Raw genomic sequence first — 144,179 nt, forward strand, 5'->3', positions numbered from 1 at the left:
TACCAGTATTTAGAGGTGAAATAATTGAATCAGGATTCTGATATCATCAATGGATAAATCCACTAAAAAGTTAATGATCTGAATGGACTTACTGGGGGAGGGGGTGACTTAGGTTGGGGAGGGCTGGCAGAGGTAGGTCATTGGGGCTGTGGCCTTGGGGACTATATCTGTGCCTCATCACTTCCTGTCTTTCCCTCTGTTTCTGGTCACCACTGAGTTGAGCTCAGCTTTCCTGCACTGTGCTCTGCCATGATGGCTGTCTTGGAGTTGGTTGACTATGTATGGACTGTACCTCTGAAACCTGAGCCCAAACAAACCTTTTTTCTTTAATGTTGTGTCGAGTATTTTAGTCATAGCAATGGAAAATCTGACTAAAGCACCTGCCTTACTGGACATCTGGACAGAAAAATGAAGAGGGTGGCTGTGTGTGTGTGTGTGTGTGTGTGTGTGTGTGTTACTAGAGACAGAACCCAGGAGTGTTCTATCTCAGACTATGCCCACAATTAATTTATTTTTTATTTGCAAAATTATTTTTTATTTGAGAGCTTCACTAAGTTGCTGAGGCTGGCTTCAAACCTGCAATCCTCCTGTTTCAGCCTTCCAAGTCCTTTTTTCCCCTTTTGAAAGAGCCCAACCATTTAGGGGATTTGCTTGTTTTTCAGGTACACATATTTTCTATGGTGTAATAATTAATGCTAAGGTATTGGTAATTTATATAGTATTCCCATATAATTTACTTAAAGAGTCCACGGCTTTCTCTGAGTGTGAAACTGCTGGCCTCAGGGCATGGAGTGGAGTACTGTAGGCTTTGTAGGGCACCCCATACCACAGTCTATAGTTAACTAATCCACTAAGCATTTGGTTAGTTTAGTCTGTGATTTTGCACATTTGGTTTGCTTTGTTTTGTTCTTAGAGGAAAGTTTTTTTGAATAGTTATTTATTTTATTTATTTTTTATTTTTGGTGGTACTGGGGTTCCTGGAAACTCTTCTACCTCCGGGCTACACTCCCAGACCTATTTTATATATTTTTTTATTTGGAAACAGGGTCTCTTAAGCCAGCAAGTCTGGCTTCGAACCTGCGCGATCCTCCTGTCTCCGTCTCCCAAGCATAGGGGTTACAAGTGTGCGCCACCACGCCCGGCATAGAGGAAAGTTTTGAAGGATGAAGGAGAGTCTTCCTCACCTGTCAACCACCTTGTCCTCATTTGCTTGTAACTACCTGAGTCTACAGATCACATGAAAGTAGATGACAAGAAATATGGTTCTTCTAAATCCTTCAGAAGACAAACTGATAATCTCTTTCAGGAAAGCACAGGAGTCTGTATAAATGTAAACAACCATGCTATCATTTTGTGGCAAGCTTCATCTTTCTGGAAGTCCCAGGCTGTGATTTGCTTCTCTTTTATCTCATTATCTGTTTTGGACATTAGTGAGTTTTGGGCCCAAGATTGTGCCTTTGCATTAGCCAAATACTCCATTATATTCACACACGCACGCACGCACGCGTGCACGTGCACACACATACACACTTCCCCTCCATCCTCCCTCAGACTCATTAGTTTCCATGTAAATACTCTTCAAACAGAGCTAAGTAAATGTGTTCTGTACTAACAGGTGACATGGACTTCCAAGACATATTCTTCTCCAATGACTAGTGCTAACCAGGCCCATTCTCCTTGCCACAGAGTGAGTTAAATTAAGCATGTAACCTGGTCCTGGCCAAGGAGCCCTGAGGAAAAGTCACTTAAGAATACCTCTGGGAACAGTTTATTAGCTCAGAACACAGACCCATAAGAAAGAGGTTGTCTCTCTTTTTCCTCTGGTCTGGACTGTTTCTTTTAGACACACACACACACACACACACACACACACACACACACACACAGTGATTATAGCCACTTTGGAGGCTAAAGCTGCCATGTGCCTGGATATAACCACATCTGGATCGCACCCTGACTCTGGACTTCTTGTCATGTGAGATAACAGATGTGATTATTGCTCACACCACGTGGAGCTGGGTTTTCTGTTACCTGCAGTGGAAAGCAATTTGGCTGATTTGGATGTACCGTAATTCTCCTGGGCAACCTTAATTGTAAACAGTCATCTAATTTCATGTATTTCTCCAGTTGCTAATCTACTCTATTGCTTTCACATAACCACATAATAACTGGCAACATTCTTTGAGTTCAAATGATGCCAGATAATGCTATAGATGAGAGTTTGCTGACTTGTTTTTAAAAAGTAATATTGCTTACATTCAATTGGGTTGTAGTCCTTTTCTATCTCTACCCATGGGGCCTCCTTAGGCAAAACCTAATTTCGCGACTCCTCACAGTAACTTGTAACATTAGGTGGTAGTTGTGTAAATTCATCAAAAACAATGGCAGATAAGTTGATCAAACCACAGTCACGTGGACTGGTTTATTACTTCAAAAAGACTGGACACAATTACAGGAAGAACTGCCTCTCTTAATGGAGATAAAAGGCTTTATACTTTTGATCAAATTCTTAAGAAATTCAATTTTGCCATGCACTTAACAATGATGTGAGACTTACAACTCTTCTTCATTGTTATGATGCAAAGTCCAGCTCTGTTGTCCCCTTGTGTGTAACTGGTATCATAGCAGTGGAGACAAAAATGTAGGAGCACAACTTATGATGTATTGGATCACATGTAGTATGTGTATCCAAAGCTTAGAGTGTTTATGTTTTGGAAAGAAAAAAAGTGTAAGAATGATCAAGAGGTGACAGGATACATTGCTTTGTGTGTTTATTTTTTAAAGCCCACTTAGTCTTAAAACAACCAATAGAAGGTACAATTTTGCTCCTAGAACTGTGATGGATCCACATATTAATATAAGCACAGAGGGAATGCCTTAACTTAAAGCTTGTCAAATTGTTAAGATTGTGGTCAGGCTCAAAAGTCAATGCTGACTTCCAATAACTCTTTCTTCTTTTTCGTTGTTTGGTATGCCTTGCTGTTGCCGAGTTTCCCTGGAAGCAATAGCCTGGGACCTTCTTCCATAGATCAGAAGCAGCTGGTCAACAGGCAAAGAAAAGTAAAATTTACAGGGAAGATGAATGCTGATTGGAAAATGATGTGATTGAGACAGGATGCAGATATGAAAGACAGGGAGGTCACTGCCTTCAGGGCTACTGGACAGTGCACTGGGGAACAGTTAGAAAAACAAGATGTTGTAGTGTTGCATGAACACAAAGATGAAGAAACACTCATTCATCACTTACTAAACCTAAGCTGAATTAGGTAGTACCATAAAATATCTAATATTTTGTAGTCCAAACTATGTGCCAGGTGTTATACTAAATATTTTAGCTATGTTATTTCATTTAATCCTTATACTAGCTTTTTGAAGTTGGCACTATCATTAACCTAATTTTACGGATGAGATTAAATGGGATTCCTCTGATACACTGCAGAATCTAAATTACAGCCCAGGCCATCAGCCTTTAGAGCTGACCCACCAAATCATGATCGTATATTATTTTATAATTTAAAATATCAGCGTGCTGGCAATGCACAGCTACTTCTAGGCTTTGTGCAGACCAGAAAAAGGCAAAGGCCCTACCCACCACCCAAGCAAATGTAGCCCCAAAACTTCACAGCTTAGAGGGCAGTTGGAACTTGTTAATTAATTTATTTTTGTGATACTGGGGATGGAACCCAGGGGCATTCTACCTCTGAGCTACATTCCCAGCCCTATTTTATTTTTTATTTTTAAACAGGGTCTCACTAAATTTCTGAGGGCCTAAGTTGCTAAGGCTGGCCACAAACCTGTGATCCTCTTGTCTCAGCTTCTCAAGTACTGGACTGTGCCACCCTGAGGGTCTTGGCTGGCACCTTTTATCAAGGAAACAGGGCTTCTTCATTCATGTGATGACACACAGAGGGCTCATGCCTTCAGTATCAGCCTCCGCTTGCTTAGTTACCTCCTAAACACCTCTGTGTAGTGCAGACTCTGCAACTGTAGGAGGGCTTTTAAAGAATTCACGTGTATACTTTATCAGCCAAAGATCTTAGATGGATATTCCTTGTTAGCCTCTTAGAATGTAGCTTCCACCCTTCTCCAACCTGAGCCCAATCTGGCTTTTTATGGCTTTCTTGCTCCTCCAATGAAAAGTGGCTGCCAGAGCTCCAAAGGAAGGACGGAGTAAGTTCAGGATGTTTTGTCCTGTCTACCTTCCTCTATCCCCAAAGACTGTGAGTAGGTCGTCTTCTAGGGCCTCTGCTTGTCAGGCAGCCCTCTTCATAGAAAAAGCAAGAATTTCTGGTGGTCCCTTTCTCCCTCGCTCCTGGAGCCCAGATGTGCTGCTGGGCTTCCTGCCACTGCTAGTCTTGAGAGGCTTCGTCATCCCTCGATCCCTCCCTGGCTCTGCCCATACTCTGTAAATAGTCCCTTAGTTAAACTGTCCTCAATTTCCCTGTTAGAATGAGCCATCTGTTTCCTGCCGGGACCCTGACTGATAGATGACAGAAACAAACTTTGACTATTTTAAGGCAAAACTGGAATTTGGGGAAGGAATAATTGGAGGTTCAGTGACAAGGGGAGATGAGAAGACCAGGGCTGAAGAACAAGCAGGAACCAGAGGACAGCTGGAAGGTTGAGGGGCAGCAATGGCAGCAAAAGTCATTGGGTGGGAGAGCCTACGCCACCCACAGAGACTGCCCACAATGCCCAACTGACTGGGGTTCTTCATCCAGACTTTCTAGGAGCCTAATTACTCAGGCCCTTTGTCTAATGTGGTTGGAAGTAGAAACCATTTAAACACCAAGACCACACCCAATGGAAGACTCCTTTAAAACAAGAGATCAGCCAGGTGTGGTGGCTTACACCTGTAACCCCAGTACTTGGGAGGCTGAGACAGGAGGATGTGGGTTTGAAGCCAGCTTCAGCAATTTAGCAAGGCTTTCAGCATTTTAGTGAGAGACCCTGTTTCAAAATAAAAAATAGGGCTGGGGGTGGAGCTCAGAGATAGAACACTTGCTTCTGGGTTTTATCCCGAGTAACAACAACAACAGCAAAGACAAAAATCCCTAAGAAATTAGGGTGCTAATAGGAAATGCCTCTTTTCCCCTCCAAAAAGATAATCACTGCTATAATAAAGGATAAAAAGGTTTTTAGTGGAGTTATGTGTAAAGTCACCAATTTCATCTTAACAAGGGGTTTGGGTAGCCACGGTCTCAGAACTGCCCCTTGAATGGGTCCATTGCTCAAGAACCATCTAGGCAAGAATTTCAGGATTCAGAAACCAGTGACTTAATCCATTTACCTCTAAGATTAATTCATTTTATCAATTTGGGGTAAAACTAGGCCTGAATAATTTTGATGTCTTTTCGTCTCTTAAAGGTTATCCTTCTCCTCTACCAGGACTCTTTTTTCCTTTCTACAATTATAATTTCTACCAGCTCAAGATCTAAGAATAACGTTTTGTTGTGAACCAAAGACAAATGGCTTCCTGAAGAAGTTTAAGGATAATGCTATTTTATTAAATTTGTTGATGGCTGTTGTCATACTTTATACAATTACTAAATTTAGCATAAAATATAGACTATTTACTTTTATGGCTCTTTGGTACTATGCTTTATCTCAACTCCAAAATTAACTTACTTCACAAAGACAGAGCTGGTGAATTATAAATTTCAACATATACTTTGCTTGTCATAAATGAAAGCAGTACATATTCGTAATTGTCCCCTAGAGGCTTCTTGATACTGTTAGTGTTATAATGCTATCAATAAGAGGAAATTCTTTTCCTTCGAAATAAAATTACATGGATGCAATGCTTATAATTTATAATTGGGAATTCATATTCTGTTAAATTTAGTTAGTCGGTTATACATGTATTTTTATTTTCAAAATATTAATTTACTAGGTAAATGTGGAATACACAGAACACTGTCCAATCAACTAGAAAGTTTCCAGAACTGTCAGTAAGATGATTTTATTTAGCATGACAGTGTGATGAAAAATGAAGAGGGGTTTTTTTTAATGATACAATCAGACATTTAAGATTTTTCTTTAGTTCAAGATGTGAACTGTCTCATATGCTTTTGATCTCAATAACATAGGGAAAATTGTAAGGACAAAATCAAAATAGTGCCTAGGAAAGGCCTGCAGTTTCCACATAATTAAGTGTCTGTGATTATGCTCTCAATGCCATCCTTTTATTTCCTTCCAATAACATGTCATCTTAGGATGCTACCACTCTACATGGGTACAATTCCACACCTAATGGCCTATGGTGCTTATTAGTTGCTAGATGGGGACAAGAAAGAAAAATAGAAGATCCTTCCCCTCAATTCAAAGAGCTTGTTATCTCTCTATATCTTACCTTACAATCTGAAAAAAACATACATCTTTCTTTAACACAGCCTTGGTCTATTCAAAACCATTGAACACATCTTTCTAATTGAATTGGTAGGCTGTGAGCTGATTTAATTAACCAGTATCTTTACAATCAAACCCATGGGTCTGAAAACAGGGACTAGCATGTCTTGGTATCTTGGAAACTTAGAAATCCATGCCCAGAAATATCCTGAGAGGTTGCTCACATCTCACAAAGCCCTTTTACAGACTGGGATGCAGAAAAGGGCCGGCCGATCATGCCACCCCAACCGTCTACACTGCTCTATATGGATACATGAGAATGGGGACAAGTTTGCCCGCATCAGGACACTGTCTGAAAGAGAAGGAATACCCACTGCCAGGCACATACCATTTAGTGAGTTCCTAGTCCAGCGTTGCCTTCTCTGCTCGATAGATCAGGGATCAGTTCGCAGAAGAGCTAACCTTCTTAACTTCATTTGTTGTTTTAAAGTCAGAAGATATCACCGGGCATGGTAGAACAGTCCACTGCTGCCTTCCTGGGTATGTCATATACATATTGAGTGCGCTGCTTTCCTAAAAAGAAAAATTTCTGATTTCTGGACTGAAAATATAGGAAGTTGTTGCTAAATCCAACCTGGGCCTGTGGTTTCCAAATTTTGAGATGTGAAAAGGGACATGTTTTATGAAGGCAGGTCCCACCTTTTTGTTTGGTTGGTGTTTGGCATTGGGGACCGAACCTAGGGACATTTTACCTTAGGGCTATACACTCAGCCCTTTTTATTTTGAGTCAGGGTCTTGCTATGTTCCTGAAACTGGCCTTGAATCTGTGATCTTCCTGTCTCAGCCTACCAAGTACTGAGAATACAGGTGTGTATCACCAAGCTCAACTCTTTCCTGGCATACGCACCATAGGGCCTCACACACATAGTGGCCATCCAATAAATAGTTACTGAGTAAATGAATGAATGAGCAGTAGATTTCCTAATGACAAGTTCATTTTGAAGTACTTTCCTACTTCTTGGTGGTCAAGAGCACAAGGAAAGAGAGATAGTGATTCTTTTAAATGCAGCTACAGTAATACAAATGTGAAAATATGGGCTCATAAAACAAACACATTAAAGCGTGTTTCTGGGTTCCTAAATGTTGGCTCATGGTGTTTGTCAGGTTCACTGTGAAATTAAAAAAAATCAGTACAATGTGTATTGTTTATCATAAGGTTAACCAATTTAAAAAACTATCCTTTATTCAAAAATAAACCTTCCTCCATTTTTGAGGCTAACATACTTTTTTCTTGATAATAAAACCATGTTGCTAGTCTATGATAGTCGTTTCTTTTTAATGTCTTTACTTACCAAAGTAAAACTGCTCACCCTATACTGGTTCTCCAACTTTTTGAAAAACATTTTCATGGCTTGTAAAGTCTAAGTTGGAGACTGGCTTTAAGATATGATCCATTTTGCCAGGCGTGGTGGCGCACTCTTGTAATCCCCGCGCTTGGCAGGAGGATCACGCAGGTTCGAAGCCAGCCCTCCGTGCTGGCTTAGGAGACCCTGTTTCCAAATAAAAATGTAAAAATAGGTCTGGGAGTGTAGCCTGGAGGTAGAAGGGCTTCCAGGAACCCCAGTACCACCAAAAAACAAAACAAAACAAAACAATAAACAAAAACAAAACAAAGTAAAAGAAGTTTAAAAAAAAAGATATGATCCATTTTCTAAAAGCGTATGTCTTTTGGAAACCTACAAATGGAGTAAAGGAATATAGTATAACCTTGGCCTTAATGTCCATGCTAATAGCCAACAGGTGATGAATGGCTCTTCTGTTCTGAGCACTGTTCTCAGGGTTCTTAAAATGTATTCACTCACTTAAATTTCATAGTAACCCAAGGAAGATGTATTCTTACTGTCTCCATTGTACAGACGAGCAACTCGAGGTACAGTCTAGTCTTTGTTCCAGGAGACATTTAACACAGCTAATAAAATGGCAGAGCTGAAATTCAAATCAATGGCTCCAGAATATATTTTCTTCCATTACAAAGAATTTGGGCCATATTACAGGACCTTGTTTTATTTTATTTTATTTTTTAAATTTTAAAACAGGGTCCTGCTAGGTTTCTGAGAGTTTTGCTAAGTTGCTAAGCCTGTACTCCAACCTGTGATCCTTTGGTTTCAACCTCTCAACTACTTAAATTACAGGCCTGAGCCAGGACACCCAGCCTCGTATATTCTAATTATTATGGAAACAAAGATTCACTTAGCATACAAATTATAAACTCCTATCCAAGATTCATGTAATATTAAAGTCAGAGCCCTTCCCAATTTTGTCTTATCAACCTGTTCTTGATGACCTATTTTTAGCTTCATTTGTTTACACAGACATTGCCTTAAGTAACATTCATTTTAAACTCTTCTTTTGATTAGCAAATACCAAAAAACACCTGAGAAAATATATTTCCAATGGGGCATTTTAACCAAGTAGGAACTGAAAGCACAATACTCATATGCTTAGACATTAAAATTAAATTAATTTGGGCAAATTTAACCATATAGTAAGTAAATCTAAAATTTTATTTCAGTTTACTTATTAAAGTTTGCTACCAAAAATGTATTAAAATTCCACCTTTCAAATGTAGATATCCAACTGGGCTTTGTGGAAGATGCCTATAATCTTAGTACTTGAGAGGCTGAGACAGGAGGATTGCAGTTTCAAAAACAGACTCAGCAAGTAGTGAGACTCATCGACTTAATGAGACCCTGTTTTAAAAAATAAAATATAGCTGAGAGTGTCAGAATGCCCCTTGAGTTAATACCACAAGCAAAGAAAAAAAAAGTGTAGATATTTACCGCAACAGCATATTTAAAACGGGAAAAATCATAAGCTTTATTAGGAACTCACATATTCCCTTGCAGAGTTAGAAATTCAATTAACAGCAAGTTGGCAAGTAGGTAAATCAGGAAGTAAATTTCACAATAAATGAAAAGGCAAACCGGAGTCAAACTACATTTTCACTCTATGAAGAAAAAACAACAAAAAATTCTTCCCAGTACTCAGTAAACTGAATCCAACAGTAATTTTGGTTTAAAAAAATCTAGTGTTCTTGATAATTGTAAAAGTGACTTGTTTGGCAGGTTAAAGATGGGTTTCTATTATTCCATTGAACACCATTTAGTAAAATATCGCACTCGATTAAGGGAGTTGTCATTTTACTTCAATGGAAACAAAAACCAGGTTTTAATATTAATGAGCCCTGGGTCCCCCAGAAAATGTACGTGAATTAAGGGGTCCCTGAGCTTCAGAGGTGTAAGGAAATTGGTGGATGAACATCTCCACCCCTCAAGTCCGGAGAGCTGAGGTGTGCAATATCTTGTTTAGCACACAGGAGTCTAATTTCCGACAGCGCAGGTAACTCCTGCACAAACTCTTCTTTCAAGTTTCTGGCTTCTGCTCAACCACCCATCTCTAGTCCACATGCCCTAGAAAAACACAGGAACCAGTTCTGGGACGTTCGTATCCACCTCGCACCCCACGCGCAGTCCCGGGACTCGCCTCCCGCGGCCCAACCCACCACCGTCCCGCCCCGCCTTTCACAACTTCCCCCGCCCACCGGCCACGTGACCGGGACCGCCCCACGCCCGCTTCGCGTTCCACCAATCACCAACCGGTTCCGCCCAGAACCTGCTCGCGGAGGCTCCCCTTTCAAAAAGGCAGCTCCCGCCTCCCGCCCTCGGCCCCGCCCCCGGCCCCTCCCACTTTCCAACTCCCTCTTCCCCTCCTCCCGTCCGGCTTCGCCCCGCCCCGCCGGGCAGCGCGCTCACCGTCTTCTCGCGAGACCCGAGCGTCCCCGCCGCGCCGCCCGCCTCCCCTCCCGTCCTCCCGCCCCCCTCCCCCATCTCTCCACACTCCGGCTCTCCTCCCTCCCTCCTCCCCCCTCCACCCTCTGGGCCGGATCTCGTCTCGCTGAGGCGGAGGAGGAGAAGGAGGAGGAGGAGGACGTTCGGCCTGCGCAGTGAGATGTTTGTCCGTCGCCGCCGCCGCCGCCATCGCGGAGGAGCGCGATAAAGGCAGCCGAGCCGGGCGTGAGGGGAGCCCGCGGAGCCGCCGCGCCGGCGCAGCGCCCGCCGCCGCCGAGCCGCCCGAGCCCGAGCCGCCGCCGCCGCCGCCGCCGCCGCCGAGCCGCGGCCGCCCCGGGGCCGGCCCGCCCGCCCGCCCAGCCCGCCCGGGGCCGCGCCGCCCCCCGCGCCGCCCTGCCCGCCGCCCGCCCTCGATGTGACACCGGCGCCTCGGAGTGCGAGCCGCAGCCGCCGCCGGGGAGGGGACGAGCACCATGTCGAATCTGAGCAAAGGCACGGGCAGCCGGAAGGACACCAAGATGCGGATCCGGGCCTTTCCGGTGAGTCCCGCCCCGGCGCCCGGGACCCCGGGGCCGCGGCCGCACGCGAGGCCCGGGCTGAGGTCCCCAACAGGCCGCAGGCCGCCGCCGCCCCTCCCCCACGCCGCGGCCGCGGGGCGCGAGCGGCCGGCAACGGGGCTGCGCCCGCCGCCCGCCCGGCCCCCGGCAACTTTTCACGTGCGGCGCCGACACCGCCCGGCCTGGCCGCGCCGGGCATGGAGGCGCCGTCCGGGCTGCCGCCCGCGGCCCCCGGCGCAGTTGACAGTGGCTGCGCGGCGGGCTGGGGTGCTCCGGGGATGACCCCGAGCGCGGCGGGCCCACCTTGCGAACTCCCGCCCTCGCCGGAGCGGAGGGGAAGCCGGACGGAACGAATTGGGGCCCTGGGTTCCCGTCCCTCCGCCGCGGCAGCCCCCCATGAACGAGGGGGTCGTCACCGCGCAGAGTGGCTTTTTAAATTTCTTTTTACTCTGGCAGTTTTAGCGACAGCACACGTATTTTGTTCAGAAACTTTTTCTTCTCTGACATTACGTTGAGTCACAGGCTTGCGGGGTTTAGTGTGTAGGGTTTATAAGTTTAGGTGTCATACTTGATCCAGGTAGCCAATGGCAAGCAGTTCGGAATGTACTGTTGTAATAGAAACTGGACATTCTTGCTCTTGTCCCTACAGTAACAGGTATATGTCAAGGTAGGCTACCTAGCAATTAACAAGGGTTTTAAAAGTAAAACTAGAGAAAGATCTTGGTTTTTTCCTTCTTAGGCTCAAACATATCGCGTGGGAGACAAAGGGGATCTGTATTTACTTTTTTAAGCATGCTCTGTATTTACTTTTTGAAGCATGCTCCTTTTTTCTCAAGTTTGCAGTGAGGAAAAACTTATCTTGGTTGCCCCAGTTGAATAAGTAACTTAGTCCTAGAGAACTTGAGGATCTCTGAATTCTTAAAATTTCGAACAAAAGAACACACCAGGTACAGAATTCTGCAATTGCCAAAACGTAAATACTAATGTTAGTGTGTGGAAGCTTCTGGCTTTATGTGGATATACAGGGAGGGTATACTCCAGAGGTTTAAGTGTTTTGATGCTGATTAAAGGGGGCTTGGATGGATGTTTGAAATCTTTCCAAGTGTGAGGAACTGCATCCGAAAGTGCTAAGTATTGACAGCAGAGTACTAAGGAAGTTGACTTGGTGTACTTTCTTTGTAATTGGGCAGAGCTGAGTTTATGAATTTGCGAGTAAATTTTTCTACTAAATCAGCCACCCAACTGACTATCAAGTTGACCATTTTTTAAACACAATTCACAATTACTCAGTATTTTGTGAAGTCAATGTTTCTATACAACAGGTTTTTAGGAAATGTATGCCATCTTTGAAGTCTTGACTTCTAGTTCAGTTTTTTTAACTTAAATATGGAATAGCTCATATTCTCACATATGTTCATGTTATTCAGATTAACCAGCTTCTTTGATCCGTTTACTTGCTCTTACCTGCTTTCTTCCCATACACTAATTAATTCAAGTTAGACCGAGTATAGTGTGCCAGGGATTTGGGATCATACCTTGAAAGGCCAAGATTTTTGCTTTCTGGAGCTAATATTGTTGGGGATAAGAAGCAAGAGAGAATTTCATTAGCTGAAGAATATAATGTGATAGGTTAACACATAGTCCTGGAACTGATTTTTTCCCCCCAGTAGCATTATGGCTGTTGAGCTAATAACTTGAATCCTTTCTGATTGTAACTTGTTGCTCTTTAAGTTTTTTAAACTCCTTAGTGAAGTCTGTAAATACCTGACATTCAGTAGTTAGTAGCTAATTTTTAAAAGCACAATTTTTCATTAGTAGTGTTGCATTATTCACCATTATATTTTTTAGTGCACAAATTTTTAAGTTGTTTGAGATTTTAGGCTAGATATATGCAGTTTATTGACTTATTTATCCTTTGGTGAATATATAAGTACTTAAAGACCTTCAGAATTTTTTCTTTCAAGTTAGCAGTCTTAAACATGACTACATGGATTGCACATAATTGCATGAATTGCTAGTTAAAAGCCATGAATGTGTAGTATTCCAAAAGAAAAAATATTGTGGTTATATTTATGCATATATTTAAAACTGTTGTATCTTACATATAACATTTGGATGTATAGTTCTATAATTTATGGGACATCATAGTTTAAAACCACAAGTGCTCATTTCATATTACATTTTATAAAATTGATGTGCACAAAATATAAAAATATGTTTTAGGATTGATTGCTTTTTATAATTGCAAAATAGTGGTAAGTGAACTTAGAGAATGTTTGATAGATATGTAAGATATAGTCCCATCTAGTGAAGTCAGATTCTTTTCATTGCTTCAAATGCACCTTTTAAGTATGCCTTTGTTGTTATTCACAAGATTGAAAATTGTACTATGCCACAGTTTAACGCACAATTTAAACTTTTAAGTGGACTTTAAATTGGTATTTTTAAGAAGGAAAGCAGTATGTTTTTATCCATATAAACTCTTGGCAGGAAAAGTTTATTCCAACTTATAGGCTTTTCTGCATTGTACAGAATATATCTCATTTTATATCTTTTTGATAATAACATTTTATATTGTACACAAAGAAACAGCAGGGGCCACATTTATTTATTTATTTATTTATTTTTAAGGAAAGGAGGCTATAGTTTTGAAACACCTGTAAATGTTTTGGGTTTGGAGCAAGTAATTCCTCTCCAAGAAATTTCTTCCTTGCTTTTGCCATGTGTCTTGCTCCTGAGCTTTTGTGAAACTGTGTAGGATAAATTGCTGCCAATGAATTTTGTCTTTATCTTTGAAAAGCCATTCTTCATCTGCACTGTCCAGGGTTCTATCCACCTGAGCTTGATAAACTTAGAATTGGAGGAGAAATATTTGAATGAAAATGCTGTCCTTTCATTTGTCTTTTTTGGCTTAACTTTCAGAGTTTAGGAGATACATTATGAGATTGACCATTTCTAGTATATGGTCTGGAAATAACTTTAGTGACTGGTTTATGAAACATGCTAAATCATGACAAAAAAGGCTGTATGGATGTAAAATCCACTCCATTCTGGATGAGCCTCACCTCTGTAGCACGGACAGTAAATGACAGATTATTGTTAGGTGGAACCCACATAGTGACTTGACATGGAAAAGATGAGTTTTAAGATAATTTCTGGTGTATTTAAGAGCAAAAAAAAAAAAAGTAGGAGACAGTGGGTTTTCTTTCTCCTTTCTCCCCCCCTCCCAGATTTGTGGGAATATTTTGGCCTTCATAATAGGTTTCTATAATTATTACACAGAACTGCTTGGACTGTATATACAGGAGAGTCTTGCAAATCACATAGAGCAGGGAATTAGCCATAAATTTGTTTTTTCAATTCTCTAAGTTATTTTCTTACAGAGAAGTTATGGAGTAAGGTGTAATTCATGAAAGTGCTGCCATTGGTACCTCTTTGGCTTGAGAAGCTAAAAAAAAGTGTGAAGTTTTTATCAATTAAATGTTTATTCTGCATTTTCTTCTTAGCGAGCAGTTCAGAAGAATGGGGAAATGATTAGTACCCATTTAAATTTCACTTTCTAAATAGTACATTAACTACAAAGTTGATTCATTCAAACAAAAGAGAGAAAGCTTCATTAGTTTGTATGTCATCCTTTAAATGAAGGTAAATAGTGTTTGTCCAGTTCAGAAAAATTATATAATTAAGACTAGAAAAAGGAGTATGTTTTCTTTTTGTATTATAAATTGGAAGATCTTAAGGTAATTTAAAAATTTTTATTCCAGATTGTATAAATGGTCCTTTGCAATTTGGTTGGACTTTTATACCAGTTATTGAATAATTTGTAGTTTTAAGTAATGGAGCTTTCAAAATAGTTCTTGTTTGCCCACTCTAAGGTCAATCAAGCCAGGCTTGGTGGAGCATGCTTGTAATCCCAGTACTTAGGAAGCTCCAGACAGGAGGATCATAGATTGGCGGCAAGCCTCAACAAATCAGTGAAGCTTCTCAAAATTTAACAATATCCTGTTTCAAAAAAAAATAGAGCTGGGGGTGTAGCAGAGAGATAGAATGCCTCTGGGTTTAGTCCCCAGTACCACACACACAAAAAGTTTCTTAGTGTACATATATTTCATGTGATATTTTTGAAAGTATGATTTTTAATGACTGTGATACTTTGGGGTACACACATACTTTGCATGATTAAAACACGTTTTTAAGCTGGGTGTGATGGTGTACACTTGTTAATTGGGAAGCTGAAACAGGATTGCAGGTTTGCTGACAGCCTTAGCAACTTGTGAGGCCCTCTGCAACCTAGTATGACTGTTTCAAAATAAAGTTGGGTTAGGGGTATGGCTCGGAGGTAAAATGCCCCTGAATTCAGTCCTCAGTACAAAAAAAAAAAAAAAAAAAATCACGTTTTTAACTGTTCCTCTACTACCAGGCAATTTGATGGATTCTAGGGAGTCCATATTTTCTCTTAAGATTCAGAATGCAAGTGTGACTAGGTATATAACCATTTGAGTCCATCTATGATTATGGAGTTACTGAGCTAAGTATAGTTAAATATTTTACCTAATCGATGCCCAGAAAGGCAGAAGTAATAACCAACACTTGCTGAATGCTTATCATGTGGCAGGTGCCGTTCTCTGCTTTGCATGTTTAAACTTATTTAGTTCACACAACTCTTTAGAATACTAGTATCTTATTTGATTTTCAAAGGAGGCCTTGGGAGGTTAAATAACTTGCTAAGATTGCTTTACAGTGAGAGTGGCAGAACTAGAATTTTAACACAGTAATCTGGCTCTAAAGTGTGTTTTTAAGAATTTTAATTGTCAAGTATGTACTTTTTTTTTTATGATACTGGGGATTGACCCCAGAGGCATTCTATCTCCGAGTTACACCCCAGACCTACTTTATTTTTTACTTTTTTAACAGGATCTTACTAAGTTGCTGAGACTGAACCTTAAATATGTGATCTTCCTGTCTTAGCCTCCCCAATACTGGGATTACAGGCATGTACTACTATGCCCAACTAAGTTTGTTATCAGTTTAACTTAACCAACATATTATTTCTTTAATTTTATAGGTGAAAAGTAGCATTTTAATACCTTATAATTTGGTTTTTTGACTATATGTAAGAATAAACTATGGATAATTCCCAGGAGTTTTTCATTTAGTTTGTATGAAAGTGTTCTATGCTTATGTTAGAAGTATGACTAAAAAGTAAAGCAACTGAGAGCTTGATAAGGTGTGGGTTCTGGACTGCTAGCTTTTGAATACCACTCTACTTCTTTTTAGCTGTGCTATCTTTTAAAAGTTGCTTCTCTAGATGGAAGTGATGGGTCATACCTGTAATTCCAGTACTTGTGAGGCTGAGGTAGGAAGATTGCAGGTTTGAGACCATCCCTCAAAATAGTGAGACCCTGTTTCAAATTAAAAAAATAAGCCAGGTATGGTGGTGCACGCTTGTAATCCTAGTACTTGCAAGGCTGAGACTGGAGGATCTGGGATTGAGGCCAGCCTCAACTGCTTAGTGGGGCCCTCTGCAACTTAGTGAGACCCTATTTCAAAACAAAGAATAAAAATCCGGCTGGGGGTATAGCTTGGAGGTAGAATGCCCTTGGGTTCAATCTAGCGCACATATGTGTGCATTTGTGTGTTTGCATGTGGACACACACACACACACAAACAAATAAAATGAAATAAAAAAGGCAAAAAAAAATAATAAAGGCTGAGGGTATAGCCTTGAAGTAAAATGTCCAAGTTCAATCTCCAGTATCCCTAACCTCCCAAAATATTTAGCTTCTCAGTTTCCTCCTATAAAAATAAACTAAAAGGATCTACCATACAGTATTGTTATCCAATAAAGAAAATAAAGTTTTACAACTATATCTATCATACTTTTAATTGTTGCTAGGTTACACTGAGCATGAGTATGCCAAATCTTATTAAAATCATTTTTCTTTTTTTTTAGGTACTGGGTTATTAAAGGCAGGGGGATTCTTCCTCTGGGTTACACCCCCAGTTTAATTTTTATGTTTAAACATGGTCTTAGTTTCTGAGGCAGGCCTCAGACCTGTGATCTTTCTGCCTCAGCCTCCCAAGTACTGAGATTTCAGGTGTGTGCCACCACGCCCAGCTTCACATGTTTTTAGTAGTTATATTGAAATGCTGTATACTTATTTTTGTGATGCTACCTTTTTGTGTGCGTACAGAATCAGAACTTGTTTTGAAAAATGCACAGAACCAATTTGTCTCCCACTCCAAAAAGTGGGGCCGCTGCAAAGAATGCTGCTGGCTTTCAGGAGTAGCCTCAAAGAGAGAATGTCCAATAATTTACTGTGTACACCCTCCTATGTACATTAAATGCTTATTTATAAAAATATCTTGTTTTCCTTTCTGCCGCCTTTTCTCCCCTGCTCCCATTTTTGGTATCACTCCTGAACTAGGTTGTGGTTTCTGCTCAGATCTTATATACCAGACACCCTTTTGAACCACAAAGCACTTAGCACAGTGTGGGTGGTTAGCGAGTGATCGATTAAATGGAAACTAGTTCTCTAAGCCAAACCATAGTAATAGGTTGATTAAGTCAGTGGAAATGCTGTTCTGAATGTTTGAAAACTGTTTTGCGACTCTTAAGTGAAGACTTAAGATGGAGAAGTGGGTCATTAATGATTTTGTGGCATTTAGAAGGGTAGTCTCCTTAGTCTTAGTGACCTGAAAATAAAGGTAGCACGATGCACTGACATTAGCCCTGGATTGAGTGTCAGAAGACTTAATATTGGGTTCATTCTTTTTCCGTGTACCAGCAGTACTCTGCATTTCACTTCCTCCACTGTGATTCGGCTTTGCATCTCGTTTCTTCCTCCAAGTCTGTCACACTCCACACTCTGATCTCCTACTTCACCGTAAGCTAATTAAACCCCATTATGCCAGTTGTTCTCAGTGTTCTGCTTTCTTACCATCTGAAACCTGGCTTTGCACTTGAGGATCCAGGCTTAGTCTTCTTCACTGTTTTACTTATAACCCTTCAGGCATTGGGCTCGGGTGCTGTTTATTTCCACATCAGTCATCCTCTCTTTTTGGCTCAGGCTTTTGATAACTCTTTTATTGTTCACTAACTTCCTATGCATACTCCCTGTCATTGGAGTTTTTTATTTTTCTTATTTTTTCTGGTACTGGGGATTGAACCCTAGGGACATTCTACCTCTGAGCTACACCCTGACCCCTATTTTTATTCTTTCTTTATTTTTTGAAACAAGGTCTCGCTGAGTTGCTGAGAACCTAAGTAGCTGAGGCTGGCCTTCAACCTGTGATCCTCCTGTCTCAGCCTCCCAAGCACTGGGATTTAAAAGTGTGCACTACCACCCCAGGCTCGGGGGAGATTTTAATACTTTATTCACATTTCTTCTAGTTCTTCAGTGATTTTTTTTTTTCCCTTTCAGTTATATTCTGTAATTTGTGTCTTTACTCATTCTGAACACTTTGGTATCAGAAAAGGAAGATAACTCTTTTTCTTCCTCATCATGGTCACTATCACCATCTCTTTCACAGGCAGGATTCCTAAGAGAATAGTCTGTGTCCTTTAGAAGAGCACAGTTTTCTTTACAGGAGGCGTTATGTTTTTTTTTTTTTTCTGTTGATATCTCTCAGTGTACTGTAATAGAACCCAGCATTTAGCCGGGCATGGTGGCGCACGCTTGTAATCCCTGCGCTTGGGAGGCAGAGACAGGAGGATCGCGCAGGTTCGAAGCCAGCCCCGCGCTGGCTTAGGAGACCCTGTTTCCAAATAAAAATGCAAAAATAGGTCTGGGAGTGTAGCCTGGAGGTACAAGGGCTTCCAGGAACCCCAGTACCACCAAAAAAAAAAAAAAAAAAAAAAGAACCCAGCATTTAGTAGGCAGTGTTCAGTGAATGAACTAATAAAGAAGTTATTTTCTTTATCTTTATGATGGGAACTATAGCAGTCTTGCACAATCATAAGGATTAAATGAGATAAATGTTAAACTGCTTTCTAATAAATAGTGGTATCACTGAAATATTTAAAAGAATAATTTCTTAATCATAAAGTCAGAATTTCAACTAAAAGTAATTTTGTTTCCTGTAGGACAGCCATAATCAAATTTATAGGGTCTTTAGTACCAAGGAGGCCAAAGAAGAGGAGAGTTTAGGTATATTCACAATCTTCCTCTCATCATTTAGAGCAGCTCCAATGTTGCCATTTGTATACTTCAGGGATTTTGTAGATTTCATTTTTAAAAGTTGTTAACCATTGCTTTAAAATCACTTGTCATTAATCCAGCCTTATTAAAAGATGAATAATGTTCTACTTGCCCAACTTAATAATAGTTAATAAGAACTTAAAAACTGATGTTGTAGCTGCCCTAACTATTCATCTAGTGCTTTTGTTATTAGACAACATTCCTTTAACATTTTTTAAAGTCAGTTTTAAAGTTTCATCGAAACATTTAAGACTTCTAATCATTGAGAAAGGAATGGATCTAACTGCTTTTTAAAAAATATACTTTTATTGATGCATTGTAATTGTACATCATAGTGAGAGGTTCAGGGTGCACAAACATACATGCACACAGCACTTGGTGTGATTCCCTATGGATCCCACCCCTCTCTCCCCATCTTTGTACATGTTAGATTGGTAGTGGTACCTTTGTATATGGGTACAGCATTATTTGAACTATTTACTTAATCAACCCTCCTTCCCCTCTCCGCATTTCTCTCCCCAATCCCCTTCCACTATTCTACTGGTCTCTCTGTTCATTTTATGAAAGCCTGTTAGTTTCCTATTTTCTCCCTAGCTTCCACATGAGAGAAAGCATACAACTCGTGACTTTCTGAGACTGGCTGATCTCACTTAGCATAATACCTTCCAGTCCCATCCATTTCTCTGAGATAATTTTGTTCTTTATGGCTGAGTAAATGTGTATTTACACCACATTTTCTTTATCTGTTCATCTGTTGATGGACACCTAGGTTGGTTTCATAATTTGGCTATTGGGAAGTGTGCTGCTATAAACATAGATATGCATATATATACTGAGTAGTAATATTGCTGGGTCATATGGTGATTCCATTTCTCATCTTTTGAGGAGCCTCCATACTGATCTCCATAGTGGTTGTACTAATTTGTACTTCCACCAACAGTGTAGAATAGTTCCTATTTTCCCATAACTTCACCAGCATTTATTATTGTTTGCAGTCTTGATGATTGTCATACTAACTGTAATCGGATGGAATTTCAGTGTAGTTTTGATTTGCTTTGTCCTAATCCCTATTGATGTTGAAAATTTTTTCATATTTTATTGGCCACTTGCATTTCTTTTGAGAAGTGGAGACATTGCAATGCCTGATTCCAAATTATATGCTATGCTACAGAGCTGTAGTAACAAAAGCAGTGTGGTATTGGCACAAAAACACATAGACTAGTGGAATAGAATAGACACAAAGATGAGTCCTCACACTTACAGCCAGTTGACTTTTGACAAAGGAGCCAGAAATCTACACTGGAGAAAAGTCAGCCTTTTCAGCAAATGGGGCTGGGAGAGCTGGATATCCATATGTAGAGGAATAAAATTAGGCAACAGTCTGACCTTGTATAAGAGTCAAGGTGGATCAAAAACCTAGAAATTGACCAGAAATGTGCAGTTCCTAGAAGAAAGCATAGGACCACTCTCCAACATGGAGGTACTAGTAGAGACTTCCTCAGCAAGACCCCCAAAAGCTCAGGAAATAAAACCAAGAATCAATACATGAAATAGCATCAAATTAAAAAAAAAAAAACCTTTGCACAGCAAAAGAAACAAGAGTCTGAAGAGAACCTGCAGAATGGGAGAGATTCTTTGCCAGCCACTCCTCTGATATGAGAATAATATCTAGACTACACAAAGAACTTAAAAAACTTTACATTAAAACAACTAACCCAATTTAAAAAGTGGCCAATTTTGCTCTTTAAGTGAGAAATGTTTCTTCTAAGCACAAGCAAAGGGGAGTGAATATCTACTTTAAGAAAATACATGATTTCTTAGTGACAGTTTTATAAAAGCAAGCCATCATTGCCAAAAGGAATTCCATAAATTGCTTCTCATTCTTACCTAAAGCAGCTCTTAAGGGAGCAAGTTAACCTTTTCTGTTTGCTTAGTCTCTCCAAAGTACTGTTGAAAAATTACTTTTTACTTTTCATTTTAATAAAGAAATGCTGCTACAAGGTTAATAACCATAACTTAATAAGTATCTGCCTGTGTTGGGTTCTAAGCATTTTGAATTAATTATTTCAAATCTCTAAAATAGTTTTAAGTTTAGATATTATTACTCCCGTTTTAAATCTAGGTGGGGCTCAGAGAGGCCTAATAAAACGTGTGCAGTATATACCTAAGAAAGGACAGAGCTGGGATTCAGGTGGACCTGACTCAAAAGTTGGTGTGTTTTTAAATTGCCCCATGCTGCCTAATGTTATTAAGCATTTTTTGTATTCTGAGATACTTGTTTTCTGAATAGGAACATATTAAAAATAATTCTGTGGTTGCTGCTTAATGATTATTAGCCAGGGGCAGATCCAAGGGCCCTGAAGATTATACAGTGCAGCACAGTACCACCTTTATAAAAAGAATTCAAGGGTACTACTTGGCATGCATCTGTAATCCCAGCTGTTGGAGGCTGAGGCTGGATGATTATGAGCTAGAGCCTAGCCTAGGTATTCCTATCTTAAAAAAAAAAAGGGTTCTAGGACTTGGCAGGAGCTTTTAAGCGTAACTAGGTTTAAGGCAAATGAACTTCTTATAAGAGATACTAGTTATAAAAACCTTGATTCAATAAAAGTATGTATTGTTTGGGAACGTCTGAATATATAAATGGCTCAAGGAGGCTTTAGTATATACTGACTTGAATAAAGCAGTCAAATTCAAAATCTTTAGGACACGTTAGGTGACATTATGAAATAAAGTTTTCCTATTTTAAATAAGATAGCACCCCTTCTCAAACATTTTTTCCATTTGCTAGAAATTTGTCTTTAGGTATTTAGAAAAATGGGATTCCTTGAAATTAATATGTTTTAAGTACTTTAGTTTTTGGTCTTTAAGAATATTGTACATTATACAGTGCAATGAATTTATTTTTATTTTTTTATTTTTGGCAGGTCTGGGGGTGGAACCCAGAGGCGTTTGACCTCCGAGCTACACCCCCTGCCCAATTTTTTTTTTATTCTTTATTTTGAAACAGGGTCTCACTTAGTTGCAGAGGGCCTCACTAAGTAGCTGAGGCTGTTTGCGATCCTCGATCCTCCGGTCTCAGCCTCCGTAATGCTGGGATTACAAGCGTGCGCCACCACGCCTGGCTCAGTGCAATGAATTTAAAGAGTAGATACTTCATAATAACTTATTTCTCGTGGTAATGCAAATAATACATGAAGGAAGTATTTTGGGGGGAATGAATGTTATTACTAGCCAAATAAACAATTGCTCTTAATTTTAATTTTATTTTTTGATGGTACTGGGAATGGAACCCAGGGTCATTCTACCTCTGAGATACACCTCTGGCCTTTTATTTTATCTTTTTTTTTTTTTTTTTTGGTGGTACTGGGGTTTCTGGAAACCTTTCTACCTCCAGGCTACACTCCCAGACCTGTTTTTATACTTTTTTAAAATTTGGAAACAGGGTCTCTTAAGCCAGCACGCTGGCTTTGAAACTGCGTGATCCCCTGTCTCTGCCTCCCAAGGTGGGGGGATTATAAGTGTGTGCCACCACACCCTGCTCTTTTATCTTGAAACAGGGTTTCACTTAGTTGCTGAGGGCCTTGCTGTGATGCTGAAGCTGGCTTCAAACCTGTGATCCTCCTGTCTCAGCCTCTCAGGTATTGTATTATAGGCATGTGCCACCACATCCAACTTCTAATTTTAGAAAGCAAATCTTTGCTGGTATAATTGAATACGGCAGACTGGGAAACTTAGAACAGAAATTAATTTTCTCACACTTTTGGAGTCTGGGAAGTCCAAGTTGTAGGTGCTTTCAGGTTTGTCTGGTGAGGTCAGCTTTCTTCTCCCAGGGTAGTGCTTTGACTCACTTGCTCTGGAGGCAGAAACTTTGTGTTCTCACATGGCAGAAAGCAGAAAGGCAAAAGGGTGTGCTCCCTCATCAAGCCTTCAGCTGTTAAGGCCACCTAATCCTTCTTCATTATGGCCCCATCTGCATAGCTTAATTGCCTCCTGAAGGCCCCACCTCTTAATACTGTTAACATTGGTGATTGTTTCACAATGAATTTTGGAGGGAGCACAAATATTCACACAATTACAGGGACTTAGGAGAGAATCTGTTCATATTCAACAAATACAGAAGTGGAGGACTAGACAGGGTGATTGAGCCAAGAGCTCCTGGCTTGAATTTTATGGAAAAACCACCTCTGAAAACTGATTTCTGGCTAAAAGGTCTTTTTCTCAACCACACTGAAATAGGCTTTAAGCCATAGTAAGTCCAGGTTAACACTGGAGTAATTTTAAGATAACTTCTCAATGTTAGTGTCTTGATTTGCATTGACATGGTACAGTGGAAGGGCATTTGGTTTTGGACACGAGGACTTCATTGCTTTAACTAACTGCGATCTTTGAAAAGCCACTTAGCCTTATTTTACTCTTCTGTAAAAAACCTTTTAATTTGAGGTTAACATAGATTCTACTCTAAAAATTTTGGTGAAAGGCAGTGTGATTTTACGCAGTCTAGGAACTGAATGCTAGTGTTTTCTCCTTGGCCTTATTTGTTCTAAAAATTACTTGGCTTTTCAGCCTTAGATTTTTCTTTAAAATAGGAATGGTATATTTCAGTGGATGATGGTTAAATCCTAATATGAAGCAGTGGGAAAGTTAGTTTTGTACTGCATACTTACTATTTTTTTGTGTGAGCTGACAGTTTGTGTTCTAAGCAGAATTTTGTGATAATTTTTTATAAAATTTTATGGGTACGTTACAGTCTCACATCGTAATGTAAATATAATTTATGATGAGCCTTTTGATATCACAATTGATTACAGTTAAGATAATTTAAAGACAAATCTAGTTGGCAATTTATACTGTTTCACAAGGGTTTTATTTCCCCTCTTTGGATATGTGTAATAAAGTATAAACAGTTTAGTATTGTCTTATAATTTGTACATTTTTATTTATTTACTTTTTTTTTTGCGGTACTGGGGATCCTGGAAGCCCTTCTACCTCTGGACTACACTCCCAGACCTATTTTTTATATTTTTATTTGGAAACAGGGTCTCTTAAGCCAGCGCGGCTGGCTTCGAACCTGCACGATCTCCGCCTCCCAAGCGCGCACCACCATGCCCGGCTAATTTGTACATTTTTAAAAGAAAAATTGGAGCTGGGCATGGTGGCTCACGCTTGTAATCCCCGTGCTTGGGAGGCGGAGACAGGAGGATCGCGCAGGTTCAAAGCCAGCTATGCTCGCTGGCTTAAGAGACCCTGTTTCCAAATAAAAATGTAAAAATAGGTCTGGGAGTGTAGCCCGGAGGTAGAAGGGCTTCCAGGAACCCTAGTACCACCAAAAAAGAAGAAAAATTGGTAAGTTTACTCAAAAGTATTTTAGTGTTTCAACTAAAGAGAAGACAATAATAACTAATATCATTTGTAATTAAGAGCAATTGTATATTATAGGCTAGAGTATGAAATTCAGTCATCTGTTTAGAGTATTTTTTTCTTATAACATTAAAATGACTTTGAAGTTCTATGAAAAATATAGAACTGATTTTTATTATTTCTGCCAGATAAGCATTTAGAGTAATTTTTTTTATACATGACCCTTTAATAGTAGTTTTTTGGATTTAATACTATATTGGGAAAAGTATTGATATCATACATATAGTTATTAATCTCTTTCATTAATATTTTTGTTAGTGCATTGTAATCGTATATCATAGTGAGATTCGTAGTGATACATTCATATACATACAGCATCACTTTGTCTATTTTCCTATTAATTTTTTAATGGGAATTATCTGTAAGTATAATGTTTAGAGTTCCAGTAAAGATATCATCTTTTCTTGATACAGTATGTTTCAGGGAGCCCACTAACATACCTTTTTCATCAGTGATGAAAACCACACAAATACTAACATAGAAAGTATGACATATTTTGTGCCTCAGTAGGAATATAGTTCATTCAGCTAACTATATTGAAAATATTTGAGAAAAAAATTGCAGTTGTTCTGATACTGTACAAACTTTTTTTCCTTATCATTTTTAAACAACTATTTCTGTAACACTTTATTATAAACAATATAGAGGTGCTTTAAAGCATATGGGAAGAACAGGTCATGGTGGCACACACTTGTAATCCCAGTACTTGGGAGGCTAAGACATGAAGATCTCAGATTCAAAGCCAGCCTCAGGAATATATAAAAATTTTCAAAAAAAAAAAAAAAAGGCTGGAGTTGTAGCTCAGAGGTAGAATGTCTTTGGGTTCAATCCCCAGTATCTCATGTGTGCACATGTGTGTGTGCACACACACACCATAAATAAAAAGTATATGGGAGAATGTGCATAGGTTATATGCAAATACTACACTTTCTTATATATGAGACTTGAGTATCCATGGATTTGGGGTTCTGTGGGGTTTGTGGGATCAATTCACCACAGATACCGAGAGGTAAACTGTACTTATATGATTGCCTTTTATTTGTTATGGTCATTATTAGGTTATGAAGTATTAGATATGAATTTTTCATATATGTAAAAATCATTTACAGAATATAGTTGAAGTAAAAGTTAGCACTCTTAAAGTTAATTGTTCTGTGATATAAATGGACTTTAATAGGTTAATTTAGAAGCTTGACTTTTTGTATTTGAAAACAGTTTTTCCAAATTTTTTAGATTTTCAAATTGATTTTTGGATATCTTACGTTGAGAACTGAAATGCAGATCAAAACTGAGACCTTTTACTGATTTTTTTTATTATGAATGTTACCATCATATAATTTAGTGACATATTAGAGACCAGTTGAATGTAGATCAGATTTAGTTTGTGATACCATGGAATTGTTCCAGGGTACAGCACTTTTCCTCATTGATAATCTTTTTCTCTTCTTCCTTGACATTCTTTTGGTAGCATACTTCCTGTCCCATGAGGCCAACATAACCAAAGAGAAACCAGTTAACCAAGTATCAGTAGTCTTTATTCTCATTTACAGTCACTTTGAGGCTATATGTCTCCTCTTTGTAGTAAAAGAAGAGACAATTTATACTTGCTGAACAAATGCTGTGTGCTAGATGCTTTCATAAACTTTAATTGCCACATAATGTATCATCTTCCATTTCTTTGGCCACAAATAGAGGAGGAAAGTGAGGTTTTGGGAAGTATAATAACTTTATGTCTGTTTGAATGTGTTCTGCTGGGCAGTTTACTTCAAAGCCTGAAACTTTGGCTGCACTTTTATGATTGACATTGTTTAAGTAATTATAGGTCAATAATTTGGGATTATTGTAGATATCGTGCATGTTATTACAGCCATTGATCATCAAATAAGAATCCTTATCATTTTTAGCTGTAAGTGGACTGTTCTCTAATAGTTTTGAATGTCGCTTAGTCATCATGCTTTGGATTATAAAAAGTACAGTAACAAAGAAAGCGACCTTACTACCGAGGTGTTTATAGTTTGGGAGGGAGCTTCCTTATGTAATTAATGGTTTAGTTGCTTCTGATTAGAATACTGCCATTCCTCAACTATTTTACGAAGGAAGCTTTTTTGATACTGAAGTTTGAAATTGAGATCAAGCATTTTTCCTTGTTTATTTTTTTTCTAGCTGTGTCATTCTGAATTGCCTGGAATTTCAAGTTTTCACCCTTTTCCCCCACCCACCCTGTTCCAGATTTTTTCTTGTAAATTTTTCACAAGGAACTAAAGACTTGTTGTCTTTTGCGTTTAAAGGATGTGAAGAATACATTTCTTTTCGTTTTGGTTTTAATTTGTTCTTTTCACCTTTTAATAATTACAGAACATTTGAGATGTGTAAGTATATAATTGGCATCTTTCAAATTCAGTCATTTGAAAATTATTTGAAGTAGATGACACAGTAAGATATTTTTAGAAGAAAATGGAGACTTTGTAGAGTTATTTTTTTATTGATATTTACTAATGAGGAATTTATAATTCAGTTGGGGGAGGTAAGAAGACAGAGCTCTTTTTAAAAAATTACGGTCTTGATTTTATAAACTTAAAATGAATGTGTTTGCATCTTATTTTATTATTTTGCTGAAACCTTGGTTGCCAGATCTGTTTCTGAGTAGATCAGTATCATCAATTCGATTGAAATCTTGTTCAGATAGTTCTGTTTCTGAGCTATACTCCCAGCCCTGTTTTATTTTCTGTTCTGAAACAGGGTCTCACTAGGTTGCCAAGAGTCTTGCTACATTGCTGAAGGTGTTCTGTAATCTGTGATCCTGTTTTGGCCTCCCAAATACTGGGATTACAGGTGTGTGACCACACCCAGTTTAGGCTGTTTTCTTTTTTTTTTTTCCTCTTTTTTAATTTTTTATGCAGGTCTGGGGATGGAACGTAGGGGCATTTGACCTCTGAGCTACATCCCCTGCCCTATTTTTTATTCTGTATTTTGAAACCAGGTCTCACTGAGTTGCAGAGGGCCTCACTAAGTAGCTAAGGCTATCCGAACCCCGATCCTCTGATCTCAGCCTCCCGAATGCTGGGATTACAAGCGTGCGCCACCACGCCCAGGTTCCTTTTTAAATTTTTGTTCTTATTTTATAGGTACTGGGAATTAAACCCAAGGACATTCTACCTTTGAGGCACATCCCCAGACCTTTTTAGTTTTCATTTTGAAACTTGGCTTCACTACACTGTCAAGGCTGGCCTCCAACCTGCGATCCTCCTGTTTTACCTTCCTAAGTACTGGAATTACAAGCATGTGTCGAGCCTGGCTTAGACTGGTATTTTATTATTATTTTATTATTTTTTATTTTTTGGTGGTACTGGGGATGGAACCCTTCTACCTCCGGGCTATCTATCTATCTATCTATGTATAAATTTTTTTTGTTTTTTGTTTTTTTTTTGGAAACAGGGTCTCTTTCTCTTAAGCCAGAGAGGCTGGCTTTGAACCTGCACAATCCTCCTGTCTCCACCTTCCAAGCCCGAGGATTACAAGTGTGTGCCACCACGCCCGGCCTTAGACTGTTATTTTAAAAGAATGTTTTCATTCTTTTTAAAATATGCATAACATTAGAGCTTTTAAATTTTATTCTGAGTATAGACTGATTTCTTTTGGTTGTCATTGATGAAACTTGAACATTTACCACCAAAAAAACCCTTTTTTTCAGTGGCATTCGATTACTTAAAATTTAGATTAGGCCGGGATTGGTGGTACATGCTTGTAATCCCCACTCTTGGGAGGCTGAGACAGGAGGATCGCACGGGTTCGAAGCCAGCCTCAGCTACTTAGTGAGGCTCTCAGCAACTTAGTGAGACCCTGTTTCCAAATAAAATATAAAAAATAGGTCTGGGAGTATAGCCCGGAGGTAGAACGCCTCTGGGTTCCACCCCCAGTACCACTAATAAATAAATAAATATTAAAAATATTTAAAAATTAGATTAATTGCTGCCGATAAGCCCATTCACTGTTTTCCAATATCACTGTTCCCAGTAATTGAACACATTTTCAAAATTGTATTGATACACATGAATAAAATAGTATTCAATAGATATTTGTGTACTGCCATATAAGTGGCATTAAAGGAAAATGCATAATCTTTTAAGAAATTCGGGATCTAGTGGAGGAGGAAGATGCATTGTTATGAAGCGATGAGGGAGTGTAGTAATAGAACTAGAATATTATGGGAAAGCTGAGGCATCATAACTTTGTTTCAGGAGGTCAGGGAAGCATTTCTGGAGGATGTGACACCTGATCCTGTATGCAGAAGCATTATAAAGAATCAGATTAAAGAAGGAGGGGAATTAAGACTTCCGGTGGGGTCCAGTGAGAGAGGGGGAGGGCGCCAAGTAAAGGAATGCAGGAAAAACAGCAACTAGATCTTGAAGGGTGTGTTCTTTAGGGTACTCCTACCCACCATAGAATGCCTTTAACAGAGGAAAGAATATAAGGTAAGACTGTGCTTTTAGTTTGTAAATTAGATGGTTTGCCTATCTGACAGCAAAACCTATATTCTCTAGTTACATACATACTGTATTTACCCAGATAGTCAGTGACTCATACTCTGAGACAGTACTTTACCATATTAACAAAGTGGAATGTGAAATAAATGCAGTGGTGTGGATATTGAAATATTTTGAGTTTAATTCTAGCTCTGTGGTTTTGGTTATGTCATTTAATCTTTTCAGGTCTGTTTTCTTTCTATTTGTTTGAAAATATTTTTACCTTAGTAATCACCAGAAGCAATGTAGTTGTCTCTGGCCCCTGAATACTGAGGAAAAAAAGGCTTTATACAGCCTTAGATTACACAGCAACTCTTAATTTATACATGTGGAAAGTAGTTTTATTTTTTACGATACTGGGGATGGAACTCAGGGTCATTCTACCTCCAAGCTATACCCCCCAGTCCTACTTTTTATACTTTATTTTGAATCAGGGTCTCACTGAGTTGTAAAGGGCCTCACTAAGTATCTGAGGCTGTCTGCGAACGGCTATCCTCCTGTCTCAGCTTCCCAAATGCTGGGATTTCAAGCATGCACCATCATGCCCCGCAAGTTCTTTTATAATAATGCGAGAGGACATGTACAATACTTGAATCCCTTTGACTTTGGATTTTTGAAATTCTTTTCTGTTTTTTTTCTTTTTTTTTATTTGGTGGTACTGGGGTTTCTGGAAGCCCTTCTACCTCCAGGCAACACTCCCAGACCTATTTTATATTTTTTTATTTGGAAACAGGGTCTCTTAAGCCAGCGCGGCTGGCTCCTCACCAGCGTGATTCTCCTGTCTCTGCCTCCCAGCAGGGATTACAAGCATGCGCCACCACCACGCCTGGTGTGAAATTCTTTATTTTCTAATAGAAATTTTCAGATTTACATGGGGTAGAAACATTTTATACTTTTTCTAGTTTTTATTTGGAAAGATTTGGCATTTTGATTAACTATTAGCAATACAGTTGTCTTTGGACTTGATAGTTCACATTTACTATTTAATTGAAGGTATTATGAGTATTCTGTTTCCTTATATGTTCATTATTTTAATGTTATGAGACAGTAACTTTGTTTTATAACTACAACTTATACTCTTGTTGGACTAAAACCACATTGCACATACATAGAGTATCTGAGGCAATCATTATGACACGGGGCTTTTATGTTTTACTTGTGAAAATTTATAATCACATCTTTACATTTTATATAGAGGACATTTTGTGTACCAAGAACTCTGATAAAAACATATAGCAGTTCAGATATAAGGGTAATTTCTCTTAGTTATTTGATGTTTTCTGCTTTAAGGGTCTTGATTTAGATTTGAGCCAGTGTTCTACATCTAGGCTGATTGAAAGAACTGTTTTGCCTGTTCCTTCCTCTTTCACTCATATCCATCAGCCATGACTTGGGAAGGATTCCATTAACTTAGTAATTTTTATCCATTTCAGGTCAGAGATATGTATGACATTGACTCATGTTGCCCAAGTGGTAAATGCAGAATTGATAGGTTTTTGTGGCATGAAGAGAGTTCTTAATTAACTTTTAGCAGAAAATCACTTAGTCAACAACTCTGTTGTATGTCAGGTATTGTTTTAGGGGCTGAGGAGTTTAGTAGTTAGTTAAAAAAAAATCACTGCCTTCTTGGAGCCCACATTTAGCTGAGGGAGGAGAGACTAGAAAAAAGATAGAATGTAGGGTTAGATTTGAAGGTCAGTAATGAGGAGAGGTTGGTATTATAAATAGGATGGACATAAAACATTTCATTGTATATTGACAGTTTTAATCAAAGTTTTGAGTTGTGCAGGTATCTAAGGGAAGGGCATTCCAGACAGAAAGCAGCAAATACAAAGATACAAAATGAGTTGGTGTATGCATTCCAAAGAATAGTAAGGAGGATGATGTGCATCAAGCAGAGTGAGCAAGGGGGGAAGATAATGCTGAGAAACTATCAGATCACATAAGGCTTCATAGGACTTTGTAGGGACTTGGCTTTAACTGCAGGGGGTATGAACTCATGGGAGGGTTGTGAGCGGATGAATGGCATGGTTTGATTTCTGTTTTCAGAAAGTCACTCTGTGGTAGCAGGCCCAGAAATGTGAGGAGGCTTTTCAAATAATCTGAGAAATGGTGGTGGTTTGGACCACGGTAGTAGCAGTGGAAGTAATGAGAAAGAGTTATATTTTGTATATATTTTGAAAGTTAGAGACAACAGAATTTCCTGTTGAGTTAGAAGTTAGGTGAGAGAGCTGGGCTTGATGGTGCACACTTGTAATCCCAGTACTTGGGAGGCTGAGACAGGAGGATCACAGGGTAAAAGCCAGCCTCTGCAATTTAGTGAGACTCTCGGCAACCTATTGAGACCCTGTTTCCAAATGAGATATAAAATTGGGCTGAGAGTATAGCTTGGAGGAAGAATGCCTCTGGGTTCAATCTCTAGTACCAAAAAAAAAAAAAAGTTAGGCAAGAGAATCATGACAAGTTGTTTTGTCTTCATCAATTGGAAAGATGAAGTGGACATTTTGCTTAGTTGGAAAAGACTTCTGGGGAGGCTAACAGGGGTAGGGGTTGGGGAGATTAGGGACTTCTGTTTTAGACTTGAAAAATTTGAGAGGTCGACTAGACATTCAAGTAGAAACATTGAGGTAGCTAGATCCATAATTTTGTTATGGAGCACCAAACATGTACATTTTAAGATTGCACATTTTAAGATAGACATTTATTTATTTATTTATTGTGATACTGGGGTGGAACCCAGGGGCTTTTCCACCTCTGGGCTCTATTCCCAGACCTATTTTATACTTTATTTGGAAACAGGGTCTCACTAAGTTTCCGAGAGCCTCAGTAAGTAGCTGAGGCTGGCTTCAAATCTGTGTGATCCTCCTGTATCATCCTCCAAAGCCCTGGGTCAAGATTGACTTTTAAAGCCATAAGAATAGATGAGATGAGCTCCATCTAGAATTGAATGTAGATAAACATGAGGTCTAGAGCCTGAGTCTTGGAATGGAAATTGTGGTAATGAGTAAGAACCAGTAAAGCAGACTGACAAGTAGGAACCAGTGAAATAGGAAATACGGCAGATTACAGTGCTTGGGAAGTAAGAGGAATCTTTCAAGGAGTAGAGTGGTCAGCTCTGCCAGATGCTACCAGATTGGTCAACTAAGATGAGATCAGCAACTAACCATTCGATTTAACAAATCTAATGAAAATCACTGGTAACCTTTTTAAAAGTGGTTTCAGTGGAATGGTGTTTCAATCAGCACTCTCACCACTGCTCTGACCTAAAATAACCTGACAACCATAATCCGGAGGAAGGAAGATTTATTTGCTCAGAGGGTTCAGGGGTTTCAGTCCATATTGGCCTGTTCACTGTAGACGCTCAGGACGTGGCAGCAGGAGGCAGAGAAAGGGACAAGTGGAGTGATTTAGGCCTCTTCTTGGAGGCTGGATGTAGAGTGTGCTCGTGCACAAGTGGGCACACACAAGTGTGAGGGCTGGGGATGAAGGAGTACATAATCCTTAAGGCCACATCCCCAGTGACCCCTCTGCAGGAGCCAAGCCCAGTCTCCAACTTGGCTGCCCTCTGCATGAGGTCTGGGGGACAGTGTAAATCCAAACCATAAGAAACGATAAAGATGAAAACCTTAATGGTGTGTATCCAAGATACGATGGCAAAACGGGACTTGGAGATAGTGAAAGTAGAAATCTTCCCCTCTTTTAGCCCATGATTTCACTATAAATAGAAAGACAAATTGGGTGGTACTGGGGGAGTAGAGGGGTTGTGAAGATTTGTCTTTAAGAAGTGAAACGGACGATTTAGAATGTGAATAGAAATGATTATTAGTTGATTTTACAATACTGAGGATTGAATCTAGGGGTTTTGCCTTTGAACTGTACCATCTGTCCTATTTTATTTTTTATTTTGAAACAGTATCTCACTAAATTGCTGAGGTCTACAGAGTTTTGAAGGCTGGCCTGGATGTGTGATCCTCTTGTCTCAGCCTCCCAAATACTTCTACAGGTATGTACCACCACACTCAGGGTGAATGGAAATTTTTTAGCAGAGAGAAAAAAATAATTGGTGACTCTGAGAGGATTGATTTCCAAAAAGAGATCTTTGCAATGGAAGTACTTTGTCAAATTTCATTGTGTGTGTGTGTGAGGGGGGGGGGAGCGAAGGAGGGAGGGAGGGAGGGAGGGAGGGAGGGAGGGAGGGAGGGATGGATGGATGGATGGAGGGGGATTAATTGATTTAGGGTTTCTGGTAAAATGCAAGTTCTGTTTTTGTAGATCTGGGTCGGGGCATGAGATTTTTTGTGTTCTGTATGATTCATGTTTCTGGTTCTGTGATCTGCCTTGGGTATCAGAACTTGGCACTGAGAGTGTAAGTAATAGCAGATTATATTGGCATAAAATCCAGTAGATTAGTGGATATGGTCTGAGCATGGAGCTCTTCAGGTTGTTTCTGTCTTCTCACTCATCATCTTGGAGGATGCAGGAGGTAATGTAAAATCATTTAGGAGAGTAAAATGAGACTAGAAAAGAAAGTGTGGGATTGCAGAAAGATTACACTTGTGGTTTGTGGTTATGACTTTTAAACTGAGATAAATCAAATATGGGTTTTTGCTGATCATTTGTTTTCAACTATATAGGTTCATGTCAGGAATAGGTGTGCTGTTAGCATGGAGGAAGGCAGAGGAGGGGTTAAGTGATTTATGAATATATAAATCATGATTTTATTTAAATAGAGTTCTGCTATAAAAGGATGGAGAGGAAGGTCTTAAATGATTAGAGAAAATTGTTTTAACCAGCTATAGAGACTGTTTTCAAATGAATCCCTTAATTGTATTAAAACAGACTAACATATAACTAGTTATATGATAAAATATTTACTATATGGACAAATATGGAAAGATTTTCAACCATTGTGTTTTTGTTTTTGTCTCTTTTCTTTTTGGATATGACAGATGACCATGGATGAAAAATACGTAAACAGCATTTGGGACCTTCTGAAAAATGCAATTCAAGAAATTCAGCGTAAGAATAACAGTGGTCTTAGTTTTGAGGAGCTCTATAGAAATGCCTATACAATGGTTTTGCATAAACATGGAGAAAAGCTCTACACTGGACTAAGAGAAGTTGTTACCGAACATCTCATAAATAAGGTATCCAATTTTAAAGTACTATTGTTAATGCAATATAGAATATAGAAAATCCTTTATGCCATTTTGTATTTTGATCAGAAGTGTGGTTTTTTAAAAAGGCTTCAAGAAGCTTATAAAATTATTAATTTATAACTATTATAAAGCCTCATTCAAAACTTACAATTAGCCAATGAGAATTTCTAACAGTTGAAAGAAGATAAAATTTGTGATCTATAATTCTGTCTAATTACAATTGATGAAGCAATGAATCAGTAATTTACAAATACTTATTTACTAGTGTTAATTACAGATAATTGTTTTTTCTTAAAATGATTTAATCAGCCCATTTTGGCTTTCTCTTCTATATATATGAAAATAATAAAGCCATATTGTTTAAAAATATTCTCTAAGACTTTTTAATAGTTGAAATTGACCTCACTCATTTTAAGTGAGTTCTGTGGTAAACATGAATTGTTGTTTTATGCATATGTGATTTCATAAAACAAGATAAATTAGTGGTGGACTAACTTTATGAAATAGTTCTATGATTCCAAAAAGGTTTATATGTATATTTTTAGAACAAATGTTTTTGTAGGCAAACTGCAAATGAAATGTAATTTCATTCATGAAATAACTTCATTACAATGTCTTGCTTTAAGATGAAGTAAAATATATCACAGATTCATAAAATTTTTCTCTCATTTTTTGTTTGGTATTTAAGGTACTCATTTTACAACTTTATTCTGGGGGGAAAAAAAAAAGCCAGAAGTTTCATAAATAGTAGTTAACTCATTTGCCCTTCACCTAGATTAGGTTAAACTTTTGCTACTTTTGTATATCTTCCAATCAATACTTGTTATTGTCTGTTGTTACTAATATAAGTATTATTATTGACTAATTAGAGAATAAATTGTAGATTGTATTTACCCTAAAATACTTTGTAATGTTTCTCCTAAGAATAAGGATATTCTCCTACATAACCAAAGAATTATGATCAAAATCAGGCAGTTTAATATAATACTGTTAATACAGTTCATATTAAAATATTACCAATTGTCCTGTGTGGCAGTGATGTCCTATATAGTAATTTGTTTTCTGATTTCTTGATCCAGTCCAGGATCACATACTCATTTCCTCAGCTTTTTTGTCTTTTTGGCACATTGACATTTTTGAAGAGTTTAGGCCAGTTGCTTTGTAGATTGTCCCTCAGTTTTTGGTTTGTCTGATCTTTTCCTCATGACTAGTTTCAGGTTATGCGTTTTTGGCAGGAATTATACATAAGTGATGTTGTGTCCTCAGTGCAGCACATCAGGAGGCACATGATGTCAGTTTATCCCATTATTGGTGATGTTAACTTTGATCACTTGGTGTCCGCCAGATTTCTTCACTGTGAAGGTACCATTTTTTTCCCTTTGTAATTCATAATATGTTGAGTTATATTTTGAGACTGTGTAAATATCCTGTTCCCCCAGAAACTTCCATGTTATGGATTTAGCATTCATTGATGATTCTTGCATGAATCATTATTACTAGTGGTTGCAAAATAGCAACTTTTTATTTCTACTCTTTCTTCTATAATTACTTTCTCTTGAAAGAGAGTACAGGAGCCAGGTAGTTAAATATTTCATGAAGATAATTATGTTCTTCATGCAATCAACAGTTTTTAAGTGCCTGTGTGCACAGCTTTTAATAAAATACAGTAGATGCAAAGAGATATTATTCTGTCTCTTTCCAGGGTTGTTTTTACTCTGATATGAAAGATAACATGCATTTAGGTAACAGTGTGAAGCGTTATGTAATTAAATGTCAATGTGTGATAGTGATAAATAGCTTAGAAATTCAAATGAAGAGATTACTCAGGACTATAAGATTTTGTGGAAATGAATAAAATTGAACTGAGCCTTTAAAAATGTGGAGTGCATCTGAACAATGTAGAAAGTTCTCCAGGGTGGCAAATAGCATAAAATTATATAGATGATCTTCCAAGCCAAGTTGGCTACACTTAGGTGGTAAGTGATGTTTGATGGATGTATATAATAATTACAGGGATTAGTGAATGGCAGTGCTTGAAAGATCGTATGAGAACAGATTATAGAAAATTTTGAATGTCAAGCTAAGGGATGTGGACTAAATAGTTGAGAGTTTGTGGAGGTTTTAAAGTAGGTGATAAGAGTTTGAAGATTACCGTGAGAATGGCAAAGTACAGCATTAGTAGGGTGCTTACTAGAATCAGGAGAAGACTAGAAGAATATGGTAACATAGGCTGGAAACAAATGAGTTTCATGCATCTGAAATTCTGAAGCAAGATTAGAGAGAATTTGGTTACTAGAATTATGGTGCTACTAGTAGAAATATTGTGGAGTCATACTGTGAAACTGATTTGGATAAGGATAAGTTAGTTTCTTTTTGGGTATACAGATAATTTTTATATTTGGTTAAGTACCTTCAAAATCATTACCTGTGAGAAAAATTGAGTGTGAGATCTGAAGTAATATGTTTGTAGATATGTAAGTTTAGAAATATAGCAAGAACTCGCTGGACGTGGTGGCGCACGCTTGTAATCCCCGCGCTTGGGAGGCAGAGACAGGAGGATCGTGCAGGTTCGAAGCCAGCCGCGCTGGCGTAAGAGACCCTGTTTCAAATATATAAAATAGGTCTAGGAGTGTAGCCCGGAGGAAGAAGGGCTTCCAGGAACCCCAGTACCACCAAAAAAAAAAAAAAAAAAAAAAAAGAAAGAAATATAGCAAGAACTCAAAGCTAGATGTGAGGATTTCACATTTAGTAGCATGTACTGGATGTTATATTTTAGAGAATGAAGAAGCACCAAGAGCTGAGGGACAAATGTCCAGGAGCAGATTGTAGTTAAAGTAACTGTTGGAAGTAAGACTAATTTAAGAAGTTTGGCATCAAAGGAAAGAAAACAGGCATGATGGCACATGCTTGTAATCCCAGTACTTGGGAGACTGAGACAGGAGGATCGAAGGTTCCAGAACAGCCTCAGAAAGTACTGAGACTCATCAACCTAATCAGATCCTATTTCAAAATAAAAATAAAATAGGTCTAAGGGTGTGGTTCGTAGGTGTAATGCCCTGGGTTCAATCAGAAGTCACACACACACACACACACACACACACACACACACACACACACACCAAAAAAAGAAAAAGAGACAAAGGTAGAATGGGGACAAATTTTTCTTACAACTACTGAAAGGTGGAAGAATGGAGCATCTGCTTTCTTCCATGTACAGAATGAGGGATTAGGAATCATAGAGAAGTACTCAAGTGTGGTGGCCTCACCTGTAATTCCATCTGCTTGGTAGAATAAGACATTATGATGGCAAGGTCAGGGCCAACCTGGGCAACTTTTCAACAAGCTGTCCTGGGGATGTAGCCCAGTGGTACAGTGCTTGGCCTTGGTTTAATCTCCAGTGTTGCCAAATGAATTAAAAAATATAATAGAGGCCGGGCGTGGTGGCGCACGCTTGTAATCCCTGCGCTTGGGAGGCAGAGACAGGAGGACGCGCAGGTTCGAAGCCAGCCGCGCGCGCTGGCTTAGGAGACCCTGTTTCCAAATAAAAAATGCAAAAATAGGTCTGGGAGTGTAGCCCGGAGGTAGAAGGGCTTCCAGGAACCCCAGTACCACAAAAAAAAAAAAAAAAAAAAAAAAAAAATAATAGAGAAGTAAGTTTAGAATAGGTAAGTTTAGAATAAGTAAGTTCTCGTTTGCCCATTTCTGTAGGGAATATTACTGATCACAGTTCTCACTTAGCATTTACTATGCGTTAGTTCCAATTCTAGTGCTTTTATGTATAACTTAATCATTTGTCACAACCCAATGTGTCATATATTTATTTCTTATTTTTACAAAGGAAGAAACGGGGGTACAGAGAATTAGTGATTTTGCCAGATACATAATAGTTTAATATTCAACCTAGTAGGAACTGAATTTAGATAGTATTATTTCAAGATAAACCCATCTCTATAAGTCACCTTTTGGGGCAGAAGATAAATGTACTGAAATGGAAGTAATTAAAGTGCTTCAAATTAGTGTTTGTTTGTTTTTTGGTAAAGCTATGGCCTTTTCAATTCTTTTTTAACTGGGGATTGAACCCAGGGGCATTCTGCCTCCAAGCCCCACCCCCAGCCCTATTTTCTGTTCTTTATTTTAGGGCCTTACTAAATTGTGAAGGGCCTCACTAAATAGCTAAGGCTGGCTGACAGTCTGCCTGCCTCAAGTACTGGGATTACAAGTGTGTGCCACTAAGCCTGGCTGGTCCTTTCAATTTTTAGTTTGATTTGTATGTGAAATGAAGGAGTTAAAAGTAATACTTGGGATTCTTTATTTCTAAAACTACCATAAATCTAACAATTAAATCTTCTTCTAAAATGATTGTGAAAAGACTTGGTAGCATTTGTGGGGAATGTACTAAGGAATTGATAAGGAAAATGATAGTTTTTTTTAAGCAGGGCTTTGTAGTTTGGGTGTCGCTGTAGAAAAAAAGCATCTATAGTTGTGTGTCATGGTCAAGAATTAGCTCTTGGAAAAGTGAGGAGAGGAGGGGAATCCAGAGTGTGAGGTCAATATTTAAGTGAATGATTTTGGGACTCCAAAATATGGTCAAGTAGTTATTGAAATCATTTGAACAGTAACTCCATGAGAATTCTGAAAAGATTTAGTTGCTTAAAGTGGTCCACTATCAAAGGTCAACTGTTGTCTTAGTCAGGTTGGGCTGCTGTAACAAGTACCATAGTCTGGATGCCTTAAGCAGCATTCGCTTTCTCACATTTCTGGAGGCCAGGAAGTCCAAGATCAAGATACTTACAGATTCATTTCCTGGTGAGAGGCCTCTGCTTGGTTTGTACATCATCTCTTCTCTGATAAATCTTTTCGGAAAGAGATGATCTCTCTCTTATCTTCTTTCATAAACACTCATTTGATCAGCTAGTTTCTGTCGAAATGTGCCAATTTCAGCATATCTGTTAATTGATTGTGTTAATTTAAGTTTTTGAAACCTCTGCTAGTCATTTTTGTCTTTTCTATTTATCTTATATCATATACTCTTATTTTATAAAAAGATTTAGTTACTGTGCAAGTACAATGGAGACACTACCAAAAAAGCATTGAAAAATAGGGCCAATATACAGTAAATCAAAATGTATGTCAACTTTGTAAGAAGTATCAATATGTTTTACTAAATGGGACATAAGGATGTTAAGTACAATAAAATGTACAAAAGCGTAGTTTGCATGAAAGTCATTATTATCTCTCTTTGCATAGAATCTTTTGATTAGAAAATGAGAGAATGGCTTAGTGTTCTGTGGTATAAAATATCATTCTTTGATTTCTCAGCATATGCCCCTTATTTCTCAGCATATGCCCCTTTTGTTGTGTTTTTTTTTTTTTTTTTTGTGTGTGTGTGTGTGTGTGTGTGTGGTACTGGGGATTGAACCCAGGGGCATTCTATCTCCAAGCTATACCCCAGATCTATTTTTTATTTTGAAACAGTCTCACTAAGTAACTGAGGCTGGGCATGAACCTCCAAGTCCTCTTGTCTCAGTCTCCCAAGTACTGGAGTTTCAAACATGTTCCACCACTCCTAGCCAGTGTTTTTATTTTTGGGGGGTGGGGAGATTGAACCCAGGGACAGTCTACCTCCAAGCCATACCCCCAGCCCTGTTTTTATTTTGAAACAGGGTCTTTTTTATGTGGTATCATTGCTGGCTTTTTTATGTAGTTTGTTAGTACTTTGGTTTCAAGGTGAGAAGACAACATTTTAATGAAATTTTTAGTAAAGCAGAGTAGTACAGTCAGTCGGGGTAGTTGTTCTAGAGAGGACACTTCTTGGGATGAAAGTAGCTGATTATTGGCTTTGGAAATAATATCCCCAAATTGTAGTAGGCACAGAAAATGTAAGTACTGTTTCTTTAGTTTATTTCTGGTAATATTCTTCCTATCTTTAGAAGAATATTTTCTTTGAGGAAATAAAGCCAATTCAGTGAAATTCTCAAGATCATGAAGCAGAAGGTAGGGTGTGACCTGTCCTTTGTGCTTGCCATAAGAAAAGCTTGTCAAAGGCATCCTTCTAAGGCTTCTTATCATGTAATTCAGCAGTGTTTTTCAGGCTCTAAGTAGGTGTAAGGATTATATTGGTAGTAGTGCAGATCTGATTCCTTTATTGGTGGAACGGATAATAAATGTTTAGTTATAAAATATAATGAAAACAGGATATAGTGATAGAGGAGAACATGATGACATTGGTCAAGAAAGGGCTTTCTGAGGAAATAGTGATATTTAAACTGTCTTGAAGAAGGAGAGGGTGCTCATGAGAAAAAGTTGAAGAGCATTCCAGAAGAGAAAGGGCTGTGCAGCCTATTTCTCTGTAAAGGATCAGATAATCAGTAGCTTTGTTTTTCTGAGGCATACAGCTCTTTTTTGCCGTCCTTAACTCTGCTGCTACAGCACAAAAACAGCAATAGACTGTAGATGAGAGAATGAGCATGGCAAGATTCCAGCAAACTTTTTCTGGGTGTGTGGGGGGGAGGGTAGTAGGGATTGAGCCCAGGGGCATTCTACCTTTGAGTTATGCGCTCTCTTTTACTTTGTTTTTGAAACAGGCTTTTCCTTGGTTGCTGAGTTTGGCCTTGAACCTGCAGTCTTTCTGTCTCAGCCTTTCAAGTATTGCTGGTATTACAGTGTGCACCACCATGCCCTGCCCTGTAAAGCTTTATAAAGTAAAAACTGTATTTTAAAAGGGCAGCAGGCCATCCTTTGCCAATTCCTGAAGTGTAGAGGCCTATTGTAAGTGGAGAATTTGAGGAAGATGAGATGAGAATCAGAAGCCATTAAGGCCAGGCCTTAACAGAAGGCCTTTGTATTTAATTGTGTGTGTGTGTGTGTGTGTGTGTGTGTGTGTGTGTGTGTGTACATACACACATATATACATACATGTATGTATGTATGTATGTATGCCATTTAAATATTTTAAGCAAGACAGTGACATTCTGTGGTGTAGTTTTTCTTTTTTTTATTATTATTTTTTTTGGTGGGTCTAGGGATAGAACCCAGGAGCATTTGACCTCTGAGCTACACCCCCTGCCCTATTTTTTATTCTTTAATTTGAAGCAGGGTCTCACTAAGTTGCATAGATTTTTAAATAACTACTATGGCTGCTGTGTGGAGAATAAGTGAGAGTGCTTAAGCATTAAAGTGTGAGGGGATTAATAAGGAGCAATCCAGTGACTCGGGAAATAGTTATGATTTACACCAGTTTAATAACAGTGGTAACAGAAACATTGTCTGATTCAAGACATATTTCACATGTTGAAAGATCCACATGTAGACAGATTTCACATGCTTATTGTAGGGATTAAGAAAGAGGGGAACAATCCAGTATGTATTATTTCTAGGTTTTTGGCTCTTGGACAAAGAGGGAGGTGATCTCACTTTTCTGATACAGATTTGAAGTAGAAGCTCCATTTTGAACAGGTTAGTTTTAAGATGCCATAATTGGAAATGCAAATCTAGTTCTGAATTTGAACTGGAAATGTAAATTTGGGGGTGTGAACGTACACACATGATATTTAAAGTGCAAAAAGTATACAGAATCACAGAAATAAAAGTGATACAAGATTGAATCCTGAGAATTTAAACATTTAGTTTTCAGACACATTTATGATTTTAGTGGAGACTGAAAAATGGCAAGAATTAATGGTATTATTATTATTACTATTATTATTTTGTACCAGGAATTGAAGCCAGGTAATACTACCTCCAAGTCATATCCTTATCTCCTCTTTTAAAAAACATTTTGAATAGAGTCTCCTTAAGTTGCTGAGGCTGAACTTGAACCTGAGAGTCTCTGCTCTTGTTTTTATTTGACAAGTCTAAAGTCATTTTGCAGTAATGAAGGAATCGTGTTTTCATAATGAAGGTCTTGCCCTTCTTAAAAACTGTTTATATAGTTTTTTGTTTTTGTGGTACTAGGGGTGGAGCCAAGTGAGCTACGCTCCTCGCCCTGTTTTTTCTTTTGAAATTATCTCACTAAATTGCTGAGGGCTTCTTTTAAGTTGCTGAGGCTGGCCTTAAAAAAAAAAATCTGGGATCTTCCTGCCTGCCTTCCAAGTACTAGGATTACAGTTACATTCCATCACATCTGGTTAAAGCACTCCAGGTTTAAAATAAGAAATAACTTAGACTCAAGCTAGCATTCTAGTACTGGGATGCTGAGACAGGAGGATTACAGACTTGAGGCCAGCCTCCGCAGTTTATACCCTCTGCAACTTACTGAGACCCACTTTGAAAATTAACAATAAAATAAAATAGGAATAGGTGTGTTGTGTAGATTGGAGGTAGAATGCTCTTGTCAAGCCTCTAGGGACACCCCCCCCCCAAAAAAAAAAAAAAAAAAAGAGAAGGGAGAAAAGAACAGGCTTAGATTCAGCTGCAGTAGATAAAGTACTAAGTAGAAAAATAGGAAGAGCTGGGCTTCAAGCCTAGTTTCTGCTGGTGATAATCTTAAACAAGTTACTTGACCTTTATGGATATTAGATTATTAATATTAAGTGAGATTGCTTTTTACTCTTAAAAGGCCTGAACTTTAATGATTATTTAATATAATTTTGGGTAATTAACACTTTGGAGAGCAACATAATTTTTGAAATTTACTACTTCACTTATGCCAAAATAAGTATTTGGAATAAAACTATTTCAACTTTGAATTGGGTTAGAAGGAACTTGCATTTTAATGTAGCAAGAGCTTTATTTTTTTTCTTTTTCTTCTTCTTCTTCTTTTTTTTTTTTGGTGGTACTGGGGGTGGAACCCAGGGGTTTTCTACCTCCGGGCCTTACTCCGAGACCTAGACCTATTTTATATTTTATTTGGAAACAGGGTCTCGTTAAGTTTCTGAGAGCCTCACTAAGTAGCTGAGGCTGGTTTCGATCCTCCTGTCTCAGCCTCCGAAGCACAGAGATTACAAGTGCGCTACCACACCTGGCTTTATTTAACTTTTCTAATGCTCAACAAGTTTCTTAGATTTGACTTATGAACTGGGCATGGTGGCGCATGCTTGTAATCCCAGCGCTTGGAATACTGAGACAGGAGGATTGCACAGGTTCGAAGCCAGCCTCGGCTAATGAGTGAGGCTCTCAACAACTTAGTGAGACCCTGTTTCCAAATAAAATATAAAATAGGTCTGGGAGTATAGCCCGGAGGTAGAAAAGCCCCTGGTTCTACCCCCAGTACCACCAAAAAAAAAAACCCAAAAAAACAAAAAAAACGATTTGACTTATGTTTCACTTCTCTTTCAAAATAGTACTCTATAGTTATAATTGAATAACATGGTAGCCTCATAAATGATAAAAACCTAATTCTCAAATTTTGAAATTTTGTTCCTCTTAGGAAAAAAACTGAACAAAAATGTTAATCTTAAAATCTAGAACTAATTTCTTATATTGCTAAAAAGAACATTTATTCCAGTGGTTTACAAAGTCCTTTTTTTAAAAGTCCTTTTATTTGTATATTCTATCCAGAAAATGTTGTAATTTTGAATAATAAAATAATGGATTTTCATTCATATAGAAAATTGCTTGTTGAAGACTAGGCACACATACCAGGCACTTGTCCATGCATTTAATGTATAGGGAACCTTCGTGAAAACTAGGTTTTTGGACTGAGCATACTTGAATCTGTGCTGCGTAATCTTGACCTAAACATTTTGTTCTTCAGGTAGGGAAATCGATTCGTCATGGAGATAAAATTTCAGGTTTTTTTCTCTTTTTGGTACTTCTGATGGAACCCTGGGGCATTCTACCTCTGAGCTATACCTTCAGCCCTATTTTTTATTCTTTATTTTGAAATATGGTGTCACTGAGTTGCAAAGGGCCTGAGTAGTAGCTGAGGCTGTCCGCGACCCGCAGTCTTCCTGTCTCAGCTTCCCAAATGCTGGGATTTCAAATTTGTGCCACCATGCCCAGTTTATAATTTTAATTTTTTAGGTGACTTTCTATTTTTCTTAAGCTGGAAAGGCTTACTTGTAGAACAAATATTACCCTAAAATTTATTTTTATTTTATTTATTTCTTATATTTTATTTTTTATTTTTTTATATTATTTTATTGACAGTAAATGTTACACATTTAATCTGTATTTGGTGCCATCTCCCCCCTCCTCGTTTTCCCTTCCCCCCTCCCGACAATTAATACCCAGGCTAACCTTGCTATATTCATACTTTTACACCTATTTAGAAGTAGCCCCTCATCAATCAAGTTCAGCCTCCTTCCTCTTTTAGCTTTCCATTCAAACATTGCTGAGATTTCCCTTCCATTATATGGATTCCCTCTGGTATTCCCAATGCTCACTCGTTTGGGCATATTAGAGGAAACATATGTCCCTTCTCTTTCTGTGTTTGGCTGATCTCACTTAACATAATGCTTTCCAGCCCTTTCCATCTTCTTAAGAATGACGATTTTATTCTTCTTTATAGCTGAATAGAATTTCATTGTGTATATTTCCTGTAACTTTGCAAACCATTCATCTGTTGATGGGGGCCTAGGTTGTTTCCAAATTTTGGCTATTACAAATTGTGCCGCTATGAACATAGGTATGCATATGTTACTGTAGTTCTCGGATTTCAACCTCTTTGGCCAAATACCCAGGAGTAGTATAGCTGGATCGTATGGTAGATCTATTCCCAGTTTTCTAAGGAATCTCCACACTGATCTCTATAGTGGCTGAACGAGTTTGCACTACCACCAACAATGCAAAAGAGTTCTTCTTTCCCCACATCCTCGCCAGCATTTGTTGTTGTTTGATTTCTTTATGCTTGCCAATCTGACTGGGGTTAGACAGAATCTCAGCATAGTTTTGATTTGCATCTCCCTGATGGCTAATGATGAAGAACATCTTTTCATGTATCTATTGGCCATTTGTATCTCTTCTTTTGTAAAGTGTCTATTCAATTCGATTGCCCATTTCTTGATTGGGTTGTTTGTTTTGCTAGTGCAGAGTCTTTTGAGCTCTTTGTATATTCTGGATATTTGCCCCTATCGGAGTGGTGACTGGTAAAGATTGTCTTCCATTCTGTAGGCTTCCTCTTTAGGTTCTTGATGGTTTCCTTTGACGAAAAGAAGCTCTTTAGTTTGATGCTATCCCACTTGTTGATTCTTGCTTTAATTTCCTGGGCTTTGGAGGTTTTGTTGAGAAAGTTACTGCCTGTGCCTATATGTTGTAGTGATGAGCCTGTGTTCTCCTCTAATAACTTCACAGTCTCTGGTCTAATTTCTAAGTCTTTGATCCATCTCGAGTTGATTCCTGTGCATGGTGAGATATATGGGTTTAGTTCCATCTTTCTACAAATGGATAGCCAGTTCTCCCAGCACCATTTGTTGAAGAGGCTGTCTTTTCTCCAGCATATGAGTTTGGCCCCTTTGTCAAAGATTAATTGACTGTAGGTGTGTGGATTTGTTTCTGTATCTTCTATTCTGTTCCACTGGTCAGTGTACCTGTTATTGTCCCAGTACCATGCTGTGTTTATTACTATTGACCTATAGTATAGTTGGAAGTCTGGGATTGTGATGCCTCCTGCGTGATTCTTATTGCTGAGAACTGCTTTGGCTATTCTGGGTCTTTTCTTTCTCCATATAAAGTTCATGATTGCTTTTTCTAGGTCTGTGAAGAATGTCGTTGGTATTTTAATGGGAATTGCATTGAATCTATAAATCATTTTAGGCAGAATGGCCATTTTGATGATATTTATTCTGCCTATCCACGAGCATGGGAGGTCTTTCCATCTTCCAAGGTCGTCTTCAATTTCTTTAATGTTTTATAGTTTTTGTTGTAGAGGTCTTTTACATCTTTGGTTAGGTTTATTCCTAGGTATTTTATTGGTTTTGAGGTTATAGTGAATGGAATTGATTGTTTTATTTCTTTCCTTTTGGATTCATTGTTGGTGTAAAGAAAAGCCACTGATTTCTTTAGATTTATTTTGTATCCTGCAGCTTTGCTGAATTTGTTAATTAACTCCAGAAGTCTTTTGGTTGAGTTTTTAGGGTCTTCTAGGTAAAGGATCATGTCATCTGCAAATAAAGATAATTTTAATTCCTCTCTTCCTATTTGAATTCCTTTGATTTCCTTCTCTTGTCTTATTGCTGTAGCAAGAGTCTCAAGGACTATATTGAAGAGGAGTGGTGATAGTGGACATGCTTGTCTTGTTTCCGATTTTAGGGGAAATTCTTGCTGTTTTTCCCCATTCAGTATAATGTTGGCTTTGGGGTTTTTGTATATTGCCTTAATGATGTTGAGGTATGTTCCTTTTATTCCAATTTTCTGTAGTGTTTTTAGCATGAATGGGTGTTGGATTTTGTCGAAAGCTTTTTCAGCATCTATTGCTATGATGATGTGGTTTTTATTCTTGATTCTATTTATATGGTAAATGACATGTATTGATTTGCGTATGTTGAACCAGCCTTGTTTTTCCGGGATGAAACCAACTTGGTCATGGTGTATTATTCTCTTGATATGGTTTTGAATGTGTATGGCTAGTATTTTGTTTAGAATTTTTGCATCTATGTTCATTAAAGGTATTGGTCTGTAGTTTTCCTTTCTTGAGGCATCTTTATTTAGTTTGGGGATTAATGTGATACTGGCCTCGCCTCGTAGAAGGAATTTGGGAGAGTTCCATCTTTTTCAATTTCCTGGAATAAGTTATGCAGTATTGTTACTAGTTCTTTACTGAAGGTTTTGTAGAATTCAGCTGGAAACCCATCTGGGACTGGGCTTTTCTTTGATGGAAGAATTTTTATTGCCATTTCTATTTAATTGTTTTCTATTGGTTGGTTTAGGCTTGCTATGTCCTCTTGGCTCAGTTTAGGTACGTTAACTGTGTTTAGGAATCGTATCGATTTCTTCCATGTTTTCAAGTCTATTGGAGTATAAATTTTTAAAGTAGTTTCTGATAATCCTTTGAATTTCTTCACTATCTGTGGTGATGTCTTCTTTTTCATTTCTGATTTTAGTAATTTGCATTGATTCTCTTTTTCTTTTGGTTAGGTTGCCCAGGGGTTTATCAATTCTGTTAACCTTTTTAAAGAACCAGCTTTTTGTTTTGTTGATTCTTTGAATTGTTTTTTTGTTCTCTATTTCATTTATTTCTGCTCACATTTTAATAATTTCCTGTCTTCTGCTGGCTTTGGGATTGGACTCTTGCAGCCTTTCTAGGTTCTTGAGTTGTGCCAATAGGGTCTGAACTTGGTGATTCTGAGTCCTTCTTATGTGGGCACTCGATGCTATAAACTTTCCTCTTAATACTGCCTTCATAGTGTCCCATAGATTTTGGTAAGTTGTGTCTCTGTTTTCATTTATTTCCAAAAATTTCTTTATTTCTTTCCTAATTTCTGATCTTACCCATTCATCATTCAATAGTGTATTATTCAGTCTCCACATATTTGCATAGTTTCTTTTGAGTTTCCTGTTGTTGATTTCTACTTTAATTCCATTATGGTCTGAAAAGATGCAAGCAATTATATTACATCTTTTGAATTTGCTGGTGCTTTCTTTGTGTACCAGGATGTGATCTATTTTGGAGAAGGTTCCATGGGCTCATGAGAAGAATGTGTATTCTGTAGTTTCTGGATGAAATATTCTGTATATGTCTATTAGGTCCATTTGGTTTATAGTTTTCTTTAGTTCTAAAGAGTCTTTACTCATCTTTTGCCTTGAAGATTGATCCAGTGGTATGAGAGGCGTATTGAAGTCTCCCACAATTATTGTATTTGGGTCTATTTGAGATCTGATGTCCCAAAGGGTTTGTTTTACAAATGTGGTTGCATTCACATTTGGAGCATAAACATTTACTATCATTATATCATCTTGGTGTATTGTTCCTTTTAATAAAAGGAAGTGCCCTGATTTGTCTCTTCTGATGTGTCTTAAAGTCTGTTTTGTTGGATATCAGGATTGCTACCCCTGCCCTTTTTTGTTCTCCAGTAGCATGGTATATCTTTTTCTATCCTTTCACTTTCAGTCTGTGAGTGTCTTTGGCTGTTAGGTGGGTGTCTTGCAAACAGCATATATTTGGGTTATGTTTTTTGATCCACATTGCCAGTCTATGTCTTTTGATTGGTGAGTTAAGTCCTCTGACCTTAAGAATTATTATTGAAGTATGATTTTTGTTTTCTGTCATTTTGTGTTCTGTCATCTGTTTGGTAGTTTTTTCTTTCTTTCTTACTTAGAAGCCCCTCTCATCACTTTCTTCTCTTCTCTGGTTCAGAAGTCTGCTTCTTTTTTCTTTGTGGTTTATTCCTTTAAGTATTTTCTCTAGTGTTGCCTTTGAATTCATAAATTTTTTGAGATTTTGTTTATCTTGAAACACTTTTATTTCTCCATCAACTTGAATAGTAATTTTGCTGGATAGAGCTACTTCGGTTGGAAGTTATTTTCTTCCAAGGTCTGGATCACGTCATACCAGTCTCTCCTGGCATTCATGACCTGGGTTGTATAGTCTGGGGTAATTCTTATTGTTTTGCCTCTGTATGTCACCTGACCTTTAGTTCTCACTGCTTTTAAGATCTTTTCCTTGGCCTCTATGTTAGTCATTTTGACTATTATGTTGCGCGGGGAGGTCCTTCTTTGATCTTAGTGGTGTTCTGTATGTCTCCTGAAGTTGAAGATCTGTCTCTCGTTCCACGTTTGGGAAATTCTCCGAAATTATTTCTGTGAAGAGATTACGGATGCCCCTGGTCTGTACCTCTATCCCTTCTTCATTGCCTTTTATCTGTAAGTTAGGGCGTTTCATGTTGTCCCAAATTTGCTGTATGTTTAGGTTTTGTTGCTGTAATGACTTCTGCATACTATTGACTGTGTTTTCGGTCTTGGATGAACTGTCTTCTAACAGTGATATTCTACTTTCCATTTCATCTAATTTTCTAGAATTTCTTTCTATTGCTGACTTCATTTCATTCCAGACCTCTTTCTGATTCTTTCTTAGTATTTCTAACTCATATTTCATCTCCTCTAAACTTGTTTTAAATCCTTTCATCATATTTTAGATCAAGATTCGGAACTCCCCTTCTTGCATTTCTTGTAGGTCAGTATCCGTGACTTCTGTCATTTCTCCATTATTCCTAGTTCTCGTATTTTCAAAGTTCTCAGGCCTGCTTTCCTGCTCTCTTCCCATCGTTATTGGGTATTATATTTAGCCCACTCTTTGTATTAGGACTTTAGAAAAGTTAGCCGGTAAGCAAAACTTTTTCGAATGATGAGGGTTGGGTGATGGTGGAGTAGCTAGGGTGATGGGTACAAGAGTCAGGTAAGGTAGAAAATATGATTAGGTTGTGGAAGAATTTACATATAATAATGTTGTATATGGTTGAGAATGGGAGAAGTTTTGATAGTAAAGTTATTGTAATTATTGGAATATATAAGTCTGGAGATGTGAGAAATCTTGTGTATTAAACACAGAGATACATTTAGGGGACAGAAAAAGTTTTGAGGGAAGATAGTATATATCGTAAATTGAGGAAATTGCGGACTTTGTAGACGGGATGGGAGAAAGGAGCAAAGACAAACAAAGAAACAAAATAAGGTACAAAAGGCTAACTTTTATACATCGACAAAGAAAGAAAAGATACTACCCAGAGAGAACAGAAAAAATTAATAAGAGAATAAACAGGATGAGAATAAACTAAAACAAAACTCTAACCACCATATATATATAAGTAAAAAAAAGGAACCAAAAATTTATTCCCACAGAAAACCAAAAACCAAATCAAACCCAAAGACCCAAAGAAGTAAAACAAACAATACCAAACCGCAATAATAAAAAATAGAATATAAAAGGATAGAAAAATAAAAAAAAATAAAAGAGGTAACAGTCCTACTATATTACTGATACATGGTGAATGCACCACTGTCTTGTATTTGCTTGGAGTGTCCCCTTGTGGCTCTGTGCAGGTATCACACCTTAAGTACCCTTCCGTGATACCGGAGTTTGAGGTGGCCCACTCTGCTCACACTGGCACTCACAATTATTGCACTCACTGTGTGCTTGCCCGGTTCGTGGCTCCTCTGAATTCAAGCTGGCAGTCCAATCTGTGGCTCTGAGCCTCTGGCAGCTCTTCCGTATCCCGCTGACTTTCAGCTCCCGCGGTGAGCAGGCCCACTTCCGGGTCCCTGCAGATCTCTGGGCGTGTCTGCGGGGCCGCCTTTGGTGGGCGAAAAGTGCCGCTGAGGAGCTCCAGTTAGCTTGCAACTTCAAGTATTGGAACTCACTGGACACTTTCAGACCTTAGAGCCTCTCTGGGAATGTTAAAGACCCAGAAGTCCTGACTGGGCCAGCAGCCCTGTGGCCGCCTGCGTCTGCATCTGCGCCTGCACTCCGCCGGCCGCCTTGTCTTCAGCTCACTTTCTGCTTCCTTTGTGTGTTGTGGTGAATATTGCAGTTCAGCTTTTGGATTTCCTCTGCCGTACTCCCCAACTCTGTTTTGGATCGTACATTTAATTTTTTCTTTATTAATACGCTTCTGTCTCAGTAGTTGAACTTAATTTGCTTCAGCTAGTGAGGAACGCTGCATCCCTCTGTCGCCATCTTCTACAATTTATTTTTAGTATGTTGGGTCTCATGCTAAAAATGAAGTCTCTGTATAAACTACTTTTTAAATATATTGATTTTTCACTTCATTTTAGGAGGGGGGAAGAGAAGAGCCAATAAATTTTTTTAAATGTTAGATTTATTTATAGGTTAAATTAAGATGTTTATGTGAGGGTATTCATTGCTGGTGATCTGAAAGAAGTTGCTAACTTTTGAGGTAAGCTCGACTATTTTGTAGGCCAGTTAAGTAGACTTAACTTTTTTTGTGTGTGTGTGTGGTACGGGGGTTCCTGGAAACCCTTCTACCTCTGGGCTACACTCCCAGACACCTATTTTTTTATATTTTTATTTGGAAACAGGGTTTCTTAAGCCAGCAAGGCTGGCTCTGAACCTGTGCGATTCTCCTATCTCCGCCTCTCAAGCACGAGGATTACAAATGTGCACCACCACGCCCAGCAAGTAGACTTAATTATAAATAAGGATTCTTGAAATATTTTTCTCTTATTTAGGCAAAAGTGAAGGAATATAGAGATTTTCAATAGCATTTAGTTATAAAATATAAACATGATAGTAAATTAAGAATATTTACAGAAATAGTTGGGAATAGCTTTTTGTTAACAAAGATCCACAGAGGCCTACAAACCAGTTTTTCCTGTGTTTCAGCCACCCCAAAATAAGACATGATGCTTGGTAGCGGTAAATTCAGTTTTAGTGAGGTAATCAGATTTGAAGGAGCATTATTTTGCCTGAGGAATGAAGTCACTTTTGATAAAACTTAAAGGAGTATTAAAGATCTAGAACAGTGGCAAAATGTAGGCCTGTTAGGGAAAAATTGTGTGTGAAAAAGGCAGGTAGGTATGAGCTGAGTGATGTTGATCAGTGTCAGTGGAACATAAAAGGGTCTTCATGTGTATATGTCAAAAATAAAGTAGTAAATGGGTTGGTCTAGGTATTGAAAAGCATTGCGAATCTCTGCTGCAGGTAGAGGGAGCTTTTTGCTTTTTTTTTTTTTTTTTCTTTGGTGCTGAGGATGGGACCCAAGGGTATTCTACTTCTGAGCTATACTCCTGTGGTCCTGTTTTATATTTTATTTTGAAACAGGGTCTTGCTAAGTTGCAGAGGGCCTCACTAAATTGCTGAGATTGGCTTTGAACCTGCAATTCTCCTGTCCCAGCCTCTGTAGTAATGGGATTACAGGTATGTGGCACCGAGCCAGTCAGTGCCATTGATTTTAATCTTATAAAGAATCTGACTGTGATGGAGAAGATAGAATAAAATATTTAGTATGAGTGTTATTTTCAGTGCTTCCCTCATGTTTATCTTCAGTTCTCCTGCTGTCTTATCTTATACTTTTTTTCTAACTTGAAGTTGTTGGAAGAAACAGAGAACTTAATTAGGTTGAATACTGTAGTTACTTAAGGCAGTGATAAAAGTCACAAAGAAAAAAGGAGCTGTAAGCTAGGTATGAAAACTAATATTATATGGGGAGCATGACCTAGATATGTAATTGGTCATCCTAAAAGAAGTAGACTAGTGGGGATAAAGAGGAAAAGAGTTTAGAGAGTCTGGAAGAGAGCAACTGTGGATATGAGAGAGAACAGGAAATTGAATGGCTTCTACTTTGAAAGACTTGAGGCAGGATGATGTTGGGGACAGGTTTTAAAATGTTGCAGTTTAGGGAGTTAACTCATATTAAGTACTAGCTGTTCTTAAGTTGTCGAGTAGACTGCAAGCACTGTGAGGGCACTTAGCTCTCTTTGTCTCATTTCTCTTATATTTTTGGCATGTTCTTCTAGTATTAAATGTGTGAATGATTGAGATTTCTTTTATTCATCTTTGTCTCTTGCTTTTTTTGTAGTTTGCATTTAATTGTCTGTTGAAATGAATGTCTAAGAATACTAGCAGTCAGAATGGAAACCATTGTAGTTTATAGCCACAGATTGCTGAAAACAATTTCATCTTCTATATATAATTACCCAGGTTTATTATTAAGTCTAACCATTAATAAGCAGTATATTTTTGGGGCTGTGTACCTCTGTTTGTTGAAATATGTCAAGGCTATTGGAACCAGATTGTGATTCATAAAATAGTTCTTTTTTTTTATGGTGCTCAAGAAAACATTGCCTTGCTATGTATGTTTTACCTCTTTATTCTGCCTGTTCCTCAGTTTTAACTGTTACAGTAATGATGAGGTAGTTTTTAATGTATCTTTATTATTATAACCACTGGGGATGCAGTATTTTAAAAATGATAATTCATAGTAGAACCCTATGGCATATTTGTGTGTGTGCGTGTACATGTGTGTGCGGGTGCGGCAGATTCCTTCCCAACCATTAAGTAGAAAGCTATTATTTTTCATGGTACTGAAGTTTGTCCTGAGAGAAATCCTGATTTTTCTAAAATATTTTTTAAAAGTTTAAAAGAATATTTAAGAATACATTTTAAAAAATGATGCCAAATTTAGATGATCTTCTATTTGTGCTAACATGTAGCAGATTATCTTTATGTATTGTGAAAATGTGTTGTCCTAACACCTTTTTTGTGCCTTTGCTTTGGATTTCATGACATCTCCTGAGGTCATATGAATGCTTATAGTAGGCTCCTCTTATTTTCTCGTACAGATTATAAAGTAGATAAATGCATCTTATGTTCCCCCATAATACCTGGCACCTTCCTTTGCTTTTTGGAAGCGGTTATAAGTATCCAAGGTGTTGGTTTGGAGAATGCCTTTTATATGTTCTTTTGGATTGGTGGCTGATACCTAATATTTGGACCAAATTTTTTTAAGAGTTTTATTTTGGACATAAAGAGTGAGGGTAGAGAATATTGGATTTCATAATTCAAAGTAATTTGCTCTTTGTGAAATCCATCATGTTATATTAGTAACTATATACATGAGTAAATTATAGGAAAAATTCTTTATAGCAATCAACAACTACAAAAATTTTTCTGTACTAGCTTACTGTTCTATTAAGGATACCTGTATAATTTCTTTGATTGTCGTCTCTATTCTTAATGTTAGTGAAAAATGGGACCAGTACTGTGTATCTAGCAAGTTTTAGTGAACTTTATATCATTCAATAATTTCATTAGTGAACTAGAAAATTTAAAATGTTGATAAGACTTACCTCCGGGCTATACTCCCAGACCTATTTTATTTTTGGAAACAGGGTCTCTTAAGCCAGCACAGCTGGCTTTGAACGTGCGTTATCCTCCTGTCTCCGCCTCCCAAGTGCGGGGATTACAAGCGTGCACCACCACGCCTGGCAAGACTTAAAATTTCTGTAATCTTCAAGAATTCTTTAATTCTTTGGGAAAATACGATTTACACAGCTGGCAAAAGTTTTAAATTGACAACCTCCCTACCACTGCATACAGTTAACAGAAGGCTCAAATTTAAATTTTGTAATTAGAAACCAATGATATTTTATAGATTATGGTAAATGTTGTCTATATGTTAACTGGATTCATAAGTTGACTTGGCAGGCATCCAGGGGTTCTGTTATTATTTTATTTATCTTATACTGGGGATTGAACACAAGGGCATTCTACCTGTGAGCTATACCCCCAGCCATATTTTATTATTTGTTTTGAAACAGAGTCTTCCTAGGTTGCAGAGAGTCTCATTACATTGCTGAGGCTGTCTCACTGACATCCTGCTTTCTGCGCCTCCAAAGCACTGGGATTACAGGTGTGCGCCATAATGGAAAACTCCTTTAAAAAAAAAAAGTCATACAAAACCAATATAAGCCATATTTATCAGGAAAAATGAATCTTCCCCTGTCGTGTATTAAGCAAAGTATCTCAGTGGAGCATGATGTAAAAATCATTGATCTGACAACAGTCATATTACAGGTTAATGGGTATGGACAATGTTAGGTTCAAGTGACTTGGTCAGAATCCTAGTTTTAACTATCCTAAGTGCAGTTGTCTCCAAATAACTGATTTTGATTATTTTAGCTTCTGGGTGAATCTTAAAATACTCCAGATCTCTAGAAGAATTTATCTCCTAGAGTTAACAAACCTTTTGGACTTTGATTGTTTTTAATAGTAGGGATCAAACTCAGGACCTTGTGCATGCTAAGCAAGTGCTCTACCCCTGAGCTATACCATTGAGTCTCTATTGTACTTTTTAATATTCTTTGTGTAATTAGCATGTATTCTGTCATTCTTGCCCCAGTTTATATTTTAAATGTGTTTTGTATAGTATTTTTTAATGCAGTATAATTCTATGTTTCTGTATTTTAGGCATTTGTCTGTATTTGGATTAAATAATGTGAATTGTGGGGTTTTTTTTGGGGGGGGTTGTTTGTTTGTTTGGTGGTACTGGAGTTCCTGAAAACCCTTCTACCACCAGGCTACACTCCTAGACCTATTTTATACTGTTTATTTGGAAACAGGGTCTCTTAAGCCAGCAAGGCTGGCTTCGAACCTGCACAATCCTCCTGTCTCCACCTCTCAAGCGCGGAGATTACAAGTGTGTGCCACCATGCCCGGTGCTTGTGAATCTTTATAAGAAGTTTCTTGATTCTATATTATCATTGGTTTTATGATTTTTAGTTTAGTAAACTTTAGAATTGAAGTCTTCTAATTTATTTTACATAATATTTTCTTTATCTTGGCATTTAGTTAGGATTGACTGGGATTTTGCCCTAGGTATTGAAATTTTAAAATATTTTAATAAATATTTTAAATTTTCTGTGTTGGAGAGTGGATGGTAGCATGCAGGTTATTTTGTCCTTCAGTTTTGCAGCTAGACCAAGAGCTGCAGGCCCAGGGTCAACTTTCTTGTCAATTCACAGACATGCTTGGGTGTAAAAACTCAAGAGCAGAGACTTGGGAATCTGTAGCTCCTCGTTGTGTTTGTGCCTTTGCCTGCTGCACTCCTCTTCACCCTGGCCAGCCCCCATTTTCTCCCCTTTATCACTAGTTTGATTGGTTTGAGGATATGTCTCCTGCAGGTTGGAAATTATCTGTGGGTAAGTTTTATTATTTCATTGAAAAATAAAGATTCCCGTTGCTTTAATAATATCACTTTAATCTTTGCTAAGGACGTTACTTGAAAATTTAAGAAAAGCTATATTCAAATAAATGAAAAATGTAGGTTGCATTTGTAATTTTGTATATTGGTCGTAGGGTTGATTTTCTGATTAACATTTCTGTTACTGTTTGACGTTTGTATTGCTTTTATGAACAGATCTTGTGGCATCATAATTTATATTTATGTAATAATAAGACTCAGCTTGAGAATCATAATCTCCAAAGTTTTTAACAGTGTCTTAAAAACTGGCCTTTATTTTTATGTATAGTTTTTTTAATATGAGCATGTGTATAGATCTAAGTAACGACTGTTAGACTGAATATAGAACAGTTCTTTCACCCCAGAAAACTTTCTCTGATACTCTTAATAGTCACAACCTCCTCTCCCTAATACCTGACAGCTACTGATCTGTTTAATGTCACTATATTTTTGTATTTTCCAGAATGTCATATAAGTAGAATCATAGTTTGTAACCTTCTGAGATTGGCTTCTTTCATTCAGCATAATTATTTTGAGATTAAGTTGTAAGTATCGCTAGTTTATTCCTTTCTATGGATGAGTGATATTTTATTGTTTGAGTGTACTGCAGTTTATCCATCTATTTACCTATTTGTTGAGACATTTTTTATATATGTCTTTTTGTAGTTGATATGAATATTTGTGTATGGGTTTTGGTATGAGTAAGTTTTCATTTTTTCAAGGATACATACTTAGAAGTGGGATTGCTGGATAATGTGGGTTAAGTATCTTTGTTTTTCAGAGCAGTTTTAGATTTGCAGCAAAATTGCTTTCAGCCCACCCTCCCCATTAAGCCTCTCTTACTATTGGCATCCTTCACCAGAGTGCCTTTAACATTTGTTAAAAATAGTGAACTTACATTGACATATCAACATACCTAGTTTATAAAAAGGGTTTGTTGTGGACCTATCCTATGGGTTTATAAATATGTATAATGACTAATGGTTTCACTGCTCTAAAAGTCCTCTGTGCTCTCATATTCTATTATATATAATATCCTCACATGTAGGATATTTTCATATTCTATTGTATATCCATTCATAAGTCCTCTGTGCTCTGCCTGTATGTCTTTCCTTTCCCCTAAACTTTGGTAATCTAATCTCTTTACTGACTTCTTAGTTTTACCTTTTCCAGAATGTCATAGAGTTGGAATCACAGTATGTACCCTTTTATCACTTAGTAGTATTTACACTTTTCTCATGTCTTTTCATGGCATGATCATTTCTTTTTAGTGCTGAAAAGTATTGCACTGTCTGTATATACCACAGTTTATCTCAAGGACATCTTGGTTCCTTCCTTGTAAGTTTTGACAAGTATGAATTAAGCTACTATAAACATTTATGTGGGTTTTTGTATGGATATAAATTTTTACTTTATTTGGGGTAGATATTAAGAAGTGTGATTGCTGAATACTAGGATAACAGTGTGTTTTCTAAGAAACTTTTTCAAAGTGGTTGTACCATCTTGCATTTCTGTGGCAATGACTGAGAGAGTTTGTTTTGTCTCTATCCTTTACAGCATTTGATGTTGGTGTATTTTATTTTGGCAATCCCATTAGTTATGTAGTGCTATCATAGTGTTTTTATTTGCAGTTCTCTATCGACATATGGTTTTAAGTATCTTTCATAAGGCTTCCCCCATGTGTGCATCTTAATTAAATATCTTTTCAGGTTCTTTGGCCATTTTAAAAATTATTTCAGTTTTTCATTAAGTCTTAAGGAGTTCTTTTTGTATATTTTGGGTAATATTCCTATGTCTGATATGTCTTGCAAATATTTTCTCCCAATCTACGGCTTGTCTTCTCATTCTCTTGACTAAAATCTACTTAAGGAAGCTCTTCAAGTAATTCTGACTTTTGTGATTCTAATTCTCTGCATACTGATCTACTCTTCTGTGCTATTTCTCTTTGTTTTGCAAGGCTAAGTACTGAGTGCTATCAGTTCTCAGTTACTCATCTTACCCATTTATCAGTTCATACCATTCTACTTGCAACCTCCCTGATTTTGTTACTTCTTAACTTTGTTTTGCCCTGCTGACACAAAAGAAATAAAAGGTAGTTATGATAGTGGGTCCTTTCATTTAATAGTGTTTCCCTACACACATGGATATTGCCACCATTTTTAAAGTTTTTTATATTTTAATAATTTTTAAAATTAGGCTGAAGCTGGGCGTGGTGGCACACGCTTGTAATCCCAGCATTCGGGAGGCTGAGACCAGAGGATCGCGGTTCGTGGACAGCCTCAGATACTTAGTGAGGCCCTTCGCAACTCAGTGAGACCCTCTTTCAAAATAAAGAATAAAAAAATTGGGCAGGGGGTGTAGCTCGGAGGTCAAATGCATTTGGGTTCCAGCCCCAGACCTCCCCGCCGCCCCCCCAAAAATTAGGCTGGTTCTTTTTTCACTTAATATGTACTTTGGTTTATTTGATGTTCTCCCAGCTTTTAAAAGGCCTGCTCTGGTCTTCTTAAAAATTGAATTTTCATTTCATTCCTTCCATTTTATTGTGTATGCATGAACAAATTATTCACTTTTTATGTGTCAAAGTAGAAAAATATTTTTCTAGAGCAGTGTTGGAGGAAATATTTTTTCTTCTTAGAATGATCTCAGTTACTGAGATAAGTGTATCTAAGGCATTTACTTTTAGTCTTTTTGTGTATATACAGTTATTCAAAATTAGCCATAAAATTAGCTCTTTATTATAGCTGTACTGACTAGTAAAAGTACACTGTTACTGATTTGTCAAGGTAATTTCTTGAAGTGCCATTCAAATAACACAATTTATAAGAGATAATATGATTGTTGGTATCATTTTTATTTTGTAAAAGGCAGTTATAAATTATAAGTATTACATAAATATTTTATGAATCAAGTTTTTAGAGAACATATCTTTAGAAAATTAACTCTTTAATTGACTAGCTTTATAAAATTTATATATATAAGTTCATTTAAATCCATAAGTAATTAATTGGCTAGATATTCTGGTATTTGGAATAGTTTTATTTTGTGTTTAGTATAGTTATTCTATGCTTCTGATTTGTTACTAAAAATCTAACAGTTCAGTGAAAATATATACGAAGTTTGATGAAAAATTTTATAAATATATATTACATTTTCACTTGATGATTTTCTAGTGTTACCTTGGGAGTAACTCTGACATGTTAGGAGCTTAATGACTTGAAATGCATTTTATATTAATGTATATATTTATCCATTTATATAAATATTTTATATCCATTTATATATTTAGTATAATCTGGTTGTGGTGACTTACACTTGTAATATCAGTACTTGGGAGGCTGAGATAGGAGAATTGGAAGTTCGAAGCCATCCTCAGCAACTTAGGTCCTCAGCAACTTAGCAAGACCTTCTTTCCAAGTTAAAAAGTATTTATTATGGTACTGTTAACTAACCAATATGGCTGTATTGTTGGTATAGTTGTATTTTTGAAGTAATTTATAGGGGATGTATTTTAAGTCAGGGAGCTTAGTCTTTGAATAAAAAGAGTGAGTATAGAGTATTCTAAAGTATGTGGTACAGTTGAGGTTTTCATACTGTATGTTTTGTAGACTGGATGTTTTATTCCATCATAAAAGTCTAGTGACCTTTCCCCCTCCAATATATAAGAAAAAATAAATTAGATCAATTCTACAATATGAACTATTTTTTCATAGTACTTTATGTGTATTTTTTTAGTTTTTAACACTTTTCAACAGTGTTTATTTTTGATCTACTGTGGAATGACATTTTTCCCATTTATTTATAGTTGAGGCTTACAGAAATCTATATATCTCAATGCACATGTTGAATAGTTTGTCTTTTTCAAAAAGCACCATGAGTTTAGGATTCCCCCAACCTGAAAAGGTTTAACCATTGGTAGAGATTATTGGTGGCAAAAAATGTTTGGAGATACAGATGACTGCTTAGGATGGAGTTCCTGAGAATTGAGCGAGGCAATGGAAGGTTGGTTGGATTTGGAACAATTGCAGAGCCTGGCAGTACAGAATAATTCTGGAAATTGCTTCCAGGACCCCTGTGATCTACCATTTCAGTTCCTTTATGTAGAATGGCGTAGTATTTATGTAACGTACACATAGTATTTGCATATACCTTACACAGTCCTCTTAAGTACTTTAAATCTTTGCACGTAAGTGGTTATTATCCTGTATTATTTTGAGAATAATGACAATAAAAGTTTCTTGTTTAGTATAGGAACCATTTTCTCCAACTAGTTTTGATTTGTGACTGGCTGGTTGAATCTGCAGGTGTGGGACCACATGGGTCCAGAGATCTGACTATGGTCTCGAAGGAAATTGGAGGGATTTATAGGGCAGTATTACTTCACTTTAAAATTAGAAACTAAAGTGTTGAGTCTGTTTTCTAAGCAAATAATGTTTTTTTGAGCTGATGGAATAGCAGTAAGGAATCTTGGTCATTAACCTCTTCCTAGAGAAGGTGGTATTCAGCATGTGGACTATGGAAAGAAATTCTTGAAATTTGAGTAGTCTTTATTAGGGTAGTTTTAGGAAGGCATTTAGACTCAGGGACACTTTATATCAAAAGCAGGTATCCTGAAAACGCTTTCCACGTTGAAAATGAATCGTATTGTTAGTGGGTGGGGATGAAATAAATGATCTCCTATATACCAGACACTATTCTGGTTATGGAAGGAACACATGGAAAAGAAAGTCCTGCAACATGGAGGCATTTACATTTATTTCAGTGGGGAAATCAATAAATATGTAATGTAGTAGATAATGGTGAGTACTCTGAAGAAAAATGAAGTGTAGGGCAACATAGTATGGGAGTTACTTGACATAGAGCACTAACCGAAAGACTTCCTGTGTAGGTGAAATTTGAACAAAATAAAGTGAGGAACAGAGCCGAGTGCATCGAGGCAGAACGAATGGCAGAACATAGTTGCTGTTAGTAGTTTGTTTATTGAGTTCTTACTGAGTGCCCAGCACTGTTTTAAGTATATTACCAGTGGATAATGCTTTCCTTATAGCAACTCCATAAAAAAGGATGCTTTTTTACAGAAGGAAACTGAGGCCTGGAGATTAGGTAATTTATCCAGAATCACACAGCTAGTCAGTGAACTAGAATCGGAACTCACATAGATTGACTCCAGAACTAGTACTCTTAACCGTTATTCAGAGATGGGGGAGAGGAGGTGTAGTAGGAACTTGAGTTGTAGCCAGCTATAGGGCCTTATAGTTCATTATAAGAATTTAGGATTTTATTCTGACCATACTCATAAGTCACTGGAGGGTCAAGAAGTGCTCCAGCTTATTGCTTTATGATTCTGGAAGTCAAGAGAGAACTTTGGACTATAAATACACATCTGTGTATTGGTTGTAGTGAAGAATATTTCTACTGGCCTATAACATTTATTTAAAGTCTAGAATTCAACTTTCATTATTAAATTTTAATAAACAGATAAATGTGCATGTATAAATATGTGTAATCATTTGTGCATAAACTAATAAACTGTTCTATTAATAGGTGCGAGAAGATGTTTTAAATTCATTGAATAACAACTTTCTTCAAACACTAAATCAAGCTTGGAATGATCATCAAACAGCTATGGTGATGATTAGAGACATACTAATGTATATGGTAAGTAGAGGTTTTGGGGATTTTTCCCTCCTGTAAATACTTAAACATTTTAAAACACAAGATGTTGTGATATTTAGTTTGATGGTTCATCTCAATGTAGAAGATGTTTCTTAAATAAGCAGTATTTTGTAAGGGCCACCCTCAGCCTGTGTGAGTGAAATCTTAATTTTTCATATAGTTAAAGAATGATCAGAATGGAAAACTAAAGGAAAATTAAATTTTTTCTTAATATTTAGCACTAGTGCTTCAAAATAGGAAATATTTAAAAAAACCCTTATTACCTAACATCTCTTCCTAACGTAAGGGTAGTTAAATGACAACATAAAATGGGAAAGCTGAATATTCTTGTATAAGTTTTTAATACCTAAATATTAGATCTTTATTGATAGTCATTAACAAATATTTTTTTAATAATTATACTCTAATAGCACCCACCCATCTCTTATAGTAGTATGGCCTTGAAGTGTATCATTGCAGCCAAATATATTTAAGGCTCTTCTCTTCTTTCATTTTTCACTTATTTCTGTTTTTGTCTTTAATCAGTCAAGAAAAAGATCCTGTTAAGCAAGATAATTTGGAAAACATTAGCATGAGCTAAGCTATTTAATAACTTTCAGGGAGATTATACTCTCAAGTTCCTTAAAAAATTATAAAATGAATCTAGAGTCTTTTAGTTTAATTAATTGTATTACTAGAATATTAATAAGTCTAATGACTTGTCCTGTTATTAAGTGTGTATGTTTGGGAAATACATGATTTTCTTTCAAGGTTTTACATTTCCAAGTTTTTATTTTGTTTCTTTAGTTGTAGTGACAAGAGCTTGTCCTAGTTTCGTTTACTTAATAAATTAAAGCAATGTTTGGAAAGAATTTCCAATGAGAACAAACAGCTATGAAACTTTTTGTCCTGCTGAGCAAATTCAAGCCTTGTACTGGTGGCTTTGTAACAGCTTAGTGGCAAGGGGGTCAGGAAAGGGTCATTTTAATTTTCAGGAATGTAATAAAAGGGATAACAAATTACTTAGCTTTTCTGAACATCGTTTTCCTTGTTAGGTTATGGATTCGCTTTACCTTATCATTTTGAGGATAAATGAGAGCATTTGGGAACATATATCTTACTTCCTTGCATATAAATGTGAAATAAGTTAGCTTGCTGCTGTTCACCTCTTTAAGTTTTTGATTTGATAAGTCTTTAATAAATTCTTCACAAACCATCTAAGATAGAAAACTACTTGCAATTTCATGGTCCATTGTTCTCTTGATGAAGCTTTAAAATTTTTTAAAAATACTTATGTTATTTTTGAAAATTGTTTTGTGTCAATTACTTTTTTGCAGTGAATTCAGACTTTAAGTCCTGATTCTACCTCGCATTTGACCATGGTCAAGCAATAAATTAGTTGATACCTCAGCTTTCTCATTTGTAAAATGAGGGGGGGAAATAACCCTACTGTATGTATTGGGTGGTTTATTATGAGGTTCAAATGAGCCCTTCATGCAAAGCACTTCATGACAGGGCTTGGCTCATAGTAACAGATTCAGTAAAACTAACTAGTATTAATATTTTTTTGTCCCTTCATGCTTTTATAAACCCATATGATAACACACCACTGGATAAACTGTGACTTACCTTTCCTGTGCCTCTACTAGAGGAAACCTCACACAGGATAGGTCAGTGCTACCTTGTTTGTCCTTTGACACAGACCTTTAATTGACCCTCCACAGTGCCTCCAGCTCTCTCTGGTTGCCTTGCTCTTAGTAAATGTTCTTGCCTTCTGCCTCTTATAGAAAAAACATTAGGTAGGAACTATATGTCCATGCCTTGCCACTAAACCTATACCCTTTCCCTTTTGTGTGCACCCCCCTCCCATTTTAATGTGGATGATGGCTTCTTTGCTGTCAAAGGTCAGTTTTCTACCTGTACTACAGGTCACACCCCCTTCTACTTCATCTGGAACCTTATATATTTTTTGGTTCTGCCTTGTGTCTGAATCTTATTCATCTGCATTGAACATGCTTACGCCACTCATTATTAAATTTTCAGATGAAACGCTATCTCCTAGGAATATCATTCAGAGTTCATTGTTTCACAACAGATGTTGATAATTGCTAGTTTTTCCATCTTCCATTCTCTTTGCGTATGTGCCAGTTAAACATTTACTTCAACTGTTCTGTTCAGTTTTGCCTTTATTAGGATTACAATGGAATCTGCATCCCTCGATATTAAAATCACTGCTAGCTCTCATTCTTTTGGATTTTTTTTCCTTAGGTTCATGTGACACACACGACCACATATTTCTTACTTTCACATGTTGGGTCCTTGATTATTATGAACATGTACTCTGTATGCCTTTTACCTTTTGCCCATTTCTTTTGAGCTCCTGCTGCTTCTGCTTTTTCCTCCCCTCCTTCAGTACAGGGATTCTTCAGACTTTCTTCTCATGCTGTACTCTCTTCACCTCGTTCACTTGCATAGCTCTGTGAGTCTCTATGCAGATGATTTCTAAATTGTCTTACAGCCTCACTCTGAGATTCCAGCTCATAAATTCATCTGTCTAGTTGATGGTTCCCTTTATTGTCTTCACGGCAGCTTTAAAGTTGGCATGTCCAGTGAACTCATAATCACCATCATTCTAGTAGTACCAGGACGTGGAAATTATTTTATCAGTGCTTTCTTCCTCTTTGCTTATATCACTTATTACTAGAATCTGCAATTTTTCCCCATTTTCATAAGTCTTATTTTCCAAGATCAGTCCACTCTCATTTCTCTCAAGAATATTCAGCAAAAGTAGTTTTTATAACATTAACTTAGTTCTCCTCTCTATTCTATTTTACATATTACTCCCGGAATTGTTATTTTAAAGCAGAAACTGATTGTGTTAACTCCCCTGCTTAAATCTTTGCCTCTGATCTTGGAATCAGAATCTTCACACAAATCTTTTGTCTTAGTGTTTCTAAAATGTTTCCTTTTTTCACTTACTTGTTTCTACTTGCCCTTTAAGACTTTACCTTAGCCCAGGGTGGTGGGCCATGCCTGAAATCCCAGTAGGTGGGAGTTTGAGACAGGAAGATCACAGGTTTGAGGACAGCCTCAGCAAGTGGAGAGACTCATCAATCTAGAGAAGACCCTGATTCAAATTAAAAATGCAAAATAGGGCTAGGGTTGTAGCTCAGAGGTAGAATGCCCCTGGGTTCAATCACTAGTACCAGAAGAAAATATTTTTCTAACCAGTGTACTCCCCACGGGCTGCAGTAGCTATCATTATACCCAATGATATTTTTTTTGTAGAAGATTTATTAATCATTTTGAGTCCTCTTCCCCCTTATTTATGACTACTCTTTCAATTTGAGACCATTTAGTAAAATAGCCTGGAAAAAGGGTGTCATGTGTGTCAGTGGGACCACACAAGATTTTTTCTTGCTACTTAACAGTGTATAATTTCAAGCTTATGAATTGGTTATTTCTGAAATTTTTGGATGATAGTTGTATCTCAGCTCCCTGTACAAACTCTGTAAGTATAGCTTATTGTACAAATTTGCAGTCAAATGTATCTTGAGTGAATCAACACAGGTGTTATACTTCATGCTTTTTCAAATGCTTCTAGACTACTTTAGACTCAGAAAAAGTATTGTAAGATATCTTCATATTCTAAAAGATAGAATGTTTCCATCTTAATATCCTTGATTCTCTTATTTTCCTTTAATGTATGTTGTTTTAGGGCTCTTTAAAGTATACCTCAAAGTGCATTTTAAAATTAAGGTACAATTTATATATGCTAAAAATGAACTAAAATAGTACAGAATAAGTTTTCACAAATGTGTACTGTTGGAACCAGTACCTCAGTCAGGATAAATATCTGCTTTTTAATTTGCCAAAAAATCAAAGTACTTTTTCTATTGTTGTCTGCCTTAATTTCTTTGAAGATTTTTCATCTCATCCTAGACATCTCAGGTCACATTTCCTGCCCATGTATCCCAGGTATTACCTTCATGGAACCCATACAGATTTTATCTTCTGTCAGTCCTGGCTCTTAACTTTTGGAATATTAGATCTCAGGCTCAGAGAGGGAGGAGAGAAGCTTCACTATCTATCCACCTGTTACCTAGTCAGCTAGCTTTTTTACACTTAACAAAAGGTGTCTGTGCTTTAAATGTCATGTATGAGCCTCAGTTATAGATGCCATGGGACACAGTGACTGGGAAATAAAAGTGAAACCACTTGCTACATGGAAGTAGGCACTGATTAAAATTTGTCATATATATATATATGGCAGCCTCATTTCAAAAGAAAAAGTGTCTAAAGACTCTAAGACAGGGCCTCACTGAGTTGCTGCAGGCCTCCTTAAGTTGTTGAGGCTGGCCTCAAACCAGTGGTCCTTCTTTAGTCTCCCAAGTACTAGGATTACAGAGGTGTGCTACCATGCCTGGCTCAGGATCCGTTTGTTTGTTTGTTTGTTTATTTATTTATTTATTTATTTATGGTGGTACTGAGGTTGCTGGAAGCCCTTCTACCTCTGGGCTACACTCCCAGACCTATTTTTATATTTTTATTTGGAAACAGGGTCTCTTAAGCCAGCAAGGCTGGCTTCGAACCTGCGCGATCCGCCTGTCTCCGCCTCCCAAGTGTGGGGATTACAAGCATGCGCCACCACGTCCGGCTTAGGATCCGTTTTAATTATTCAGAAAATATAGTGATTGAATAAAGATTGGTTGATTGATTGTTTCTGGGATTGAATCCAAGGGACATTCTACCTCTGAGCTAGACCTCCAGCCCTATAAACAGGGTCTCACTAAGTTGATGAGTGTCTCACTAAGTTAGTGTGAGTGTAGACTTGAACTTGTGATACTTGTCTGAGCCTCCCAAGTACTGGGTTTGCAGATGTATACCACCATGCCCAGTTGAGAAAAGATTTTTGATTATTTCCCCTTAATGAAACTATGAAAATCAATACAATTTCAAAGTAATTAAATTTATGGATAGCATTCTTTGGGCCAACCTGGGAAACTAGAATTAATGTCAGCACAAATAAAAAATTATTTCCTATCGTGGTATATAGGGTTATAATAGAAGATTAATTGAAGAATTTTCAACATAAAGCTTTATTGTGAATTTCAAAGATATTTGTGGTTTTTTTTTTTTTTTTTTGGTGGTACTGGGGTTCCTGGGAGCCCTTCTACCTCCGGGCTACACTCCCATACCTATTTTTACATTTTTACTTGGAAACAGGGTCTCCTAAGTCAGCGCGCGCGCGCGGCTGGCTTCGAACCTGCGCGATCCTCCTGTCTCTGCCTCCCAAGCGCGGGGATTACAAGCGTGCGCCACCACGCCCGGCGATATTTGTGTTTTTACTTGAGTTTGTCTGTTTCCATTATTTTCACAAGCCACAGAAATAAAGTAGTATTGTAGATTATCCTTAAACAAAATTAGAGAAATAAATTCAAAGACATGAGCAGAGAGTAACCTGGGAAAAGAGAGTCACTACTTCTTTAAGCTATTTGGACAGTCATGAAGGATGGGTAAAGAGGTAGAGTTGTAACTACAGTTTTGGGAAGAGGTGACAAGCCGAGGAACTCTCTTCTGATGTTTATAGTCTCCTCAGTAAAGTAGAAGGTGAGTTTGTCAATTTAGGGTGACAGAAAGGAGCATGTTGAATTGTTGGCTGTCTGTAGCATGTGGTAAACTGAATAATGCCCCTTTCCCTTATTGTGTCCATAGCTAATCTCTGGAGCTTGGGAATATTAACCTTATGTGGCAAAAGAAACTTTGCAGATATTTTTAAGAATCTTTGGATGAGATTATCCTAAACCATTCTCATAGCCCTCATATAATCCCAGTGGTCCTCACAAGAGACACAGAAGTTGATATTAAAGGTGATATCATGCTAGAAGCAGAGTTTGGAGTGACACTCTTTGAGGATGGAGCTGGGGCCTCTAGCCAAGGAATAGATGGCCACTAGAAGCAGAAAAGGCAAGGAAATAAAAATCTCCCCTCAGAGCTAACACACAGAACCTGCCCTGCCAGCACCGTGACTTTAGGACACTGAAACCAATGGTAGTTTTTTGAACTCTGGAATGAAAAGAGTAAGCCATTAAATTCGTGATGACGTTTTTCAGCTGCAGTAAGGGACTTTTGTCCTGATGAAGGACAGAGTTTGGAATGCCTTCTATACAGGGTCAGCTGTGTGTAAATAAATGGATTATCTATAGATTTGAGGGTGTAAGTCAGATGCTTTTGCACAAATTTTGTATGGTGGACCCCGTCAGTAGAGTCTATTTTTTCAGGGGTACTTAGCACCCTCAGAGAAGATTGTTCAAAATTTAAGGAGAGCCCACTGATGGGGAAAATTATAAGATAATAGCATAGCTGAAGTGGTTGGCCATGGGTTAATGCTGTTGAAGGAGGTAAGTGAATCACAGAGTCCCAGGAAATAGAAATATTAGTTATTAGGGATCGGTAGACCTAAAGATCCAGTAAGAGTGAGCAGGTTCATTTAAGTGTAACTGAGTAGCAGGAGTGGGAAGGAAAAGATGATCTTCAGTACCACAATAATTTAATGTCTTCTAGTGATAAGGTTGAAGGTTTGCTTATATCAGTCAATATAAGGCTGAAGGAAGTCTTGACAAAATGAAAATGAAAATTTAGGCTTTGTAAGCAATATGAGATTGCTCATTAGCGTGAAGGTTGTAATTAACCAAACTTAATACATAGCAAGGAGCAGAGCTGATAAGCACTGTAAACTATTTGTTAAAGATATCAGGGAAGCTCTATTCCTTGCAAGTCAGAATAAAGGATGAGAGTATGGAGATGATAGACTTGCAGGTCATAATATTCCAGATTGCACATTTGGAGAAGTTTGAAAGTAGCTATACAGATTTCTTGGTACCTTCTTTGCTTTCAAATGGCATCGGAAAAGAAAACAGTATCTAATGACTTGCAGTACTAATAATCTTGATGCTTATTGAATATTTTTACTAGTTCTGCTTTTCCAAAATCAGTCCATTTTAAGAGGGACTTTCTCTCTGTGTTCTAATTATTATCTCAGTGACTGATGGTCTCTAACACCATGGCATCTTTTTATGATCAGGTCAAAAGCTAACTACTGTCTTTATGGAAAATAAAGCTAAGGCATCATCATAAATATTGTAAAGGTTAGGAATGTTCTTGATAATTAGGGTTTCTTCTTGCCTCCATCTCAGTTTATGTTTTGTTAATCTCTTTTGTTCTGGATAACTGTTATTATTTTGCCATTTATAATTGTTATTTAATGTATTTTAGCTCCTATTTGAAATAAATTACTAGAATCATAAACACCATCTTGAGTGTGTCCTGTGAACGGGTTTCTTGTATATGTAGTGATGATTTAGTACTCCATGACACTAGGTTTAGGGAGATGAATATTCAGTGTTTACATTGCTCAGCATGAAGTAGGCCCTGTGCTGTAGTCACGCATGGAACACATTTTCTTGAGAGAGTAAATGGAATGAAAGTTTTATACATAAAGTGAACTGCTGCTTATTTAATAGATATGGGAAGTTTCGAGTAGGAAGAACAATATTTAATGATAAATGGTCATTAATTTGCTTATTTTATTTAGCCTCTCTTGTGAAGACTCTTATTTTCCATTTCTGCAAAATAAATTTATTTTCAGACATGATGGCACACACTTAGCAATCCCAGGATTTGGGAGGTTGAGACAGGAGGATCATGGTTTGTGGACAACTTCAGCTACTTAGTGAGGCTGTCTGCAACTCATGGAGACCCTGTTTTCAAAATAAAGAATAAAAATCGGGCTAGGGAGGTACTCAGAAGTAGAATGCCCACTGGGTTCCATCCCCAGTTTTGCAAATAAATAAATTAACTAATTTATTTATTGGCTAAAACCTCAAGTTCTTACCTTTCTGGTGCCATAGGTGCCTTGGTGAGTGTATAGAATACCTAGACCCTCCTCTAGAATTAGGCATGTGTTCATCTACATATTATACGACACATACTTTTATATACAGTTTCAAGAGAGGTTTTGCATGAACCCATCTATGGATATGTTGGAACAAGGTGAGGTGGAGCATACCTATATAATTACAGTAATTGAGAGGCCGAGATAGGAGGATCACAGGTTCTGGGACCACCTCAGCAACTTACTGAGATGCTTAACAACTTAGCAAGACCCGTTTCATAATAAAAAGGGCTCGTGGTGTAGCTCAGAGGTAGAAAGTTCTTTTGTTCAATCAGGACCAAAGAAGGGGAGGTATGTTGGTTATATCATTTTACATTTTAGAGCTTGGTTAGCTAAAGCTTTAAACCAGTGTAATATTAAAATTAACATATAGATTTGGTATCTGGAGAATGGTAGTGAATGAAGAAAATAGGAGATGTGGGTTGGTGTTGACTGCATTTTGGTTAAGAACCCAGTACTACTACTTAAAATAGTAGGTAACATTTTCCTAGTCTTTAATGTATGCCAGGCACTATTTTAAATACTTTCAACTTATTAATTCATTTAATTATTTTGTAGTAGTTTGAGAAAGCAGTAAAATTAAATTTTTTTTCATGTTTTTTACATTTTATTACAAAGCTCTATCATTATGCTAAATGTTCTATACATCTGGCCTTCAAGTTGAGTGTTGTAATCTTCCTTTCGTGGATGAAAAAATTTAGTTTAGAAAAATTTAAGAACTGAGGGTAGGAAGATTTAATTAACCTGCCAAAGATTATAGAGTTACTATGTAAGAAGAGTGAGGACTGGAACAGCTCTTTGATTCCAAACCCTGTGGTCTTCACCTTTTGCTGTACTCTATCAGTGCAGAAAAGTTAAATTGTTTAATAGAATTTATGACAAACTGAGAGTTGGACTAACATTTACTTTTGTATCCTGAGGATATGTTCATTCGTAAAGTATTTGAGAGTATGTAATTTATACCAAGCCCTGTTCTAAGTTTCGTTCCATTTCCCAAGTTCTCTCATTGGGTAATTTTGTAATGTGGAAGTCCTTTTAGATCTCTTATCCTGGTTTTCTATACCTCACTTAAGAGGAGTGACTTTATGATCCAGTTGCAAGCTATCCAAGCATATTGAAAATCGTTAGGGATTTTTCACTTTTGATTTTGAATCTATTGTTAAAATTCTCATCAAAGAAGTGACTTTCCAAGACTAATTGCAATCAGAAGTTTATTAAAGCCACCAGAAATGAAATAGTTGTAAACTCATTGAAATCTTACTTGATAATCCTTTAGCCCAATGCCAATTTGAAAATCCTCTCAATTTTTTTTTTGAAAATTTCTTTTATATAGAAGGTAAAAAGTATATGTCTTGTGCATTTTTTTAAGTGGGTATCTATTTATTAATAATTTGTTTGAGTTCTTCATTCTGTATACAGTGCTTTGTTAGATACATAAATTGCAAAATATTTTCTTCCATTCTGGCTTTTTTTCCTCTTCATACTGTTGCTGAAGAAGTGAAGTTTTAATTCTAGTTTGTTAACCTAGAATTGTCAGATGAGGCCTTGTGTAAATATCAGTTTGGTCTCATTTATTAACCATGCCTGCCTGTTACTCACATCTTCCATATCCTTGTCCTTTTTTTTGTCCACTTGTTCTATCATCTCCAGTTTGAATTGTGGATTTGCCTATTCTCCTTAATTTGTATATTTTCAAAGTTTTGTTACAAAGTGGTTATAAATTTAGGATTACATTATCTTTCTGTTGAATTGACTTTCATTTCTATGAAATAGCCCTCTTTATTTCCAGTAATACTACTTATTGTTTAAAGCTTGCGTTGTCTAATATTATTTCTGCTTTCTTTTGGGAAATATTTTTCCATGGCAGACTTCTTCCCATCCTTTACTTTCAACCCTTCTGTATCCTTGTATCTTTTATTTAAGGTGTATCTCTTGTGCCATGTAGAAAAGTGATTTTTAACTCTATCCAACAGTCTTTTTTTGTTTTGTTTTGTTTTTTGATGGTACTAGGGATGGAACCCTTCTACCTCTGGGCTACACTCCCAGACCTGTTTTTATATTTTTTATTTGGAAACAGGGTCTCTCCTTGCTGGCTTCAAACCTGCACAATCCTCCTGTCTCTGCCTCCCAAGTGCAGGGATTACAAGTGGGTGCCACCAATGCCTAGCCAGTTGTTTTTTAAATTAAAGCATTCAATTAATTTATACTTAATGTAATCACTAATACATTTGGGTTTAAATATGACATCCTGTTAATTTTTATCTTTTTTATTGCCTTTCCACCTTTTTTAGATTAAAATTTGCTTTATAATCTTATCCCCTTCCTTATTAGTTTATGATAAGGCCTATTTACTTCTGAGCTACACCCTCAGCCCTACTTTACTGTTTATTTGGAAATAAAGTCTTAGTCTTACTAAGTTACCTGGAGCCTTGCTAGTTTACTGAGGCTGGCTGCGAACCTTCAATTTTTCTCTCAGCCTCCCAAAGTACTGAGATTACAGACGAGTGCTACCACACCCAACTATTTATATGTTCTCTTATTATTTTAGTGGTTACTTTAGAGGTTACAGTGAACATCTTTTTGTGTTATTATTTATTTTCTTTAGAGAACAAAACCAGAAAAACACTTTCCTTTGTGTAACACTCTTAGAACTTTGATTTACTGGGATTTTTTTCTCCTCTTAATTTTTAGACATTTGATCCTCAGCATTTTGTTTTGCAAGCTATGTAATTTTGAATTAAATGTCGAGTATGTGGGAAAACTATGGAGGCACTAGATGATACCTTCACAGAAAATTTAATTTTGTTCTCTTGTGCCAGCAAAATAGAGATAGATTGCTACAATCTAGATAAGGCTGCTTTTAAGGCTTCATTGGTGTTGCTCTTTTTCAATTTTCTTTTATTTCCAGGGCATATCTTTACACATAAGGCATAGCCCTTGTGAGATTTGTGCTAAAACCCTGGGTGTTTACCAGGTTGAGTTTTATATTTCTGTGCTTTGAATTTTCTATCTTTTGTCTCTTTGGCACTGCAAGTCTGACAATAATTGTACAGCTCATTAGCTTCATGGTGCAGCTTTTCTTTTTTTTTTTTTAAATGTACCAAAAAACATCTTCCTGGAAAATTATTTGCAGAATTTCTGTGAGGTCTTTGTATGTCTCTCTTTAGAACCTTTGCCTTGTAAGTCCTAGCTGCTTGGTAACTAAGCTCCGTGTATGAATTTCTGTTTGGCTTCTGATTTTCATTCCTCCAAATAAATAGAGCAGATGATCCAAGGACCTAGAGGTGAGGAAGGCAAGTGCATGTCTCTTTCTGGTACACTTCAGTTTTCTCTAGAAGCTTGGCTTCACGTCTATATGGATTTGTATCACTCTTGAATGCTTTTGAACAGAGGTTTTGGGATTTGCTTTTGTATTTTTTGTGGTAAAATACACATAACATAAAATTTACCTTTTTAATTGTTTTTAAGTATATAGTTTAGTACTATAAGCATTAGTTTTGTTGTGCAAAACTAAAACTCTATACTCATTAAACAGTGACTTTCTATTTCCCTCTTCCCACAAACTTCTGTCAGCCACCATTCTGCTTTGTTTGTCTATGAATTTGACCACTGTGGATACTCATATTTGTGCACTGGTACAGTAATTTCCTTTTTGTGACTTAGCATATATGCTCAGTTTTCTTCCTTTTTAAGGCTTGATAATAGCGTTTTGTGTATATACCACAGTGTATCCATCCATCAGTAGACACCTAGATTGTGTTTTCATCGTTTGGTTGTCATGAATAATGTTTCTATCAACATGAGTATAACAATACGTTTCCAAGACCCAGTGTTCAATAATTTGGGGAATATACCCAGAAGTAGAGTTGTTTGATCATATGGTAATTATTTTTTTAATTTTTTAAGGAACTACCATTTTCATAAGAGTTAGAATGATAACAGCCTTTCTCTCTCCCTCTGAAAATTGACTCTGGGGCCTCATGTATGTTATGCAAGTGCTCTTATTACTGAGCTATCTCCCCAGCCCTTTTTTTATTTTTATTTTGAGATAGGGTATCACTGAGTTGCCTAGTCTGAGTCTTCCTTTTATGATCCTCCTTCCTCAGTCTCTGAGTAACTGGGATTACAGATATGCAACACCATGCCTGGCCAAAAGTTTTTTCAGTGCTACAAATAGAAACATATGCAATAAAATTTTGATGTAGATGATATTTTATAGATCAGGAAACAAACAGATATTAAAGTCACACCTGTTAAATAGCAGAGACAGGATTGAAATGGTTCTCAAATCAGTACTCTTAACCATTCGATAATTTCATTTCTCTAATACATGTCTTTTCTAAAAGATAGCCTTATAAGGTTATTGCACTAAGACAGAATGCACTTGTATTATTATAATAGAAAATTATTTTCTAGTGTTAATTTTTTCTCCCACTCAGGTTATTATATTTTGGAATAGGGAACAATGCTTTTATGATTTGCTGCAGTGTATCTCTAAACAGCTTTAAGGACACATGTCTAGGGTTTTGATTTGTCTCAACTTAGTGGACAGTTGGTTAAGTAAATGAAAATTATTTTTAAATATAATTTTTTGTATGACTAGTACGTTAATTTAAAACCTTCTTAGCTCTGAAAGATTTTGAGCCCATTTTACAGTGGTGGAAACTGTAACTTAGCTTAAATCATGTTGGAATCTTCACATCAAACACAAGTTTTTTTTTGATAGGATGTCCTGTGATTATCTAAATTTATATTGTAAAAAAATTTTATATTGTAGTCGAGCGTGGTGGGGCGCACGCTTGTAATCCTCACACTTGGGAGGCGGAGACAGGAGGCTCACGCAGGTTCGAAGTCAGCTGCACTGGCTTAAGAGACCCTGTTTCCAAATAAAAAAATATAAAATAGGTCTGGGAGTGTAGACCGGAGGTAGAAGAGAAGGGCTTCCAAGAACTCCAGTACCACACACACACATACTATATATAGAGAGGGGGGGGAGGGAGGGGGGGAAGGGGGGAGTAAAAAAGCCCAGAGATATTATTCTGTTTATACAATTTACTAGTTTATATCTTCCTAGTTCCCTTTAAAAAAATATAGACAGGTACTAGCACTGTGGAAAATACTGGGATAGTGCTTAACACTTTGACTCCCTCCATCTCCCATCTGCAATAAAAACTTTGTGGTATTTTTCTGACTTTTTGTTATCACTGTTTCTATTTCTGTCTTAATTTGTTAATCTTCCTTAACCTGTATTTACTTCATAATTTGAAAATTAGATCTGTTTGAAAACACTTTACGTTATTACTTGTTGATAGAAAAGATTGCCTGGTGATTAAGCTTGGCAAGGCAGGTCCACGCATGTTCTAATAGGCTTGCTGTACATTTGTTTTTTCTTAAATGTGAGTTTAACTTTCCAGATTTTATCCATTGTTTTATTAGCAGGATAAATATTGCGTATTTGCAAAGATTTTAAAATCTGTTTATATTCCTCTTTTTCTATCCTCTTGTTAAAAAAAATGGATGAAAGTATGTTTATAGGTTGTCTTACTGTGAGGACAAAAAACTGAAAGAGAAATTACTAAAAAATTTGATTAACCACCTCGACAGATAACAAACTAACAACTGTTCCCAATAACTTTGCATAAATAAAAAGTTGCCACTAGCCATAAAAGGGATCAGCCAGGAAAGTAGTTGATTGAGTACTGATAGTTACTTTTGGTTTATTAGTGTATTGTTAAAAGTATGGAATTATAGGACTTTAGAGCAGATGTTTTATAAATAATTTCCTTAAGCTCTAGCAGGGTGGTGCATGCTTATACTTCCCAGTACTCAGGAGGCTGAGACCAGAGGACTGCAGATTCACAGCCACCCTGAGCTACTTAGAGAGGCCTCCTCAATTTAATGAGACACTGTTTTAAATTAAGAGTTAAAAAAAAAAAAATAGGGCTGGGGATGTAGCTCGGAGGTAGAATGCCCATGGGTTCAACCCCTAGTTCCACAAACACACTAAACACACACACTTTATAATTGAACCAAAGAATTGTTGTATATTTATATTTGTAGTTCTAAGTTTTTAGAGTGGAATGTTACCCAAATGCTAGTTATAGACTAATAAACTTTGTTTCCTAAGCTTCCATTTACTCTTGCAAGAAAATATTGTTCAAAGTGAAGCACTAGAAGTGAGTGATACTGAAAGAACTGACAAGTTATTTCTTTTCTGGAATAAATACCTTACGTGCCTAGAACCCATTCATTCTAGTTTGCTTATAACATTGGCAGTTAAACACATTTCAGCTTTTTCTTATTGGTAAATTATATTATTTTTGAATTTTTTTTTTTGTGTGTGTGTGTGTGTGGTACTGGGGGTGGAACCCAGAGGCTTTCTACCTCTGGGCTATACTCTCAGACTTATTTTATATTTTATTTGGAAACAGGGTCTTACTAAGTTGCCGAGAGCCTCACTAAATAGCTGAGACTGGTTTTGAATCTGTGCAATCCTCTTGTCTCAGCCTCCCAAGCGCTGGGATTATAAGTGTGCGCCACCATGCTGGGTCTCAAATTTGTTTTAATTATTTTGATTTTTTTTAATACTATTCTACAAGTAATGAAGCTATTAGCTTACTTAACTTTGTATCGCTTTAGCTTTCATAAGAACTCTGGTTTGTATACTATGTTTTGACACCTATCAGAATGTTTCTATATGCTGAGTTTGATCTTTTTACATTATTAGTTAACTATTTAGATAATCTTGATGCTTTTGAGCCATCAGTTAAGAAGAAAGGCAAATCTTTTTCAGTATGGTGGAAGTGGTAATATCTGCAATCTTGTAGGGACAGGTTCCTGCTTTGCTGGTTCCTGTTTTTCTGCTGGGAATGCAAAGAGCTCTAGGTCTTGAGTAGATACTGGAGTAGAGATTTTATGTGGAGGTCACCTGACTGAGAATCCTTTTTCTTATAGTAAAGAAAAATGTCATCTCCGAGACCTGCCTGTTCTAATTGATGTTTTTAAGCAGGTAGTGCTTTTAATTTTTTAACCCAGCCTTTTTCTTTCTTTTTTTTTTTCCCTTTTTCTTTTTGTGGTACTGGGGTTCCTGGAAACCCTTCTTTTATACTTTTTATTTGGAAATAGGGTCTCTTAAGCCAGCACGGCTGGCTTTGCCTGCGTGATCCTCCTGTCTCCGCCTTCCAAGCGCCATGGGAATTACAAGCGTGTGCCACCACGCCCAGCTTAACCCATCCTTTATAGTTGCTTTTGGCAGGAAAATGGGTATTATAAAAGCTATTTTTTCAAGACTAGAATGTGAAATAGATGTTATAATACATAGGAAGTGCTTAGAAGTTGCTTTATTGAACTGAGTGATGCCAGAGGCAGAGGCAGTCTGACTTCTACCCAGCTCTCTGAAAGGGGACATGAGAAGGTCCCATCATCATGGTATGCCTGCCCTGTGAACAAGAATATCCACTCCTAAGAGAGAACCACACATAGAGACAGAATGTGGTGTTCTCTCTGGTGGTGAAACTCACCTCCTTTATGTAAATGCAGTGTTCACTCACACATTAGGCTTTCAGACATGTTTTTCAGAGCATTTTATATTTTAGCTTTAAAAATGCAAATAGGAGCAGCCACCAACTTTGTATCTCTGATGAACTTTCTTCATTCTCTGCAGTAGATAAGTGACAAATGTTGAACTCATTCAAAACTGTAGTTTGGTTTAAGCCTCAGATTAAAATATTTTGACATTCTTATTTAATGTATTTTCTGTCTGTTTTGGATATTGATTTTCTTAATGTTCTAATTTTTTTCTTTTTTTCTTTTTTTGCGGTAATGGGAGTTGAACTCCAGGGTGTTCTACCTCTGAGCTAAACCTCAGCCCTATTTTTATTTATTTTAAAACAAGGTCTCACTAAGTTGTGGAGGGCTTCAATAAGTAGCTGAGGCTGGCCGTGAACCTTTATCTTCCTGTTTTAGTCTACCAAATTCTAGGATTACAAGTGTGCTCCACGGTGCTGGGCTCTAAAATTGTATTCTTTCAGCCAGTTAAAGGTTAACTAGAGCTGGGGCTTTAAAAAAGTTATTTTTAAATTAAATCTTAATCTAGAAATGTACAAAATTGATATAAATGATTAGAGCTACATTAATACTGTTATATAAAATCAACCGTATTTTAACAAAGGGGGAAACTTATTAGAATCGGTTTTGAAAATAAGTCCTGTATACTTAGGGAGTAAATTTATTCTGATTATGGTAATAAGCAGTAAAGATGTAGTTCAGCCTGCAAATATTTCACTATATACCATCATAAGTTTACTTATAGATCACAAATTTACTATGATTGTATATAATTTTGTTTAATATATACGCACATAAACACTCAAGTTAGGCATGTTGTAGTCTTTATTTTACTTGGTGATAGTTAATGTATTAACCATTTCATATAAATAGCCATTATATTTATTTTATATAGTCACACTTAAGTTTGTCAATTTTTCTTTCTGTATTTATTAGATCTCTGATATCTTTCAGTTAACTCTTTTTTTTTTTACTATATGTCATTAGGTTATAATCATTATGCACATCTTGATAGTCTTGAGTTGAAAAACAACAAAGTTTGGTGCTTATACTACACTGTTATTTCCCTTGTTCTGTGGCTTTTAAGTGTTCCCTGTTTTGCCCTTTCCCCCTCATCTATGTATTCTCATCACGTCTGATTTCCTATACTGAAGCTATACCTTCCCAATAGCACACCTTGAGGAATTTGCCAGCTGTATCTGGTCTCCTGCCCTTTTGCTTAGACTTGAGGTACAAATCTCACAGGCTGTAAAGTTACAGATTCACCTACGTCAGTAGTGATTAGCATCACATTTTGTTTAGAATTGGAGAAACCTGGACCAAGGAGACCGTAAATGCAAATTAAAGTAGTAGTAGTAGTGAAATATATCTTGACTCATGTACATTAATGTTTGTCCAAAGAATTAAGTTTCATAGGAAATTATGCTAAAGTTTTAGAGCTTATCTTTACCAGCCCCTTTGTTTTTCTGAGGGCCAGAATAGTAAATGACATACTCAAGCTTAGAGCCTGGGATCATACAAAAAATTTTCCACGCCACTTTTATTATTTTTACTGTTATTGTAATTTTGTGTGTGTGTGTGTGGGGGTACTGGGGTTCCTGGAAGCCCTTCTACCTCTGGGCTACACTCCCAGACCTATTTTTTATATTTGTATTTGGAAACAGGGTCTCCTAAGCCAACGCGCACAGCTGGCTTTGAACCTGTGCGATCCTCCTGTCTCTGCCTCCCAAGCGCGGGGATTACAAGCGTGCGCCACCACGCCCAGCACTGTTATCGTAATTTTCAGTCAAATTTTACTGTGATTGATATAGGTACTTTAAAAAACAGTTTGGTAATTTTTATATAGCCCAATAATTTCACTCCCAGGATTCACCAAGAAAAATGAAACCATATATCTTCAAAAAGATTATGCTCAAGTGTTCATTGCCACATTAGATATAGTAGACTGGAAGAGGGAAAAAGGAAACCAAAAATGAGGATGAACAGATAAGTAAAATATGGAGTATCTGTGTAACTGAATACTGTTTGCACTAGAAAGAACAAAATACTATTCCATGCTACAACATCAGGAAACCTTAGAAACTTGATGCCTCGTGAAGGAGGCCAGGTGCAAGAGATTACATACTGCTTAAGATGCCCAGAGACAGAAAGCGGGGTGCTGCGAATAGGTGAGTGCTGACTCCCACACAGATCAGGTGTAAGGGGCTCTTCTGGATGACAGAACTCGTCTCCAACTAGATTGTGGCCTGGCTGTTCAACTTAGAAATGTATTTGAATTACTGAACTGTGCTTAAAATGAGTGAATTTATGACAAATTATACTGTAGTAAAGCAATATATAAAAATGCTTAGGTTTTATGAGAACACCAATTCACTTTGAAGATTACATTATATATACCTTTTTACTGTAATTCTTGTAGGCTTTTTATCAAAAACCAATAAAACTTGACCTAATTATTTGATGATCCACTTAGTTTAAATTAAGAATATTTAGTTTCTTAAGAGGTTAATTCTAATAGGCATATAATAACTTGATAATTTTGTGCATATCCATATGCACTTGTACTTATTTCTCTCTACAACTTTTACTTAATGTCCAGTAGTAGTAGAAAGGCAGTGTTGTACTCCAATCGATCAATTTTCTAGGAAAGTCTTGATATCTGGAACTCTGAGCTTACAGCTCAATGGAAGAGCATATGTGTTTAGCATGTGTGAGGACTTGGGTTCCATCCCAGCATTGAATAATAAAAATCATGGTATTGGAATGAGTATTTTATGATCTAAATTAAAATGCTTAAGATACAAGTGTGTTTGGTTTCTTTCCTTGTTTGCCATCTTAGTTAAACCAGGTATTTTCTTTGATCACATTGGATAAAAGGCATTCTATGCATGATGCCTTTCTGAACCACATAAATTTATATTCAAGACTGTGAAAGTCAAACTTATAAAATTGTTAAATAGTAATAGAAAGTAATTCTCACAACTAAAAGGATGTTGATGCTTTTTAAATTATTAGACTGGTACAGTTTTTATTGCATACATATTGTTTTATGGTGAAAAGTAAGAGGATCAGGATGACATTAGGGAAAGGTTGGGTGTAGAAGTCCCAGTGAGAATAAGGAAGCAGTTCTTAAAGAGTGGGAGCCATTCAAACAGGGAGGGCTGAGGTCAGAGGGACTCTTGTCATTTAAGACCTTAAGAATAGAAATGTGGAGTCCAAGAATTCAATAGAGAAGTTATCAGTTACTGAAAAGTTGATGTTAAAGTTTGAAAAACATGAACTTGTAATGACATTATATAGAAATATAAGAAATATGAGCACTGAAGATAATAAAAGAATGTTTTTTCTTTTGGTGAATAGGAAATTATTGTATATAAAGAATAAAAAGTTTGAGGAATGAATCCACATTAACTGAGGGTTTCATATAGAGAATTTAATTAAAATTGTTTTGAAGGCTAATTATTATCCCGGTTATACTGTTAATACAGTAGATCTCATGTTTATCTTATAGTTTGGTGTTAGCTATATTGATTGGCAGTATTTCACAAAGTTTAAGGATAACTCTTTGTAGTAGTTCTCCACAGTCTTTTGACTTCAGATGCCTCTCAGAATCTAGTGAGAACTGTTAGGCTCTTTCTCCACAGTGTTTATGTACTTTGGACAAACACATCATTTCCTCATTTAGTGGGTTGGGAGACCCACCAAAGCCCAGAAAGATCCTTGTTAAGAACAAAAAGGAATTATATTACTAATTTTTTTCTGCATTGAAGACAGTACTTATATTTCAAAGTATTTTAATATAAATATGAAATTCAAATAATGCACAAAATGGGACTTAACATCAGTAATTCTGGATTATCTGTGCTCTGTAAAGTAAGATACTTATAATCACTTTGATAGAAACTTCAAAGATGATTTCTAATAAGTAATCTATTTGAAGTGACAGTAACAGAAGTGATTTAATTATGTGATGCTTAGTAAATGCAATTCTTATGTGCATTAGAGCCTTTTAATATTTATCAGAAGCAATAAACTTAAGCCATATGGATCTCTGTTTCATTTAGTTCTCAAATTTGCTTTAAAGACTATAATCTTCAAGTATGGTACTTAGGAAAGAACCTAGTTGGGGCTCGGTATAGCTTTGAAGCACAGATACGTTATGGTTTGCCTGCCTTGCTTTCTACCTTTTATGCTCTGATTTCTGCCTACCTGCTTCTCCCTGATACCATACTTTTTTTTTCCTTAGGGCAGCTATTTGTAGCCATTATTTGCTTTAGAAACCATTATAAGTTGTAAATACTTTATTTTTTGTTACTTAGGATGTAGTAGAAAATTACACAATGTTTAACTTACTTTGAAGTGTCTCTTAATGAGAAATGACTGCTTTGGGAAATTTTGTCTTACTTTTTTTTATGTTTGCAAGAACTGTACTCATGTTCATGTAATTCTGTTTTAACTGTAGGACCGTGTATATGTACAACAAAATAATGTGGAGAATGTCTACAATTTGGGATTAATTATTTTTCGAGATCAAGTTGTACGTTATGGCTGTATTAGGGATCATCTTCGGCAAACTCTATTGGATATGATTGCAAGAGAGCGGAAAGGAGAAGTTGTGGACAGGTACATCATTTATCTTTGTACTCTTGTGGATTTTTTTAGTATTTATATCTTAATGACTGATTTACTTTCATAGTTTTATTAAATTAATTAAAGCTTGAGTATCTAGCACTTGGTAAAATCTTATATGAACCTATTTCCTTTCCCACACTTTGCCTAGAATTTAACCATACCACCATTAAATTTAGAGGAGGCCACACTAAGCTTTTTATTTAAAATACCTTTCCAAAACAGATCAGCGTTCATGCTCTCTTTTGATCATGATATAATAGCATTTTTATTTCTTCTCCAGGCTCAATTGATCCTCCCACCACAACCTCCCAAGTAGTTAGGATTACAGGCATATGCCCCTGGACCCAGCTGGGCTTTTTTTGTCTAACCTTCATTGTTAATATATTTTTTTAAATGTCAAACATGGTTTGAAAGAACTAAAAACTACGATACCCCTCCTAAGACACATGTTTCTCTCCCCTCTTGGCATGATTGCAATGCCATTTTTGTGATCAAGCAGGTAGAGTGGTTTATTTTTTTTATTTATTTATTTTTTTGGTGGTACTGGGGTTCCTGGAAGCCCGTCTATCTCCGGACTACACTCCCAGACCTATTTTATTTTTGGAAACAGGGTCTCCTAAGCCAGCACGGCTGGCTTCGAACCTGCGCGATCCTCCTGTCTCTGCCTCCCAAGCGCGGGGATTACAAGCGTGCGCCACCACGCCCGGCCCAAGGTAGAGTGGTTTAAAACATAAGATATATCACTCTCTATTTTCAGAGTAAGAATAATTTGAGGTTAATAAGCTATAAAGTTGGGAAATGGTTTTCAGTTAAAATTACTTTAAATTTGTATGTTATAAATGAGACACTTATGTGATATTGGACATGTTGATGAAAGCTGAATGTTCTGACGTCTTTCTACCTACTTCTTTTGCATTTTTATATGAATCTTTAATTCATTGGATTTATCAAGTGATCTAACTTTTTTTTGACAGAGGTGCAATAAGAAATGCTTGCCAGATGTTAATGATCCTAGGTCTTGAAGGAAGATCAGTTTATGAAGAAGATTTTGAGGCTCCCTTTTTGGAAATGTCTGCAGAATTTTTTCAGGTAATCATTGAATATGTAAATAAGTGCTCAGAAGTTGTTCTTAGCATTATTAAATGTATTTAATTGAACATTTTAACCTTTTTTTTTTTACTGCAGCCTATTTGCTCAGAAGATGTTTTTAGCATTATTAAACATATTTACTTTGAATTTAATCCTTTTGACTGCAGCCTATTTGAGATGGGGAGAAGGGTTCAAAAATTATTGTTTAGCACATCTATTCCTTATTTCACATTCAATTGAAGGAACTCACTGATAAGAAATTGAAGAATTTTGAACTTATGTAAGACATGAACTTAGAAATATTCTGAACATTTTGTTGTATTCATTATTACAAATTACTTAAAAACTGTAAATTCACAGGTCACCAATGGATCATTACTTTGCAGGCTGTCATAATAGTAATTACTAGTAAAATAAATGTAGGGAAGCCAGGCGTGGTGGTGTACGCTTGTAATCCTAGCATTCAGGAGGCTGAGACCTGAGGATCGTGGTTCGTGGACAGCCTCAGCTAATTAGTGAGGCCCTCTTTAGCTCAGTGAGACCCGGTTTCAAAATAAAAAATAGGGCAGGAGGTGTAGTTCGGAGGTCGAATGCCCCTGGGTTCCACCCCCAGACCTACAAAAAAAAACAAACAAAAATAAACATAGGGAAATGCAATAATCTATAGTTCGTATTTGTGTTAATGCTTATTAGGAAATTATACACTGACTCCAAACTAACTAAATGGCTAAAAGTGAGGCTAAACTAGTACTAATTACAATGAAATGATGGTAATAATGACAAATGAATACATTACTAATGTATGACCTTACTTATAAGATAATCATAACCAGGCGTCCTGCCTCAAAGTCTAAATCATCTGAGCCTTCTATAGCAGGAACTTTGTAAAACTGCCAAAACGATATCTCAGCAGATAAATTTTTATGCCAGTTACATTCTTTTAAAAAGTAAGTGAATATGAAAGTGCTATAATTCCTAATTCAGTGAGTCATTTGTAAGAGCCAGTAGATCAGACACAGTGACTAGATGTGCTGCTTTCCTTTTTTCAGTCTGATTGTAGCTTTTCAGGAAGACCTTGGTGGCTGCAATGGTGAGCCCAAACTGTGCTTTATGAGCTGTTACTTTATAATGTAGAAAATAGTCTTTACTTTTTAATACGATATCAGTTCTACATGTTTTGACAATATTTTTACCTTTTCATAGTTTTTATTTCCTTTATTACCCAAATGTGCTACAGTGACATATGTGTGCGTGGGTGCAAATACTTACGTATGTTGTTTTTAATAGTGAGCAGAGATGGTCTCACCAAGATTTTTTTTAGTGTTAATATCTTTTCTAAGCACTTGATTAGTTTTAAAAGATAAAACTTTTTGCTAAGAAAGTGGGGAATGTTAATAAATTTTATTCATAAGTTTCTATTATGTCTTCTGTTGAATAATTCTTAGGTATTCATTAATGCTATTATTATATTGAGATAACATTTTAATTTACCAGAACTTCTGCAAGGTGGGTGTTAGCAGACAAGATTAGTAATTATTCATAGTAGGAATTTTGTAATGTTATTTTGTAAATTTACTTTTTGAACTAGCATCATACCACCAAAATTAGGATGATTGTGATTTGTCTTGGTAGTTATATAATTTTACTATAAAACAAAGAAGAATTTTGTATTCTAGGGTCAGGGCCTTCTATTTGGAATATATCGGCAAAGTTTAAAAAAGCATTGTTTAAAGATAATGTGCTAATTTAGTTTTATGTAAATTCTTTGAAGATTATCATTTAGACTATGTGAATATGTATTGACAAAATATTAATAATCCTATGGCTAATTTATAAACACTATAGAAACCCACTTAAAAGACATTTTCTACATTAAAAAAGTAAAGTGCAATCACATTGATTTTATTCTGTTTCTTTTGTTTTGCTTTAAAACTTGCATTTTAAAACCACTGATATGGTATTAAAAAATAAGCATGACTATTTTTTATTGCAGATGGAAAGCCAGAAATTTTTAGCAGAAAACAGTGCTTCAGTATATATAAAGAAAGTAGAGGCTAGAATTAATGAAGAAATAGAACGGGTGATGCACTGCCTTGACAAATCAACTGAAGAACCCATTGTAAAGGTAGTTGAGAGGGAGCTCATTTCCAAGCACATGAAGACCATAGTAGAAATGGAGAATTCTGGGCTAGTCCATATGTTGAAAAATGGAAAGACAGAAGGTAAGTCTTATCAATTGAAAATAAACTGTTATTCTACTTTATTACCAGTAAGTTTTTTATTCTTCTCTAATTAAAGTAGATAAAAATGTAAGTTTTCAAGAAGTTGGGGTGTATGACATAAAATTATCACCATTTTGGTAGCATTTAATGATAAAAATTTACACTGTGTTATAAAGGAAAATTTACTATATTTCTAGTCAGTGGAGTCCCTCCCCATCTTTCCTTTTAAGTCACCTCTGTTTGTGTTTTTCCTAATTAAGAAGGTAAGAGGTTTACTATTACTGCTGAGGCCAGTGAACTCCTTGCTGCATCTTTATACTTTGTTTATATACCAGCAGGTATGGGTACTTTCAATTCCTGAATACTCTCCTGTAGTTCTTGTGATCTTCTAAAATTGAAAGTTTCAATCTTTCAACATTTTAGACTTTCCTTTGGAATTTAGTTGAGATAAGGATGATAAAAATGCAAAAACACTGGTGTCTTTCATATCAATATATTTAAATTGTAGGAAAAAGGTAACATTTTTGAGATGATAGCATTTATTGTTTATAGCTTCTTGCCCTCTTTTTCCTCAAAAGGAATATATAAGTGATAAACATCTTAGAAGACATGTTGACCTTATCCTTAGTTTCTGATGCTTTGCTTTTAAAACTTAGTAAACCAATAATAATGGTATTTAAAAATGAGTGTAATTATTGTTGTTGTTCCCCTGCCTTCTAGATGAAATATTAGCAGTATTACCTACTTACTTTTAGAAAAAGAAAGACATACTACCTGTTGGTATCATGACCTAGCTAGGGAATGAAGAAAGTTTTTTAAAGGAAAATTACAAAGAGATAAGGATGCAAGAGGGGGAAAATGGTGGAAAGAGCAGTTTATCTGTATTACCTCTATGAGAGTCCTTGCTCATGTTTTTATTAAAAATGATTATTTCTGTATATGTGAGACGTTTCTATTAAACCAGAGAAAAATTGCCTTTTTAAATGACTCTTCTGATAAACCTCTTTTTGTAAAATTAAAAAGAAAAAATCTTATAATATTTGCTATGTTTTCTAAAAAGGTGCTCGTGGATAATTGTCTCAGTTGGAGCTTTTCAAACTTTTTGTTAAGGGCCAGATAGCAAATTTTTCCTTCAGTCAGCAATTCATCTCTGCTCCCAAAGTGTGAAGGAGCCATAGGCAGTAGCAAAAAGTAACAAGTCTGTGCTCTTATAAACTTTATGGACCCCACAGTTTAAATCTCATAAATATTTTACATCACTAAATATTTTTCTTTTAATTTTCCCCAAAATATTTAAATATGTGAAAACAATTCTTAGTTTATGAGCTATACAGAAATAAGCAATAAAATGTATTTTCCTAGCCGGGCATGATGGCGCACACTTTTAATCCCAACATTCGGGAGGCTGAGACAGGAGGATCATGGTTCACAGACAGCCTCAGCTACTTAGTGAGGGCTTTTGCAACTCAGACCCGGTTTCAAAATAAATAATAAGAAATAGGACTGGTGGTATGGATTGGAGGTAGAATGCTGCTGGATTTTTCATCACCAGTACCGCCACCCCCCCAAAAAAAGTATTTTCCTCATGGGCTGAAATTTGACAATCCTTATCTAAATGGTCTCTGTGACTAAGACCATGAAAAGCATTTTCTTCTGCTTAGACAACATAACTATTGATAATTTGTCTAATGTTCTGTTTAGATTCTGAGTTAATGTTTACAAATTACCTTGGGCATGTATGGAGAGGGCTGACACAATGGGCAAACATTTAAAATACAGTGAAATTATATTATTTTATATATAACAAAATGTGCAACATATCTAAGCAAAACGTATGACATAGGACTAAAATAGACAAGTTGGGAACTATTTTTTTTTTAAGAGTTCTTTCATGTGCCAAATTTGCTGTAATTTATGTCCATAAATTACTGATGGATTTTGAAACACATGGTTTTTTTTTCTTGTTTTTTTTTTTTTTTTTTTTTTCAGTTTGGAAACAGAGTCTCACTAAGTTGCTAAGAACCTCACTAAATACCTGAGGCTGGCTTTGAATCTGTGCGATCCTCTTGTCTTAGCCTCCCAAGCGGTGGGATTACAAGCGTGTGCCACCATGCTGGCGAAATACATGTTTTGATGTGGGAAATTTGTAACTTCTGCTAAATATATGAGAAAGTAGGGTTTTACCTATGTAGGTTACTTTGGGGATATATTAAAGATTTCCTTGACTAGAGAGTTATAATTTTTCCTTATTCTTTAATGTATCCAATTTTTGCTTTCTTTCTGGTTTCAGACCTTGCGTGCATGTACAAATTATTTAGTCGTGTGCCAAATGGTTTGAAGACAATGTGTGAATGTATGAGTTCCTATTTGAGGGAGCAAGGGAAAGCTCTTGTTTCTGAGGAAGGAGAAGGAAAAAATCCTGTTGACTACATCCAGGTAAATAAATAACAGAAGATTATCTTTAAGTTTATGGTAAAGTCATTTTGAGAAGTTTAAAAAGATTACTTTTACTAAGCTATGTATTGTGTAAAATGACGTACAATTGAGATTGACATTGGTATTTTTACCTATGTACAGAAAGACAGTGGTTGTAATTTCTTAATTGATCCTTCCTCTTCCCCCTTCCCTTTCTGTAGACCACCTCCCTGGCTCCACTGAAGTTTCTTCTCTCTTGTCTGGCTTTCCTCTCATATCCCAGTTACTCACTAGCTTCCAGTAGTGAAACCTTATGACCCTTCACTTCCTATGACTGGCTAATCTCACTTTATGTTCTCCAGTTTCTTCCATCTTCCTGCAAACGACATAATTTTGTTCTTCTTAATGGCTGAGTGGAATTTTGTTGTGTGTATATCCATAATTTTGTAATCCATTCATCTGTTGATAGACCCCTGGTTTGGTTCCATAGTTTGACTATTGTGAATTGTGCTGCTATAAATGTGGGAATGCATATATTACTCTAGTTCTCTGGTTTTTAGCCCCTTTGGAAAGATACCCAGGAATGGTATAGACAGATCCTATGGGTGGACCTATTCCCAGTTTTCTAAGGAATATCCACACTGCTTTCCAGAGTGGCTGAACTAATTTGTGCTCCCTGGGTGCATTTTTTTTAAATTTTATTTTATTTTTAATTTTATTTTTATTTTTATTTTTTTGCGGGTCTGGGGATGGAACCCAGAGGCATTGACCTCCAAGCTACACCCCCTGCCCAATTTTTTATTCTTTATTTTGAAACCGGGTCTCACTGAGTTGCAGAGGACCTCACTAAGTAGCTGAGGCTGTCCGCGAACCGCGATCCTCCGGTCTCAGCCTCCCGAATGCTGGGATTACAAGCGTGCGCCACCACGCCCGGCTTCCCTGGGTGCATTTTTAACCTTATTTTTTTCATTGGCTGACCCAGTTGGAGAAGACAAAAGAATGAGGCAAAGCAGTGATGAGACTCTTGGGTTAATCTTAAATATAGTACATATGTGGAGGGTAAAATACTTTTCTCATCACTGACATTTTAATATGGGTTTAGATAGGCTTGAAAAAATAAAATGTACATTCTATAAGTTTAACTCTGACTTTATACATTTATTACCAGCAAAGAAAAAAATACATGATTATAAGTATATTATTTATTGGAAAGTTTTTATTTGTTCTAAATTTCTTTATTTTTATTTGTAAGGGCTTATTGGATCTGAAGAGTAGGTTTGATCGCTTCCTCCAGGAATCGTTCAATAATGACCGGCTCTTTAAACAGACTATTGCTGGTGACTTTGAGTATTTTCTCAACCTCAACTCCAGGTCTCCCGAATACCTCTCATTATTTATTGATGATAAGCTGAAAAAAGGAGTCAAAGGGGTAAGTAGTAATGCATTTGAAAATACATTGAATTTAATATGTCTATATGAAATTAGGAAATAAAACATAAAGTTAGGAAATGTTATACATGTAAAATTAAGGAAAGCTCTGCTGTGCTTAAATGTAATCTATATGGTTTGAAATCAGAAAATATATATCTTATAGCTTTGTTCTTTTTCAAGATCGTTTTGGGTATCTAGAGTCCATATTCCATATTAGGATAGATTTTTTTTCTGAAAAATAAATATATAAATATATGAGTTTCACCTAAAAAAATAGAAAAAAATATTCTCTGGTAAGAAAGAAAGTAAAAAGAAATATTTAAATGTTATCTTTAAGTCATCAAAAGCTTGGTATCAGACAAATGAAACTGTTATGTGAGATTATCATTTTTAATTTTGGATCAGTTGCTATAATACTACATGTCAACCACTAAGCCAAGCATGGGAGGGAGGGATGGGGAGAGAATGGGGTGGGGATCGGGTGGGGGCTGACTGGGCGATGTGTGCATGTATGTCTACAAAAGTTTGTATCCCACTATGATGTATGAATACAGTGCACCAATAAAAAAATAAATAAAAAAATAAATAAAAGACACATTTAAATTTAAAAAAAGTATAGTTTAAAGTATTTAACATTGCTGGGCGTGGTGGCTCACACTTGTAACCCCACTCTTGGGAGGCGGAGACAGGAGGATCGCGCTGGTTCGGAGTAAGAGACCCTGTTTCCAAATAAAAAATATAAAAATAGGTCTGGGAGTTTAGCCCGGAGGTAGAAGGGCTTCCAGGAAGCCCAGTAACAAAAAAAAAAAAAAAAGGTATTTAACATCAGCCAGGTGTAATGGTGCATGCTTGTGATCCCAGTACTTGGTAGGCTAAGGCAAGAGGATCGCAGGTTCGCGGCCAGCCTCAGCATCTTGTACCACATAAAGTAATTAACATCAAAAGGTGTTTTGTTTTGTTTTGTTTTGTTTAGCAACACTGGGGATTGAGCCCAGTGACATTCTACCTCCAACTACATCCTCAGCCCTATTTTTTATTCATTATTTTGAAACAGGGTCTCACTGAATTGCTTAGGGACCTACAAAGTAGATGAGGCTGACTGTGAACCTATGATCCTCCTGTCTCAGCCTCCCAAGTACTGAGATTACAAGTGTATGCCACCACAACTGGTGATCATCAAAAGTTTTTGACATTTAATTTATAATTGGCATCAAAACAAGTAAATACACAACTATAATTATTCAAACAGCTGTTGCTATGCCTGTGAGGATAGATGGGCTGTAGGTGACAACTGCAAAGCTCTCCAGTGGTATACAATGTTGCTTGCTTTTATCTGGATGTTGTATATCCAACAGTACATGGATTCTGAGGATTTGGAGGCAGAGATAGAACTGCTCTGAAAGCAGTTTGAAAGCCTATACTGACAATTTTAAGCCTTTCTCATATCTCCAGGACTTGGGAGCCTAGGAAATGATATTAAACACATTTTGATCACATGTGTGCAGGTCTTTTTTTAAAATGTTTTCTTAGATTTTTAAGACAAGTGAAATATAACAAGTGGCTACAGATAATACCAGAAGTAGCTGTATTAAGAAAATAAGATTATTAAGGATGTCCAGAAGTATCAGATTCCTCCATTTGAAAAAAATAGAAGCTTAACACAAGCTGCCATAGTATTATCTTGCCCTTATTTAGGAGATAAGGGCAAGGAATCTTATAACAAATTTTTACCTTTCTGTTTGTAAAATTTCAGTTTTGAATGAGTTTAAATGAAGAGGTCTATCTTTTGCCTGTGTGATTTCTGCTTAAACACTCTGCAGAGGTTTTTAAAGTATTCTTCTGTCATCTCTTAATCCAGCCCTCTGTTACCTCATGCCTCCATTTCAGTGGTACTCCTTTAGGCAGTGAATAACACTGCTTTAGATGAGTGTGTAAGAACTTTGCTGCTGTATGAAAGAGCTACTTTTCTACACCACATCCCTTCTCTGTCAACCAGATATTTGTTTTCAAACAATGTTTCTAAGCTATTAGGTGAGTTGTATTGCTTTATTTGTATAATTAAAAGTTTCATAATTGTTCGATCATTTTTTTATTAAATTTGCAGCTAACAGAACAAGAAGTAGAAACAATATTGGATAAGGCAATGGTTCTTTTTAGGTTTATGCAAGAAAAAGATGTATTTGAACGTTATTATAAACAACACCTGGCAAGGAGACTTCTCACAAATAAAAGCGTTTCTGATGACTCTGAAAAAAATATGATATCTAAATTAAAGGTAAGGCATGCTTACGATAGAGTGGAGTGTACTTTATCATGATTGAGAGCAACAACACATGATTGGAAATTATTTACTTGATTTTTTTTTTTTTTTTTGTGGTACTTGGGGTGGAACCCAGAAGCTTTTTCTACCTCCGGGCTGTTCTCCCAGACCATATATATATATATATATATATATACACACACACACACACACACACACACACACACACACACACACACACTTTATTTGAAAACAAAGCCTCACTAAGTGACTGAGGCAAGCTTAGAACCCGTGCAATCCTCCTGTCTCAGCTTCCAAAGCCTCCTGGGATTACAAGCATGTGCCATCATGCCTGGGTTACTTGATTTTAAATGCCTGAGAAATTATTAAATGTGGATTGTTTCTGAGCAGTACAGTTTCTCCTTTTATTTGTTCAAGTTGTGAGACATTAAAAATTGATGGGAATTTGTGTTTTGTGTTGGTGTGGCAGGATATATTCACAGAGGTCTGGGGAAGGATATGTAATTCTGTTTCCTAAAGAGTGTGGTCCCTAAGTACCTGAGTCATCTAATGTATAAAAATGCAGAGTTCAGGGACATACTTTAAAAGGGTGTATTGGAATCTCTGAAAGAGTCTTGGAATTTGTATTTTAAAATAAAATCCTTGGGAGGCATAGACCAGAGGATTGCAAGTTCAATACCATCCTCAGCAACTTAGTGAGACCCTGTCATAAAATAAAATAGGGCTGGATATATGACTGGGAATTAGAACACCCCTGGGTTCAATCCCTACAAAAGCACATATATAAAACCCTTGGGTTATTCTTAAATACCCCAAAATATGTTAACTACTAGCTGTACAGCCACTGGTGCTAAGATTTACAGAAGAGATTATCAGCAATGGCAGTAACAGAAAAATATGTTTCTGCATTTTCTCTGATGAAAACCTTTATTTGTGTATACTTGTGGTTTTTCTCTGCAGACTGAATGTGGATGTCAGTTTACATCAAAACTGGAAGGAATGTTTAGGGATATGAGCATCTCAAACACAACTATGGATGAATTCAGGCAACATCTACAGGCAACTGGGGTAAGGTTCTGCATTTCATTTCTACTTTTTTCTAGTTTTGTAAAGTCTTTGTAATAGGGATTTTCATCCATAAAACTAATCTGCTGGTGTTGTTTTTTTTAATGTCATTTAGTGATGGCATTGTGTTGTATTGTAAATACTTAAATTATATTTTTTTCTGTATAACCTCATAGAATTATTCTTTTGTTATAAACATTGTGGAAAGAATATTGGGCTTAGGCAGATTTGCTAGAGTTTTAATACTCTTCACTTTACCTCAGGATTGTTATATTTGGGGGATAATTACTTGACTTCTTCATACCTTAACTGCACTGATCTTCAAAATCACTATAAGCCAGTCTCACATCCTAAGAAAAGGTAGAGTATGAAAAAACTATTAAAATGCAGAAATTAGTGTACTATACGTGCATTTTCTATTGTTTTGTGAAGGTGATGAGCTTGTCACTTTTAGGGCTTTGGTGTCCGGTGGGGGTTTTGTATGAATTTAATGAAGTTCAGTTTTGTTTGTTTTTCCTGCTTTCCAAAGTTATCTCAACTAACATTAACTTAGAACCTAACAGTTAACTTGAGATTTTAAAACTTTGTGAGTGACCACATGCTACTCTCTCCTTCACATTCTTAGCACATCTGGAGGCTGAGGCCTTTCCTTTGATGTTTAGCTAAGAGGATCTACACTTATACTGGTCCATCATAGATACATGAAAATACTTAATTATGTAGAATAGCCATTTATATATATGAAGATATCCTGACTTCATACTAAATAGTTGTATGGTTTGCCTCATAACTACCTTGTTAGAGTTGAGAAGGGCCAATGGGAGAAAAGGTGAGAGTTGGTCTGCGACAGGTGGGCAGAAACAAATGATGAGATTGTCCCAGGTGAATTTTCTTTAAGTTTGTTTAGGGAGTTATGCTTAAAAATCAGTAATCATTTTCACACAATTTAATTTGGTGTGGCAATTTTTTTCTGTTTATTTTTTGTCTTCTACTAATTTTACAGATATTGAGAGCTAGAGAGAGAGAATCTAGTTTTAATGAGTACTCTCTAGAACCCACTCTTAAAGAATGTTGTTTCCGGATGGATTCAGTGTCTGTATTATTTTTTAAGTGTCTAAATAACAGGTCTATAACAATCAAAGATCTTTTGATAAGATTGTGATCTTTTTTAAACTCAGCCATCCCATTGAAATTGTTTCATTAAAAAAAGGTATTCCTCAAGTGATTTTATTGGATTCTTTTTGCCATTTTTATTTGCTACATATTTGTAAATTTTTCACAATCTTTTATCTTTATTATTATTCAGATATAACTTGAATTCTGTGGTAATAGAATATAAACTTATTAATTTTTTAATAGCTATAGTGACTATAGTACTTCTGAAGATCCTCAGGGTTACTTACCTACTTAATCCATTTGCAGCTTTGGCTCCTTTTAAAGAGACCATTCTTTACATAGTTACTAGCTTTTTAATCTTAATATATGTTAGAAAGATTTGATTGAAAGTGACAGTTAAAAAAATACATCTTGAGCTTTCTAAAGTCTTGGAGCTTTTTAAAATGTCACTAATTTTAAAGCAGAGTATTCTGTGACTTGGTTGAATGTTTTTAGCTTATTGAACATACCAAGACAGTGGTTCTTCATTTACTTTTAGGAATTAGAGAAGTACTTTTGTCAAAATTCAAATAATACTTGTGATATATTTTATTTGGGAATCTTACTTTCTATAAATCCTTGTCTTTTCCTTGCAATTTTAAATAAGGGCAGGAGCTAAAAAATCACTTTGCCATCATGATTGCTATTTGTTTGTATTAGCAAATCATTATTGTTACTTGTTTATATCAGCAAGTCTTTTATATTTACATCAGTAAATCAAACCCTGACCTACATTTCCAGTACTTTTACTTTTCAGCACCTGCCCCTATGATGTGCTATCTTTGAATATAACCTGCTTTTAAAATGTTACTGAAATGGTTAGGAAGAGGAAATAACTAATCACTACTAGAGTAATAATTCTTTGAGGTCCTGCATTCCTTCATGTAACAATTCACTAAGTGCTTTTGCCCGATTATAGATACTGGAGATACAGTAGAGAAAGGACAAGATTTCTTGCTCCTATAGAGTTTACACATTCTAATCAGGGAGACACATAATAAGCAAGATAAATAAACATTGCTATACTAGAAATCAGTAGCAGGAGGCAACAACGTGGCTTTAAAAATGACATTTTAAGAAAAATTTGAGATTAGGGAGCAAGATGTATGAGTATATTGTCTTTTCATCTTTGAAACTATGGGTACATCTCATGCATATTAATAAGGGTTGGGTGTATTGACCAGATTCTGACTCTGCTCCAGCTTGAAAACCTAAGTTCTCTACTTTGGTGGCGCATCCTCAGAGTCTCTGCTCTGCTGCTTTCTCTCATGTGCATCATCTAAGATTTCTGGTTTCTGCTTTTTTTAAAGTAGAATAACCATTTAGTAGATAACTTGCAAAGAAATATGAATATGAGATGCTTTTCATATTTATAAGCTCACCTACCTTTAAAATTCTATATCACTAAGTCATTCAGATTAGATTAAAATGGAATAATGGTTCATAACAAGTTTTATCAACAATTTAGGTGGTTTATCCTTAAATGTACTTACTGATATTTTTATTTCTTAAAATTAGTGTGTAAAAATGATATCTAATAATGATAGTTATTCTGGCATCTGTTTTGTAGAAGTAATCATCTGTTGTACAGATTTATAGAACAGTGCTTTGTAGTACTGGATTCCTAGTGTCTTATGCATAGGGTGTTAAATGTGAGCTACATGTCCAAAACATGGAAGTTTTGATATTGTAAAAATGCATGTAGAGTGTCAGAAGCATGTCATTTGTATGTTATGGTAAAAATATATAAAAACTGACATGAAAGATTATAGACTTTTTCTAAATAATACTTCATATGACCCCTTGACATTATGTCTAAAGAAAATTTGAAAGACCAAAACTTGGCAGCTCTCAATGATACTAATAGGACTCTCTTCTGGTAAGAATTGTCCTTTGTTTACAGTATTTTTAAATTAACATCTTAAGCAAAAATTTATTTATTTATTTAACTGCGTAAACTTGGGAAAACACTAGATGAGTCTAACCTTTAAGAACATTTGTTTTTTTGACTAGATATTGGACCTAGAGGTAACTACTTTGATACGAGTACTTTGATAATACACCTAACACAGTGTTTAGATGGAACAGATAGTGAATCCTAGTTAACTTTAGAGGGCCCTTTCTGTTTTCTGTAGGTATCTTTAGGTGGTGTTGATCTCACAGTCCGGGTGCTCACCACTGGATATTGGCCCACTCAGTCAGCCACACCAAAGTGCAATATCCCACCAGCACCAAGACATGCTTTTGAGATATTTAGAAGGTAAGTCTAAATCAGACTTTGTATTTCTGAATACAAAAAATTGTCCCAAATTGAAAAAAATTTTAGCATTAATTGTATCCCCAATTGAGAATTAATATACTCCATTTTTAACTTCATGTTCAAAAGGAGAATGTAAGCTGGGCATGGTGGCGCATGCTTGTAATCCAGCATTCAGGACTCTGAGACCAAAGGATCGCTGTTCGTGGACAGCCTCAGCTACTCAGTAAAGCCCTCCATAGCTTAGTGAGACCCTGTTTCAAAATAAAGAATAAACAATAAGGTCAGGGAGTGTAGCTTGGAGGTCGAATGCCCCGGGTTCCATCACCAGACCTGCCAAAATAAAGAGAGAGAGAGGGAGAGGGAGAGGGAGAGGGAGAGGGAGAGGGAGAGGGGGAGGGAGGGAAAGAGAAAGAGAAAGAGAAAGAGAAAGAGAGAATGTATCCTTTATGCTAGTTGGGTGTGTATGAGAGAGAGATACTGGGGTTTGAATCCAGAGACATTCTACCTTCAAGCTACTCCCTCCCCCATCCCTATTTTATTTTTTGTTTTGAAACAGGGTCTCACTACATTGCTGAGGCTATCTTTGAACCTTGCAATCCTGCGTCTCAGTTTCCCATGTACTGGGATTACAGGTGACTCCCACCACACCTGGCTTCCATTATACTTTTAATATGTAAGAATGAGTTGCAGCAAACTTTTCTCAGAGAAATACTGTATTTACGTCCTTTTTTCAGCATTATGCATGGTTAGGAGTATATTTTGTACTACTGGTGTCTGTCCCTAGGTTAGGATAATTATTTGGTTATTGTGGAGAGAGGTGATCTTATAAAGAGCTGGTGTGAGTACAGGCTGGGGATAGTAGATCTAGTGTGCCACCTTTGTCACTTGTTATCTACCCAAGTTGTTTAGATCTCATACCCTCTGCCCCCCACAAATTATTTCCTCTTTCTATAAAAAGTTGAAGCTGAATTTAATTCATAGGGCTTTCCTCTTTTTTTTTTTTTTTTTTTTTTTTGGGTGGTGGTGGGGTCTGGGGATGAAACCCAGAAGCTTTCAACCTCCGAGCTACACTCCCTGCCCTATTTTTTATTCTTTATTTTGAAACAGGGTCTCACTAAGTAGCTGAGGCTATCCGCGAACTGCTATCCTTCTGTCTCAGCCACCCAAATGCTGGGATTACAAGCGTGTGCCACCACGCCCGGCACTTGCTCTAACTTTTAAGGTCTCCCTTACACACACCTTTGTTGGGGATTTTATTTTGTAATTTGAAGTACCTAAATTGTATGATTCTCTAAAACCTGGTTTGATTTCCTGAAGGTTCTACTTAGCCAAACACAGTGGACGACAACTCACACTCCAGCATCATATGGGTTCTGCAGATCTCAATGCCACCTTTTATGGTCCAGTTAAAAAGGTAATTGTTTGCGCATACTCAGTAACTTAAAATTAGTCTATGGAATTTGATCTGTGATTTATATTTACCTGGGTATATTATTTTTCTACCTGTCTCAGATATTTGAAAGGTTAAGTTATTGGCTTTATTAACTTCCATTCTTTCATTTGCTAACTGTATTTGAAAACAGGGAGATTATACCAGTAGCATTCTTTATAAAAGTAAACTTGACATGATATTGCAAAAAATATGAATTGATTTGAGGTCATATATAGCTGTGAGCTCCTTTCTTAAAATTCTGTTTCCTCTAATACTATTTTTTAAAATCAGTACTAGGAAAATTGACACAGTAGAAATTAGCAGTGTTTTAAAAATTAGTTTGTACCAATGGATTTGTTTTCTTTTTTTAAAAGTACTTGTTTTTTTCTTATCTGTGAGGGTTTGTTTTATTTTATTTTCAGTACTGAGAATCAAACCCAGGGGCATTCTACTTCCGAGTTATATTCTCAGCCCTATTTTTTATTCTTTATTTTGAAACAAGGTCTCACTAAGTTGTGGATTATCTCACTTCGTAGCTGAGGCTAGCTGCAAACTTGCAATCTTCCTGTCTCAGCCTCCCAAGTACTGGGGTTATATGCGTGCACTACCACGCCCAGCTTCACATTTGTTTTTATTATTTTTATGAATCACATCAGAATAAAGTTTAAAGTTAATGAGGCTTGAAAATTGAAAATTAAAAAGGTTTCTAGAAAAAACATAAAGAAAAATACCTAAGTTATCTAGGAAGCAAATAAACGTTTTTCCTCTAGATTTTAGTTGAGTCTACTAGTTTTATATGAGTCACTGTAACACCAAATATATTTTAATCCTGAAAGTGTTCAAATATCGTAATTTAATATTCAATTGAAAATGCAAATACTTCTTTACAATTCATTTAGTTGAATAATATACTTAAATGTACACGGAAAGGTCAAGGAGACTAAAGAATTCAGTTTTCAATTACTACTTTTTTCATATTTTGTACTGAGGATTGAACCCAGGGGCATTCTACCTCTGAGCTATACCCCCAGCCCTATTTAATTTTTTAGTCTGAAACAGTCTCACTTTTCAGATGTGAGAGTCTTGCTGAATTTTTGAGGCTAATCTCGAACCTGTAATTCTCCTGACTCAGCCTCCCAAGTACTGGGATTACAGGTTAAGCCACCATTCTCAGTTTACTACTTGTTTTTATATAACAGCGTTCATATAGCATAGTATTTTTTAGATTCATCCCTGTAGTGTTAGTAATTCATTTCTTTTTATTGCTGAGTGATGTTTTATCTAAATCATTCTGTATCTGAAAGTTTATTAAAGAGTTCAGTACATTTTTAAAATGGCACACATGTAATTATTAAAGACATAAAGCTTTAAACTTTTTAAAGCAGAGTAGGAACAAGCATTGAGAATGAGAGTTTTTGAAACTCTTCTGTGATTTGTTATTACTTGGATTTTTTGTTTGTTTTGATCTCTTATTGTGATCACATCTCACAGAAAGGTGTAGCCTTATTATTTTAGGTGGTAATGTAATGGTGTTTCATAAAGGTATCGTCATCTCATTATGTAGTGTTAAGATATTTTTAGGGAATTGTTGATTAATTACCTGGTCAGCCATATTAAACTTCGCAGTGAAGAGAATAGTGGGTAGTCCTAAGTGAAGACTATGTGTGTATACACAAACACTTTAAAAATTGATTTTCTTTTTATGTAGGAATAAATTAGAAGGTTTTTATGTCGTGATGGAAATTGCAGAACTTATTTCTTAAATAAGCTATTAAAGTTACCAGGAGATAATTATATTTTGTTTATATTTTTTAAAAAAATCAAACAGGAGGATGGATCTGAAGTTGGTGTTGGAGGTGCACAAGTAACAGGCTCTAATACACGGAAGCACATATTGCAAGTCTCCACTTTCCAGATGACCATATTAATGCTCTTTAATAATAGAGAAAAATATACTTTTGAGGTATGGGTTGTGGTTGTTATATACATTTTAACTAATTCTCTTATTTCTAAGTCTCACTTTTTAACTTGAGGCTGTCTTGTTTGAGTAACCTTAAGAGAATCTCCTTGAATATTGTTATAGAAAGTTGCATGGATTGGGCTGTGGAACTGTGTGAACATCATGCATTTCATTTTGTTGTTGTCATTTTTAAGTCAGCATTATTGGAGTGTGATTTTCATATAAAACACCATATGATTTTACAATTTGATAAATTTCAAACATGTATAACCACCGTCATAGGCGTAGTTCTTAGAACCCCTTTACAGTCAGTTCCATCCTTCACTCCTTGTCTCAGGCTGTGAGGGATGGTGCGTTATATTAGCTATAGATTAGTTTTGCCTTTTTAGACTTTTATAATAAATGAAATTACATAATTTGTGCTGTGTTCAGCTCTTATATAACACAGTACTTTTGTTGTTTATCCCTGTTCTGTCAGGATTTTAATACTTCTCACTGCTGAGTGATATTATATGAATGTACTGCATTTTCTTGATCATTTCACTTGTTGATGGAAATTTGGGTTGTTACCAGATCGGGCTGTTAGAAATAGAATTATTTGCTAAATTTTTTAAGAAGCTGCCAAACTTTGTTCCACCACCTTTGCAGTCTTTATAGTTTTAGCCTTTTAGTTTGTCTGTAATTGTATCTCATGAATTTGATTTTTTTAAATTTGATGGTCAATATTGTTGATTGAGCATTTTTAATATTTATGTTAACTATTTGCATATCTAGTTTGTAAAATATTTTTTCATATTTTTATTGTACTGATTTCCTTTTTGAGTTGTAAAAGTTTTTTTTTAGTAATTTCTCTAGATATAAGCGCTTTATTAGATATATGTTCTTGAAATTTTTTAGTCTTTGTCTTGCTTTTTCATTTTCTAATAGTGAATTTTGAAGGGCAGAATTTTATTATAATAAAATTTTAATAGAATTTTATTATAATAAAATCAGTTATTTACCTTTTCTTTTTTATAGTTTGTTTTTGATGTACTAAGAAATTATTGCCCACCCTGAAATTGCAGATTTTCTTTTATGTTTTCTTTTAAGCCATTTATACTTTTAGTTTTTACATTTAGTTCTCTGATAATTTCAACTTATTTTTTTTATATGTTATAAGGTAAGAATTAAGATGTACTTTCCTCACCCAATCAATGATCATTCCGTCATCATTTGTTGAAAGCACAATTTCACGTTTTTTTCCTATTGAATTACCTTGATAACTTTATAAAAAAAATCAGTTGAGCGTGTGAGAGAGAGAGAAAGAGAAAGAGAGAGAGAGAGAGAGAGAGAGAGACAGACAGACAGACAGACAGACAGACACTAGAGCTGAGAGATACTAGGGCTTGAACCCAGCGGTGTTCTTCCTCTCAGCTACACTCCCAGTCTTATTTTTTACTTTGAAACATGGTCTCACTAACTCACAGAGGCCAGTCTCCAACCTGTGGTCCTCCAAACAGCCTCAAAGTACCGGAATAACATGCCTGTGCCATTGCTCCCGGCTTTATTCTTTCACTATTGTGATAGCATAATAAAAAAAATTTTAATATGCTTTTATTGGTGCATTATCATCCCACATCATAATGTAAATCATGTTGACAAGGTCATTCAGGCACACATTACTTGGTGCCCCCTCTCTTCCCTCTTCCCCTTTTCCATACAGAATACTGAGATTGACGTTGGTATTTTCACATATGTACACGTAGCCGATGGTAGTAATTCCTTCGATGAACCTTATTCTTCCCCTGTAAAGTTTATTTTTTAACCTATCCTTAGAGTAACTATTATAATATGCTTGATTTTTACTTTCCTTTTTCTTTTCTTTCTCCCTATTAAATCATCATTTGATTACATTCAATTCAATTTTTATTTTTTTCTATACTTTTAAAGGATCTCTTGGGATTGAAATGAAAATCATATGGTCTTAAGATTAAACTTAAGATAACGAGCATTTCAAATTACTGCTATGTTCTTAATTGATAACCAATTTTAAGGTACAGGTGAACATAAGGAAAAAAAGTATGAGCAAGTTTAAATTCTAGGCACATGTGTATGTGTATTACTGGGAATTGAACTCAGGGGCATTCTACCTGGTACTGAGCTGTATTCCCAGTACTTTTTTATTTTGTATTTCAAAACAAGGTCTTGCTAAGTAGCGCACGCTGACCTTGACCCTAAGATCTGCCAAGGATTCTGGTGCACAGAGCCCGGGCAGGCCTCTTGTAGTTTCTTCATGCTCCAGTTTATGTAGTGAACATAATTAAGAGAAGGCCGTTCCTGTGCTGTACACTTAAAGGTTCAGTGGATAAGTCAGGAGGGTTTTTTCTTTATATTTAGCAAATGGGTGTGTCTTACCTGGGTAATAACCTTAATTTTTATACACACGTTATGTGTGATTGAGTCCCAGGGATATTGGTTAAGCAAATACTGAGTACCTTACTCATACAGCTTTATTTTATAGATATATTACTTGATAAATGCTATGGTTGATTATTTTTTTAGCATTCTGGTTTATAAAGAACTGGTAAAAATAATGAAATAAGCAAAAATATAAATTTACTAAAACCATTATTGAAATGGCTCTAAGTTTTAGTTACTTACTTAGGCTCAGGCTTACCTTCCCCAGCTTGCTTGGGATCATTGAGTCTAATGAGCAGTTACTAGGTAGAGGGTAAAAGCAAGAAGAAAATCCCTCTAATGTTAGCTACGTTGTAAACCACAAGCCTGAACATATATAGAATCCCATGTAAGGCTCCAACACCTTCTGGTGGTTTGCACTTCAAATTCAGAATATTTGTGCGAAGACACATGAAGTTTATTTTTACTTAGACCATGTGTTTCTCCACAATCTGCTGCCGAAGTTTTATTAGCCAGCTCCTTTATGGAAATCATAAGGGAGATAGTCAAAAGCATTTACTAATTTTAAAGGAAGCTGATCTTTATCTTTGAGTGTTTTTTTTAGTTCATTAAGGTGGTATATTGATTATGTAAGGCTACATACCAAGTTGCAAAACTTAGCGATTTAAATCAACCCCTAACAAGTTGTCCCCTGGAGTTTCTGTGGGTGAAGGATTCAGGAAGAGCCTGGCGGTGTGTCCTGTCTTGGGGCCTTTCGTGAAGTTGCATTTTGATGTTGGCTTCAGTCATCTGATGATTTGGGGCCCAAGAATATACTTTGACAGTGGCCCTCATGGCTGGCAGTTTGTTCTGACTGTTGGTAAAAGGACTCGCTTTCTGTGCATATAGGCCTTTCCACTGGGCTCAGTTGTCCTCACATCCTGGTGCCTAGCTTTTCCCAGAGCAAGCCAGACCCTGACAGAACTGTACAGTGCACTTAGGACTGACCCTGGAGTCACATGATGGTCCCTTCTTCACTTCCTTGTTTTGCCAAGGTAGCCATGAAAGGGAGAGAAGACAACATAACGTTAAAATATACAGGATCATTACAAGCTCTCTTGATTACAAATCAGGTGGCATTGATTTGTAGTGTCACATTTAATCCATAATAGTCAGGATGCTAAGGGCCATTCTCTTTTTATATGTTTTACATGAATGAAAATTTCTTTGTGAGCGAGGTATGGTGGCACATGCTTATAATCCCAATACTTGGGAGGCTGAGTCAGGAGGATCACAAGTTTGAGGCCAACCTCCACTCGTCTGAGCAACTTAGCAAGACTCTCTCAGGAACTTAGTGAGACCGGGTTTAAAAAAATAAGCTGGGTGAAGTGGCGCATGCCTGTAATCCCAGTATTTGGGAGGCTGAGACAGGAGGATCACAGGTTCAGGGTCACTCAGCAAGTAGTGAGATTCTCACCAACCTAGTGAGACACTGTTTCAAAATAAAAATAAATAGGACGAAGGGTATAGGTCGAAGATAGAATGCCCCTGAGTTCAGTCCCCAATGCCAAAAACAACACAAAGTAAGGTTTCAGGTATAGCCTGGAGGTAGGATGTCCCTGTGCTCAGTCCCTAGTATACCCCCCAAAAGTTACTGTTATTTAGAACAGCTAAAAGTAGGAAATAAGTAATGATATTCCATACCTTGGACCTTAATAACTAGTATTTGGTTTCTGAAAGAAGTACGGATAATAATTGTTAATACACAATTTTCTTTTTTTTCGTGTGTGTGTGTGTGTGTGTGTGTGTGTGTGTGTGTGTGTGTGTTACTAGGGTCAGAGCCCAGGGGGCTTCTACCTCCAGACTACACTCCCAGACCTGTTCTGTTTTTTATTTGGAAACAGGGCCTCGCTAAGTTGCTGAGGCTCCCTTTGAACCTGCCGTCCTCCTGTTTCAGCCTCCCAAGTACTGGGATTACAAAGGTGCACCACCACGCCCAGCAATAAGCATTTTTCTTAATTCTCCATTATACTTTTAGAGAATGAGCTTCAAATACTAATGGCTAATTATGGAGCTTTATTTCAGACAAAATTGAAATACTAAACCATTAAACATTTTATTAAGAATTTATAAGAATTACTAATGATGTATCTTCACATATATAAAGAAAATTAGTTGGAATACAATGAGAAATAGACAGCTTTAGCATATAAATCCTTTACAAATTTACTGGCTAACCAGACAAGTAAAAAGGAGAATATAGAAGATTCAGGTAACACAATTAGCAAGTTAAAATTGCAGCTGATAAGAGAACTTTGAATTCAGAAAGCAAAATACACTTTCTGCTCTTGGGAAATAGCAAAGCCAACATAATCTCTTTACCAAAACTGAGCAAGGAAAATGTACAAAAGAAATGAAAATAATAGATTATTTGTCATAAATATATAAATCTTAAAATATTTTCAAATAACATTTAGCAGTATATTGAAAGAAGAATACATTGTATTCAAATAAGATTTATTTTTGGAGTACAAAGAAGGATCTACAAGACGGAATTTGCTAAAAGATAGTTATTTAAGATAAAAATAATAGTGTAAGCACTTTGTCAAAAAATATTTTAGAGAGAAAAATCAGTTGATGATCTTTACAGACTCACAAAAGGCGTTTGCTAAGTCCCCATTCCTTATTTCTGTAGTGTGGGACTCTATTACCTAAGACTAGAATGAAATCCTTTAAGGTTGTATAAATTAGAGATTTAATCATAACAGTTGGTAATAGACACCTTTCTGTTAAGTTAGCAGCAAGGTAAGAGTACTTGCCTTTGCTACAGCTATTGCACTGTGCCCTGCAGGTCCTAACTAATAAACCAAGGGTTGTGAGTTCAGAGCCTGCCTCAGCAACTTAACGAGGCTCTTAGCAACTTAGCAAGACCTTGTTTCCAAATAAAAACTGAAATAAGACTGAGAGTGTAGCTTAGAAGTAGAACGCCCCTGGGTTTAATCTCCAACACCACGGGATGGATGGATGGATGGATGGATGGATGGATGGATGGATGGATGGATGGATGGAATGTCCCTGTAAATCAATATGAAAGCAAACAATTGAATAAATAGAAAAACATGAGAGGAACTTTGAATAGGGAATGCACAAGAAGAGTTATAGAAATCCTCTAAGAATCAAAGGATATAGTTTTTCCCTACTGGTCATAGAAGTACTAATTTAAATAATAAACAGCATTTCTAGCACAACACGTGAGCAAAAGGAAAGTATGCTGTTGAAGATGTGAGGGCATGCACTAATATTGTGAGGCTTAGCTTTTTAACTAATTTGAAAGTCAATTTGTCAGTATCCATCAAATAAGAAATGTTAACTTTTTTTTTTTTTTGTACTGGGGATTGAACCCCGGGGCATTCTACCTGGTCCCAGCTATATCCCCATTCCTATTATTTATTCTTTACTTTGAAATAGGGTCTCACTAAGTTGCAGAGGGCCTCACTAAGTAAGTAGCTGAGGCTGGCTGTAAACCTGTAATTCTCTCTCAGCCTCCCAAGTACTGGAATTACAAGTGTGCGCCACCACGCCCAGCTTCCTGAAATGTTGGTAACTTTGACAAAGCAAGTAAGATTCTAGAAGTCCGCTTCAGAAAATCTGACTATTGTGCTCAAAGCCAGAAATGCATCTACCAACACAAAATTAGATGGTCTTATTCTCCATCTGTATCATAATAAAACAGTACTGTGGGATTCCCTGTAGCTTTAATCTGTGTCCTAGAATGGGAAAACTAAAGAAATTAATAGAAAAAAATCTCATTGTGATCCACATGTTAACACTAATAGTGATATTTTATATGGGTGTGTTCCTGTACAAACATGTGTCTTTATGTTCATGTGTGTATATATAGGTTATTGGAAAAGAGCATAAAGTTACATAATGAATTGTAATAGTCTCTAGGAATTAAAATATCTAAGAAGCAAGTTCAGTTCTTTGACTAAGCAGTAATTAAAATAAGTTATTTTATCATATTATTACCATCTCTGTTCTTATAATTAATAGCACCTATTTAATTTGGAGGATTAAATTGTACAATATTAAAAAATGTCTATAGTAGCAGTAAATAATATAACCAAAGCTTATTTGAAGCAAAGGAATGTTCATGATCACTAAAACTAATATTTCTCTGAATGAAACCTTTTACTCAGTCACATGTCCCTAGAGACGCACAAGGACTGAATCTTATAAGTGCACAATTCTCTTGCTGTCCTATTGACAAGAAGAGAATAATGAATTTAAAATTATAGCATTTTTTTCTCAAATGCTTTTTTTCCAGTATTTTATTCATGTCATAATGAAAAAGGTTTCTTACTAATTTTCATGTTTAATAATAAAGTTAGCTTCCAGGTAAATTTTTCATTTGATCACACAGGCAGTAAATATGGTCAAGTTGAATTTTGCTTATGTTAGAAAACCTGAGTTAAGGCTTACTTTTTCTTTCTATAAAAGATGTTACTGCAAAATAGTACGAATAAACATAAAGAAGATTGTAATATATTTCTAAATTTAGCAACAAAAATGTAATTAACACTTTATATTTTTACCTAAATATTAAAGCAGGTTTCTGATCATCTAGACGGAATGGCATTTTTGGAGTAATTATATCCTGAAGCAAAAATATGCATATATTTTAATATTTTATAAAATTGAATCACCCTCTCCTAGTTTGTTCAAATAATGAGATTTTAGTTAAAAGTTATAGCATTCAGAGAATTCTTTGTGGTAAATTATTTAATAGAATTACTTCTTTACTGCTTGGTCAGTTTACTTACTAGTTAATCTAGTCTTTCAAAAAGTCTAATTTTGTCCATCTGATGAAATTTCAGGAAATTCAACAGGAGACAGATATACCTGAAAGAGAGCTGGTTAGAGCCCTACAGTCCCTCGCCTGTGGTAAACCAACCCAGCGGGTCCTTACAAAGGAACCCAAGTCAAAAGAAATAGAAAACGGTCACATATTTACAGTTAATGATCAGTTCACATCCAAACTTCACAGAGTCAAGATTCAAACAGGTATCTGGAATTATATTTTTCCTCTTAAAAAATATTTTTTCTCTAGAAAAAATGTTCACCTGTTGGATTTCTTTCTTTAAAGTAGAAAGTGTGATACTTCTGTAAACAAAAAATGCTCCTGGTGCTATGTGGCTCTTACGCATAAGGAGTAAAGCAGCTTTTATTAGTGTGGCTCATCAAAATGCACCTGAGTCCAGGTACAGTAAGTACTTCATGATGTGAACAAGTACCTGCCATAGTCGATGAAAGTCTGTTCTTAAAGTTGATTTATATACTTTTTAGAGTTGGGAATTACTGTGTAAAGTTTGACCTTTAGACATAACTACTTATATTTTGATAAATGTTTTTTTAAGTTTTAAAATTTCAAAACCAGTATCTCTAATTTAAAAACATCCATGTGTCATGATACTGTTTTGAACAGTTTTTAATACAGTTTTACAAGTTGGTAGTGAAAATTCTGTATTGTAGGTTTAATGTAACATACAATGTATGTTTACTATGTATTTAAATGTAAAAATGATATTCTGCTTTTGCTGACATTTGAAACTAATTTTTTTGCTACCAGGTTTCAAAACTAGTATTAGATAAGCTTCCTATGACTAATCCATCCATTATAGCTAATATATCTGTGTGATAAGACTATATTTTAAAATAAGAAAATGTTTTTTAAATGACAGTTTTTAAATTATTTATTTATTTATTTATTTAGGTGGTACTAGGGGTTGAACCCAGGGTCATTCTACCTCTGAGCTATACCATATGCTCTTTCTGTTTTGAAGTAAGTTCTTACTAGGTAGCGGAGAGTCTTGCTAAGTTGCTGAGGCTATTCTCAAACCTGCAATCCTACTATCTCAGCCTTCCAAGTACTAGGATTATAGACATATGCCACAATGCCCAATTTTTTTAAATACTGTACTTTTATTGTACATTATTGAAAAATCTTTTAAAATCATTTCAGTATTAAATAAATAATCTCTAAAATACATTGATTCAAGAACTTTAGATTTGATCTTTTTTTTTTAATGTGGTACTAGGGAATGAACCCAGGGACACTCTATCTCTTCTTAGCTACAACCCCACCCCAGTTTTATCTTTTATTCAGAAATAGGATCTTGCTAGGTTGCTAATAGCCTCACTGAGTTGTTACGGCTGGACGAATCTGCAGTCATTCTGCCTCAGCCTCCCAAGTATTGGGGTTACAAACTTGCACCACCATGTCTAGTTTACACTTTTTTTATATATGGTTTTATTCCTAATTTTTAGCACCATACAGTTTTCAAATACACTTTACTCTCATATTATAGCTTTGCAGTTAGCAAAGCAGTTGGACTAACACCCATAAATACAGGTGGGAGACAATTAACATCCACTAATGTTTCTCTACATAAACTACTATTTTGATGTCACTTTTTAAAAAACAACTGCAAATAGACTACATAATGTATGTGGGCAAAAAGGCAAGTGAATCTTTTAAACAATAGTTCTGGAAACTGGAGAATCCAGTTAAAGGCACTGTGAACATTTGGTGTCTAATAAAAACCCCCATTTTCTCTCTTCTAAGATGGTGCCTTTACACTTTTAATTTGTTTTTCTTTCTGGTTTGGTTTGTAAAGCAGTGTGGTATTTTGGTGAAAACCTTGATTTTGTTTTTTGTTTCATAATTGCAGACTACATTATTGTAATTTTTACCTTCCAAGATTACCTTCCAAAGGCCATGTTTTTGTTACATATGTACATATTAAAAATAAAGCTATACTTAGCTGTGCACAGTGGCACATGCCTGTAATCCAAGTACTTGGGAGGCTGAGACAGGAGGACTGCAAGTTCATAGCTAGCCTCAGCCTCAGCATCTTAGCGAGACCTTGCTTCCAAATAAAGAAAAACAAAATAGGACTGGGAGTGCATTCACAGGCAGAATGCCTCTGGGTTCACCCCCCAGCTCCACAAAAGAAAAAAAAAGGCTATGGTAATGAGTAAGATGAAATAGAACGTCTCTTTTCCTCCAATTCAAGATATGTAACCATAAGTTTGGGCAGAAATAGGTTTTAGATTTCAGGGATCATTCATCTTTTAAATTTAGAGTAAAATACACAGAGATATATAACTGAATTACATAGCTTCACTTTATTTTACCCTAAATAAATGTCTTTGTAATCTCAGTTTTTTCATGTCCAGTGTTGATATTATCAAAAATAAAGTTTTCTTTACATGGGTTTTTAGGTTTTAAATTAAATATGCATACATGCATGTGTTTGTCTCTGTGTAACACTTTAAGTAGTGTTAAAATAGGAATATAGTCAAAATGAAAAATTTGAGTATGTGATCTCTTAAAGCCTTTTTTCAGGAATAAAATTCTACAAAGGAATGTTTTTCATTTGGGAATAATTTTTAGATGATCTTGGCTCTTACACATCTTTTAAGTTAAAATTTTCTCTTTAGTGGTGGATATTATAACCACTTTACTGTCTTATATAGCAATATAATCAGCTAGTCATAAGTTAGTAACATATTTATGCTGCTTTTAACTATAGTCAATAATAGAAATTTCAGTATAGAAGTTTTTTTTTTTAAATTTTGGAATAAGATTCATTGTAATCAGCAGCAGTTTCCATAACTGACATTCTTATCCACCATCACCACTGGTCTTTTCAAGTATCCTGTTCCCCAGCATATATAAAGATACATGGGTAGGCAAAAAAATCAGACTCCTTTTGTTATACTCTTCTTAAGTGCAAAATACTAAGTTAGATTCTGGGAGTGAGCTCCTAACACTCACATTGTTCAAAAATGTTATATTTGCTGGGTTTGTTCTCGTATGCCTGTAATCCCAATCTTTAGGAGACTGAGACAGGAGGATCCCAGGTTTTAGGCCAGCCTTAGCAATTTAGCAAGGCCCTCAGCAACTTGGTGAGACCCTCTTTCAAAATAAAAAAGCCAGGCATGGTGGCGCATCCTTGTAATCCCTGCGCTTGGGAGGCTGAGACAGGAGGATCATGCAGGTTTGAAGCCAGCCGCGCTGGTTTAAGAGACCCTGTTTCCCAATTTAAAAATACAAAATAGGTCTGGGAGTATAGCCTGGAGGTAGAAGGGCTTCCAGGAACCCCAGTACCACCAAAAATAAAAATAAAAAATAAAAAATAAAATTGGGTTGGGGGTATAGTTCAGAGATAAAATGCCTCTGGTTTAAAAAAAATTTTTTTAACATATACACAAAGTTACAATTCAGGATATATCACCACTGTCTTTCTCATTCATATTTTTTCCCCTGAAGAAAATTAAGAAGTATACCTATTTAGATGACCAAATCCAGTTGAACCAAATGAAATACCCAAAACTTTGTGCGGTCAATCCCTGAAGGTTTTAATTTAAATATCTTCAAATCCCCTCCAAAAGGTAGAAAATGGACATCAGTGTGACTATAACCTATTTACCTAAATCTTCATTAAAATTTCCTTTATTTGTTTTCTCTCCTTTTCTACCCCTCTGTGTTTATGTGTCATAGCATTTGAAATTTACAATTATTTTAACATTTCTCTGAATGTTTTATGTATCTCCTTTGATTAAGATTTTTTCCTAAATACTATGATACTGTACAGTAAAGATAATAATTATATATATTTTATTAATAAACCATCCCTGTTACTGTCCCTGGGATTCTATCAAGGTTTTCCCATTACATTTAAATTTTATTTCTCTATAGTTGCAAATAGTCTAAACCAATATTTCTGCCTTTTTCCCCTTATGACATTGACTTATTTTGAGTAGAAGGGTTTTTTTGTGTGTGCAATCTGTTTCATCTGTTTTTTAAATAAACTATTGACTCTCTTAGCAAGTGACACATAAAGCAGTATTCTTCACTAAGGTATTCTAATTAGAAACAGCTGAACAGATACATGCACCAGAATGATAAACTGTACATTCTGTAGTTTCATGACTGCACATTTCTTAAGTCCGCAGTGTTCCATGTGCTTATTAGTGACTTTTCATCTTCTGTTTCCAGAATGTTCACATTTACCTCCTTCTGGTGATCAAGTAACAAAAAATTAGTTATTAGTTTTCTTTCTTTGCAGCTTCAATTAGAGCAAGGTTATAAAACCTTGTAAAGGTTGTATTTAACCCCTTACTAGTTGTTTTGAAGAGTATAGGAAAGACAGAGTAGTTAGAGTCTCCTAAAACTTGGAATGCAATATATGTGTGTGATAATGAGGCTCTGACAAGAAATTGTCAGATAATAGAATCCAAAGAGATGTTGGCAACAGGTACAGATGTATTATTTCAGTATTACGGAGTTCCCTTTAATTACATCTTTAATGGTACTTTTTAAATTGATTATTTAGCTAACAGAATCTTGATTATACACTCTTTCCTTCCCTTAATGGCTTAGCAATTGCAGCTACATAAGTTAAAACAAGGCGAATATTTATCTATTTGACATACTTTTGGTGAAGTGTAACCTAGAACCATGGAGGTCAAATATTAGTCTCTGAAAGTCACAGGCAATGAAAATTGTTTACTGCTTATTTTACTACGGATGAATATGCACTTTTTTTTTCTAAGAAAGGAATTACTTTATTTTTAATGATTTCTATCATCCCTTTGCCATTACATTCTAATTTTTGAAACAAATAATTTTGGGATTAGCATTGAGTGTTTACTTTTTGAGTTTTAATTAATTGCATGTATATTCAGGTTGAAATTAATTTTTTCTTTTTATAATATTTAATTACATTGTTTGCTTATTCCAGGTTTTTTTTTTACACTCATAGTAAATCTCTTTATTTCTATTTTAGTTGCTGCCAAACAAGGTGAATCTGACCCAGAAAGGAAAGAAACAAGACAGAAAGTAGACGATGACAGAAAACATGAGATAGAAGCTGCTATAGTGCGGATAATGAAATCTAGAAAGAAGATGCAGCACAACGTCCTAGTAGCAGAGGTGAGGCCTGGGAGAGGAGTCTCAGGGCACAGGCGAAAGCATGGCAGCTTAAACTTAGGGGATACTGTTTTCGCTTTACTTGAAGCTGTCGGCATATAACTCATGAAGACACTTGATAATTAGTCATAACTGTAGTCACCATATGTGCACTTTAGAAACTAGTGCACTTAAGATGAAAATGATAATAGAATATTATTACACAAAGAATAAAGAGAAATTTCACTTTTCTTTAATATCTTTGTGTAAACTTAGTGATATTTCTAAAAATTAATAATAGCTAACATTTATTGAGGGCTTTCATTTTACAAATTTGGAAACTGAGGAGAGGAAAGCCCATGAGACACCATTGAAATAGGTTAAGAGCTGAATAGATTCTTGGTAAAGTTTTCATAGCTAGAACAGCACTGGATTAATATAATTGAGAAGTAGAACTGGCCGGGTCTGTTAACAGCTAAGAGAGCAAAAAGATGAGCCTCTCAGGCTTGTGGCTTGAGTTCCTACATAGAGGTTGGCCCTTTTAACAAAAAGGGAAGAGTCATGTGCTACTGTGGTCCAGATGTCAGTTACTGTTTTGTGTAAGTTGGTTTTATTTTATTTTGGCATATCCAGAGGTGCAGGTAGGTGAAAGCTAAAAATCAGATTGGGATTTCACTATGTGGAAATATAGTTAAAGCCAGCCGTGGTGGCACATGCATGTTATCCAGGTATATGGGAGGCTGAGACAGGGGGGAATCACAGGTTTGTGGCCAGCCTCAGCAGCTCATGAGGCCCTCTTAACTTACTGAGGCCCTGTTTCAAAATAAAGAATAAAATAGGGCTGGGGGTATAGGTTGGATGTAGAATGCCCTTCCGTTCAGTCTTCAGTACTGGGGAAAAAAAGAACCTTGGATTTGGATAAAATTGCTCAGGGATAGATAGCATGGAAAACAAGAAGAGAAGGAACCATAGGATAGAGCCCTTCTTTACCATGTGTGGAGCAGTTAGAATAATAGATGACATTGAGAGAAAGCCTTCTGAGCACTGGCTTTGATTATGTGGCTTCTGGACCTGTGAAGTTGTTAGAGAAACATTTTCTTTCTCCACCCAGAACTGTTGAATCAGAAAAGGGGGGCAGAGGAGGACTGGTTTTAACAAGTGCTGTGATTTTAAAGCTTGTTCAAATTTGTGAACACTGCCAGAGAGGAAGAATAAAACCAATGTCACATGGACACGGGAAGAGACTTGCAGTCTCTTTTATTTTGGCATATCCAAATTGGTCAGTGATTTCAAGAATTATGAATAGATCTGTTGCCTGTTTTGATGAAAATTTCACTGAAATACAGCCATGCACATTTGTTTATGCGTTGATTATAGCCTTTGTCATGCATAAACAAGAAGCATTTGACCTGTGATTACTAATGCTTGTTGACTTCTGGCCTACACCATGGTGTAAGAACTACATCTTTATTTAGCAAAGAATTCTAAATAGATTTAGAATGAACTAGTATATTAGAATATAGATTTGATCAAAGGGTGTTTATGGAATCAGACCAAAGAATCAAGAGAGTTGAATGTGCTGTTTACTGAAGCTCATTCTAAGTCTGTTAAGGAAGAAGGGAAGGTGAAAAGAAGGTATTCATAGCCTTAGAGAAAAAGGGTCAAATGATTCTGGAGGTTGCAGGTGGGTTGAGAACAAATGTATTGATACTGGAGTGATAGTTGTAGAAGTGTGATACATTTTAGTTGTGAAGTGCTAACGTTTCAGACTAAAAGAATTTATCAGTCCATCTTTATCAATCCATCTTTGATTTGCTTTGGCAAATGAGCTGATCAGCAGAAGTTAAACAAAACTGGTTTATGGATGATCTGCAAGAGGCAGGATGGGTTATTAGAGTATAAACTTTGAGGTCAGAAAGGTTTAGATTCAACTCTGTTGGGTCTGTTATTTTTTACTATACCATGTCAATTTTCTCCCTGACATATTTTCTTCCTTTATAAAATGAGACAGCCTGCTTTACAGAACTAAGAGAATTAAATACTATCTATAAATGATTGACAGTAGTGCATAGACTGTGACTGCTGCTATATCTAACAGTTTTACTTAGACTCCGGATCAGTTGGAGAGAGAAATGACACTCCAGCACTTAATGTGAATGGATAGTATTCTGAAGGCATTACATCCTTAACTCATGTAATATACAAACTGAAGGTCCTGGAACTAGTAAATGGTGGTGCTGTGAGATTTGAGCCCAGGTAGTCTGGCTCCAGAGTTTGTGCTCTTAAGTACATTATGCTACCTAAATTCTGTGAACATGTAAGAGTGACCCAGAAGGCAGCAGATAGTAGCCTCAGAGTGTTAAACTACAGGGTGGTATACATCAATACTAACATAGCCCAAGCATTCACACTCTGATACAGGTATTCTTCTGTTCTAACTATATATTACATTTTAAATAAAACCCTTTTTAAAATTTATGGAATTTTTATGTTGGTAATAGTAGCACTAAAGTTTGATCTCTTTAAGTCTTAAAATGATACCATAGTTCTATTCAGAAAGGAATTTTGTGTGTATGTATATATGGAAATGTTAAATTTTCTGGTAGGAATTAGTCTTTATACCTTCTTTTTTTAGGTAACTCAGCAGTTGAAGGCACGATTCTTACCAAGTCCAGTTGTTATTAAGAAACGTATTGAAGGACTTATTGAGAGAGAATATTTGGCACGAACACCTGAGGATCGCAAAGTATACACATATGTAGCATAAAATGTGTTCAGAATTTGATTTATTCTTGGACTGTACTCTTCGCATGGACTGGGAAGTTCTTTTAAATCATTAATATTAAGACGACCATCTCTTCTATTAAATTACAGTACATGTTCTAGACCATTCAGATCAAGCCTTTACTCCCTTTGAGAGTTTTCAACATCAGTTGATTGAGCTTCAGGCTTTACAACGTTTATTCCTGTAGAGATCATCTTTACAGTTCCTCGGGAAAATGTGAATGTGCCGCGTTTTGTTTTCAATACTGTATGAAAACAGGAAAAAATAAAACAAAAATTTAGAAAATACAGCTCATTAAAATAAAATTGTTGGATTTCATTTCCCCAGGTCTTCAGTGTTGATGTAAATGTGTTTCTGTAGTGTTGCTTATTAGCACTTTGCTCATTGTGTAAGTTGGGTAACAAAAATGCCAGAAGAAATGCAAAATTCCCAGTTATCTTGCTCTGCTTAAGACATTTCTTTAGCTAGTCTTGTTTAATTTAAAGGTTTGATAAATATACAAAAACCCAGACATACAGTTTGAGCATGCTCTGTCCTGCCACTTGCACTTACTATTCTAGCCTTATGATCAAGAACCTTTGTTTTGGGCTCAGTACATACCCTAAATTGGTTTTTCCCTATTGTAATTTGATAATTCCCAAACTAAGTCTTATAATGATTAGACTTTGTTCTGAGTTATTTCTAGAGAAAGAAAATATTTTAGTATGTATAAATTGTACAATAATTTTTTGCTGTTGTACTCACTGCTAATAGTGGATTGTATAGGGTGGTGTTTTTATTTCATTTATTGTAGACAAAAATAAATGAATCTAGTACACACATACCCACTAATTCAAGTATGTCAGAGCACAAAGTTGGCAGCTGGTTATATTTAATTCAGCCCCTTTGAAAAGCACATACAGTCTACACTTTGTTTATAAATATCTTAGGTTCTCTCCACACACATATACTTTAAATATATATATATTTTGGTGAAGTTGTGGTACACCTAATTTTTCTGTCTCAAAATGCAGTCTTAAAGATGCAATAAATATTACCTTTATAGTTTTAATGAAATCTTCAGTTCTTGCAGCTGTGTTTTGGAAAGTGACTAAGCAATATTTTTCAAACCTGATGATTCTTGGATATTTAGCTATTGTACTCTGAAGAGTCATCATTTTATGTTTTCAAAGATGTGCTTTGTGCTGAAGATTCTTGTCAGTTATCCTGTGCTTCCAACTATCACCAATGTTTTTTACCTAATCTGCCAAGGATTATAGTTTGCATTATTTTAACTTCAGAGTATTTTTATGGTCAATTTTATTTAATTTTATTTCATTTTTGTTTCATAAGACAATGTTTCAGATATGTAATTGGGGCAAACCACTATAGATTTCTGCTGGAGGGAAAAATGAAATGTTACTAATAAGTTCAAATAACCAACGTCCATTGACTATCAATACTGTTGATACATTTACTAGAATGTATGTCTCAGAAGATGGTTTCTGTTTAAATTTATGGTAAAGTTACATAACTGAATTCTAATATGGATTAAAAACTCCACGTAAATATTTTTCCCCATGTGTCTTGGGTTATAATTTACCTTCCAGGTTTACAAATGCAGTTTTATCGCACTTAATTTTGTCTCCATCTATACTGTAGAATTATAAGCCTTGTGCTCTTAATCTCTACATTATCCACTTTTACATGGTACAGTTTAAATGCCAGTGAAAAGCACTCATGAACATCCTCAGGACACTGACGATACTTGCGTGGTAGTGAGTCCGGTCTGCCTGGGAACACTATATCATTCACAGTCTGATTTAATTGGAATTATCTGTAAGGAAGGTATTTTTTTCTAATTGCAGGTATCGATAACTCAAGGTTGGGAATATTACTCCTCTCAATTCCCAACTAAAATGAATACCTTGAAAGATTTGAACAGCTCAGATCATCAAGTTAATGAACATGAAAAATGTAAAAACTTCAACTATTTGAAATCTAAGTGAGACATTAAAACAAGTTTTAAGTGCTGGCTTAAATCATTAAATTTCTTAGAGTAAAATTTATTTCATCAAATGTATACAATTTAGATATGCAGATTTGGTATTTTTGTTTAGAAATGCTTACAATTAGCATTAAAACACTTCTAAGTTGCAGTGAATTTGAAGGGTTGGGAGTGTTGGCAGTGCTACCTTGAAAAGCAAAGCTTACTTAAAACATTTATATGCCTTAGCTTTTAAGTATTACTCATCTCATAAAACACATTTTGACTTTCTTTTTTTCAGCAAGAAGTCAGCTTTACTTGCCTCCATTTTTAGTTTGATACAGTAATGCATCCTAATAAGTCCTGTTGATGTGAATACATTGTTTGGTGACATACTTGGAGAATTTTAAGGAAGGTAGATACATAATTTTCCAACTGCAAAAATGTAATCTCCAGTTCAGGACCTACTAAATTGTAATTTTCCTCCTATCATTTTTAAATCAGAACAGTATTTTGAATTGTTACATTGTTTAAAGATTGAGAATACATCTTACTTATAGAACACACACAGCCTCACAAAATAAAAGATGGTTATGATTGGAAGGATTCTTTTTTTTTTTTTTTCCAATACTGGGGATGGAACCCAGTGGCATTCTACCTCCAAGCTACACCCCCAGCTCCATTTTTTATTTTGAAACAGGTCTCACTTAGCTGTAAAGCTCCTCACTAAGTACCTGAAGCTGTCCTCAAACCATGATCCTGTCTCAGTCTTGCAAATGCTGGGAATCAAGCGTGCACCATCACACCTGGTGGATTCATTATTTTTATACAGTAAATTTAAAAAAGGAATCAGGGAAGCGATGTATGGTTTACTAGAAGATATATTGGAGTGACCTGCTTGGCATCTTAAACAGCCAGCTGTGTCCTACTCCCAGCCCCCAGGATACAGATAGACTTTCTCAGCAAGAAGCCTTGTCATAGAGAAGCACTGTTTTCTGTACCTAAGGATGTTTGGGAGCAGGGAAGACTTAGGCTAAGAACCAGTGATCTTAATGTGCCAACATCTCTAGAGCCCTAGTACACTGGCATCAGGAGGATTGTCAAATATGATTCAGTTCCACAAGTTGGAAAATAATGTTGATATTTTAAATTCAGATGGTGTTTTTATTTAGTTTTGAATATTCACTTGAGGTGACTGACTAGCATTAACAGGATTCTTATCCTTGTCTACTATAACTTAACTAGTTTTATAGCTTAACTTGATAAGTTTATAATGTATACTAATATAAGCTTGTTTCAGTCTCTGAAGGGAGGCTGTTAACTAGATTGTAGATTGTACTGTATGGTGCATAGTCAATAAACATTTTCATTCTGTTGGTAAGAATGTTAAAAACATTTCAGGATAGTACAATTATTATAAAAATTTGTAGTTCATACAGTAGAAATAATTAAAAACATTAAACCATACTAACATGTTTACCATGTGCCAAACACTACTTAATGAATACTTTAGTTTGTCACATGGGCTCTCTGGTGAGGAACAAGATTACCAGCTTTGTCTGTTTAAAAGAAAATATGCCCCCATTCCTACAACCAGTGAATTTTACATATTTAAGTGAGTTATAAGGATAGATACATAATTTTAACTCAAATATGCAATTTTGAAAATATTTTCCTTGCTGCATGGTTTTCCTATGCCAAATTATATAGCCAGAAGACAGAAAACCTAAGGGACAGTGAATTTAACAAGTAATGATTCAAATTGATCATGAAGCTAGCTTGGGAAAACATAAACAGGACGTCTTGCAACGTCAGTAATGTAAGAAAAGTAATGATGAAATTGTCAAGTCTCAGTATTCTAGTAAAGTACACAGTTCATGCAATATATAACTTGAATGCATATACGGATATATGTGTGTGGAAGAATTAAAATTCTAAGTGGATTCTTTTCTGCAGTTGTGATCCTTGACTAAATACCTGAGCACAATGTCTAGTATGTGGTGGGCGTAGGCTCTCAATCTCAGGTGAATGTGCTTAATGATATGTAAGTGTCTTGGAAGTCATAAAAGAACTGAACTTCACAAATTAAGGTTTGCACTGCATTATTGGTGCAGTGGTGTTCATGATCATGACAGTGCTCATGATTATATTTTTTACTTTTATAAATGGCAATTATTTGATCTTTAATGTTCAAGTAGATAAAAAAAACAGTAAATGGAGAACAGCTGTTGGGTTGTTCCAGATGGCGTTAGAGACAGTTTTTAAAGCCTTCTTGATGTACCATCACTGTGATAAGCACTCATCCAGTAATTTCATTTGATCCTCCCAGTATCCTATGAAAAAAAACCCCACAAAATTCTGCTAATTATTAGTGGGGTACAGGAATTTGGGCTGAAGTCTTATTCTAAAATCAGTGCTTTTAATGATGTTGATGTGTCCAATACTGGTGGTTTGGGCAGACTGAACATAACTTTATTATAAATTGGATTTGGATTTTACCATTTTCTTGGAAAGTATTTTGGTGAAAGTTTGTGTTGATTTATTAGAAAGTACTTTGATATTGTGAAACTATATAGATGATGCACTGGAAAATCTGTACTATTAACTGCATATTGGTGTATTTGTGAACTGTTCTTTACAGATTTATAAAAGTGATGTCAGATATTAATACCTCTAGAATTAATCTTCCTTTGTATTCTAGGCAATATCAATTTAAAAAAATAACCACACTGATTTTTTTTTTTTTTTAGATTGAATTATGGGCCAAAAGAGACTGAAAAACTTTACGAGCATAGAATTGAGTGGGAAAAAGGACAAAACATAATTTTGTTCTAGTGCAACTCTAACTATGGGCAACCAGTATATGTAACCACAGAATAGACTCTCAGAAACTGATGGCAGCTTCTTAATCTAAATGAAGGGAGGAGACTGAGGAGGGCACCCAAAGCAAGCAAGTCTATTTATACTGCACACAATACTTATATTTTAAAATTTCTCTCCATGAGGCCTACAGAACCTTTCTGCACTGTCGCTAAGAAAATATTCTATTTCTTGACCAAATTAGTATGATTCAAGCATGTAATAAGGTGTCCAGTTCACCACACTACCTTGAACTGATCTTAAGAAAGTAGAATCCTTTCTCAAAAGAAATGAAGGTTTGTAGACATCAGGGTTGTACAAGAGTATGTAAGAAGCAATCCCAAAAGGGAAAAGCAAGTGCTTCTGTGTTCCCAGACAAATTGCATTCCAGAAGGGAAAAATTTGGATAATGCCTCTCATGGAGATTTTGATTTAATAGATTTTGATTTAATAGTCTTGAGATGATTTCTGGGGCAACTTAAGTTTTCAAACCATTATTCTTGGGTTATACGTGTCATGGTAACGTATGTGAACTTTAGGTTTCACTAATTTGATGAACATGTATGCTAGTTAGGAAGTTTTCCTTAACAGATTTTTGCATGCACTTAACCATACCTAAGGTGGTCAAAGCAACATGATGCTCAAGGCAAGGGGTTTGATTACACAGTGGGCCAGTTACTTTCAAGCCACTCACAGGTAACAGTATTGATCAGTCAGTCAGTTGTTAGGAAGTCCTAATGGGGTTGGGGGAAGTCAGTAATAGTTTCTTCTTAGCTAAAAAGGCAGTTTGTGGTCTTAATACCTTAATTAGGCATTCTTGCTAGAAATTGAATCCAGAAACCAGTTGTTCAGAGCTTGGTGACTTCTATCAGTATGAGGTTAGACAGCAACACTGAAAGAGTAATGCTACTAAGAACTGGTTGTAAAGCAATTTAGTGAGGTCTACGTGACATGTTTGTGCTGCTGATTTTGTAAGAACACGAAGGTAAGCCTAAACCATAGTTTTGGCTGTAGTCAATGTAATCCAGACAGTACAAAGTATTTGTAGTGAGATTTGGTCTTTAGTTTGATGGTCACGCTCATGATCTCATGAGATGATTCTTCAGAACATTAGGTACTGCTGACTCCCTAATACATTTCTCAGTAATTAGTTTTTGTAGTGTTATCTATACTTTCTTGAAACAGTAATTCAAAGTTCTTACTGTTTTTAAAATGCTTTTTATTCTTAAAAAATGAAACTCCTAAGACTTAATTCTTCATCTAATTGATGCATAAAGTCTTAAATATATACAAAATCCTACACTTAAATATATACAAAATCCTACAAGCTCATTGACAGAATCTAAACTCCAGTTTTCAGGCTTATAGGTAGGGAGTATCTCTTTGTGGCCGCTGAAGAGCCCCCACCCTTTAGAGTTGCCACTAATGATTGCTGTCCCATTGACCCCAGTAGTAATGGCAGCTTCCACCCGTCTCTGGACAGACACACAGCCCATTACTTCCTGCATTACCTTGGCTCCCACAGGGCTCACCTATGCATAAAGGGGCAGGTCTGGGTGATAACATTGTCACCTCCGTGGGGCTTTTCTCTCTGTAGCCTTTCCTGGAATATTGGAGCATGGTCTCAATAAGGGACACCTTCATGCTGACTAACAAGAACAGTGTTCATTTCTGAGACTAATTGGTTGGGTACCCCATTTCAGCAATGTAAACAGCACTGTTCATGAGGACACACTGCCCATTTGTCTTATTACAATGTGTTCCAACCAACTGACCTTACTGCCTAGAAACTTCTGATTTATAAACTAAACCAGATTTAAGTATTCTCCCTTTTTCTTTGAAGGAGGGGGATAGAACTTCGGAAATAAACCTAATTATCTACCTTGAACTTCCTGCTGTTCTTTCCATAAAAGTCTCACTTTTTCCTGCTTAGTTTTTGCAGTCTATATGACCAAAATGTGAGTGATTAAAAGAGATCACATTGTTGAAAACCCAGTTTTGGTAAACATTTTTGCACATGGATGTATTTGTGTAATGATCATGGATATTGGCGTGCACATTTGCATATGCACGATGAGTGACACTGGATCTTAAAAATAGTGGGTAGGTAAAGGGGAGGTAATATGTTATAAGTTATGCATATATAGTTTATCAAATGTTAGACTACATAGTAATAAAATGATTAAACCTTAGTTTTATTTCATTATCTTTGTATTATTAGATACCTATAAAGTTCTGTTAGGCAAAAATATATACATACATACAAGCCCACATATGTGAAACTTTTTAGGAAATTTGTTTACTGAGAAATAAAAGTCTTTATAAGTTAATTTCCCATTGTTAAGTGTATCATTATCAGATGTGAACACCTCCTTTTTGTCTGTAAACATATAAAGATGTCTACATATGTAGAAAGATGCTACACTTATACTGGGCTGCCAAAGATATACTTTGGTTTATATTCATGTCATAATTTCTGATGTCAGTTTTAGTCAACTAACCATAATTTAAAAGAGCCTCTAAATTGAATTACAGTTCTTTAAAATAAGTTTCAATACAGGTTTACTAAGAAAAACTCCTTGAAAAAGGAGTAAAGAAGTTGAAGGGGAACCACCAAGGGCTGGGTGATCATACCAAATCCCTAAAAGATTCCAAGTTCATTTTTGACTCAAGACAGTGTGCAAATGGCTGGATATGATCTGTGTATTTTTTGAAAGCTATCTGTTCTGGTAGTGTCAACTCCCATACATTCACTATTGAGACAGTACTCTGTGGCTCCCCTTCAACTTCTCTACTTCTTTTTAAAGGAGTTTTTCTTAGTAAACCTGTATTGCAACCCAAAGAATTGTAATTCAATGTAGAGGCAAATTGGCTGTTGGGAAATGTGCAATATATTACTTGATTTCATGTGGAGTTTAAGCAGAGAGCAAAACAGAAGAAAAAGCCTCATACAAGAAGTGGGTACATCGGAGAGAACAGTCAACTATAATACATTCTTTAACACAAGGTAAAAGTGCTGTGGGGATGAGACAAGGCATAGTGAAAAGGGGTTAGAGTTTTAGATAGGCTCCTCAGCGTAGGTTTAATTTAGAAGGTGATGCTCTGAGTTAAGTCCTTGGAGGAGGAGCACGCCATGCTGCCACTGTTACAGAAAGAACGTTCAGGCAGAGAAAGAAGACGGTCCAAAGCCCTGTCTGGAGTGTTCAAGGGCAGAGAGGGCTGACATCACTGGTTCCAAAGCAGAGAGGGACAGAGAAGTGGGGGTGGCAGAGGCCAGAGGGGCCAGGGGATGCAGGGCTTTGCAGGTGGATTTCACTCTGGGCTGAAGAATCATCGTAGAGCAGAGAACAACACAATCTAACTCATTTTCCAGAAAGATCACTGGCTGCTGTCAGGTGCTGTTGCAACTCTCCTAAGGCAACAGGCAATGAAGGCCTATACCAGGGTGGTGGAAGCGGTGGTAAAGAGTGACCTAAATCTGCGTCTATTTTAAAAGTAGATTGACTGGAGGTGTGGGGAGCATTGAAGGCTTCTGGTCTGAGAAGCTGAGAAGACAGTTGCCATTACCTAATGAGATGGTGAGCAGTTTTATTTCACTTTTTTCTTTCTCTTCCCTTTTTTTCCTCCCTTTCTCCTTTGATTTGGACTTATTATGAATCAACTTTATTTTCTGGAACACTTTAAAATGCACAGCATCATTGATCATGTCAAAAAAGAAATTGAAAATCTCAATTTACAACATGTGACCTTCCAGTGTCTAGCAGGGAGCTGTGTGTGGTTGTTTTGCGCATCAGTCTGGGATTTTGGGGAGAATGAGCGAGATAGTTGTAAGAGCTGTCAGTGTATGGATGGTGTTTAAAGCCGTGTGCTGGGAGAGCTCGCCCAGGGCACTGTGCCAGTCACAGAGTAGAGTGCTGCCCTTTGCTCCAGCACCCTGCATCTGGCAAAAGGGATTTTTTTTTTTTTTTTTTTTGGTGGTAATGGGGTTCCTGGAAGCCCTTCTACCTCCGGGCTACACTCCCAGACCAATTTTATACTTTTATTTGGAAACAGGGTCTCTTAAGCCAGCGCGGCTGGCTTCAAACCAGCGCGATCCTCCTGTCTCTGCCTCCCAAGTGCGGGGATTACAAGCGTGTGCCACCACGCCCAGCTGGCCAAAGGGAATGTTTTGGAGTGATCTGTGCAGTGAAAGAAGAAATAAGACACTGTGAGGGAAGGCAAGAGCAAAGTGTGTCGGGGTTAAGAATGGCCTCTCTGGAGAGCATCTGAGCTGAGACCCAAATTTGGAGAGAGGCAAACAAACAAAAATCTAGTAACACTATTTTAGGGAAAGCGCGTGGCCAATAAAAAAAAGAGCTTTGTAAAGTCAATGAGCAAAAAGGAAGTAAGTGCAGTGTGAAATCTGGGAGAGCAGTGGAAGAGAGGGTGATAAAGTAAGGGCTTGATATGTCGCTGACGTGGAGCAGCTGTGAGAGGCAGCTGGTCCTGCTGCCTTAAGCCACTAGGAGTCTGCACCTCTGAGGAGGCTCCTCCCTGCTCTCCCACAGCAGTGCCTGTCCAGATGTAAAGCCTCTCTTACTACTCTTCTCTCTTCCACCTGTTTCACTTGTAACGGATTAGTGTGCGTTCCTCTTGTCCTCAGCTAAGATGAAGCTGAGAGAGAGAGAGAGAGAGAGAGAGAGAGAGAGAGAGAGAGAGAGAGAGAGAGAGAGAGAGAAACATTGCAGCTCAGTGGATAAATCTATTTCTCTTCTATCATGCTTGAATGTTTGTGTTCTCCCAGATGGCATATGTTGTAAAGGAACCTGCAGCATTAGCATGTCAGTATTGAGTGAGATCTTTGGGAAATGATCAGGATATGAGGGCTCTGGCCTCAGAAGTGGCCTTAGTGTCCTCAGCTGGCAGCCCCCCTTCCACCCTGGGAGGGGGAGCGAGAAGATGCCATCTACGAAGCCGTGAATGAGCCCTCTCAAGACACCAGATCTGCTGCTGTCTTAGTCTTGCTCTTCTGACCGCCAGAGCTGTGACAAATCAATGTGCTGTCTGTAAGCCACCGAGCTTGTGGTGTTTTGTTCTAGCAGCTGGAATGGATTGAGACACAGTCGCACCGTACAGAAGTGAACTTGACCACAGTCTGAGGGGCACAACTGCCAGTGCAGCCTCCTGGCTCCAGTCCATGGAATGTGGCTCCTTAGACAACTGCCACTTGTCCACTAATGGTGCTTTCCTCTTACAATTCTGATCTCCAGAGCCAAGTGTGATGGTACATGTCTGTAATCCCACTTACTGGGAGGCATAGGCCAGAAGAAGCCAGCTTGGGCAGTACAGGGAGACCACAACTCAAAACCAAAGGAAACAAACCCTGACCTACAAATAGTAGAACATTTGCACCCTTCATCATTTTGCTGGATGGAATTCTAACCATTATAAACCAATCCTTGTGGGTATGTATGAGTTATTTCCTGATGGACAACACAACTCCCTGCTATCTGCTGCCCAGGGAGACTTTCCATTTCCTGGAGTCCTTCCCCTGGGTCGACTGGGCAGATTTTGAACCTGCCCCCAAAACACTTAAAACTTTTTGTTCTTTAGTGCTTTTTTTTTTTTTAAATTTTGAATCTGTCCCAGAGTGAACGCTGCCACTCAGTGGATTGTCTTTGAGTATTCAGTAGTAGTATTCCCCAGTTTTGCTGTAACAAGTTATCACAAAATTGGTGGCCCACATTTGTTCTCTTAGATCCGGAGAGCGGAAGTCTAAAGTTAGTCCCACTGGTCTAAAGTCAAGGAACCTGGTTGGCTCCCCTTGGAGGCACCAGGATAGAATCCACACCTTTGCCATCGCTGGCTTCTAGAAGCTTCCACATGCCTGGGCTCACAGCCTCCTCCACTGCTTCTGGATCACAGCACTTGCACTCCAACTCTGAACCTCTGGTGTCTCTCTTTCAGGGGCCTGTGATTACATTAGACACACCAAGATAACCCAGAATATTCTTGCTGTTCACAATGAATCACATCTACTAAATCCCTTTTTATCATAATGTAACATATCCATGTGTTCTGGAGATTATGCTATAGACATCTTTGGGGAGCCATTATTCACCCCACTTACCGAGTAAACTAATTATTTTCTCTTTTTTCTACAAAATTAAAATTAGGTCAAGGTTTATTTTTTTATGGATGGAAGCCTGAGGAATTTAATAGGCTTTGCATACTAATGTGATAAGAGCTCATTCATGTAAGATCACGAGATATCAGTTTGAGATCTGTGTGTAAATTCCTTTTGTTTCTTTTTCTCACATTAGACAGTTTCTTTACTCGTTACTTTACAACACATATGGTTACTCCTCAATTATTAAAAATGACCACCCTTTAATTATTTAATACAATTTATTTAATACAATTCATTTAGTACAATTCATTTAAAGAAGGGTCTAAAATTGTTTGGCCAGGAGGAAACTATGTAAGGTTAAGGTCAACAGTATAACTTTATATCTTAATTCTTTTCATGAGAATCGCAACATACTTAATGACTGTTGTCCTTGGGTTTAAAAGTAATTTAAAGTATTGGTGTAGAGTTAGACTGATTTACCTAGTAGCTATCAAGCATTCACTACATACAAGGTACCTAACCAACCACCTTCAAGAACACATCATCTGAACCAAAAGTCACGAACAAGATTATAATAAAAGTGAAGACAGTTTTATTCGAGCACAGGATAGATTCACAAATTGTGTGGCTAAAGTCCAGCTAGAAACCCGATAACTGGGCTTATCTGGGCCTGGTGGAGGACCCCTCTTATCCTAGTACTTGGAAGGCTGAGACAGAAGGATCACAGGTTTGAGGCCAGCCTCAGGAACTTTGTGAAGCCCAGTTTCAAATATAAAAAAACAAAAATTATTTTTTAAGGGCTGGGGTATAGATCAGAGGTAGACTATCCCTAGGTTCAAAAAGGAAGGAAGGAAGGAGAGAAGGAGGAAAAGGGGGAGGGAAGGAAAAAAGGAGAGAAGGAAAGAAGGAAGGGAAGGAGGCCATATAAGTATTCCTCTCACCTAGGCAGAGGAGTTAGTGCTTTTAAAAAAATTTTTTTTATTGGTGCACTGTGGTCATACATCTTAATGGGGGTGCAAGATGGTAGATGCATACATGCACACATCACCCAATTAGCCCTTACTCAGTTCCCACCCTATTCCCTCTCCCTCCCTCCTTATGTTTGACTTAGTGACTGACTTTTTTTTTTCTTTTTTTGGTGGTGGTACTGAGGGTGGAACCCAGGGGCCTTCTACCTCAGGGCTACACTCCCAAACCTATTTTATATTTTTATTTGGAAACAAGGTCTCTTAAGCCAGCAAGGCTGGCTTCGAAACTGTGCGATCCTCCTGTCTCCACCTCCCAAGTGCGGGGATTACAAGTGTGCACCACCATGCCCGGCAGTGATTGACTTTGATATGTTTGTTAATGTACATTATGAACATTAGAGAATTTACCTCTTCCCCTTCCCATCTCCTTATTATTAGGTCACCTTATTTGCTCATCTATAGTATCTCCTTCTTCATCTAGAGTTCCTCCTATGACCCATTTTCTCTCTAGTTTCCACATATTAGGGAGACCATCTGATTTCTTATTTTTGTCACTGATTAATCTCACTTAGCATAATGTTCTCCAGTTCCATCCATTTCCCTGTAAATGATTTAATTGTGTTTTTACTTATGGCTGAGTAAAATTCCACTGTGTACATATCTCATAGTTTTGTAATCCATTCATCTGTTGATGGACATCTTGGGCTGGTTCCATTGTTTGACAATGGTGAATTTTGCAGCTATGAACATAAATATACAAACATTAGTTTGATAGTTTGTTTTCCATTCTTTTGGGTAGATACCCAGAAGTGGTATTGCTGGATCATGTGATAAGTTCATTCTCTTTCTTCTGAGGATCCTCCATACAATTTTCCAAAGTGGTTGCACTAATTTGCAATCCCACCAACAATGTAGTAGAGTTCCCACTTCTCCACATCCTCATCAGCATTTGTTGTTATTTGTGTTTTGAATGATTGCCATTCTAGTTGGAGCTGGTGAAATCTCAGGGTAGTTTTGATTTGAATCTCTCTTTCTTTCTTTTTTTTCTTTTTGGTGGTACTGGGGTTCCTAGAAGCCCTTCTACCTCCGGGCTACACTCCCAGACCTATTTTATACTTTTTTATTTGGAAATAGGGTCTCTTAAACCAGAAAGGATGGCTTTGAACCTGCGTGATCCTATCTCCACCTCCCAAGCATGGGGATCACAAGCGTGTGCCACCATGCCCGGCACTGATTTGCATCTCTCTGATTGCTAATGATGTTGAGCAATTTCTCATGCATTTATTGGCCATTTGAATTTCTTCTTTTGTGAAGTGTCTATTTAATTCACTTGCCCATTTTTTGATTGGGTTATTTGTTTTCTTAGTGTTGAGTTTCTTGAGTTCTCTGTATATTCTAGATATTAGTCCTCTACCAGAAGAATAGTTGGCAAAAATTTACCCCCATTCTGTTGGTTCTCTGTTGAGGTTCTTGATAGTTTCCTTTGCTGTACAGAGCTCTTCAGTTTCATGCAATCCCACATATTGATTTGCCTTCTAGTTTCTTGTGCCTTTGGGGTCTCATTGAGAACATGTTTATCTGTGCCTATGTGTTGCAGTGTTGGGCCTATGCCTCTTCAAGGAGCCTCAAGGTCTCTGGTCTAATTTCCAAGTCTTTGATCCATCTTGAATTGATTCTTGTGCAGGGTGAGAAAGTGGGAATTGTTTTCATTTTCTGCATATGGTTATCCCGTTTTGCCAACACCATTTGTTGAACAGGCTATCTTTTTTTCAGTGTATGTTTTTGGCCTCTTTGTCAAAAATCAATTGGCTGTAAGTGTATGGATTTGTTTCTGAGTCTTCTATTCTGCTCCATTGGTCTATGTATCTGTTTTTGTGCCAGTACCATGCTGCTTTTATTACAACGGCTTTGTAGTATAGTTTAAAGTCAGGCATTGCGATTCTTCCTGCATGGTTTTTGTTGCTGAGAATTACTTTGACTATTCTTGTTTTTTTGTTGCTCCAAATGAATTTAAGGATTGATTTTTCTATGTCTGTGAGGAATCATCTTGGTAATTTAATGGTGATTGTGTTGAATCTGTAGATCACTTTTGGAAGTATGGCCATTTTGATGATATTTATCCTGCCTATCCATGAACATGGAAGATCTTTCCATCTTCTAAGATCTTCTTCAATTTCTTTTTTCAGTGTTTTACAATTTTCTTTGTAGAGTTCTTTTACCTTCTTGGTTAGGTATATTCCTAAATATTTTACTTTTTTGTGGGAAATCCTGAGTGGAAGTGTTTTCTGGAATTCTTTCTCAGTGGATTTATGGTTGATATACAGAAAAACTTCTGATTTTTTAAGATTTACTGTATCCAGACACTTTTCTGAATTTGTTGATCACTTGTATAAGCCTTTTGGTTGAGTTTGTTGGGTCTTCTAAGTATAGTATGCCATCTTAAAGTAGTGAAAGTTTGAGTTCTTCTTTTCCTATTTGTACTCCTTTGATTTCCTTTTCTTGCCTTATTGCTCTGGCTAGAGTCTCAAGATGAAAAGAATTGGTGATAATGGAAATCCTTGTCTTGTTCCTATTTTTAGGGGAAATTGTTGAAGTTTTTCCCCATTTGTTAGCTGTGGGCCTATTGTAGATTGCCTTTATGATGTTGAGATATTTTCCTTCTATTCTGATTCTCTGCAGTGCTTTAAGCATAAATGAATGTTGGATCTGTCAAATGCTTTTTCAGCATCTATTAAAATGATCATGTGATTTTTGTCTTTGATTCCATTTATGATGGATTCTATGGATTGATTTTCATATGGTGAACCAGACTTGCATCCCTGGGATGAATCCTACCTGGTCATGGTGTATGATTTTCTTGATCTGGTTTTGAATATGTGTTGCTAGTATTATATTTAGCAGTTTTGCATCCAAGTTCATCAAAGATATAGGCCTGTAGTTTTCCTTTCTTGAGCTGTCTTTATTTGGTTTTGATATAATTGCATTTTTTTCTTTCTTTTTTTTTGGGGGGGGGCGGGGTGGAACCCAGGGGCTTTCTACCTCCAGGCTATACTTCCAGACCTATTTTATATTTTATTTGTAAACAGGTCTCACTAAGTTGCTGAGAGCCTCATTAAGTAGCTGAGGCTGGCTTCGAACCTGTGTGATCCTCCTGTTTCAGCCTCCCAAGGGCAGGGATTACAAGCGTGAGCCACCATGCCTGGCATGGTTTTGGTATAATTGTAATGTTGGCTTCATAGAATGTATTTAGGAGAGTCCCTTTCTTTCTATTTCACAAAATAGATTGAGGATATCAGGATTAGCTCTTCTATAAAGGCTTTATAAAATTCACTTGGGAGCCGGGCGTGGTGGAGCACGCTTGTAATCCCCGCGCTTGGGAGGCGGAGACAGGAGGATCGCGCAGGTTCGAGGCCAGCCGCGCTGGCGTAAGAGACCCTGTTTCAAAAAATAAATTAGGTCTGGGAGTGTAGCCCGGAGGTAGAAGGGCTTCCAGGAACCCCAGTACCACCAAAATAAAATAAAATAAAATAAAAATAAAATAAAATAAAATTCACTTGGGAAACCATCTGGTCCTGGGCTTTTCTTTGATGGTAGGCTCTTTTTTGCTGTTTTAATCTCTTTGATTTCTATTGGTTGGTTTAAATTTCCTATATCTTTTTGACTCATTTTAGGCAGGTTGTATTTATCTAGAAAGTTTTCAGTTTCTTCTAAATTCTCCATTTTGTTGGAATATGGTTTTTCAAAGTAGTTTCTGATAATCCTCTGGATTTCTACACTGTCAGTAGTAATATCTCATTTTTCATCTCTTTGTAATTTTGGTTGATTCTCTCTCTTTTTTTTGTTAAGTTGGCTAGTGGATCATCTATTTTGTTAATTTTTTTTGAGAAACCAGCTTTTAAATTTTTTGATTTTCTGTATTTTTTTTATTATCTATTTCATTGATTTCTGCTCTGATTTTAATAATTTTCTGTCTTTTACTGGCTTTGGGGTTAGATTATTACTTTTTTGGGTTTTTTTTTTTGTTGTTGTTGTGTGTGTGTGTGTGGTGTCGGGGATTAAACCCAGGGCATTCTACTTCTGAGCTACACCCCGTAGCCCTATTTTTTATTCTTTATTCTGAAACAGGGTCTCAGTGAGTTGTGGAGGGACTCACTAAGTCTCTGAGTCTGGCTGCAAACCTGTGAACCTTCTATCTCAGCCTCCCAAATGCTGGGATTACAAGCATTTGCCACCACACCCAGCTTTATTCCTGTTTTTAAAGGGTTTTGAGGTGTGTCATTAGGTTATTTATTTGGTGATTTTCTGTTCTTCTTATGTGAACACTCATAAGAATAGAGTTTCCTCTTAAACCTACCTTCAAAATGTCTTGGAGGTTTTGATATCTTGTATTTCTATTTTTGTTTGTTTCTAGAATCTTCTTGATTTTACCTCCTCTTTTACAACCCAGTCTTCATTCAGCAATGAAGTGTTCAGTCTCCACATGTTTATGTGGTTCCTCTGGGTCTTCTTATAGTTGATTTCTAGTTTTATTTCATTATGGTCTGAGAGACACAGGGAAGTATGTCACATTTTTTAAATTTGCTAGTGCTCACTTTGTGGCCCAGGATGTGATGTATTTTGGAGAAGGTTCCATGAACAGCTGAGAAAAATGTAAACTCTGTTGTAGTTGGGTGGAATATTATATATGTGTATAATTGGTCCATTTGGTTGATGGTGTTCTTTAGATCTGAGGCATCTTTACTGAACTTTTGTCTAGAAGATTGGTCTAACGGTGTATGAGGGATGTTGAAGTCTCCCAGTCTGACTTCTCCCTATTCACCACAACTGGGTGGTCTGTGGTGATCCCAGAGATCCTGCTAGTTGGATCTAGTGTTAAGTGTAGATCTTCCTTTACGCTTTCCATTGATACAGAGCCTGCGTCTGTCTGAGCCTCTGCTATGTCCAACAGCAGACACCATCCTCACCTTCTCCAGGCTGAACTGTAAAGTCTCAGACCCAAGGAGTTTATTGTGGCAGCACAAGTCCCTGGGAGCGCTGCATTGGGTGTTCTTCCACTGGGACAGTGGCTTCACTTGAGTTGGTGTTGAGCGCTGCTCTGGATCTCTGGAAGGCATGGTAAGCTTGGCCACCACTGTTACAAGTTGTAGACTCTATTCCCACCTTCCCTAGTTGAACAGCAAAGTTAAGACCCAGGGATTTTATCACACATGGGTGAGTTCCTTGGGGCACTGCACTGGGAATTCTCCTGCAGGGACCACAGCTTCACTTGCAGTGTTGTTGAGAGCTGCTCTGCATCTCTGGAGGGTGTGGTGAGCCTGGCTGCCACTGCTGAAAGTTGTAGCCGGTGTTTGCACAGGAGGAATCGATGACTTACAATTCTGGTGATCTGTAGCTGCTTACTTCAGGACCTCGGTTGTTTCCTGTTTGTTTCTGGAGTTGGGTGCAGTGATGCAAGATGGTGTTGTTGCAGTGCCTACAGCCCCGAGGCAGGTGGGTTTCTTTTCTGGTGTTGTTGAGCACCACTCTGGATCCCTGAAGGGCGTGGTGAGCTTGGATGACACTGCTGGAAGTTGTAACCAGTGTCTGCACAGGAAGAACTGATAGTTTACCACTCCTATGATCTGCAGCTGCTCATTTAATGTCCTTGGTTATTTTTCTATTTGTCTCTGGAGTCAGGTGTAGTGAGGCAAGATGTGGGTAGGTTTCTTTTCTGCTCTGATTGGTCTGCTAACCTTTTTATTTTCCTGCCACTTTGTACCTATTGTGTTATTCATCTACTGATAGTATTTTCTGGCTTTGTAGAATGCTATTTTTTTCAACAACAAAAAGGACTTATTTTTTCCTAAACCAGGAAAGTTGGCAGTGCAATGATACCTGGATTTTCAAGTGATTAATTTGATCAGCTTAAAGCAACAAATGTTTATTTTTGAAATTTATTTTTGCAATGCAAACTCAAAGATTCCCTTTTTCTTTAACTTACTTTTTAAAAAAATTGTTATTGGTGCATTATATTCATATATCATAATGGGGTAAAAGACTTGTGTGGACATACATGTACACATCACCCATTTAGCCCCTACACAATTCCCACCCCATTCCCTCCCCATCCCTCCTTCCCATGCTTGGCTTAGTGGTTGACTTCAATATGTTTAGGTACATTGTGTGCTTAGAGAATTTCCTTCTTCCCCCTCCCATCCCCTCATTTAGGTTGTCTTGTTTGCAGCTCTGTAGGATTTCCTTTTTCATCTAGAGTTTCTCCTATGACCCATTTCTTCTTAGCTTTCACATATTAGGGAAAGCATCCGATTTCTTATTTTTTGTGACTGACTAATCTCGCTTAGCATAATGTCCTCCAGTTCCATCCATTTCCCTGAAAATGATGTAATTGTGGTTTTTTTTATGGCTGAGTAAAATCCACATATCCCAAAGTTTTATAATCCATTCATCTGTTGATGGACATCTTGGCTGGTTCCATAGTTTAGTTATGGTGAATTGTGCAGCTATGAACATAGATACACTTGCATTGGTTTGGTAGTTTGATTTACTTTCTTTTGGGTAGATACCCAGAAGTGGTATTGCTGGATCAAATGGTAGATTTGTTCCCATTATTTTGAGAATTCTCTATACTGTTTTCCAAAGTGGTTGCACTAATTTGCAATCCCACCAACAATGTTTTAGAGTTCCCACTTCTCCACATCCTCTCCAGCATTTGTTGTTGTTTGTATTTTGAATGATTGCCATTCTAGTTGGAGTTAGGTGAAATCTCAGGGTAGTTGTGATTTGCACCTCTCTGATTGCCAATGATGTTGAGCATTTTTTCATGCATTTATTGGCCATTTGAATTTCTTCTTTCGTGAATTGTCTCGTTTGCTTGCCCATTTTTTTATTGGATTATTTGGTTTTTTTTTTTTTACTGTTGAGTTTCTTGAGTTCTCTGTATATTCTAGATATTAGTCCTCTATTGGAGGTATAGGTGGCAAAAATATTCTCCCATTCTGTTGACTCCCAATTAAGGTTCTTGACAGTTTCCTTTGTTGAACAGAAGCTCTTCAGTTTCATGCAATCCCATGTGTTGATTCACCCTTTAATTTGTTGTGCCTTTGGGCTCTTGTTGAGAAAGTGTTTATCTGTGCCTATGTATTGCAGTGTTGGACCTATGCCCTCTTCAAGGAGCTTTAAGGTCTCTTGTTTGATTTCCAAGTCTTTGATCCATCTTGAGTTGACTTTTGTGCAGGGTGAGAAAGTGGGATTAATTTACAATTTTCTGCATATGGTTAACCAGATTTGCCAATACCATTTGTTGAATAGGCTATCTTTTTTCCATTGTATGTTTTTGGCCCCTTTGACAAAAATCAATTGGCTGAAAGTGTGTGAACTTGTTTCTGGGTCTTCTATTCTGTTCCATTGATCTGTGTATCTGTTTTTGTGCCAGTACCATGTTGCTTTTATTACAATGGATTTGTAGTATAAAGTCAGCTATTGTGATTCCTCCTTCATGGTTTTTGTTGATGAGAACTACTTTGGTTATTCTGGGCTTTTTGTTATTCCAAATAAATTTAAGGACTGATTTTTCTATGTCTGTGAGGAATGATCTTGGCAGTTCAATGGGCATTGCATTGAATCTGTAGAATCACTTTTGGAAGTATGGCCATTTTGATGATCTTTATCCTGCCTATCCATGAACATGGAAGATCCTTCCATCTTCTAAGATCTTCTTCAATTTTTTTCAATGTTTTATAATTTTCTTTGTAGAGTTCTTTTACCTTCTTGGTTTGGTTTATTCCTAAATATTTTATTTTTTGTGGGAAATTCTGAGTGGAAGTATTTTTGAATTTCTTTTTCAGTGGATTTATGGTTGGTGTACAGAAAGCTTCTGATTTTTTAAGATTGATTTTGTATTCAGACACTTTTCTGAATTTGTTGATCAGTTCTTCTTCAATTTTTTTCAATGTTTTATAATTTTCTTTGTAGAGTTCTTTTACCTTCTTGGTTTGGTTTATTCCTAAATATTTTATTTTTTGTGGGAAATTCTGAGTGGAAGTATTTTTGAATTTCTTTTTCAGTGGATTTATGGTTGGTGTACAGAAAGCTTCTGATTTTTTAAGATTGATTTTGTATTCAGACACTTTTCTGAATTTGTTGATCAGTTCTATAAGCCTTTTGGCTGAGTCTTTTGGGTTTTCTAAATATAGTATCATCTTCAAATAGTGAAAGTTTGAGTTCTTCTTTTCCTATTTCTACTTCTTTGATTTCCTTTTCTTGCCTTATTGCTCTGGCTAGAGTCTCTAGTACTATATTGAAGAGAATTGGTGATAATGGACATCCTTGTCTTATTCCGGTTTTTAGGGGGAATTCTTGAAGTTTTTCTCCATTTAATATGATGTTGGCAGTGGGCTTATTGTAGATTGCTTTTATGATGTTGAGCTATTTTCCTTCTATTCCAATTCTTTGCAGTGTTTTTTTTATTATAAATGGATGTTGGATTTTATCAAATGTTTTTTCAGCATCTATTGAAATGATCATGTGATTTTTGTCTTTGATTCTGTTTATATGATTAATTACATGGATTGATTTTCGTATGTTGAACCAGCTAGAATTCTATTTTTAAGGCAATGGGGATCGGGTGTCAGCAGGACTAGTATGTACTGCTTCTCTTGACTGTCATCTTCCTGGAATGAATTAGTGTTTTTTTCTCTTTTTTTCTGTAGTAGGGATGGAGCCCAGAGGCTTTTACTTCTAAGCTATATCCTCAACCCTACTTTTTATTATTTTGAAACAAGGTCTCACTGAGTTGCAAAGGGCCTCACTAAGTAGCTGAGCCTGGCCAAGAACCATGACCTTCCTCTCAGCCTCCCGAATGCTGGGATTACATGTGTGCTTTTATAACAAGAAAAGAGTATCTCTCTACTGCCTCCATAGTTTTGTCTTTTACAAAAAGTCATATAGTTGGACCCATATTCTACCTCTCAGGCAGGCTTTTTTTTACTTAGCAAGATCACTTAAAATTCCTCTGTGTCATCGATGTATTCCTCCTCCTCCCTCCTCCTCCTCCTCCTCCTCCTCCTTCTCCTCTTCCTCCTCCTCCTCCTCCCTCCTCCTTCTCCTCTCCTCCTCCTCCTCCTCCTCCTCCTCCTCCTCCTCCTCCTCCTCCTCCTTCTCCTCTTCCTCCTCCTCCTTCTCCTCCTCCTCCTCCTTCTCCTTCTCCTCTTCCTCCTCCTCCTTCTCCTCCTTCTCCTCTTCCTCCTCCTCCTTCTCCTCCTCCTCCTCCTTCTCCTCCTTCTCCTCTTCCTCCTCCTCCTTCTCCTCCTCCTCCTCCTTCTCCTCCTTCTCCTCTTCCTCCTCCTCCTTCTCCTCCTTCTCCTCCTTCACCTCTTCCTCCTCCTCCTCCTCCTCCTCCTCCTCCTCCTTCTCCTCTTCCTCCTCCTCCTCCTCCTCCTCCTCCTTCTCCTCCTTCTCCTCTTCCTCCTCCTCCTCCTCCTTCTCCTCCTTCTCCTCTTCCTCCTCCTCCTCCTCCTTCTCCTCTTCCTCCTCCTCCTCTTCCTCCTTCTCCTCCTTCTCCTCTTCCTCCTCCTCCCTCCTCCTCCTCCTCCTCCTCCTCTTCCTCCTCCTCCTCCTCTTCCTCCTCCTCTTCCTTCTTAATTCTGAGGCTGTCCTCAAACCAGGGATCCCCCTGTCTCAGCTTCCCAAGTACTAGGATCACAGGTGTCTACCACCATAGCCAGCTTTCTTCACATCTTTTTCACTTGATAGCTCCATCCTTTTTCATCTCTGAACAGTACTAAGCCCACTGTGTGGATATACACAGCAGATGGATGTACACATGCAGGCAGATATACACAGGCAGATGGTGAAGAGCAGTGTGGAGACTCCTAAAGAAAAAGTCCCCAATTTAAGAATGGCATGAACTTCAACTCAAGATGCCTCACATGTAGTCAGTGGGATTATTGAAACCCTGAAACAAATAGGAAATCACACTTGGTTTCTCAGAATAAAATAACTTTTGCAAACTTGCAAGCCTACAAAGGAATCGAACTGACATCAGAATTTTCTGCAATAGCAAATAGCATCGTGACACAATGCAGAGCCACAGTGGCAAATTTTGGGAGAGAAAAATAACATTTTCTGAGAAATCTATACAAGACAAACTATGGGTCATTATGGAAGACAAACGAAAGACATGTTCAGACTAACCATCTCACTTTCTGAAAAGAATTGCCTCGAAGTTCTCTAGCCAAAGGTAAATTTGAGTTTAAACTTGAAAGCAGGAGGCTGGGCGTGGTGGCGCACGCTTGTTATCCCCGCGCTTGGGAGGCAGAGACAGGAGGATCGCGCAGGTTCGAAGCCAGCTGCGCGTGCTGGCTTAGGAGACCCTGTTTCCAAATAAAAGAAGTATAAAAAATAGGTCTGGGAGTGTAGCCCGGAGGTAGAAGGGCTTCCAGGAACCCCAGTACCACCAAAAAAAAAAAAAAAATTGAGCAGGTGAAAAAAATCACAGCAATGATGAGCAATGAGACCCACACTCTGCCCCAGAGCTACTGAGTCAGATCCTGTTGTTTATAATGCAAGATTCCCAGGCAAGAAGCTCTGCTCTTTGAACAACTCTCAATTCCCAAAGAACCCCGCCCGCTAAGGGAAGGCAATTCTTAATATTTTAGTCTGGTTAGTTTTATGCCACTTTGGTTTAAATCAGTAATTTATACAATCGAGGCTTAACCCGGGTTATAAGGTCTGCCTCTTCCATCCTATGACTTCACTCCAGGTGCCTCGTTCTATCCATCACGATATCTGGAATGTGGGGTGGAGGCCCAGACTGTCAAGTCACTGGCACAAAACCACTTTTTTTTTTTGGTTTTGGTACAGGAAATGAACCAAAGGGCATTCTACCTTCAAGCTACACCCCAGACCCTGTTTGTTTGTTGTTTGTTTGTTTGTTTGTTTTGAAACAGGGTCTCACTAAGTTGTGGAGAGTCATGAATTTTATATAGAGAAAGAAAAGACCCAGAATAGCCAAAACAATTCTCAGCAATAATAACTATGCAGGAGGCATCACAATCCCTGACTTCAAATCATACTACAGAGCAATGGTACTAAAAAACAGCATGGTGTTGGCACAATAACAGGCAGACTGACCAGTAGAACAGAAACAAACCCACACACTTACAGTCAATATATCTTTGGAAAAGGGGTCAAACTCATACACAGGAGAAAAGACAGCCTTTTCAATACATGGTGCTGGGAGAACTGGCTATCCATTTATAGAAAGATGGAACTAAATTTTTACCTCTCACCATGCACAGGAATCAACTCGAGATGAATCAAAGACTTAGAAATCAGACCAGAGACTGTGAAGTTATTAGAGGAGGGCATAGGCTCAACACTCCAACATATAGGCACAGGTGTAACTTCCTCAACAAGACCTCCAAAGCACAGGAAATTTAAGCAAGAATTAACAAGTGGGATGGTATCAAACTAAAAAGTCTCTGCTCATCAAAGGAAACCATCAAGAACCCAAAGAGAAAGCCTACAGAATAGGAGAAGATCTTTACCAGCCACCACTCTGATAGAGGGCTAATATCTAAAATATAGAAAGAGCTCAAAAAGCTCTACACTAGCAAATAAATAACTCAGTCAAGAAATGGGCAACCTGAATTCAGTAGACACTTCACAAAAGAAGAGATACAAGAAACCAAATAACAAGTGCTGGTGAGCATGTGGGAAAGAGGAATTCTTTTACACTGTTGGTAGAAGTGTAAACTAGTTTAGCTGTTATGGAGATCAGTGTGGAGATTCCTTAGAAAAATGGGAATGGATCCACCATATGATCTGGCTTTACCACTCCTAGGTATCTTTCCAAAGGGGTTAAAATCAGAGAACTACAGTAACATATGCACACCCATTTTCATAGCAGCACAGTTCATAATAGCCAAAATATGGAACCAACCTAGGTCTTCATCAACAGATGAATGGATTGCAAAATTATGGGCAAACACACAATGGAATTCTACTCAGCAATAAAGAAGAACAAAATCATGTCATTTGTAAGAAGATAAAAAGACCTGGAGAACATTGTTGAGTGAGATCAGGCAAGCACAGAAAGAGAAGGGACATATGTTTTCTCTAATATGCCCAAACTAGGGAGTATTAGGAATACCAGAGGGACTCCAGATAATGGAGGGGAAACCTCAGCAAAGCCAGAAAGGAAGGGTAGGAAAGGAAGGAGGCTGAGGTTGATTAATGGAGGAGCTACATTCGAATATGTGTATAAGTGTTAATATAGCATGGTCAACCTGGACACTCATTGTTGGGAGGGGGAGGGAAAGAGGGGGAGAGAGCACCAAGCATTGGGTGAATGTATGCCATTGTCAATATGATCCACATTAAAAAATTATATGAAAGAAAATAATGGATCAAGCCTACTAATTTGTTGGAGTGTATGTAATGTGTGCGTGTGTATGTGTGTGTGCATGTGTGCGTGTGTGTGTGCGCACACGTACGTACATGCACTGCTAGAGATTGAACCCAGGAAAATTCTATCCAAGCTACATCCCCAACCCTGTTTTTTTTTTTTTTATTTGGAAACAGCGTCTTGCTCAGTTTCTGAGGCTGGCTTCAAGCCTGTGATCCTCCTGTCCCAAGTACTAGCATTAGAGGCATATGACAGTACACCTGGCAATTAAGTTTATTTCTAAGTTTTATATTCCTACATTAAAAAAAATCAGCCTCATATGTGTTTTTTTTTAAATTCCCTGATATGATTATTGAATTGTCTGTTTTTCCTGATATAATTTAATTTTTGCCTTCTGGATATTTATATGCAAGTTCATAGGTACTCTACATTCCTCTTATACCTAAACTTTTTCCTTCCCCATTTAATGATTTTTCTATAAATCTTAAAATCATATTTTGTCTGAAATTGATATTTCTAGTCCAGTTTTTAGGTTTATTGTTTAATTACCATTTGCCAGGTACAAGGCTTTCTAACCCTTTAGTTTTAGTTTATCTTGGTGGTTCTGTGACCATGTTCTGGCTGGAAAGTTATGCCTCCCCCAAACTCACATGTTGTAACCTAACCAATAAAGAGATGGCATTAGGAAATAGAGCTCTTCTTGGAAGGTGATTAGATCCCAAAGGTGCAATTTATGGCATTATAAAAGAGGCGGGAGGCTGCCTTGCTTCCACCTGTGAGGACACAGCCTGAGGCTCCACCAGGGAACCAAAAAGCAGGTCCTAATCAGATGTAACCTGCTGCTACCCTGACCTGGGCCTTCTCAGCCCCACAAACCATGAAAAACAAATGCCCACTGTTTATAGGCTACCTGGGTTATAGCAGTTTGTCATACTAAACTGAATGTACTAAGGCACTGTGTTTTTTGATTATTTGATCTCTTTTTCACAGTGAGCTTTTTTGGTTTCCAAAGTTTGCATTACTGGTTAATTTAAAATGACTTCTTCCTCTTTTTTTTTTTTTTTCCTGAAGGAACCCAGAGGCATTTGACCTCCAAGCTACGCCCCCTGCCCTAGTTTTTATTCTTTATTTTGAAACAGGGTCTCACTAAGTTGTGGAGGGCCTCACTAAGTAGCTGACGCTGTCCACGAACCGCGATCCTCCAGTCTCAGCCTCCCGAATGCTGGGATGACAAGCGTGCGCCACCACGCCCGGCTTACTTCTTCCTCTTAATATTCTGTTTACATTCATTTGTGTCTGCTGCTTTTTCTCTCCCTTACAACTGACAGTCTGTAGACTGTTGGAATAGTAAAATTTTCTACATTGTCTCATTTTGCATTAGGAGCTATGAACAGTTTTAATATTTTAGTGGGTTTCCTTTAGTTATTTAACATACACATTAAATCACCTATTTTTCTAAATGACCCAACATGCTTAGTAATTTACAAGGAAGGAGCACCCTTTACCCATTCACCCATTCACATTTCTTATTTAGTTTATTATCTAGAGTTAGCTCTGTACTTTTCAAGGCAAAGCGGAAATCAAGACTTTATAGTCAATAAAGTGAAAATCAAGACTTTTTATAGTCACTATTTATAAGCATTTGCTTACATTTATCAGTTTCTGAGCTTCCTCATTCCATTTGTTTTCAATTCAGATCTTCCTTTAGCCTCTCGTTCTTCTTCCTAGGAAAGTATATTCCTTAGTAATTTTTGTAATGCGAGTCCTTGTGTGGCGTGGCCACCATCGCATTGGATCTCTGATTAGTTTGTAGGCCATGAAATAATTTACTTCATTTTTGAACCAAACTCTCATAACGGTTTCCCTTTGTATAGCCTGTCTGTCTGTGCTGCTGGTCTCATGCAAGGGAGATGAATTGAGAAGCTCACTGAGGAGGTCACCTTGGGTAGCAACCAGAGTTAAATGACTGTCCAGTTCCTGGTTCTCAAAGGGAAGGACCAAAGCAGTGTAAAGCAAATTTGCTCCAAAGGGGAATTTTATTTTGCATACAGAGGTATATGCAAAATCTCAGAAAGGAATTTGGCTTTTTTAAGCTTTCTGCATCTTTTTTTCTTGCCTCAATTCCCAGTGATAGTAGGGTGGTAATGCTTGGTGTGCTGACCCCTGGTGGATTTAGCAGGTGCCTATTTATGTCCATTTTTGAAGTTAGTATAGATCTTATTTAGGCCTCCAGACGCCAGGCAGGTTATGTAAATGTGTTTGCTAACTCTGTGACAACAAATCCTACTGTTGAGTGCAGCAAGACTAGAGAACGTGGGTTCCATCAAAGGCTTATAAAACCAATGCTTAAAAAAATGGCAAAACACATAGTCACAGATGTAAGCCAGAATGAGAGCTTGATTGATTGGCCAGTGTGGCTCAAGGTACCACATGTGAATCACACACAGGAAGGCCATTTCTCTGATGGGCCGCACAGAGCTGGGTTGGTTAATGAGTGAGAAACATTCTCCAGGGATCTACTCTGACTTTCGAAACTGTAGCAAAGACTCATCAGTGCTATTGTGGGCCATTGAAAGAATTAGGTGAGACATTCCCCGACAGTGTTCAATGGGGAAAAACACTGTCTAGTGGGAAGGGCTGCCTGTCCTCACCCTTGGCCTTTCCTCCAGTTTGCATGACCATCCTAAGGAGCCAGGCAGCTTTCCTAAGGCCACCTTTCAGCCACGTGGAAATGGGGTCCTTGGTTCTGACTCTTTCCTCCTTTTGCTCCCCTCAGTCACCTGTGTGCTAGACTGTATGTCCCCACTGAGAACCACTCGAGCGCCTGACAAAAATTTGTGCCTATGTTTATTTACATATGCATATGTTTATTTACATATGCATATATTTTTGATGGCTTGAAATAATTGTTTAAGAAAAGTGGCAGAACTTAAAATACACTGTTGTATGTAACACTGACTCAAAAGTATCTCCATTAATTATATATATATAATCACAGGCTCAAGGCCATTCTCAACATTTTAGCAAGATTATGAGCAACCTAGTGAGACTCTATTTCAAAACAAAATAAAAAGGATATAACTTGGAGGTAGAATGCCTCTGAGTTTAGTCCTTGGTAACACACACACACACAAACACACAAATATGTATATACATGAAAACACTCATAGATACCAATGCCAGCCACCCAACATTTGCATGTAAACTTTAATAACTCTCTAAGACAGTGTTTTTAAATTTTAATGTGCAGTAGAAAATTTTGTAGATATTGTTGAATTTGAAAATTCCCAAGCCTACCTATAGAGATTCTTATTGTTCAGTAGTATGGGAGAAGTCAAGATATTATGGCTTATTTTATCAAATGTCTTGGTCCAATTTCTGTCACTATAAGAAAATAACTGAAGCTGTGATCACAGGTGTGCACCACCATGCCTGGCTATGATTCTGGAATTTTAATTGATAGACCTCATTATCTTGAGGAGACTAATATCATATGAATTTTAGGGGATTCCTAAGGGAAATCATCTCTTTCCCTCAAACCAGAATTTTGACACAAACTTTCCTTTTCTTAGAGCATTTAATCTCAGAACACTGAGCAATAACAGAAAAGTAGGAAGCGGTGGAGTAGTGAATCACTGGGGCCCCACTGCAACCCCGGGGCCCAGCAGGCCATGAGCGAGATAACCATGGACATGGCTTCTTTATGGATAGGAAAGGAGAGGTTTGGTGGCAGTGTTTGCAAAACACACGTTAGCTATTAGAAATTATAACACGTAGGGCTGTAAGACTGTATAAACCTAGGCCATCTTAAAACCAATGCCTTCATTATACAGATTCAGCAAGTAAAACAGAACTTGTAGGAGCCCTAAATAATCTCTCTCTCTCTCTCTCTCTCTCTCTCTCTCTCTCTCTCTCTCTCTCTCTCTCTCTCCCTCCCTCCCTCCCTCCCTCTCTCTCTCTGTACTGGGGATTAAACCCAGCACTACCTACACATGCTCAAGCACTCTACCACTGAGCTATATCCCCCAATTCTTTTAAATTTTTTTTTGTTGAACTGGGGTTCTTGAGAGCCCTTCTACCTCTGGGCTACACTCCCAGACCTATTTTATACTTTTTATTTGGAAACAGGGTCTCTTAAGCCAGCGCGGCTGACTTTGAACCTGCGCGATCCTCCTGTCTCCGCCTCCCAAGAGCGGGGATTACAAGCGTGCGCCACCACGCCTGGCCTTTTTAACTTTTAAGACAGAGTCTCACTAAGCTTTCCTCAGCCTTCTGAATAATAAATAGCTGGGATTACAAGTGTGTGTTGCCACATTTGGCTGTAAACCTAAGATCTTATTGAGAATAAATTGAGTTTTATTTACCACCACATGCCTGTGATTCCTCTTGGGAACATAATCATAATTACATAACAAATTCACTTGGTTGGATGAATAGTAAAAGAGTTAAATAACTGTGGGATTTTCTAACTCCCAGGTTCACTATCAGCCCTAGCAAGGGCCCTAGTATACCTCAGCTGTTGCAAACAACTGTACACTGTCTATTTCCTACTATCTTTACCAACACTGAGAACCATCAATCTTTTGAGTGGTTTCCTTCTTTTTAGCCATTGCTACTTTAATTTTTTAGTACTGATACTGAGAAGCATGTCTCATATTTCCCGGGGAACTGTCCCTCCTTTGTGAGTGTAAGATGCACTTACTTACTTACTTATCTCTGGTGTTCTAGTGCCCAAGGTTGCTGTCAAGAAACACACATCATTCTGACAGTTGATCTTAGTATGAAACTTGGCTTCTCTTGAACAGCCTGGAAACTTGTGGGCTCTTTTGTGTGTTCCTAGTATTCTGAAATTTTGCTTCAAAATAATCTATTCTGAACACTAGGTCAGTCCATTCCACCTAAAAACCTGTTCATTTAGGACTAAGAAAAATATATTCAGATTATTTATTTGATAATAGCTTCCCCCATCTTTTCCCTTCTGTTCTTCCTTTCTAGAGTTCCCTTGTCTAAATATCCAACCTCCCATATCTGTCCTCAGCCCCTTTCTCCTACTTTTCAGCAAATTTTCTCAACTTTATCTTCCTATCCTTCTAACTAGTCTTTCATTTCTAAGACTCCCCTAAATGTCCTTTCTGAGCTGGGCATAGTGGCGCACGCTGGTAATTCCAGGCTGTGACAGGAGGATCGTAGGTGCAAGGCCAGCCTCAGCAACCTAGTGGGAGGTTGTTTCAAAATAAGAAATAAAATGGGCTGGGGGTAGCCTGAGTTGAGTCCCCAGTAAAACACACACACACACACACACACACACACACACACACACACACACACTTTTCTGTTGAGCATCTTGTTCTTGCTTCATTTCATATCACATCTTCTTTTCATCCTCTGAAGATATCTGTGGTTCTTCTGAAACTCTCTTTCCCCTTCTCTCTACCTTCCAAGTTAACTTTTCCTTATTAACCTTGGTTTCTCACACAGAAGCTGTTAGGATCAAAAAGGGAGTGGCTTGTGCCAACACTAAATAAATAAATAGAGCGTGGAGGTTATGAAGGAAGGGTTCTCGTGCATTGCCTGACAATGGTGACTATCACAAAAGACTTTGTAGGAACCACAACTTTACTCACACAAGTGCACACGCACACACACACACACACACACACACACACACACACACTTCTGCAAAGACATCTACCCAGAAACTGTTTAAGTTTGAACTGACAGCACTCTTGTTGTTGATCCTTGTCATCAAGGAATAGTGTTTCAAAATATCTTACATAATTCTCTCCGTTTTCCCTCTAAAATCTTCTCCTTAGCAGGACATGGTGGCACATGCCTATAATCCCAGTACTTGGGAGGCTGAGACAGGAGGATCACGGTTTTGCAGCCAACTTCATAAACTTAATGAGGCCTTCTGTGATTTAGTGAGATTCTGTCTCAAAATTTAAAAAAATACAGCCGGGCGTGGTGGCGCACGCTTGTCATCCCCGCACT

At 37.0% G+C, this 144,179-nt stretch overlaps 1 protein-coding gene across 2 annotated transcripts; it reads left to right on the top strand.

Moving 5' to 3' along the window:
• Positions 1-10,669: 10,669 nt before the first annotated feature.
• Positions 10,670-113,862, top strand: CUL3 (cullin 3; the record flags this gene model as incomplete). 2 transcript variants are annotated; one of them, XM_080689249.1, is made up of 16 exons in its annotated part: positions 10,670-10,735; positions 33,848-34,045; positions 61,171-61,284; positions 81,264-81,424; positions 82,408-82,522; positions 84,516-84,744; positions 87,035-87,180; positions 88,412-88,588; positions 90,695-90,865; positions 91,832-91,939; positions 95,227-95,351; positions 96,669-96,765; positions 98,612-98,746; positions 105,997-106,183; positions 110,974-111,119; positions 113,731-113,862. In XM_080689249.1, 16 exons carry the CDS (start codon positions 10,670-10,672, stop codon positions 113,860-113,862), a joined length of 2,307 nt encoding a protein of 768 aa, XP_080545375.1. The 2 variants fall into 2 exon arrangements, with proteins under 2 accessions (XP_080545375.1, XP_080545376.1); XM_080689250.1 differs by lacking the exon at positions 33,848-34,045.
• Between the last annotated feature and the right edge of the window lie 30,317 nt (positions 113,863-144,179).

This window comes from Muscardinus avellanarius (assembly GCF_963383645.1).
Source record: "Muscardinus avellanarius genome assembly, chromosome: 2".
Classification (NCBI taxonomy): domain Eukaryota; kingdom Metazoa; phylum Chordata; class Mammalia; order Rodentia; family Gliridae; genus Muscardinus; species Muscardinus avellanarius.